The sequence below is a fragment of the Mytilus edulis genome, chromosome 9, assembly GCF_963676685.1.
Source record: "Mytilus edulis chromosome 9, xbMytEdul2.2, whole genome shotgun sequence".
NCBI lineage: Eukaryota > Metazoa > Mollusca > Bivalvia > Mytilida > Mytilidae > Mytilus > Mytilus edulis.
In genome coordinates this window covers 87480915-87625093 of record NC_092352.1, presented here as the reverse complement: position 1 = coordinate 87625093, position 144179 = coordinate 87480915, and the positions used below count along the sequence as shown (strand labels likewise).

Here is a 144179-nt window from a genome sequence, read left to right as displayed (position 1 = left end):
GAAACAAGTAATTTATCTTTTCGGTTCTTATAAATCTTTGGCTTTCAGGTATTTGGCTTTTTACGTTCCTGATGAAGGTAAATCCAAAAAAGCGCTTAGGACGCATGCAATTTATAGCATGTTATTTTAATTTTTTACACCACTGGGTTGATATCTCTGCTGGTGGACTATCAATACCAGAGGGTATCATAATCAGCTCAGCAGTCGGTACGTCGGTACTGAGATGAATCATTAAAGAGCGGCATCAGATAAAAGAGGGACATTCAAAGTCTTAAGTCGAAAATAAACTGACAAGCGATGGCTTGAAAAAAAAAGACAAACGAACAATAGTACAAAAAACACAACATACAAAAAACTAGACTGAGCAGCACGAATCCTACCCAAAAACTTGGGGTGATCGCAGGTGCTCTGGCAACCCTCTATCAAGAAAATCCTGATATACAAGCCTTGGAATAACAAACTTATCTTACAGTGTCCGTTTATAAGTTTTGATATTGCTAAAAACTTATGTTCCAATTCAAGTTGACCTACTATGTATTTGGATTTTTTTCTAAGGTACTTTTTGATAATATAGCTCTTCAACTGTTTCGGTTCTTGTACATCCTTGGCTATCAAATATTCGGCTTTAAGCGTTCCTGATGAATTAAGGTAAATCCAGAAAAGTGCTTCGGACACATACAATTTTTTACATGATCTTTTCAATTTGTACTAGAACACACCCGCGAAATCGCGGGCATTTACAGCTTGGTTGAAAGTATGTAAACTGTTGTAGGGAGAGTTTTTGTAAAAGATTTTATGTCTGGAGAATTTAAGAAAAGGTATCAAAACTCATTGATACTTGCAATTGGAGACAGGACAATTTTTTTAAGCCCTCTCCCTTTTTTCCAGTCAGGTTTTTTTCTGTTAAATTTCATTCTTTTTCGCGTTTCTGGATACTATAAACATACGTATTTTATAAATAAAGTGTATTTGCTATTAACTATCAATTCCAAGTTTCTTCTCCGCGGCGATCACTGCTATATTATATAGAAATAAAATTGGGAATGGAAATGGGGAATGTGTTAAAGAGACAACAGCAGAGAGTCTCTATCAACGCGAAAATGATTGTTCTATCCCCGAGTATTCTTATGAAAGTTTTGTGCAAGCTTAAAACCAGAATTCTTTTATGACTTAAAAATTGGTCTTATGACGGGACCAATACCCGGACGCCTTTATTTTCGTTTTTCTCCCAAAACAACCCAAACTGAATAATCATAAGAATAGATGACAAATGCGAATATGCATGGTACCTGAGTATGATGATTAATTTGGTGTGGAAGGAAGAGAAGCGACACACAAAATGAGGTCATCTTGTTCAATAGTATAGATAATACAACCTAACTTGGCGGTCTCAGAACGCCATCTACCATGTCTTTTAAATAAAACATCGGAAATCCCTAAATAAGTCCAATTTGTAGCTCCACGTTGTAAAACGTGAACTGTGCAGTCCATATTTCTAACTATCTTACACAAACGGTTGATAAGCTGCAATGAATAATTCTTTCTTACGTGTGTCAAACAGCGGTTTGTCATCCTCCTCGAAGTACAAATCAATCCTTGTATTTTGTTAAATTCCAAAGATGCCTTCTTCTAAGTCCTGCAAAATGTCAGCACCAAACAAATAAATATAACTTTAGGTTCTTTACTTGACACAGGTCCAAATATATACATTATTTTACTACAGAATTGCCATCTCTAGAGCTATTGATTTTATTTTTCGGAATAAATATAGTGACATAATTCAGAATTCAAAATTAATATTATTATTGTGTATATTCTGACTAATTTGATTCGTATGTTTAATAGCTCGGCCGTTCTTATAAATCCTGAATAAGCAAGTTAACATACAAATAATAAGTTTTGACATAACATTATATTCCTGAGATAAAGAACTATACATTTAGATAGGACCTTGGGAGTAACAGGTTCCCTTTTCTAAGTATGGGCGTCAAGTTGGTTACCTATTCCCTATTCCCTATTCGTTACCTATTCCCTATTCCCTATTCGTTGCCTATTCGTTACCTATTCCCTATTCCCTATTCGTTACCTATTCGTTACCTATTCCCTATTCCCTATTCGTTGCCTATTCGTTACCTATTCCCTATTCCCTATTCGTTGCCTATTCGTTACCTATTCCCTATTCCCTATTCGTTGCCTATTCGTTACCTATTCCCTATTCCCTATTCGTTACCTATTCGTTACTTATTTGATTTTTAATATCCTTCCCCCTTTTTAATTATGGCATGGAATAGTTTAATATGGCTGCCGTTACCATGGAAACGGCACAATTGTGAAAAAAATCAGTTTTTGGTTTTTGGTAAACTGTTTGGATATGCTTCAACTCAGAATCATCATATTTTAAAACAATGTAGGTGCCCACTATATACAGGTGTTGGATGATTTTGGCGATCATTGGAACTACTATGTTGCAATGGAAACTACACCAAAATTTTCAAAATTCTAAAAATGCTCAAAACTTCATGAAACTTCACAGTAATGATGAGCAACATTGGAGTTGGAATTTCCAAAATAGGTCTTGTTACCATGGAAACAATGCAAAAAGGTCAAAAATTTCAAAAATAAGAATTTTCAGCAAACTGGATGAAACCTTACAGGAATGGTAACTGGCATAGGCAGAGTTGGATTTTGAAGTTAGAATTTTCAAAATGGCCGCCGTAACCATGGAAACAGCAAAAATATCAAAAATTCAAAATGTTCAAACTTAATGAAACTTTGCAAAAATGTTACTAGACATCTGTAGATGCTCTCTTTGACTTTGGAATTGTCAAAATGGCTGCCGCTCACCTGGTAATAGGGGGAAGGGGTGCCTTCCGTTATTGCTAGCAATTACAAATCTAGTTGTTAATAGTCTTACATATGGTAATAGTTCTGAATTGGTTGAGGTAAAATGATCTTTTTATGACCTATTTATATGTGTTTGTGCTCAACCGATCATTTTACTTCATGTTCGATACGCATTTGTTCCTTACTTGTTTTTTATACGTTCTACCTTTTAACTGCTTTATGTCCGTATGTTTGAAGATGGATCTTGGTTCGACGGGATGAAATCACCGTGTTACCGCTTGCGTAAAAACGAAGATGTGGTATGATTGCCAATGAGACAACACTCCACATTAGACCAAAATGACACAGAAATTATCAACTATAGTTCACTGTACGGCCTTCAACAATGAGCATAGCCCAAACCGTGTAGTCACCTATAAAAGGCCCAGACATGACAACCTCATACAATTCAAACAACAAAACTGACGGCCGTATTTCATATACAAAAAAATAAACGGAAATATGTAACACAAAAACAAACGATAACTACTTAATTTCAGGCTCTTGTCTAGGGACAGGCACATACTTACATAATGTGGTAGAGTTAAACATGTAAGCAGGGTGTACATCGTTTCGGAGCATGCTATTACCTTGTTTAATTCGTTCCATCACTCGCTTATAATTCGCTTATAATACGTGTATCTTACGTTGCACCTTTTAAAACATGATTTTCAATTGTTTTGTTGTCTCTGGTGGAAGATTTGGGCACTTGGAGGTGATATAACTCTATAAGTGCATTTGTATCCGTTCCAGCGGTCGGGTAATACCCTGTTAAATATTCGTTACTAATTCGCTTTTAAAAAGTTTGTTGTACGTTGCACCTTTTAGAAAAGGATTTCCAATTGTGTTCATATCTCTGGTGGTAATAATGTGTTCTTATAGATGAAATACCCCTATAAGCGCATATGTACTCGTTCCAGCGATCGGTTAATACCCTGTTACCTATTCGTTACCTATTCGTTACCTATTCACTTATAGTACGTTTGTTGTACGTTGCACCTTTTAGAAAAAGATTTTCAATTAAATTCATATCTCTGGTGGTAACAATGTGTTCTTAGAGATGAAATGACCCCATTAGAGCGCATGTACCCGTTCCAGCGCTCGGTAAATAACCTGTTACCTATTCGTTACTTATTCGCTTTTAATGTGCGGGGTATACGGTGCACCTTGAAATAAATCGTTTTTTAATTGTGTTCAGGTCTCTGGTGGTAAGAATGTGTTCTTAGAGATGAAATGACCCTATTAGCGCGCATGTACCCGTTCCAGCGCTCGGTTAATACCCTGTTACCTATTCGTTACCTAATCGCTTATAACAATTTTTTTATACGTTGCACCTGTTAGAAAAGGATTTTCAATTATGTCCATGTCTCAGGTGGTAACAATGTGTTCTTAGAGATAAATTACCCTATTAGCGCTCATGTACCCATTCCAGTGCTCGGTAAATAATCTTGTTACCTATTCGTTACCTATTCGCTTTTAATGCGCGGGGTATACGTTGCAACTTGAAATAAATCGTGTTTTAATTGTGTTCATGTCTGGTGGTAACAATGTGTTCTTAGAGATGAAATGACCCTATTACAGCGCATGTACCCGTTCCAGCGCTCGGTAAATAACCTGTTACCTATTCGTTACTTATTCGCTTTTAATGTGCGAGGTACACGGTGCACCTTGAAATAAATCGTTTTTAATTGTGTTCAGGTCTCTGGTGGTAATAATGTGTTCTTAGAGATGAAATGACCCTATTAGCGCGCATGTACCCGTTCCAGCGCTCGGTTAATACCCTGTTACCTATTCGTTACCTATTCGTTACCTATTCGCTTATAATACGTTTGTTGTACGTTGCACCTGTTAGAAAAGGATTTTCAATTATGTCCATGTCTCAGGTGGTAACAATGTGTTCTTAGAGATGAAATTACCCTATTAGCGCTCATGTACCCGTTCCAGTACTAGTGCTCGGTAAATAATCTTGTTACCTATTCGTTACCTATTCGCTTTTAATGCGCGAGGTATACGCTGCAACTTGAAATAAATCGTGTTTTAATTGTGTTCATGTCTGGTGGTAACAATGTGTTCTTAGAGATGAAATGACCCTATTAGAGCGCATGTACCCGTTCCAGCGCTCGGTAAATAACCTGTTACCTATTCGTTACTTATTCGCTTTTAATGCGCGGGGTATACGGTGCACCTTGAAATAAATCGTTTTTTAATTGTGTTCAGGTCTCTGGTGGTAAGAATGTGTTCTTATAGATGAAATACCCCTATAAGCGCATATGTACTCGTTCCAGCGATCGGTTAATACCCTGTTACCTATTCGTTACCTATTCGTTACCTATTCACTTATAGTACGTTGGTTGTACGTTGCACCTTTTAGAAAAAGATTTTCAATTAAATTCATATCTCTGGTGGTAACAATGTGTTCTTAGAGATGAAATGACCCCATTAGAGCGCATGTACCCGTTCCTGCGCTCGGTAAATAACCTGTTACCTATTCGTTACTTATTCGCTTTTAATGTGCGGGGTATACGGTGCACCTTGAAATAAATCGTTTTTTAATTGTGTTCAGGTCTCTGGTGGTAAGAATGTGTTCTTAGAGATGAAATGACCCTATTAGCGCGCATGTACCCGTTCCAGCGCTCGGTTAATACCCTGTTACCTATTCGTTACCTATTCGCTTATAACAATTTTTTTATACGTTGCACCTGTTAGAAAAGGATTTTCAATTATGTCCATGTCTCAGGTGGTAACAATGTGTTCTTAGAGATAAATTACCCTATTAGCGCTCATGTACCCGTTCCAGTGCTCGGTAAATAATCTTGTTACCTATTCGTTACCTATTCGCTTTTAATGCGCGGGGTATACGTTGCAACTTGAAATAAATCGTGTTTTAATTGTGTTCATGTCTGGTGGTAACAATGTGTTCTTAGAGATGAAATGACCCTATTACAGCGCATGTACCCGTTCCAGCGCTCGGTAAATAACCTGTTACCTATTCGTTACTTATTCGCTTTTAATGTGCGAGGTACACGGTGCACCTTGAAATAAATCGTTTTTAATTGTGTTCAGGTCTCTGGTGGTAATAATGTGTTCTTAGAGATGAAATGACCCTATTAGCGCGCATGTACCCGTTCCAGCGCTCGGTTAATACCCTGTTACCTTTTCGTTACCTATTCGTTACCTATTCGCTTATAATACGTTTGTTGTACGTTGCACCTGTTAGAAAAGGATTTTCAATTATGTCCATGTCTCAGGTGGTAACAATGTGTTCTTAGAGATGAAATTACCCTATTAGCGCTCATGTACCCGTTCCAGTGCTCAATAAATAATCTTGTTACCTATTCGTTACCTATTCGCTTTTAATGCGCGAGGTATACGCTGCAACTTGAAATAAATCGTGTTTTAATTGTGTTCATGTCTGGTGGTAACAATGTGTTCTTAGAGATGAAATGACCCTATTAGAGCGCATGTACCCGTTCCAGCGCTCGGTAAATAACCTGTTACCTATTCGTTACTTATTCGCTTTTAATGCGCGGGGTATACGGTGCACCTTGAAATAAATCGTTTTTTAATTGTGTTCAGGTCTCTGGTGGTAAGAATGTGTTCTTAGAGATGAAATTACCCTATTAGCGCGCATGTACCCGTTCCAGCGCTCGGTTAATACCCTGTTACCTATTCGTTACCTATTCGTTTTCTATTCGCTTATAATACATTTTTTTATACGTTGCACCTGTTAGAACAGGATTTTCAATTATGTCCAGGTCTCAGGTGGTAACAATGTGTTCTTAGAGATGAAATGACCCCATTAGAGCGTATGTACCCGTTCCAGCGCTCGGTAAATAACCTGTTACCTATTCGTTAATTATTCGCTTTTAATGCGCGGGGTATACGGTGCACCTTGAAATAAATCGTTTTTTAATTGTGTTCAGGTCTCTGGTGGTAAGAATGTGTTCTTAGAGATGAAATTACCCTATTAGCGCGCATGTACCCGTTCCAGCGCTCGGTTAATACCCTGTTACCTATTCGTTACCTATTCGTTACTTATTCGCTTATAATGCATTTTTTATACGTTGCACCTGTTAGAACAGGATTTTCAATTATGTCCATGTCTCAGGTGGTAACAATGTGTTCTTAGAGATGAAATTACCCTATTAGCGCTCATGTACCCGTTCCAGTGCTCGGTAAATAATCTTGTTACCTATTCGTTACCTATTCGCTTTTAATGCGCGGGGTATACGCTGCAACTTGAAATAAATCGTGTTTTAATTGTGTTCATGTCTGGTGGTAACAATGTGTTCTTAGAGATGAAATGACCCTATTAGAGCGCATGTACCCGTTCCAGCGCTCGGTAAATAACCTGTTACCTATTCGTTACTTATTCGCTTTTAATGCGCGGGGTATACGGTGCACCTTGAAATAAATCGTTTTTTAATTGTGTTCAGGTCTCTGGTGGTAAGAATGTGTTCTTAGAGATGAAATTACCCTATTAGCGCGCATGTACCCGTTCCAGCGCTCGGTTAATACCCTGTTACCTATTCGTTACCTATTCGTTTTCTATTCGCTTATAATACATTTTTTTATACGTTGCACCTGTTAGAAAAGGATTTTCAATTATGTCCAGGTCTCAGGTGGTAACAATGTGTTCTTAGAGATGAAATGACCCCATTTGAGCGCATGTACCCGTTCCAGCGCTCGGTAAATAACCTGTTACCTATTCGTTACTTATTCGCTTTTAATGCGCGGGGTATACGGTGCACCTTGAAATAAATCGTTTTTTAATTGTGTTCAGGTCTCTGGTGGTAAGAATGTGTTCTTAGAGATGAAATTACCCTATTAGCGCGCATGTACCCGTTCCAGCGCTCGGTTAATACCCTGTTACCTATTCGTTACCTATTCGTTACCTATTCGCTTATAATACATTTTTTTATACGTTGCACCTGTTAGAAAAGGATTTTCAATTATGTCCAGGTCTCAGACGGTAACAATGTGTTCTTAGAGATGAAATGACCCCATTAGAGCGCATGTACCCGTTCCAGCGCTCGGTAAATAACCTGTTACCTATTCGTTACTTATTCGCTTTTAATGCGCGGGGTATACGGTGCACCTTGAAATAAATCGTTTTTTAATTGTGTTCATGTCTGGTGGTAACATTGTGTTCTTAGAGATGAAATTATCCTATTAGCGCGCATGTACCCGTTCCAGCGCTCGGTTAATATCCTGTTACCTATTCGTTACCTATTCGCTTATAATACATTTTTTTATACGTTTCACCTGTTAGAAAAGGATTTTCAATTATTTCCATGTCTCAGGTGGTAACAATGTGTTCTTAGAGATGAAATGACACTATTAGCGCGCATGTACCCGTTCCAGCGCTCGGTTAATACCCTGTTACCTATTCGTTACCTATTCGTTATTTATTCGCTTTTAATACGTTTGTTGTACGTTGCACCTTTTAGAAAAGGATTTTCAATTAAGTCCATGTCTCTGGTGGTAACAATGTCTTCTTAGAGATGAAATGACTCTATTAGCGTGCATGTACCCGTTCCAGCGCTTGGTTAATACCCTGCTACCTATTCGTTACCTATTCACTTATAATACGTTTTTTGTACGTTGCACCGGTACCTTTCAGAAAAGGATTTTTAATTGTCTTCATGTCTCTGGTGGTAATAATGTGTTCTTTTAAAGAGCAACGCATAACACACGTTTTATTTTTTAATTTAAATATATTTATTTATAGTGGATTGGGAAACAAGTTTTGCAACTTATATTTACCCCTTTCCACTTTTCGGGTGCGAGTGCCGCCTCTAATTACACATTGTTACCTCCAGAGACATGAACACAAGTGGAAATCCTTTTCTAAAAGGTGCAACGTACAACAAATGTATTATAAGTGAATAGGTAACGAATAGGTAACGAATAGGTAACAGGGTATTAACCGAGCGCTGGAACGGGTACATGCGCGCTAATAGGGTCATTTCATCTCTAAAAACTAGTGTTGTCAAATCGTACACTTTTGCGTAACCGGTTACTCGGATAATCGTTCGACCGATTAACCGGTTAACCGGTAGTTTAAGTTGTCGTTTGAAAGCCTTATCAATAGTACCCTACATGTACAAATAATTATAAGATGTGGTATGAGTGTCAATTTGACAACATTTTCATCCAAGTCATAATATTACGATTAAAGAATTGAAGTTTGTCCTTTGGCGTAATAATTTTAAGGCTTGTCTGTGAGGATTCCTGGAGAAATTTGACTTTTAATAAACAAATACACCGTATCAACTATAGCATTTGTACCAACTTCAGATATAAAAAAACATCTTGATCTCGTACAATTGAATTTGCCTGAAACCGATCATTGTTTAATTTTCTGTTTCTTTACTTTGTTTGCTTGTTTCTTTAAGCATGTTACTGTTACTATCACGTATACATTGAGAACATTCACATTGGTTTGCATTTCACAACTTTTGAGTTAGCATTTCGTTTAAAGAAAGACTAAACCTTGCACTCCGGAAGTTACACATTTAGTTGTTAGTTTACACAATATAAGATCAAAAACGAAATAATGAACTAATTAGTAAAATTTCATCGCATCTCTGATTTAAAGTTATTGTTAAACAAACATGCTTACCAATCATGTTTCTTTAAGGTCCTACCCCGAGCTCTAATTAATTTTATGTATTTAGGATCAACAATAGCAATCAATATACTGGACAATTGATCTGTCAAATTAAAAACCACAACGAAATTTTTAAATAAAACATAACTTTTTAATGATTTCCATGCAAAGTTATATGAAAACTATCAAACTGAAAAAAGTCCGGTTAACCGGTTAGCATTTTTGGTATTCGGAATTCGGTCGTTCGACCGGTTAACCGGTTAACCGGTTAACCGTTGACATCACTACTAAAAACACATTGTTACCACCAGAGACATGAACACAATTGAAAATCCTTTTCTAAAAGGTGCAACGTACAACAAACGTATTATAAGTGAATAGGTAACGAATAGGTAAAGAATAGGTAACAGGGTATTAACCGAGCGCTGGAACGGGTACATGCGCGCTAATAGGGTAATTTCATCTCTAAGAACACATTCTTACCACAAGAGACCTGAACACAATTAAAAACGATTTATTTCAAGGCGCACCGTATACCCCGCACATTAAAAGCGAATAAGTAACGAATAGGTAACAGGTTATTTACCGAGCGCTGGAACGGGTACATGCGCTCTAATAGGGTCATTTCATCTCTAAGAACACATTCTTACCACCAGACATAAACACAATTAAAACACGATTTATTTCAAGTTGCAGCGTATACCCCGCGCATTAAAAGTGAATAGGTAACGAATAGGTAACAAGATTATTTACCGAGCACTGGAACGGGTACATGAGCGCTAATAGGGTAATTTATCTCTAAGAACACATTGTTACCACCTGAGACATGGACATAATTGAAAATCCTTTTCTAACAGGTGCAACGTATAAAAAAATTATTATAAGCGAATAGGTAACGAATAGGTAACGAATAGGTAACAGGGTATTAACCGAGCGCTGGAACGGGTACATGCGCGCTAATAGGGTCATTTCATCTCTAAGAACACATTGTTACCACCTGAGACATGGACATAATTGAAAATCCTTTTCTAACAGGTGCAACGTATAAAAAAATGTATTATAAGCGAATAGGTAACGAATAGGTAACGAATAGGTAACAGGGTATTAACCGAGCGCTGGAACGGGTACATGCGCGCTAATAGGGTAATTTCATCTCTAAGAACACATTCTTACCACCAGAGACCTGAACACAATTAAAAAACGATTTATTTCAAGGTGCACCGTATACCCCGCGCATTAAAAGCGAATAAGTAACGAATAGGTAACAGGTTATTTACCGAGCGCTGGAACGGGTACATGCGCTCTAATAGGGTCATTTCATCTCTAAGAACACATTATTACCACCAGACATGAACACAATTAAAACACGATTTATTTCAAGTTGCAACGTATACCCCGCGCATTAAAAGCGAATAGGTAACGAATAGGTAACAAGATTATTTACCGAGCACTAGTACTGGAACGGGTACATGAGCGCTAATAGGGTAATTTATCTCTAAGAACACATTGTTACCACCTGAGACATGGACATAATTGAAAATCCTTTTCTAACAGGTGCAACGTATAAAAAAATTATTATAAGCGAATAGGTAACGAATAGGTAACGAATAGGTAACAGGGTATTAACCGAGCGCTGGAACGGGTACATGCGCGCTAATAGGGTCATTTCATCTCTAAGAACACATTCTTACCACCAGAGACATAGACATAATTGAAAATCCTTTTCTAATAGGTGCAACGTATAAAAAAATGTATTATTAGCGAATAGGTAACGAATAGGTAACAGGGTATTAACCGAGCGCTGGAACGGGTTCATGCGCGCTAATAGGGTCATTTCATCTCTAAGAACACATTCTTACCACCAGAGACCTGAACACAATTAAAAAACGATTTATTTCAAGGTGCACCGTATACCCCGCGCATTAAAAGCGAAAAGGTAACGAATAGGTAACAGGTTATTTACCGAGCACTGGAACGGGTACATGCGCTCTAATGGGGTCATTTCATCTCTAAGAACACATTGTTACCACCTGAGACCTGGACATAATTTAAAATCCTTTTCTAACAGGTGCAACGTATAAAAAAATGTATTATAAGCGAATAGGTAACGAATAGGTAACAGGGTATTAACCGAGCGCTGGAACGGGTACATGCGCGCTAATAGGGTAATTTCATCTCTAAGAACACATTCTTACCACCAGAGACCTGAACACAATTAAAAAACGATTTATTTCAAGGTGCACCGTATACCCCGCACATTAAAAGCGAATAAGTAACGAATAGGTAACAGGTTATTTACCGAGCGCTGGAACGGGTACATGCGCTCTAATGGGGTCATTTCATCTCTAAGAACACATTGTTACCACCAGAGATATGAATTTAATTGAAAATCCTTTTCTAAAAGGTGCAACGTACAACAAACGTACTATAAGTGAATAGGTAACGAATAGGTAACGAATAGGTAACAGGGTATTAACCGATCGCTGGAACGAGTACATATGCGCTTATAGGGGTATTTCATCTATAAGAACACATTATTACCACCAGAGATATGAACACAATTGGAAATCCTTTTCTAAAAGGTGCAACGTACAACAAACTTTTTAAAAGCGAATTAGTAACGAATATTTAACAGGGTATTATCCGACCGCTGGAACGGATACAAATGCACTTATAGAGTTATATCACCTCCAAGTGCCCAAATCTTCCACCAGAGACAACAAAACAATTGAAAATCATGTTTTAAAAGGTGCAACGTAAGATACACGTATTATAAGCGAATTATAAGCGAGTGATGGAACGAATTAAACAAGGTAATAGCATGCTCCGAAACGATGTACACCCTGCTTACATGTTTAACTCTACCACATTATGTAAGTATGTGCCTGTCCCTAGACAAGAGCCTGAAATTAAGTAGTTATCGTTTGTTTTTGTGTTACATATTTCCGTTTATTTTTTTGTATATGAAATACGGCCGTCAGTTTTGTTGTTTGAATTGTATGAGGTTGTCATGTCTGGGCCTTTTATAGGTGACTACACGGTTTGGGCTATGCTCATTGTTGAAGGCCGTACAGTGAACTATAGTTGATAATTTCTGTGTCATTTTGGTCTAATGTGGAGTGTTGTCTCATTGGCAATCATACCACATCTTCGTTTTTACGCAAGCGGTAACACGGTGATTTCATCCCGTCGAACCAAGATCCATCTTCAAACATACGGACATAAAGCAGTTAAAAGGTAGAACGTATAAAAAACAAGTAAGGAACAAATGCGTATCGAACATGAAGTAAAATGATCGGTTGAGCACAAACACATATAAATAGGTCATAAAAAGATCATTTTACCTCAACCAATTCAGAACTATTACCATATGTAAGACTATTAACAACTAGATTTGTAATTGCTAGCAATAACGGAAGGCACCCCTTCCCCCTATTACCAGGTGAGCGGCAGCCATTTTGACAATTCCAAAGTCAAAGAGAGCATCTACAGATGTCTAGTAACATTTTTGCAAAGTTTCATTAAGTTTGAACATTTTGAATTTTTGATATTTTTGCTGTTTCCATGGTTACGGCGGCCATTTTGAAAATTCTAACTTCAAAATCCAACTCTGCCTATGCCAGTTACCATTCCTGTAAAGTTTCATCCAGTTTGCTGAAAATTCTTATTTTTGAAATTTTTGACCTTTTTGCATTGTTTCCATGGTAACAAGACCTATTTTGGAAATTCCAACTCCAATGTTGCTCATCATTACTGTGAAGTTTCATGAAGTTTTGAGCATTTTTAGAATTTTGAAAATTTTGGTGTAGTTTCCATGGCAACATAGTAGTTCCAATGATCGCCAAAATCATCCAACACCTGTATATAGTGGGCACCTACATTGTTTTAAAATATGATGATTCTGAGTTGAAGCATATCCAAACAGTTTACCAAAAACCAAAAACTGATTTTTTTCACAATTGTGCCGTTTCCATGGTAACGGCAGCCATATTAAACTATTCCATGCCATAATTAAAAAGGGGGAAGGCTATTAAAAATCAAATAAGTAACGAATAGGTAACGAATAGGGAATAGGGAATAGGTAACGAATAGTCAACGAATAGGGAATAGGGAATAGGTAACGAATAGGCAACGAATAGGGAATAGGGAATAGGTAACGAATAGGCAACGAATAGGGAATAGGTAACGAATAGGTAACGAATAGGGAATAGGGAATAGGTAACGAATAGGCAACGAATAGGGAATAGGGAATAGGTAACGAATAGGGAATAGGAAATAGGTAACCAACTTGACGTCCATTTTCTAAGTTCGGTTATCGAAACATTTTATCTACAAATTAGTACAAGACGTTTGACATCATATGATGTGTCTATAGTTTTCTATAAAATGTTGAAATAACCGAACTAGCGGTGTGACTGGTATGAACTAATGAAGATGAATACAATGCAAGTGTAACGGTTTTCCGGAGTAAAATATCATAACTATTTATATCACTATGAATGGATATCTTTTTGCAACGAATAAAACCTGTATAAACGGTTATAGTGCTAGTGTCATCTCTTTTGATCAGTAAAGTAAATTCATACGAATATAAACAGCTATGTGTAGATTTGTTGGCCAAACTAAATGTAGCATATTTACCTGACGATATCAGGAATTCGGTATTTAGTCAAATCTTAACCGGAAATTGTGACACAATTAGTATTCTAAAGATTGAAATAAACAATTAATTTCCCCATAGGCGACAATGGTAGCCTTTTTCGAGATACAGACTTTAGAAAGTTGATTTTCTTAACGAAACCTTGCTAGAATCAAAGAAAAGTTATTATGACAGTATTTTTTGGTCCAAAAAATATAGGTTCGCGTTGCTTTTCTTAGCGTATTTTGTACTTATCTCCCATGCCTATCAATTTTGCCCTTAAAAATACGTGTCTTGTCCTAGCGTTGAAAAGTCATCTCAGTGCCTTTAGGGCTACGGAATAATTTTTATTTTGCCTTTTGTATAAAGCAGAGTGCACGAAGTCTCTAATAGTAAAAAAACATCGGGCGCACATATCGACCAATCAGGATAAGTCATACTCTTAATTCTGAATACCATGTTATGCTCATAAAATGGCTGCGCCCATAAAATCTAATGGTGTATTGTAACCTATAATCTATTAAATGTAAACAACATGTCGAAATATTTAGGCTTGAAATAAATATATTTTTGGATAAGTTAATGCAAGCACACGAGGTGTATAGTGTCTTATACGATTACAGGTTTGTAATAACCATATGGTATAACAACCATATTATATCAGTGTGAAAACACGTTAATTATGAGCTTTGAAAGTCAAGTAGTTGGAGCATTTTTCTGAGTAAGTGTTAAAAAATTTCAAACAAATATTCTTTACTGTGGTTAGCATTCATTAGTCGTCAGTATCTATAGATTAACAACTTGTGGTTATATTGATAACTTAGAATCTTCCTTGAAGGTGGCGCACAAATTCGCAGCTAAATAACTCGATTGATGTGTCATTTGTATACAAGAGTTATATTCCTTTGAACTATGAGTCTATGTTTAATTTCATAAAGTCAATATATTGATTGTCTACCTTGAACAGGGTTATAATTATATCTTATAATGATCTATAATATAGTTTTTTTATTGAATTTAAAATCGTTACAAAATATGTAATGTACTAGATACTCGTATTTTTCATTAGTTTATCAAAGACATTTATGTATATCTATAATTTCTTTTATTTGTTTTGAAATGTTTAAAATTAATATATACCAATATAAAGAATTATTTTGTTATTTTATAAATATTTTTTTGTTATGTGTAGCTATTCATCCCGTGTTTACGCGTCAAAAATAAGCAAGGTCAAATCTGCCTTCATCATCACTAATTATATAACTTTCTTAGAGCGATGAGACAAACTGCTCTAAATCACAGATCGCAGACACTCGTTACAGAATAAAACTTTCCTTTGTTATACCTTAATATACCATTAAGGTATATAGGGGGAAATATTCTGAAACAAGTGACTATTTCACAGAAAAAGAATCTTCCCAGTATTCATGAAATTGCTCTCTATTCATGCTACTAAAGCCATATCCTGGAAATTATTAAAAAAAAACACTTTTTTCCTACTTTTAATTTGAGGTACAATATACCGGTGAAAAACATTGTGCTGTCAAGAATACACTGTTTCAAGTTGCGGTATGCATCAAAAACTGTCCAATAGCATTCGTCATCGTACTCGTAAAGGCATTTGTTTCTAAGATCGGTATGGTGTATACCATTATGCCAGAACTTAAATGAAGCAGAAAGCTGATGTAACTTATCTGCTTTACTCGGTCCCTTAAGACAAATACATGAAAGAAGTGTAATAACGCCTAACACAAACACACATACGCACAAACACAAAACAGTACACAATAGCCACCATTTTATTCCAGAAGCTTCTAACTGATGCCGAATGCTAGAGTGTAAAATTGTTATTGAGACCTACCCAAAACAATTAGAACTTTTCTGAAAAAGACTATAAATGAAAACAGAACTATATCATTTTCCCATAATGATTGAATGTTAGGAAAGTTTACCAGAGTTATCTTACTTTAATCACAGAGAGGGGAAAGCAAACAATTTTTAATTTAAGCCTAATTAACATTAAAACAATTTTTCATTAACAAATAAAGTTACCTTATTGAAATATAAGGACTTTGTTAGCTAAATCTATTAATTTTATTAGATATTATGAATTTTTATGACAATAGAGAAACATGCTACTAAATTTCTTATTCATTACCATGAAAAAACAAGTTTGAATACGGGTCGATATTCAACTTTTTTGTAATGAAATGAATGAACCTTTAAGCGTATTGTGACATTATGTTACATAATAAAAGGTCCCTGACGGAGTATTGTCCGTCTGATTGCTGGACAAATTTTTCATAGATTAGGACAAAATTTCATGATACAAAGCCATGAAATATTGTTTTGGAGGACAATATACCATAGGACAATATATTGCTTTAGAAATGCACCCTAGTTGTAAATGCTACAAAATAAATATCCATATGCACATCACTCTTATTACTGGTAACGTTCAAGGTCTTTCAATTTTCTTTTTCATCATAGTAAATGCTGTTTTAGTTTAATAAAACTTGTATTATGCTACAAATCAAAATTTCTTTGTTTGATCATAAATGGTCCACATACACATCACGTACATATTGAACGGACTCTATATCGAAGAAAGTGTAATATAACAGCCACGACAGTGACAAAAGATACCATTACATGAAAATGACATAATACTTCTGTAATAAAAAAACAAAATTTTTGCTCGAAGAAAATGTTTCTTTACAAAAATGTTTGCTACTTCGTCGAATACCTGAACCCAGATGAGATTCGTATGGATACAATTATTTCCAACTAATAAAGAATAAAACAGACAAAATATGAAGTTATCTCTATGTATTCCCTTGAATCATTGACAAAAAGTAGAATAGAAATTTGTTAAGCTAGATAATTTATAATATGTTATTGGATTTGGAAACGACTCATGTCGCTTGTTTTTGTTCGATTTTAAATATCTTTAAACTCTGTTATAAAGGGGAGATAGCTCAGAAAAAGTATAATTTATAAAGGAATCTTCAGAAGATTTTCTATTTCATGTTATAGCAGGGGGAAATGTACGGTGACCCAATTTTAGTTTTGATATTCCTAAAGCATTTTATGATAGCTCTCTTGTCATTTGCTTTTTTCAAATTCTATCATTTAGATAACCTAGTACCCATATCTTGACTTTTATTTATTATGTCTGTTCTGTTCACTCATCGTTGTAAACATAACGGAATCTGATGCGACTGTTATATAAGTGAGAGGTTTAGCTTTATAAAACCAGTTTCAATCCACCTTTTTCTACATTTGAAAATGCCTGTACCAAGTCAGGAATATGACAGTTGTTGTCCATTCCTTTGATGTGTTTTGTCATTTGATTTTGCAATTTGATTAAGGACTATACGATTATATTTTCCTCGGAGTTCAGTATTTTTGTGATTTTACTTTTTTCACATTATCATAAAATTGAGAATTGAAATGAGGAATGTTTCAAAGAGAGAACAACCTGACCAAAGTGCAGAAAACGGCCGAAGGCAACCAATGGGTCTTCAACACGGCGAGAAAATCACGCACCCGGTGGCGGGCTTCAGCTGGCCCCTAACCAAAAATGTGTAATAGTTCAGTGAAAATGGACGTCATACTAAACTCCAAAACGTATTAATGAGCTAAAATTGAAAATCATACACAACTACCAAAGGCCAGAGGCTCCTGATTTGGGACAAGCGCAAAATGCAAAAATACATTTATTGACATGCTAGCTCCAGATCTCAATTAAACTGATTAAAAGATTATGTCTTCATCATTGACATATCAAGCACAATCCCTCCCGTTAGAGGTTTAGTATCATACCATCATAAAAATATATGAACATAACCCATATCATGCCAACAATTGGTTTTAGAATTTATTTCCGATGCAAACACCCTATGAGTGAATCAATATAAATACCAAAATATGCCCCATTAGTGACCTGACAACAGTATCGTAACTATATCCCTCTAAATAAGTCTGTTGAAAGGTTTGGTTAGCTTTTGAGGTAAATGCCGACATGCTTGTGCTTTGTAAAGAATATTATCATAAAAGATTGGATGTGAAATACCTGAACGTATAAGATGTCTGCATGTTAATCACCCCTTATTTTTGAAGGTTTGGTGCGCTTGTTTTAACATATCACGTGTCATTCGAAATACCTTTACCTCGAGGTTTTGAAGTTATATATTGAATTTTTCAGGAGGAAATATTATAATAAATGACCTTTTTTAGTAGTTACTATCAGGCCATCGAGCTTTCGCTTAAATTCTATCACATTCGTTTCTTTTTTATAAAAAAATTGAAATTTTCAAACATTGCTGAGTTCATTAGGTAACCTGTAATTGTATACAGTAGAAGCTCAAACCCCATTACAATATAACTATGAACGTCCGACTTCTATTTAGACCGTTATTGTACCAAATGACTACAATACGTAAAAGGAGAATGTTTATATTGAACGTTCATGTCATGTCTTATCTCTTGGACATTCTTCTCAAGTCTACTTCGTGACAGGAAAGGACAAGGTAAGACTTGCTATCTTGGAAGATTTTTATTAAATCAATTAGCATTTTCATCATTATTACTTTTCTTCGTTGTTGTCTTTAACGAATATAACGCAATATAATATCATTTCAAATTTGCATATGCATTTGACTATCTGACTTTTACATTTTGACGACACTTTGTAAATATGTTGAAAAATACAAATTTCAAATCAATTGGAAGTCTTAGTATAAACTTTTAAAAGGACTTATCGGATTTTCTTTATAAAAACGTTGTTTACAGGAAAGAAATATTTCCCTAATGTTTCACAGTTCCTTTATTCACGCCAAGTTGTAATAGTTTATCGTTTAATTGCTTTTATATTGTTTCTTCTACCAATGTGAGAACGCATGTTATGCGTTTTAATGGTATAAGGACCTGCAATACCAAGACGGAAGTCCTGGATAATCATAGGTCTGTTTTAATTTTCTTTGGAATTTCAACTAAAGATGAAGAACTGGATTTTTCATCACTGTATTGGATACTTAAATTACATAATTGTTCTTATAAACAACCTTATATTGATGCGTCTTCAAAGTAATCCATAAAACTTCTTCCTAAATTACTTAGTATTCATATATATTATCCCATCAATCAAATTTAAAGCCGTGATTCAAAAATATTGTGAATCCAGCTATTCTAGATGTGGTGTGAATCAGATGTGATGACTAAATATTTCCACAGATCTGCGACGGTATATAAAACCTTAGACTCTATCATCTATCAAAAGTTTGACTTTTCTACACGTCTCACAAGAATTCCTGATTCCAAAATAAAACACAAAATGAAAGAGCTGGTCCTGCTTGTTTCATTAAAAGAAGAGCCAACGCAGATGCATGTATCTTTTCTTAGAAATGAATTAAACAAATAATTATCTTTACTGAAATTATCAAAATTTTCTTTGAATTATATGAGACTGGCTTACAAGTAAGAGGTTACGTTAGCTATAAAACAATATTGAAACTATCAGTTTCTACATAAGGACCAATTCAGGATCTTGACAGTTGTTTTCCATTCGTTTGATAAAAAGAAAAAAAATACTGAACTCTCAGGAAAGTTCAAAAAGGAAATTTCCTAAGCAAATAGCAAATCAAAATCTGAAACACAACAACGAATGGACAACAACTGACATATTCCTGACTTGGTACAGGCATTTTCTTAGGTAGAAAATTTTGGATTGAACCTGGTTTGATAGCTCGCTTAAAGTCTCACTTGTATGACAGTCGCATCAAATTCCTTTAAATTGACAACGATGCGTGAACAAAACAAACAGACACAATGTGTGTTTGAGCTTTTCAAATGACCATTTTATAAGGGACTTTCCATTTTGAATTTTACCTGGAGTTGTTATTTTTCGTGATTGACGATATATATATTACTTATAGAGGACATGTTTTGTTTTTATTCGAGCGTCACTGATGAGTCTTTTGTAGACGAAACGCGCGTTCAGCGAAATACAAAATTTCAATCCAGATATCTATGATGAATTTATTTCCAACAAACAATCGGTTTTCACATCGGCACCAACTATGAGTTCTTCTTAGCCACTTTCCCCGTTATTAATTTGTGGCTGAATTCATGCAGTAGATTTTTGTGAAAAAGAAAGGTTTTGTATCTAAGTCCTTAAATTGAACTTTCCGTAATAAAAATGATTTCCTTTCATTAACTTACACACTATTTGGCGACTATTTTGAACGTATCGATCCCATCGAAGATACTTGTACAGTTCTGTTATTCTCATATTTTGGCTTAAATCCAGAAATTTACAATGAGTTTAGCTTTAGAACATAAATGTACTAGAAAAAAAGAGGAGTTTAGCTGCTCGATTTCGAACTTTCCGTAGGTTTCCAGCATCGCCTGCTTATAGGGTATAAGTCTCACAGTTGATATGATATTCCGAGCTTCCGGTTTCCTATCATGATTTACGTGAAAGAGAATTGTTGTTCACAGAAAGCTTTAAACAAAGAGTTTCAAGTAGTAAAGTTCAAAAATTCCAGCGAAACATTTACGGACGGTATAATGAATTGGTTGACCAATATGAAATATCTGTTTCACAGACGAAGGAAATGGATATGTTCCTGTTCGTATGCCCACAATGTCTTCCTTCTTCCCGAATGTGATACCACATTAGATTTATCTACAAGTGGGTACTTACATGAGAAACACAACGGGTTCCATCTGTGGAGCAGATTCTACTCACCCTTCGCGGGAGAATCTGATTTCACCTCCGGTTTTTGATGGGGCTCGTGGGTCTCCATTTTTGCTCTTTGACTTTATTTTTGTGTTGCATCTTGTTATTTGTATTAGGTGTTATTTTTTGTTGTTCTTCTTCTTTTGTCAGACTTGTCGGTTTATATCTAACTAATAAGTTTGAATGTCACTTTGATGTCCTTTGTTTCTCTCTTTTTCATCAAGAGCAAACAAGCCAAGAAAAACACATGTAAATAAATGAAAAGATAGATTAAAATTTGAGAACGTTACAATCGATGAGAAGAAACCAAAAAGTTTAAACATCACAGGATCTCAACTGTGCATGAATAATTTCTATAAAACATTTTTATTGTCGTTTCTGTACTTTTCTTGTAGTTCTTTTTTTTTTTTTTTTTTTTTTTTTTTATCTAAGACACTATATCAATTTAAAGGTTCGGTAAACTGTTATATTTTGTTCAAATTTAAACATATTTACTTTTCATAGTAAGGGAGATAACTCTGTTTTCTTATGTTTTTGAAAAACTCTAATGAATAATATAAAATCACAGATAGAGGAAACATCTGCAAATGAATGCATGTATGAAGGCATAAATAAGTAAAATATATCTTTTAAGTGTTAGCTTTGGAAAAAGTAAATACAATATCAATATTCTTTAATCCTGAGAGAGATATTAGATTATCAGTAATATATATAATGTTAGAACTATTTGGGATTTATTTTTACTTTTTCAGAACACAAAATGAACTTTGCTAGTTTTGGTGAGTTTTTATTGATATATCCTGCGATAACAGGTCGGACAGGTTAAAAGGGTATTTGTAAACTAAACTCGATTACGACCAAAGAACAATAGTTTGGTGACAACACATATAGTTTTAAGTTTTATTCTGATTATATAATATTTTGAAAATTTATATTCCTCTAAATTGGCAAACGATGTTAATCCAGAAGAATTACTAAAACTGTTATACACCGGCATTAAATGCATGAAAATAATTGTTAATAGATAATGATTTGATAAATGTTTGATTATATATTCAGGACGAGACTTATTGGGTCTGCCGGGATATAAGGCAGGACATTTTCCTTCCACTGGAAGATTATGATTTGTTAGAAAATGACAAAATAAATGCCATCAAACATACAACCTTCAACTTTCGTTGCAAAGGTTTTTTTTTTACTTCCGCACGTCACTTAGATATCATTACATCATTTTGATTGGTCGTAGCCAGCCATGGACTGGCAATTTCATTATACATCCCAAACAATCAACGGACGTTCATTTGTATCTAAGATTTTATCAACGGATCTAAGAAATATAGTTGATATATTTCTACTCCTTGGTCAACTTTTGGATCATTTAGAAAATGTTAAAGAAAGATTTAAAGAAGAACGAAATAAGGAGAAATTTAATATCGAACATTTATGCCATTTACAAACAAGAATTGTACAGGGGGTTATCGTACATGTGAGAATGTGAGGTTCGATTTTGCCATTTGAAAAATGTTTTAGTAATTAATTCTGCATTTCTGTGGATATAGAAGAAATTGAGTCTATGTTATTATCACAAATGCATATCAATTTTCACGATTTTAACAAACGGAGAGAGACAGAGATGTATATTTGATATAAAAGTAATTACCATACTAAATGTAAAACTATATAAATCAAGGTAAAATCACTTTTATTGTATTTTAGGAATAATTCTTGTGTTATTGCCTTCGGTTTTTGGTAAGTATCTTTTCATTTATAAATCTATTATTTAACATTGACATATAAGCGGGAAGGTTGGCTGGCCATAAAACTATTTTCAACCCATCCTTTTTTAAGCCTCTTGAATATGGCAGTTGATATCAAGTAGTCCATTTCTGTAGTCGGCGTTTGTTTTTGTTGCACTTCATTGTTTCTGATGTTCCGTTCTTTTATCTCTTATAGTTGATATGTTTCCCTCAGCTTGTTTAATTTGTAACTTGGATTTTATTTCTCTCCATCGATTTGTGACTTTTACTCTCTTTTTTTTTGCAATATACTACTGTTGTTCTTATTTGTTGCTTTTATTTGTTGGTTCTTGTTGTTGCTTATTCCTCTTTCCTTTCTATTGTATTAATTAGCTGTAGCCAAATAACATAATTTGGTTACACACCTCATTAAAGAAAATTACATTTATAAGTGACACGTAACCGTCTACAGAATTGTGAGATAATGGCGGCGAAAATATAACATTAAGTGCTTGTGTATCAATTAACTATTGTTCGAAAAGTATCGTAAGATATAAAAATATACAAGGCCATAGTTAACAAAAGTAGAACACAAACAACAAGGAATAATACATGACACAGTAAACTTTTGACACAATTCTATCCTAGCGTACATTTAATAGAGCATGTTAACTCGGGTGTCTTGGTAGGGTTAGCGGTCAGCCTCATCGATCAAATGTACAAATGATGCTTAGTTCTAACAATTGGATACAAGCAATTGTAGGACGCCGTATGGATTGTAAAAAACTTTTATTTGTTTATTATGTTATTAGTTGTTTTGACAGATATTATTGAAAGTATACAGGATGTAATTTGCCATTTACACGTTGATTATATTTGTATTATAAGTTATATTATATTTGAGTAAGATTATTGTAATGTTTTTCAAAGATACTTTCACAATCTCGAATGTATACGATGTTATATCCATTCTCCTTCCATTAGTTTATATATATATATTCATAGACATAGTGGATTGGGAAACAAGTTGTTACAACTTATGTTTATCCTTTTCCACTTTACTGGTGCGAGTGTTGCCATGTAGCGGCATTAGCCTGCTCTTTTTCAAAATCTACAAGGGTGTCTTTAACGTACATGAGATATTCCTCTCTCTTAACACGGGCCAGCCATTTATCGTCCTCTTCCGATGGGTTATGATCGTTTCTCAAGAGCATATCCGTAAATGGTGTTAAGGGAGAGCTGAAAGTTCAGTCCCTGAAAATTGTTTCCCCGCCTCGGGGATTGAACCAGGAACCTTTGTATTTATAGTCCGATACGCTAACATTTAATTATCAAGTGGCACGCAACAATCAGCAGGACTATGACAATATGGCTTTTGAAAAGATTGCGAAAAGGAAGAGTTGAGGAAATATGATGCATCGATATTCCTTCTTTAGATTAAAGTGCATCTGATTTGTATAGACCACTCAACAAGTATTTTTGATAACTTGGATATCCGCCTTTTCTTAATCTTTTATATATATACCAACTTATAATATAATTTTATACGATGCATGTTTTTTTATCATGTATTTTAAATGAATCCCCATTACGTCTTCGTATTAATTGAATTTCAAATTATCAATTTCCTCCTGTGGGAATAGGTAACAGAACCAAAGATTGAAACAAAATAAGTCAATGTGATAAAATCTTAAATTACACCAAAACACATCCCATTAAATAACACCTTTTTTCAATTTCTTCTTGATTTAAGTTTCTTAAATGTGGAAGATTCTTTAGTATTGGGTATTTTTTATGTTACAAATGATCGTTTTTAATTAGACGGAGCAGTGACACAAATTGATATTTCCATGTAAAATTATTTTGGAGAAACGGCAGACAAGACCATGCTGAAAATGCTAAAAGAAAGAGACCCTCCACTCTATAATAGCCATGGTGTTGTCAGGTTTTTTTTCGAACTATGAGTTTGATGTCCTCTGGTATTCTTCGCCCCTCTTATTTTATTTGCATGATGAAAAAATTCTGGTTTGTGTTTACAGCATTAAGATGTCTGAAATGTAACGAGAAGAGCACAGTTAACCTTTGTACCGATATTGTGACGTGTGATGATATCACTGAGGTAAGTCATGTGATTAAAGAGATATTAGGATATACATTATCAATTAACAAAGCACGAATCAAACAACAAAATTCAACTACATACTGCCTTCAAAAATAAAATAGTGTCTATACACCAAACTCATCATAGATAACAGGCTACAGATTGTGTACGTCAGACGCGTGCTTCGTCTACAATAGACTCATCATAGATAACAGGCTACAGATTGTGTACGTCAGACGCGTGCTTCGTCTACAATAGACTCATCATAGATAACAGGCTACAGATTGTGTACGTCAGACGCGTGCTTCGTCTACAATAGACTCATCATAGATAACAGGCTACAGATTGTGTACGTCAGACGCGTGCAACGTCTACAATAGACTCATCATAGATAACAGGCTACAGATTGTGTACGTCAGACGCGTGCTTCGTCTACAATAGACTCATCATAGATAACAGGCTACAGATTGTGTACGTCAGACGCGTGCTTCGTCTACAATAGACTCATCATAGATAACAGGCTACAGATTGTGTACGTCAGACGCGTGCTTCGTCTACAATAGACTCATCATAGATAACAGGCTACAGATTGTGTACGTCAGACGCGTGCTTCGTCTACAATAGACTCATCATAGATAACAGGCTACAGATTGTGTACGTCAGACGCGTGCTTCGTCTACAATAGACTCATCAGTGAAGCTCGAATAAGAAAAGAAAAAATCAAATAAAGAACAAATCTCTAAATATATAGAAAGTCTAAAAATGTTAAGAACTGATTTACTAGACATTGTCATGATTTTCCAAATAACACAAACATAAAGATGTTACATAAGACAACGACTGAAGTGGGTCCGTGTCTTGGCTCCAGTTAATGCATTTTAATCATTTATTAGATTCTTGTTATATCACAACAAGCTCACACTCGGCTGTTTAACCGAAGTTTATAATACAACAATTATGTTAATGAAAAAATTTTGACAAGGACACTATGTGATCATAATTATACATTTGTAAAATCATAAGCAACTTTCATATTAAAAAAGCCTACACAACCTAAAAACTTACCTGCTCCTAAGATCATCCCTGTTTCTTAAGGTGTTCTTGTTGTTCAGCCTTCGGCTTTCTTTGGTGTATGCTGTCTTCGTCAGATTTTGGCGTTGTCTGTTTGTTTTGTGATTTTATAAATGCCTTTGGTATATTCTACCTCCCCCTTTTGTCTAATTCGAACTCACAACAACAAACTTTATGAAATAGTTAGGTCTTGGGTAGAGGAAGCATATTTGTCGTAACATGAAATGTGTATCGTATTACACGATTGTTAGACAGAATACATTCATAACACTTTTTTTTCTTGATGAGTTATCTATATATACCATATAATGGGTTTCCTTATCGAACAGAATACGCATTTACCAATATTCTTATTCTTTATCCATGACGGTCTTTTTGCCTAAAAAGATAAGAACTTTAGTTGGTGTTCTTTGTTTTGTTTTTTTTAGTTTTTTTTTAATAATTCCATGAACTCGAAACCATAAGGAAAATTATAATAATAATATATGATTTATTCAAACCATGCCACCAGTTAACATCTATCAAAACACATCATATATAAGATTCAGTACAAAAAATTATATGTATCTAACCATAATTTATTTACTCTATCAGACATAATTCAATAGATGTTTGACTCCAAACAGCTTATATATCTTGACAATCATATTGTCAAGATCAATACAACTTTTAATATATGATTATATTTTTCATTGAAAGGAATGTTATCTAGAGAAAGTGACAACTGCGAATTTACAACTTGTATTTAATGGTGGTTGTAGGTCTAAGCAGGTATGTTTTGCTAGTTGAAGTCGTTACTTGGTAAATTAATGCTAATTTAAAGTTTGACAAGGTGAGGTAATATGTAACAGTTGTAATGAAACATGTTCCTCGATATAGTACTGCTGACATATATCATCTATATATATGCTTACGACAGTTTAAAGATCGACCTAAGACTCTTATGAATACTGCATTACGTGTAAATTTGCGGTGGTAAAATTTACTGTCTATACTTTGAGGAGGTAAAGTATTATTCATACCTTTGAGGACGTAGCGTAAACTGGTTATATTTCTGACGGGGTAACGTATGACGGTTATACTTCTGAGGACATAGCACATGCTGGTTATAATTCTGAAGAGGAACTGTATGCCGATTGTATCTATAAGGAGGTCATGTATGTTTTTATACATCTGGAGAAGTTACTTATGCTTTTTATTCCTTTGATTACGTAACATATGCTGCGCATGAGTTTGAGGCGGAAACGTATGCTGGTTATACTTCAGACGGAGTAACGTATGCTGGTTATACTTCAGACGGAGTAACGTATGCTGGTTATACTTCTGAGGACGTAACGTGTTCTAGTTATTTTTCTTAGGAGGACATCTATATTGGTTATACTTTTGAGGGGGTGACGTATGCTGTTATTTTTTAAAGAGGTAACGTATTCTGGTTATGCTTTCCAGGAGGTGACGTAATCCGATTGTACTTCCTTGGAGGTTACAAATTCTTAACGTGCTTCTAAGGAGGTAACATATGCTAATTAAACTTCTGAGTTGTTACTGTATGCTGGATATTCTTCTTATTACGTAACGTATGCCTCTTAAACCCTGATGTGATAGAGGATACAGGTTGAACCTCTGATGAGCTTGAGTGTTCTGATTTTCGGTCTCGTTTCGACGTAACAGTTGGTTAACCCTTGCTTTTTAAACTGCAGAAGAGGTAACACTTACTGTTTATAGGTCTCGGGTTCTATTTATTCTAAATGTTGGTCTGGATTTCAATATACAATATGTATAGGTCAAAACCGTAATACATTCGGGTTGAAAGTCTTCATCGTAACGTATTCTGGGTATATCTTGTAAGAAACGTACTCTAGTTATATGTGTAGAACGTAATGTGTGCTGGCTATAGTTCTCGGAAGTTATTTATTATATGTTTTAAGTTAACGTTAGCTGGTTATAGGTCTATCACGATAGAAATGTCCCTTTATCTAGGTGTATCTCCTTGACTGATTTTATCGTGATCTTAACTTTAAAATCAAAGTAAGTTGCTTGATGTTGCATACCAAATGATCTTTGTGACCAATTATAGAATAGAAATGGCTTCAGACAACTCTTTATTATCCTTAAGGTGTTTCCTATTGTCCGCATCATGGACGAACTCATGGGAAACTACTAGAATATATGAATCTGAGTAACTAAGAAGCTTACTTATTCACATCTTAATTGTTTAGTCTTTAAGGATAGTTTTCTAATATGAGATCACATCAGATTTCCTATCTTATCTGATTGCTTATGTTGATCAATGCTTTTTAAAAAAAAACCTCAAGAATGCAAACATTTTTCAAACGAATTTTACACTGCATGTATAAGGACAATATATCTCCACTTTTGTAGGCGTGAACGCTATTACAACCTTTTGGCATTGGACATTTCCTTATTCTAAATTTGTATTGGTCAACGGTTTAACATCCAAATTAACTAAAGGAATACACAACAAATTTTCAATTTTATATAGAATGCATTTATTAGTATGATACATTTACACTCATAGGTTTGTACCTTACTGCAATCTCTTGGCTTTGGAAAGAAGCGAGCGACCAGTTGCAGCAAGTGTTGTAATGCAGACCAGTGTAATGCTAATCTTTGCCAGGAAAGTATGTAATATTTAATGACAATTTAATAGTTAATAAAGGGGTGTAAATTACCGAGACAAAAACCATTGGCATGAATCCATGATGAAAGGTGTTTATATTTATGGTTTATTGAATTTTAAAAAAACGTGTACTTTGTGCATATATGTGTGATGCGTCATATGCGTTATATTAAAATATACTTTTTCACTTTTTTGGTCTTTCGAAAATGTTGTTTGTGTTGTATTTAGACCCTTCTAAAACGAAATTTGTTTTACATCCACACGTATAACAATTGCTGTTTTTATCCAACGCAATCATAGGTTTGAACGTAGTTTTTAATTTAGAACCGTTTATATTTTTTCGTTTGGGCTTGTACCATATTTTCCCTCTGGTTTATATGATCAGTTCATCCTATTTTGACACTCTAAATTTAAGAGTCTATCCTTAATTTAAGTAAGTTATATGGCCTTCAAATACCGTTTCGATCCCCAACATCACTGAAGAGACATTTATTGTCGAAATCCGGATCTGGTGTACAAAATATTTTTGACACCTCATGTTTGTGGTATAACATCTTTGCCGCAAGTTTATTGTTTTATGTTTAGTATTAAAATGATATAAAGATCCATTTTGTTGCATATTGTGATCAATTTACATGTATTATGCAATCGCTAATGGCAGTCAGCAGGGTTAAAGAACATGTTGTTCGACCTGTTAGTCAAATGCGTTTTGTTAAAATTACCTTTTTCACTTTTTTGGTTTTTTGGAAAGTTTTGTTTGTGCTGTATTTTGACCCTTCTACAACCAATAGCCAAATTTATGCTGCGAAAACAAAGAACAGCAATACGCGTTTTTGTTTTATATATAAGTAGTTGCTGTTTTATATATAAGTAAAACTTTAGCATTCTGTATACTTTCATCTTCTTGTACCCTTCATGTGTATGTCTTCATTGCATGACATAACTGTTTATCGTTGAATAATGAATTACCATAATATAATGTTTTTTTTTGTCATGGCAACCTATTGTCTCGCGCTCTTTGTGAAGCAGCTTTCTGTGAAAATACTATTATTGTCAAGGTTCGAAAATAATAACTATGAGATAATATCATTATTCGTTTTAATAGATTTGGCTCCTGCTGATCACTGTTGTGATCAAAGTGGTCTTACTCGTTTTTCGGACTGCACACATTTTCTTCAATGTCAGGATGACGAGGTATGTACCTGTTTTGGTTATGGGATGAAATCTCATTGACAATCACACCAAGTTTCATAATTTTATTGCCATCAGAAAAATATACTTTAAATAATAATTAGAAACAAGATCTAAGATTTTGAGGGAGCAAAAGGCTCGTAAATTTGATACAAAGATGTACAAAGAGTTTCTCGGTTTTTACATATTCCCCATTTCAATTCTCAGCTTTACAGTTAGTTCAAAAACAAATATAGTGCAAAGTGACGGAGTAGGGATCTTTAGTACTGAAATGTATACGATAACCCATACTTTACGTAACCACTGATGCGTAGTTGACCAGAATTTTAATATAAAATAGTTCAATTTCACAGAAGTGAGGTTTAAAAATTGTATTTTGAATCTTTTTTTTTTTTTTTATTTTTTTAAGTGAAACAATATTGCTTGTAATATGTGATGCTTGGTTTACATTGATAGGCGTGTCATATGATACTTTGTTTACATTGGCAGACTGTCATATGATAAATTGTTTGCATTGATAGGCGTGTCATATGATACTTTGTTTACATTGACAGACGTGTCATATGATACTTTGTTTACATTAATATTCGTTTCACATGATACTTTGTTTACATTAAAAGTCGTTTCAAATTGTTCTTTGTTTCACATTGATAGGCGCATCGTATGCTGCTTGGTTTACATTGATAGGTGTGACATATTGGTACTTTGTTTACATTGACAGACGTGTCATATGATAATATTTTTGCATTGATAGGCGTGTCATATGATACTTTGTTTACATTGACAGACGTGTCATATGATAATATTTTTGCATTGATAGACGTGTCATATGATACTTTGTTTACATTGACAGACGTGTCATATTGGTACTTGGTTTACATTGATAGGTGTGACATATTGGTACTTTGTTTACATTGACAGACGTGTCATATGATAATATTTTTGCATTGATAGGCGTGTCATATGATACTTTGTTTACATTAAAAGTCGTTTCATATGATGCTTGGCTTACATTGATAGGCGTGTCATACGATACTTCGTTTACATTTACAGACTTGTAATATGATAATTTGTTTACATTGATAGGCGTGGTATCATATGATACATTGTTTACATTAATAGGCGTGTAGCTTGAAATCGTTCCTCAGGAATCAACGTATAGTGCACGATCTCGGATGTGAGAAACGAACGGTAAGTATTCTGGATATCTGGAACTAAATATAATTTAATAGTTTGTACATGTATTCTAAACAAAATTGAGAAAAACCTGTACATACCAGTAGTCAGTTATCTGATTACATGTTTTCTAAACTTGTACATACTTAGTAATCTGCGGACGTGTACTCTGAAAAGGACAAAGTTCGTTCAAATTCCGTATAAAAGGCGGGAGACACCAAAGGGACATTCGGAACGTTTTTGTCGAAATGAAACTGGCAACATCTTGGCAAAAAATAAATACGATGACAATAAGAAAAACAGGTCTACAAAACACTACATAGAAAACAAAAGGATACCTCGATGGTTACACATGTCACAGATCGTGTATGTCTTTTGAAATAAAGGAGAAACATGTACATTATTGCTCTTAACACTTTTCATATAACATTTCATAATTTTGAATACATTTCTACAGACAATCGTAGAATAAGCAAAGTAGCGGTATTACCAGCTGTATGATAACTAAATCCTTTACAAAAAAATATTGGAAATTATAAATACAGAATAGTAGTCGATCGTTTTGGTAAGCAGTGCGTTTTTTACTGTAGAAATACCAAATTGATTTTAGCTCTTTTTGTCATAGTATAAGCCAACTGTATATTAAAATCAAGCAGTTGATGTGCTTCTAACAAGAGGAGGTTACAAAGGGAAAACAAGACAGGAAAGATTTGTCATACTTTCAGTAATGAATTGTTTCATTTATTGTAGGCATGCTTGAAAGGGGGTGATAATTTTAATTTTGGGGAAGTGATCGTGCCACCTCAAACAAAGAAAGATCAATTGCCTGACGATATGATGCTATGTCAGGCTTGCTGTAGAGGAGATCAATGTAATGTCCAGTATGCAACATGTAGTGCTATGCTTTATAGTAAGTACCAACATATAAAAACGTGTTGAGCTATGCTTTATAGTAAGTCCTACCATATAAAACATGTGGAGAAATGCTTCATAGTAAGTCCTACCATATAAAACATGTGGTGCTATGCTTCATAGTAAGTCCTACCATATAAAACATGTGGTGATATGCTTTATAGTAAGTCCAACCATATAAAACATGTGGTGATATGCTTCATATTAGGTCCTACCATATAAAACATGTGGTGATATGCTTCATAGTAAGTCCTAACATATAAAACATGTAGTGATATGCTTCATATTAGGTCCTACCATATAAAACATGTGGTGCTATGCTTTATAGTAAGTCCTACCATATAAAATATGTGGTGATATGCTTCATAGTAAGTCCTACCATATAAAATATGTGGTGATATGCTTCATATTAGGTCCTACCATATAAATTATGTGGTGCTATGCTTCATAGTAAGTCCTACCATATAAAACATGTGGTGCTATGCTTCATAGTCAGTTCTACCATATAAAACATGTAGTGATATGCTTCATATTAGGTCCTACCATATAAAATATGTGGTGATATGCTTCATATTAGGTCCTACCATATAAATCATGTGGTGATATGATTCATATTAGGTCCTACCATATAAAACATGTGGTGATATGCTTCATAATATGAGGCAGGCATTACCTGTAGATGGGGACGAAGTCTGTATGAATTATTTTTTTGTAACTTAAATATTTGTTTAAAAAAAAAAGAAACGGAAATACCGTAACGTTCCGATTTTGGTTCTGTTGTTGGGGATTTAGTTGTGACGTTATTTGAATTATGACGTCATATGCAATGTAAACGAAGAAACGTTATCATCAGGTAACGTTTTTTCATATCAAGGAATTATTAAAAATGAAATTGGTATTGCGCGTTCCTTCCTATTTTATACTAGACTGATAAATATATATATTTACTCAAAGTTTCATACAAACGAGACCGGAAAAAGGAAGTACATTGTACATTTCTGCGCAGGTCCGGGATTTCAAAACACGACAAAAAAAATTTGAACGATTTTGAGTTCATTAGTACAATGAAAAATTCGGGAAATTTTCCCGTATTTTTTTTATTGAATTTTCTACCGTTATTGGGAACTCCGTCCCCATATTAAGTCCTACCATATAAAACCTGTGGTGATATGTTTCATAGTAAGTCCTACCATATAAAATATGTGGTGATATGCTTCATATTAGGTCCTACCATATAAAACATGTGGTGATATGCTTCATAGTAAGTCCTAACATATAAAACATGTAGTGATATGCTTCATATTAGGTCCTACCATATAAAAACATGTGGTGCTATGCTTTATAGTAAGTCCAACCATATAAAATATGTGGTGATATGCTTCATAGTAAGTCCTACCATATAAAACATGTGGTGATATGCTTCATATTAGGTCCTACCATATAAATTATGTGGTGCTATGCTTCATAGTAAGTTTTACCATATAAAACATGTGGTGCTATGCTTCATAGTCAGTTCTACCATATAAAACATGTAGTGATATGCTTCATATTAGGTCCTACCATATAAAATATGTGGTGATATGCTTCATATTAGGTCCTACCATATAAATCATGTGGTGATATGATTCATATTAGGTCCTACCATATAAAACATGTGGTGATATGCTTCATAATATGAGGCAGGCATTACCTGTAGATGGGGACGAAGTCTGTATGAATTATTTTTTTGTAACTTAAATATTTGTTTTAAAAAAAAAGAAACGAAAATACCGTAACGTTCCGATTTTGGTTCTGTTGTTGGGGATTTAGTTGTGACGTTATTTGAATTATGACGTCATATGCAATGTAAACGAAGAAACGTTATCATCAGGTAACGTTTTTTCATATCAAGGAATTATTAAAAATGAAATTGGTATTGCGCGTTCCTTCCTATTTTATACTAGACTGATAAATATATATATTTACTCAAAGTTTCATACAAACGAGACCGGAAAAAGGAAGTACATTGTACATTTCTGCGCAGGTCCGGGATTTCAAAACACGACAAAAAAAATTTGAACGATTTTAAGTTCATTAGTACAATGAAAAATTCGGGAAATTTTCCCGTATTTTTTTTTATTGAATTTTCTACTGTTATTGGGGACTCCGTCCCCATATTAAGTCCTACCATATAAAACCTGTGGTGATATGTTTCATAGTAAGTCCTACCATATAAAATATGTGGTGATATGCTTCATAGTAAGTCCTACCATATAAAACATGTGGTGATATGCTTCATAGTAAGTCCTAACATATAAACATGTGGCGCTTTGCTTCATAGTAAGTCCTACCATATAAAACTTGTGAAGCAATGCTTCATAGTAAGTCCTACAATATAAAACATGTGGTGCTATGCTATATAGTAAGTATCAACATATAGAAACAGGTGGCACTATGCTATAAAGTAAGTTTTAACATATTAAAACATGTGACTCTTGGGTCCGTGTAACACTTATCAATTCATATTTTAAAAAGTTGTCAGATTTTAGATATTTGAAATTTTGATCAAAGTTTTAAACTTTCAAAATTCCAAATTGTTGATTTTTTTTAAATATTAAAATTTTCACCAAATAGTAAAACTTTTAAAACTCTAAATGACGTTTTAATATTTGATAGTTTAGATATTTTATCAAATTTTAAAAGTACTAAACTTAACGTGCAGTTTTGATTATTTCGGGTTTTGAAAGTTTGATTTTTTAAATTTTTAATAAAATATCAAAAATAGAAAAGGGGTAAATAGAGTAGTACCTGTAAGCTACGGAACGGAATAAAAGCAAAACGAAAACTTCAGAACTATTTGATTTTCCCAGCGCCCATTATTTAGAAGTAACAGAAGTATGGCAGGGTTGAGTATAAAATTGAGAATGGAAATGGTGAATGTGTCAAAGAGACAACAACCCTACCATAGAGAAGACAACAGCAGAATATGTATATATTTCTACTGAACTTTAAGCAATAAAGTTGCTCAATACACGTGCATGTATTATTTTTTGTTTTGCTCTACGACCTTTTCTAACTATCTGCATCAGGTCAGCAGATGAAATCATCGAATGTACATTTGGTAATTTCGAACCAAATAATTTGATTGATAGCGTTGAAAGACTAAATAAAATTGTTCGCGCGATAACAAAATCCCCCCACCGACATTTGGACTGATGCTTGTACAAAGTATTTTTGCATTTATCATATATGAAGCTCCATTAGGGGTCATAAATCCGCCATTGTTTAAAATAAGCAAATGAAAGGAAACGTGTTTTTTTTTGAAGGGATAGTTCTGTATTTGTTATTAATGCATTTTTAAGTTATCATACGACAATCAACTTCTTCAATAGTTTCGGTTCACATATTTACTTGACTAAAGTAGATATACTTATACATACTCAAACTTACAATACAATTTGGCTTACAATGAGATGGTCAGGTTCTCCTAAATGATGGGCGAAACCAACTTTTTTCTATTTATGATATTTTAATCAAAAAATTAAAAATTAAACTTTCAAAAAGCAAAATAATCAAAACTGCACCTTAAGTTAGGTACTTTTAAAGTTTAATCAAATATGTAAACTATCAAATTTTAAAAACGTAATTTAGAATTTTGAAAATTTAACTGCTTGGTGAGTATTTTAAATTTCAATGATTTTCAAAAATTTAGAATTTTGATATTTCGAAACTTTGAATAAAATTTCAAAAATCTAAAAGTTGAAAAGTGTTACACAGACCCTCTAGTCTTCATAGTAAGTACCAACATATGAAAACATGTGATGCTATGCTCTATAGTAGGTACAAGCGTATGAAACCTTGTGGCGCTATGCTTCATAGTAAGTTCCAACATATAAAACATGTGGCACTATGTTATATAGTAAGTATTACCAGATGAAAAGATGTGGCAAATTGCTTCATAGTCAGTACCAACATATAAAGATATGTGGGGCAATGCTTCAATGTAAGTTCAAACATATAAAAACATGTGGCGCTGTGCTTCAATGTTAGTTCCATTATAACAAAAAAAAATGTAAAACGATTCTTCATAGTAAGTACCAGCATATGAAAACATGTGGCGCAATGCTTCATAGTAATACCTACAATATAAAACATGTGGCGTAATGCTTCATAGTTATACCTACAATATAAAACATGTGGAGCAATGCTTCATAGTAATGCCTACAATATAAAACATGAGGCGCAATGCTTAATAGTAATACCTACAATATAAAACACGTGGCGCAATGATTCATAGTTATACCTACAATATAAAACATGTGACGCAATGCTTCATAATAATACCTTAAAAAATAAAACATGTAGCGTAATGCTTCATAGTAATACCTACAATATAAAACATGTGGCACAATGCCTCATGGTAATATCTACAATATAAAACATGTGGCGCAATGATTCATAGTTATACCTACAATATAAAACATGTGACGCAATGCTTCATAATAATACCTTAAAAAATAAAACATGTAGCGTAATGCTTCATAGTAATACCTACAATATAAAACATGTGGCACAATGCCTCATGGTAATATCTACAATATAAAACATGTGGCGCAATGATTCATAGTTATATCTACAATATAAAACATGTGGCGCAATGCTTCATAGTAATGCCTACAATATAAAACATGAGGCGCAATGCTTCATAGTAATACCTACAATATAAAACACGTGGCGCAATGATTCATAGTTATACCTACAATATAAAACATGTGACGCAATGCTTCATAATAATACCTTAAAAAATAAAACATGTACCGCAATGCTTCATAGTTATATCTACAATATAAAACATGTGGTGCAATGCTTTATAGTTATACCTGCAATGTAAAACATGTGAGGCGATGCTTCATAGTTATACTTACAATATGAAACATGTGGCGCAATGCTTAATAGTTATACCTACAATATAAAACATGTGGCGCAATGCTTCATAGTTATGGCTTCACTATAAAACATGTAGCACAATGCTTCATAGTTATACCTACAATATAAAACATGTGACGCAATGCTTTATAGTAATACCTACAATATAAAACATCTGGCGTAATGCTTCATAGTAATACCTACAATATAAAACATGTGGCGTAATGCTTTATAGTAGTACCTACAATATAAAACATGTGGCGTAATGCTTAATAGTAATACCTACAATATAAAACATGTGGCGTAATGCTCATAGTAATACCTACAATATAAAACATGTGGCGCAATGCTTCATAGTAATACCTACAATATAAAACATGTGGCGCAATCATTCATAGTGATATCTACAATAAAAAAACGTGTGGTACAATGCTTCATAGTAATGCCTACAATATAAAACATGAGGCGCAATGCTTCATAGTAATACCTACAATATAAAACATATGGCGCAATGATTCGTAGTTATACTTACAATATAAAACATGTGACGCAATGCTTCATAGTAATACCTACAAAAAAAAACATATTGCGTAATGCTTCATAGTAATACCTACAATATAAAACATGTGCCATAATGCTTCATAGTAATACCTACAATATAAAACATGTGACGCAATGATTCATAGTTATATCTACAATATAAAACATGTGGCGCAATGATTCATAGTAATGCCTACAATATAAAACATGAGGCGCAATGCTTTATAGTAATACCTACAGTATAAAACATGTGACGCAATGCTTCATAGTTATACATACAATATAAAACATGTACCGCAATGCTTCATAGTTATATCTACAATATAAAACATGTGGCGCAATGCTTTATAGTTATACCTACAATGTAAAACATGTGGGGCGATGCTTCATAGTTATACCTACAATATAAAACATGTGGCGCAATGCTCCATAGTTATACCTACAATATAAAACATGTGGCGCAAGGATTCATTGTTATGGCTTCACTATAAAACATGTAGCCCAATGCTTCATAGTTATACCTACAATATAAAACATGTGGCGCAATGCCTTATAGTTATACCTACACTATAAAACATGTGGCGCAATGCTTAATAGTTATACCTACAATATAAAACATGTGGAGCAATGCTTCATATTAATACCTACAATATAAAACATGTGACGCAATGCCTCATAATTATACCTACAATATAAAACATGTGGCGCAATGCTTCATAGTTATACTGTCAAAATAAAACATGTGGCGCAATGCTTCATATTTATACTGTCAAAATAAAACATGTGGCGCAATGATTCATAGTTATATCTACAATATAAAACATGTGGCGCAATGCTTCATAGTAATGCCTACAATATAAAACATGAGGCGCAATGCTTCATAGTAATACCTACAATATAAAACACGTGGCGCAATGATTCATAGTTATACCTACAATATAAAACATGTGACGCAATGCTTCATAGTAATACCTACAAAATAAAACATGTGGCGTAATGCTTCATAGTTATACCTACAATATAAAACATGTGGCACCATGCTCCATAGTAATACGTACAATATATAACATGTGGCGCAATGATTCATAGTTATATCTACAATATAAAACATGTGGCGCAATGCTTCATAGTAATGCCTACAATATAAAACATGTGGCACAATGCTTCATAGTTATACCTACAATATAAAAGATGTGACGCAATGCTTCATAGATATACCTACAATATAATACATGTGGCGCAATGCTTCATAGTTATACATACAATAGAAAACATACGCCGCAATGCTTCATAGTTATATCTACAATATAAAACATGTGGCGCAATGATTCATAGTAATGCCTACAATATAAAACAAGAGGCACAATGCTTCATAGTAACCCCTACAATATAAAACATTTGACGCAATGCTTCATAGTTCTACCTACAATATAAAACATGTGGCGCAATGCTTCATAGTTATACATACAATATAAAACATGTACCGCAATGCTTCATAGTTATATCTACAATATAAAACATGTGGCGCAATGCTTTATAGTTATACCTACAATGTAAAACATGTGGCGCAATGCTCCATAGTTATACCTACAATATAAAACATGTGGCGCAATGCTTCATAGTTATGGCTTCACTATAAAACATGTAGCCCAATGTTTCATAGTTATACCTACAATATAAAACATGTGGCGCAATGCCTTATAGTTATACCTACACTATAAAACATGTGGCGCAATGCTTCATAGTTATACCTACAATATAAAACATGTGGAGCAATGCTTCATATTAATACCTACAATATAAAACATGTGGCGCAATGCCTCATAATTATACCTACAATATAAAACATGTGGCGCAATGCTTCATAGTTATACTGTCAAAATAAAATATGTGGCGCAATGCTTCATAGTTATACTGTCAAAATAAAACATGTGGCGCAATGATTCATAGTTAGCTCTACAATATAAAACATGTGGCGAAATGCTTCATAGTAATGCCTACAATATAAAACATGAGGCGCAATGCTTCATAGTAATACCTACAATATAAAACACGTGGCGCAATGATTCATAGTTATACCTACAATATAAAACATGTGACGCAATGCTTCATAGTAATACCTACAAAATAAAACATGTGGCGTAATGCTTCATAGTTATACATACAATATAAACCATGTGCCGCAATGCTTCATAGTTATATCTACAATATAAAACATGTGGCGCAATGTTTTATAGTTATACCTACAATATAAAACATGTGGCGCAATGCTTCATATTAATACCTACAATATAAAACATGTGGCGCAATGCCTCATAATTATACCTACAATATAAAACATGTGGCGCAATGCTTCATAGTTATACTGTCAAAATAAAATATGTGGCGCAATGCTTCATAGTTATACTGTCAAAATAAAACATGTGGCGCAATGATTCATAGTTAGATCTACAATATAAAACATGTGGCGCAATGCTTCATAGTAATGCCTACAATATAAAACATGAGGCGCAATGCTTCATAGTAATACCTACAATATAAAACACGTGGCGCAATGATTCATAGTTATACCTACAATATAAAACATGTGACGCAATGCTTCATAGTAATACCTACAAAATAAAACATGTGGCGTAATGCTTCATAGTTATACATACAATATAAACCATGTGCCGCAATGCTTCATAGTTATATCTACAATATAAAACATGTGGCGCAATGTTTTATAGTTATACCTACAATATAAAACATGTGGCGCAATGCTTCATAGTAATACCTTCAATATAAAACATGTGGCGCAATGATTCATAGTTATACCTACAATATAAAACATGTGACGCAATGCTTCTTAGTAATACCTACAAAATAAAACATGTTGCGTAATGCTTCATAGTAATACATACAATATAAAACATGTGGCATAATGCTTCATAGAAATACCTACAATATAAAACATGTGGTGCAATGATTCATAGTTATATCTACAATATAAAACATGTGGCGCAATGATTCATAGTTATTCCTACAATATAAAACATGAGGCGCAATGCTTCATAGTAATGCCTACAATATAAAACATATGACGCAATGCTTCATAGTTATACCTACAATATAAAACATGCGGCGCAATGCTTCATAGTTATACATACAATATAAAACATGTACCGCAATGCTTCATAGTTATATCTACAATATAAACATGTGACGCAATGCTTTATAGTTATACCTACAATGTAAAACATGTGGGGCGATGCTTCATAGTTATACCTACAATATAAAACATGTGGCGCGATGCTTCATAGTTATACCTACAATATAAAATATGTGGCGCAATGCTTCATAGTTATGGCTTCACTATAAAACATGTAGCCAAATGCTTCATAGTTATACCTACAATATAAAACATGTGGCGCAATGCCTTATAGTTATACCTACACTATATAACATGTGGCGCAATGCTTCATAGTTATACCTACAATATAAAACATGTGGAGCAATGCTTCATATTAATACCTACAATATAAAACATGTGGCGCAATGCTTCATAGTTATACTGTCAAAATAAAACATGTGGCGCAATGCTTCATAGTTATACTGTCTAAATAAAATATGTGGCGCAATGATTCATAGTAATGCCTACAATATAAAACATGAGGCGCAATGCTTCATAGTAATACCTACAATATAAAACACGTGGCGCAATGATTCATAGTTATACCTACAATATAAAACATGTGACGCAATGCTTCATAGTAATACCTACAAAATAAAACATGTGGCGTAATGCTTCATAGTAATACCTACAATATAAAACATGTGGCACAATGCTTCATATTAAGACCTACAATATAAAACATGTGGCGCAATGATTCATAGTTATATCTACAATATAAAACATGTGGCGCAATGCTTCATAGTAATGCCTACAATATCAAACATGAGGCGCAATGCTTCATAGTAATACCTACAATATAAAACATGTGACGCAATGCTTCATAGTTATACCTACAATATAAAACATGTGGTGCAATGCTTTATAGTTATACCTACATTGTAAAACATGTGGGGCGATGTTTCATATTTATACCTACAATATAAAACATGTGGCACAATGCTTCATAGTTATACCTACACTATAAAACATGTGGCGCAATGCTTCATGGTTATGCCTTCACTATAAAACATGTAGCGCAATGCTTCATAGTTATACCTACAATATAAAACATGTGGCGCAATGCCTTATAGTTATACCTACACTATAAAACATGTGGCGCAATGATTCATAGTTATACCTACAATATAAAACATGTGGCGCAATGTTTCATATTAATAACTACAATATAAAACATGTGGCGCAATGCCTCATAATTATACCTACAATATAAAACATGTGGCGCAATGCTTAATAGTTATGCCTACAATATAAAATATGTGCCGCAATGCTTCATAGAAATATCTACAATATAAAACATGTGGCACAATGCTTTATAGTTATACCTACAATGTAATACATGTGGGGAGATGCTTCATAGTTATACCTACAATATAAAACATGTGGCGCAATGCCTTATAGTTATACCTACACTATAAAACATGTGGTGCAATGCTTCATATAAATACCTACAATATAAAATATGTGGCGCAATGCTTCATAGTTATACTGTCAAAATAAAACATAAGGCGCAATGCTTCATAGTTATACTTACAATATTAAACATGTGGCGCAATGCGTCATAGTTATACCTACAATATAAAACATGTGGCGCAATGCTTCATACTAATACCTACAATATAAAACATGTGGCGCAATGCTTCATAGTTATATCTACAATATAAAACATGTGGCGCAATGCTTCATAGTAATGCCTACAATATAAAACATGAGGCGCAATGCTTCATAGTAATACCTACAATATAAAACACGTGGCACAATGATTCATAGTTATACCTACAATATAAAACATGTGACGCAATGCTTCATAGTAATACCTACAAAATAAAACATATGGCGTAATGCTTCATAGTAATACCTACAATATAAAACATGTGGCACAATGCTTCATAGTAAGACCTACAATATAAAACATGAGGCGCAATGATTCATAGTTATATCTACAATATAAAACATGTGGCGCAATGTTTCATAGTAATGCCTACAATATAAAACATGAGGCGCAATGCTTCATAGTAATACCTACAATATAAAACATGTGACGCAATACTTCATAGTTATACCTACAATATAAATCATGTGGCGCAATGCTTCATAGTTATACATACAATAAAAAACATGTGCCACAATGCTTCATAGTTATATCTACAATATAAAACATGTGGCGCAATGCTTTATAGTTATACCTACAATGTAAAACATGTGGGGCGATGCTTCATAGTTATACCTACAATATAAAACATGTGACGCAATGCTTCATAGTTATACCTACAATATAAAACATGTGGCGCAATGTATCATAGTTATACATACAATATAAAACATGTGCCGCAATGCTTCATAGTTATATCTACAATATAAAACATGTGGCGCAATGCTTCATAGTAATGCCTACAATATAAAACATGAGGCGCAATGCTTCATAGTAATACTTACAATATAAAACATGTGACGCAATGCTTCATAGTTATACCTACAATATAAAACATGTGGCGCAATGTATCATAGTTATACATACAATATAAAACATGTGCCGCAATGCTTCATAGTTATATCTACAATATAAAACATGTGGTGCAATGCTTTATAGTTATACCTACATTGTAAAACATGTGGGGCGATGTTTCATAGTTATACCTACAATATAAAACATGTGGCACAATGCTTCATAGTTATACCTACACTATAAAACATGTGGCGCAATGCTTCATGGTTATGCCTACACTATAAAACATGTAGCGCAATGCTTCATAGTTATACCTACAATATAAAACATGTGGAGCAATGCCTTATAGTTATACCTACACTATAAAACATGTGGCGCAATGCTTCATAGTTATACCTACAATATAAAACATGTGGCGCAATGTTTCATATTAATAACTACAATATAAAACATGTGGCGCAATGCCTCATAATTATACCTACAATATAAAACATGTGGCGCAATGCTTAATAGTTATGCCTACAACATAAAACATGTGCTGCAATGCTTCATAGAAATATCTACAATATAAAACATGTGGCACAATGCTTTATAGTTATACCTACAATGTAATACATGTGGGGAGATGCTTCATAGTTATACCTACAATATAAAACATGTGGCGCAATGCCTTAAAGTTATACCTACACTATAAAACATGTGGTGCAATGCTTCATATAAATACCTACAATATAAAATATGTGGCGCAATGCTTCATAGTTATACTGTCAAAATAAAACATGTGGCGCAATGCTTCATAGTTATACTTACAATATTAAACATGTGGCGCAATGCGTCATAGTTATACCTACAATATAAAACATGTGGCGCAATGCTTCATAGTAATACCTACAATATAAAACATGTGGCGCAATGCTTCATAGTTATATCTACAATATAAAACATGTGGCGCAATGCTTCATAGTAATGCCTACAATATAAAACATGAGGCGCAATGCTTCATAGTAATACCTACAATATAAAACACGTGGCACAATGATTCATAGTTATACCTACAATATAAAACATGTGACGCAATGCTTCATAGTAATACCTACAAAATAAAACATATGGCGTAATGCTTCATAGTAATACCTACAATATAAAACATGAGGCGCAATGCTTCATAGTAATACTTACAATATAAAACATGTGACGCAATGCTTCATAGTTATACCTACAATATAAAACATGTGGCGCAATGTATCATAGTTATACATACAATATAAAACATGTGCCGCAATGCTTCATAGTTATATCTACAATATAAAACATGTGGTGCAATGCTTTATAGTTATACCTACATTGTAAAACATGTGGGGCGATGTTTCATAGTTATACCTACAATATAAAACATGTGGCACAATGCTTCATAGTTATACCTACACTATAAAACATGTGGCGCAATGCTTCATGGTTATGCCTACACTATAAAACATGTAGCGCAATGCTTCATAGTTATACCTACAATATAAAACATGTGGAGCAATGCCTTATAGTTATACCTACACTATAAAACATGTGGCGCAAAGCTTCATAGTTATACCTACAATATAAAACATGTGGCGCAATGTTTCATATTAATAACTACAATATAAAACATGTGGCGCAATGCCTCATAATTATACCTACAATATAAAACATGTGGCGCAATGCTTAATAGTTATGCCTACAATATAAAACATGTGCTGCAATGCTTCATAGAAATATCTACAATATAAAACATGTGGCACAATGCTTTATTGTTATACCTACAATGTAATACATGTGGGGAGATGCTTCATAGTTATACCTACAATATAAAACATGTGGCGCAATGCCTTATAGTTATACCTACAATATAAAATATGTGGCGCAATGCTTCATAGTTATACTGTCAAAATAAAACATGTGGCGCAATGCTTCATAGTTATACTTACAATATTAAACATGTGGCGCAATGCGTCATAGTTATACTACAATATAAAACATGTGGCGCAATGCTTCATAGTAATACCTACAATATAAAACATGTGGCGCAATGCTTCATAGTTATATCTACAATATAAAACATGTGGCGCAATGCTTCATAGTAATGCCTACAATATAAAACATGAGGCGCAATGCTTCATAGTAATACCTACAATATAAAACACGTGGCACAATGATTCATAGTTATACCTACAATATAAAACATGTGACGCAATGCTTCATAGTAATACCTACATAATAAAACATATGGCGTAATGCTTCATAGTAATACCTACAATATAAAACATGTGGCACAATGCTTCATAGTAATACCTACAATATAAAACATGAGGCGCAATGATTCATAGTTATATCTACAATATAAAACATGTGGCGCAATGTTTCATAGTAATGCCTACAATATAAAACATGAGGCGCAATGCTTCATACTAATACCTACAATATAAAACATGTGACGCAATACTTCATAGTTATACCTACAATATAAATCATGTGGCGCAATGCTTCATAGTTATACATACAATATAAAACATGTGCCACAATGCTTCATAGTTATATCTACAATATAAAACATGTGGCGCAATGCTTTATAGTTATACCTACAATGTAAAACATGTGGGGCGATGCTTCATAGTTATACCTACAATATAAAACATGTGGCGCAAGGCTTCATAGTTATACCTACAATGTAAAACATGTGACGCAATGCTTCATAGTTATACCTACAATATAAAACATTTGGCGCAATGTATCATAGTTATACATACAATATAAAACATGTGCCGCAATGCTTCATAGTTATATCTACAATATAAAACATGTGGCGCAATGCTTCATAGTAATGCTTACAATATAAAACATGAGGCGCAATGCTTCACAGTAATACCTACAATATAAAACATGTGACGCAATGCTTCATAGTTATACCTACAATATAAAACATGTGGCGCAATGTATCATAGTTATACATACAATATAAAACATGTGCCGCAATGCTTCATAGTTATATCTACAATATAAAACATGTGGTGCAATGCTTTATAGTTATACCTACATTGTAAAACATGTGGGGCGATGTTTCATAGTTATACCTACAATATAAAACATGTGGCACAATGCTTCATAGTTATACCTACACTATAAAACATGTGGCGCAATGCTTCATGGTTATGCCTACACTATAAAACATGTAGCGCAATGCTTCATAGTTATACCTACAATATAAAACATGTGGCGCAATGCCTGATAGTTATACCTACACTATAAAACATGTGGCGCAATGCTTCATAGTTATACCTACAATATAAAACATGTGGCGCAATGTTTCATATTAATAACTACAATATAAAACATGTGGCGCAATGCCTCATAATTATACCTACAATATAAAACATGTGGCGCAATGCTTAATAGTTATGCCTACAATATAAAACATGTGCCGCAATGCTTCATAGAAATATCTACAATATAAAACATGTGGCACAATGCTTTATAGTTATACCTACAATGTAATACATGTGGGGAGATGCTTCATAGTTATACCTACAATATAAAACATGTGGCGCAATGCCTTATAGTTATACTTCACTATAAAACATGTGGTGCAATGCTTCATATAAATACCTACAATATAAAATATGTGGCGCAATGCTTCATAGTTATACTGTCAAAATAAAACATGTGGCGCAATGCTTCATAGTTATACTTACAATATTAAACATGTGGCGCAATGCGTCATAGTTATACCTACAATATAAAACATGTGGCGCAATGCTTCATAGTAATACCTACAATATAAAACATGTGGCGCAATGCTTCATAGTTATATCTACAATATAAAACACGTGGCGCAATGCTTCATAGTAATGCCTACAATATAAAACATGAGGCGCAATGCTTCATAGTAATACCTACAATATAAAACACGTGGCACAATGATTCATAGTTATACCTACAATATAAAACATGTGACGCAATGCTTCATAGTAATACCTACAAAATAAAACATATGGCGTAATGCTTCATAGTAATACCTACAATATAAAACATGTGGCACAATGCTTCATAGTAATACCTACAATATAAAACATGAGGCGCAATGATTCATAGTTATATCTACAATATAAAACATGTGGCGCAATGTTTCATAGTAATGCCTACAATATAAAACATGAGGCGCAATGCTTCATAGTAATACCTACAATATAAAACATGTGACGCAATGCTTCATAGTTATACCTACAATATAAAACATGTGGTGTAATGCTTCATAGTTATACATACAATATAAAACATGTGGCTCAATGCTTCATAGTTATACATACAATATAAAACATGTGCCACAATGCTTCATAGTTATATCTACAATATAAAACATGTGGCGCAATGCTTTATAGTTATACCTACAATGTAAAACATGTGGGGCGATGCTTCATAGTTATACCTACAATATAAAACATGTGGCGCAAGGCTTCATAGTTATACCTACAATGTAAAACATGTGGCGCAATGCTTCATAGTTATGCCTACACTATATAAAATGTAGCGCAATGCTTCATAGTTATACCTACAATATAAAACATGTGACGCAATGCTTCATAGTAATACCTACAAAATAAAACATTTGGCGTAATGCTTCATAGTAATACCTACAATATAAAACATGTGGCACAATGCTTCATAGTAATACCTACAATATAAAACATGTGTCGCAATGATTCATAGTTATACCTACAATATAAAACATGTGGCGCAATGCTTCATAGTAATGCCTACAATATAAAACATGAGGCGCAATGCTTCATAGTAATACCTACAATATAAAAGATGTGACGCAATGCTTCATAGTTATACCTACAATATAAAACATGTGGTGCAATGCTTCATAGTTATACCTACAATATAAAACATGTGGTGTAATGCTTCATAGTTATACTGTCAAAATAAAACATGTGGCGCAATGCTTCATAGTTATACATACAATATAAAACATGTGCCGCAACGCTTCATAGTTATATCTACAATATAAAACATGTGGCGCAATGCTTTATAGTTATACCGTCAATATAAAACATGTGGCGCAATGATTCATAGTAATACCTACAATATAAAACATGTGGCATGATGCTTCATAGTAATACCTACAATATAAAACATGTGGCGCAATGATTCATAGTTATATCTACAATATAAAACATGTGGCGCAATGATTCATAGTTATTCCTACAATATAAAACATGAGGCGCAATGCTTCATAGTAATGCCTACAATATAAAACATGTGACGCAATGCTTCATAGTTATACCTACAATATAAAACATGTGGCGCAATGCTTCATAGTTATACATACAATATAAAACATGTAACGCAATGCTTCATAGTTATATCTACAATATAAAACATGTGGCGCAATGCTTTATAGTTATACCTACAATGTAAAACATGTGGGACGATGTTTCATAGTTATACCTACAATATAAAACATGTGGCGCAATGCTTTATAGTTATGGCTTCACTATAAAACATGTAGCCAAATGCTTCATAGTTATACCTACAATGTAATACATGTGGGGAGATGCTTCATAGTTATACCTACAATATAAAACATGTGGCGCAATGCCTTATAGTTATACCTACAATATAAAACATGTGGTGCAATGCTTCATATAAATACCTACAATATAAAATATGTGGCGCAATGCTTCATAGTTATACTGTCAAAATAAAACATGTGGCGCAATGCTTCATAGTTATACTTACAATATTAAACATGTGGCGCAATGCGTCATAGTTATACCTACAATATAAAACATGTGGCGCAATGCTTCATAGTAATACCTACAATATAAAACATGTGGCGCAATGCTTCATAGTTATATCTACAATATAAAACATGTGGCGCAATGCTTCATAGTAATGCCTACAATATAAAACATGAGGCGCAATGCTTTATAGTAATACCTACAATATAAAACACGTGGCACAATGATTCATAGTTATACCTACAATATAAAACATGTGACGCAATGCTTCATAGTAATACCTACAAAATAAAACATATGGCGTAATGCTTCATAGTAATACCTACAATATAAAACATGTGGCACAATGCTTCATAGTAATACCTACAATATAAAACATGAGGCGCAATGATTCATAGTTATATCTACAATATAAAACATGTGGCGCAATGTTTCATAGTAATGCCTACAATATAAAACATGAGGCGCAATGCTTCATAGTAATACCTACAATATAAAACATGTGACGCAATACTTCATAGTTATACCTACAATATAAATCATGTGGCGCAATGCTTCATAGTTATACATACAATATAAAACATGTGCCACAATGCTTCATAGTTATATCTACAATATAAAACATGTGGCGCAATGCTTTATAGTTATACCTACAATGTAAAACATGTGGGGCGATGCTTCATAGTTATACCTACAATATAAAACATGTGGCGCAAGGCTTCATAGTTATACCTACAATGTAAAACATGTGGCGCAATGCTTCATAGTTATGCCTACACTATATAAAATGTAGCGCAATGCTTCATAGTTATACCTACAATATAAAACATGTGACGCAATGCTTCATAGTAATACCTACAAAATAAAACATTTGGCGTAATGCTTCATAGTAATACCTACAATATAAAACATGTGGCACAATGCTTCATAGTAATACCTACAATATAAAACATGTGTCGCAATGATTCATAGTTATACCTACAATATAAAACATGTGGCGCAATGCTTCATAGTAATGCCTACAATATAAAACATGAGGCGCAATGCTTCATAGTAATACCTACAATATAAAAGATGTGACGCAATGCTTCATAGTTATACCTACAATATAAAACATGTGGTGTAATGCTTCATAGTTATACTGTCAAAATAAAACATGTGGCGCAATGCTTCATAGTTATACATACAATATAAAACATGTGCCGCAATGCTTCATAGTTATATCTACAATATAAAACATGTGGCGCAATGCTTTATAGTTATACCGTCAATATAAAACATGTGGCGCAATGATTCATAGTAATACCTACAATATAAAACATGTGGCATGATGCTTCATAGTAATACCTACAATATAAAACATGTGTCGCAATGATTCATAGTAATAATGCCTACCATATAAAACATGAGGCGCAATGCTTCATAGATATACCTACAATATAAAAGATGTGACGCAATGCTTCATAGTTATACCTACAATATAAAACATGTGGTGTAATGCTTCATACTTATACTGTCAAAATAAAACATGTGGCGCAATGCTTCATAGTTATACATACAATATAAAACATGTGCCGCAATGCTTCATAGTTATATCTACAATATAAAACATGTGGCGCAATGCTTTATAGTTATACCGTCAATATAAAACATGTGGCGCAATGATTCATAGTAATACCTACAATATAAAACATGTGGCATGATGCTTCATAGTAATACCTACAATATAAAACATGTGGCGCAATGATTCATAGTTATATCTACAATATAAAACATGTGGCGCAATGATTCATAGTTATTCCTACAATATAAAACATGAGGCGCAATGCTTCATAGTAATGCCTACAATATAAAACATGTGACGCAATGCTTCATAGTTATATCTACAATATAAAACATGTGGCGCAATGCTTCATAGTTATACATACAATATAAAACATGTACCGCAATGCTTCATAGTTATATCTACAATATAAAACATGTGGCGCAATGCTTTATAGTTATACCTACAATGTAAAACATGTGGGACGATGTTTCATAGTTATACCTACAATATAAAACATGTGGCGCAATGCTTTATAGTTATGGCTTCACTATAAAACATGTAGCCAAATGCTTCATAGTTATACCTACAATATAAAACATGTGGCGCAATGCCTTATAGTTATACCTACACTATATAACATGTGGCGCAATGCTCCATAGTTATACCTACAATATAAAACATGTGGAGCAATGCTTCATAGTTATACCTACAATATAAAACATGTGGCGCAATGCCTTATAATTATACCTACAATATAAAACATGTGGCGCAATGCTTCATAGTTATACTGTCAAAATAAAACATGTGGCGCAATGATTCATAGTTATATCTACAATATAAAACATGTGGCGCAATGCTTCATAGTAATGCCTACAATATAAAACATGAGGTGCAATGCTTCATAGTAATACCTACAATATAACACACGTGGCGCAATGATTCATAGTTATACCTACAATATAAAACATGTGACGCAATGCTTCATAGTAATACCTACAAAATAAAACATGTGGCGTAATGCTTCATAGTAATACCTACAATATAAAACATGTGGCACAATGCTTCATAGTAATACCTACAATATAAAACATGTGGCGCAATGATTCAGAGTTATATCTACAACCTCATAATTATACCTACAATATAAAACATGTGGCACAATGCTTAATAGTTATGCCTACAATATAAAACATGTGCCGCAATGCTTCATAGAAATATCTACAATATAAAACATGTGGCGCAATGCTTTATAGTTATACATACAATATAAAACATGTGACGCAATGCTTCATAGTAATACCTACAAAATAAAACATGTGGCGTAATGCTTCATAGTAATACCTACAATATAAAACATGTGGCACAATGCTTCATAGTAATACCTACAATATAAAACATGTGGCGCAATGATTCAGAGTTATATCTACAACCTCATAATTATACCTACAATATAAAACATGTGGCACAATGCTTAATAGTTATGCCTACAATATAAAACATGTGCCGCAATGCTTCATAGTTATATCTACAATTTAAAACATGTGGCGCAATGCTTTATAGTTATACCTACACTATAAAACATGTGGTGCAATGCTTCATATAAATACCTACAATATAAAACATGTGGCGCAATGCCTCATAATTATACCTACAATATAAAACATGTGGCGCAATGCTTCATAGTTATACCTACAATGTAAAACATGTGGGGAGATGCTTCATAGTTATACCTACAATATAAAACATGTGGCGCAATGCCTTATAGTTATACCTACACTATAAAACATGTGGTGCAATGCTTCATATAAATACCTACAATATAAAACATGTGGCGCAATGCCTCATAATTATACCTACAATATAAAACATGTGGCGCAATGCTTCATAGTTATACCGTCAATATAAAACATGTGGCGCAATGATTCATAGTTATATCTACAATATAAAACATGTGGCGCAATGCGTCATAGTTATACCTACAATATAAAACATGTGGCGCAATGCTTCATAGTAATACCTACAATATAAAACATGTGGCGCAATGATTCATAGTTATATCTACAATATAAAACATGTGGCGCAATGCTTCATAGTAATGCCTACAATATAAAACATGAGGCGCAATGCTTCATAGTAATACCTACAATATAAAACACGTGGCACAATGATTCATAGTTATACCTACAATATAAAACATGTGACGCAATGCTTCATAGTAATGCCTACAAAATAAAACATATGGCGTAATGCTTCTTAGTAATACCTACAATATAAAACTTGTGGCACAATGCTTCATAGTAATACCTACAATATAAAACTTGAGGCGCAATGAATCATAGTTATATATACAATATAAAACATGTGGCGCAATGTTTCATAGTAATGCCTACAATATAAAACATGAGGCGCAATGCTTCATAGTAATACCTACAATATTAAACATGTGATGCAATGCTTCATAGTTATACCTACAATATAAATCATGTGGCGCAATGCTTCATAGTTATACATACAATATAAAACATGTGCCACAATGCTTCATAGTTATATCTACAATTTAAAACATGTGGCGCAATGCTTTATAGTTATACCTACATTGTAAAACATGTGGGGCGATGCTTCATAGTTATACCTACAATATAAAACATATGGCGCAAGGCTTCATAGTTATACCTACATTGTAAAACATGTGGCGCAATGCTTCATAGTTATGCCTACACTATATAAAATGTAGCGCAATGCTTCATAGTTATACCTACAATATAAAACATGTGGCGCAATGATTCATAGTTATATCTACAATATAAAACATAAGGCGCAATGCTTCATTGTAATGCCTACAATATAAAACATGAGGCGCAATGCTTCATAGTAATACCTACAATATAAAACACGTGGCACAATGATTCTTAGTTATACCTACAATATAAAACATGTGACGCAATGCTTCATAGTAATACCTACAAAATAAAACATATGGCGTAATGCTTCATAGTAATACCTACAATATAAAACATGTGGCACAATGCTTCATAGTTATACTTACAATATAAAACATGTGGCGCAATGCTTCATAGTTATACCTACACTATAAAATATGTGGCGCAATGCTTCATAGTTATGCCTACACTATAAAACATGTAGCGCAATGATTCATAGTTATACCTACAATATAAAACATGTGGCGCAATGCCTTATAGTTATACCTACACTATAAAACAGGTGGCGCAATGCTTCATAGTTATACCTTCAATATAAAACATGTGGCGCAATGCTTCATATTAATACCTACAATATAAAACATGTGGCGCAATGCCTCATAATTATACCTTCAACATAAAACATGTGGCGCAATGCTTCATAGTTATACCGTCAAAATAAAACATGTGGCGCAATGCTTCATAGTAATACTTACAATGTTAAACATGTGGCGCAATGCGTCATAGTTATACCTACAATATAAAACATGTGGCGCAATGCTTCATAGTAATACCTACAATATAAAACATGTGGCGCAATGATTCATAGTTATATCTACAATATAAAACATGTTGCGCAATGCTTCATAGTAATGCCTACAATATAAAACATGAGACGCAATGCTTCATAGTAATACCTACAATATAAAACACGTGGCGCAATGATTCATAGTTATACCTACAATGTAAAACATGTGGCGCAATGCTCCATAGTTATACCTACAATATAAAACATGTGGCGCAATGCTTCATAGTTATGGCTTCACTATAAAACATGTAGCCCAATGTTTCATAGTTATACCTACAATATAAAACATGTGGCGCAATGCCTTATAGTTATACCTACACTATAAAATATGTGGCGCAATGCTTCATAGTTATACCTACAATATAAAACATGTGGAGCAATGCTTCATATTAATACCTACAATATAAAACATGTGGCGCAATGCCTCATAATTATACCTACAATATAAAACATGTGACGCAATGCTTCATAGTAATACCTACAAAATAAAACATGTGGTGTAATGCTTCATAGTAATACCTACAATATAAAACATGTGGCTCAATGCTTCATAGTAATACCTACAATATAAAACATGTGGCGCAATGATTCATAGTTATATCTACAATATAAAACATGTGGCGCAATGCTTCATAGTAATGCCTACAATATAAAACATGAGGCGCAATGCTTCATAGTAATACCTACAATATAAAACACGTGGCACAATTTTTCATAGTTATACCTACAATATAAAACATGTGACGCAATGCTTCATAGTAATACCTACAAAATAAAACATATGGCGTAATGCTTCATAGTAATACCTACAATATAAAACATGTGGCGCAATGATTCATAGTTATATCTACAATATAAAACATGTGGCGCAATGCTTCATAGTAATACCTACAATATAAAACATGTGACGCAATGCTTCATAGTTTTACCTACAATATAAAACATGTGGCGCAATGCTTCATAGTTATACATACAATATAAAACATGTGCCGCAATGCTTCATAGTTATATCTACAATATAAAACATGTGGCGCAATGCTTTATAGTTATACCTACAATGTAAAACATGTGGGGCGATGCTTCATAGTTATACCTACAATATAAAACATGTGGCGCAATACTTTATAGTTATACCTACACTATAAAACATGTGGCGCAATGCTTCATAGTTATGCCTACACTATAAACATGTAGCGCAATGCTTCATAGTTATACCTACAATATAAAACATGTGGCGCAATGCCTTATAGTTATACCTACACTATAAAACAGGTGGCGCAATGCTTCATAGTTATACATTCAATATAAAACATGTGGCGCAATGCTTCATATTAATACCTACAATATAAAACATGTGGCGCAATGCCTCATAATTATACCTACAATATAAAACATGTGGCGCAATGCTTCATAGTTATACCGTCAAAAAAAACCATGTGGCGCAATGCTTCATAGTTATACTTACAATATTAAACATGTGGCGCAATGCTTCATAGTTATACCTACAATATAAAACATGTGGCGCAATGCTTCATAGTTATACCTACAATATGAAACATCTGGCGCAATGCTTTATAGTTATACCTATAATATAAAACATGTGGCGTAATGCTTCATAGTTAGTACCAACGTATAAAAACATGTTGTGCTATTTTACATAGAAAGTATCAACATATATAAATATATGGAACTATACTTCATAGTAATTACAAATTTATATACAAAATGTGGTGCTTAGCACATATTTATATTTACAACATGATGCAATATGTTACAAAGTAAATGCAAACTTGGTATCTTCAGTAAAGGTGAACCTGGCGTTATGTCAATAAGGTAGCAACGTCGCAACATAAAATCAAAATGGATCATCTAATTATGAAAATGTAGTTTCAAACGAATCAAACAGATTCATCCCTATGTGTGGCCATATACAGTTAAACAGTTACAGTTAAGAAGCGGTCAGGTTTGCTCTGTGTTTTGCAACGTAAAGTTTAACATGTGTGTGTTTAACAGCGTATAGTTTAACCATATGTTTAACAGCATACAGTTTAACCATATGTTTAACAGGTTACTAATAAATTCTGACGTGTGTTTAATATTTTTTCGTTTAAACTTTTGTTTAACAGCGTACAGTTCATTTACATGTGATTTAAGTATGTCAAGTTGTTTTCCATGAGTTGTTGATTTACAATAAGTGTGACACAGAGGCAGACGTTGTAAGACAAACAAAGTAATCACCATGCTTTGCTGTAAGACGACACAAGAAATAAGGATCGGCTGAAAAAACACAAAACATGTTTCTTATCACAGTAAAACAGACTCGTATTTGTTTTCGAAGACAAAAAAGTATCTCTAATATGCTATATTCATATTCGCAATCATACCATATCTCCTTAATTTTATACAAGCTATATTATTAAAATGCATAAAATACTTTTTAGCTGTCTAATATTTCTAATTGCTAATGTGGTTATTTTTTATTCTTTCAGGCATGGTACCAGCGAACTTTACAAGATGAACAGCATTTCGTAATGGCTTCATTCATACAATAAAGTTTGGTTAATGTGTTTGTTAGTCCATTTCGCTGAACTAGTACACATTTTTGTTTAGGGGCCATATGAAGCCCGTCTCTAAAAGCGGGATAGTCTTGCTGCGTTGAAGACCAATGGGTGGCCAATGACTGTTTGGCTTTATAACTATTTTGATCTGAGCGTCACTGATGAGTTTTATGTACACGAAACGCGCGTCCAGCGTATTAAATTATAATCCTGGTACCTTTGATAAATATTTCTACCCCTTTGGTTGGGTTGTTGTCTTGTTGTCACATTTCCCGTTTTTATTCTCTATTCAAATTGAATTGTTGTCCGTTTAACACAATCTAACTTATTTAAAACATATCTTTTTTTCTTTTCTAAAACACTATCCTCCTTTCAGAGTAGACTAGTCCGACAGATAACCAACCTGTCTGTCTGTAGGACAACACTACTTCGAAAGGAGGGTAGTATACCTCACCTAATAATGACTTCACGGTTCGGCTAGCAAGCAAGCTAACCAAAGATATTACCTTTAGCTACACTAAATATAAATGACATAATTTAGGAAATAAAACATTTGAACATAAAAGAGCATATTTCTCGTTATTTATATAGATTAGACCGTTGGTATTCCCGTTTGAATGGTATTACACTTATAATTGTTGGGGCCTTTTATAGCTTGCTGTTCGGTGTGAGCCTAGGCTCCGTGTTGAAGACCGTTTCTTGACTTTTAATGGTTTACTTTTATAAATTGTTATAAATTGTGACTTGGATGGATAGTTGTCTCATTGGCACTCATACCAGTCCGGAATAGCTTCCTATATCTATATATGATATACTAAAGTTAATAAACCTTGTATTTTCTAATCTCCAAAAGTAGTGATTGTGCTGATGTTAAGTCATATTTTAACTGATTAAAGTCTGTCTTTGCATACATTTTGATTCAGAGAAAACAAAATTGGAATTATATCTATGAACCAACAAATGTGGCTTAATGTGACGTTCTATTCGCGATTTCGCCTTTGGTTTTTAAGTATAGCGAACTTTTGAATACCCAGAAAGCAAAAACAGTTTTACTTTTCACATATTCGCTTTATTTGCATGAACAAAGATACGAACTATATCCCAAATTCAAATACATGTACATTATAAATAGATGAAGCCTACGACAAGGGAGGGGTTTTGATGGTAAATCAGCTCCTGACATAAACGTCAGTCATACATTTTTCGCTGACGAGCTCCTAAATGACAATTAGATACCTATCTATATATATTTTCATAAAAATAAATCCAAAAAGCATTATTATTAACGAATACGTCGAACAAACATGAAATTATCCTTTTAGATTCAAACCAAATAAGATATCATAAACTAAAAGCAAATTTTAGTCAACCATCATAATTGTTCGAAATGTTGCATGAACTTTTGTTCAATTTTAGTTAGTCTTTATAACATTTCAAAGAATTATTAAAGATTGCTGAATACCATTTTAAGTAAACGTCAAAAGGGTAAAAATTATGTAGGTATAACTGCAATAATCTAACCACAGTACGACATCCAAAAACTCATAAGCAAGAAAATATTTCTTAATAAATACGGTACATGATATGACACAAACAAAATCAAAAATATCGAGGCACTTCGTTCTTACAAAAGATTTTAAAGTCTATACAATAGCCTGTGATCCTGACACAAGGAGGTTTGGCCAGATTCCTGAAAAATGAAAACGTCAGAATCACTTAAACTAGCAATTTGTATGACCTGTAAAAGAAAATATATACTTTCAAGACTCTGCTTGATCTAAATTTTTATTAAAGGGTGTACTACATTGGCGGGCATTATCATAACATTTGCGCGCTAAAATCTTTACGTTTGCTCGTAGCTTTTGAACTTGAGCTACAGGATACAACAGATATAGTTAAGTCTGACTCGTAACTTGACCAACATCTAGAAAATTGACAATAAGAGTCTGTTGAAAACAAAACTTTACGCCAAGAAGAGATGCTTTCAGCTTCCCAATTGTGAACTTTCCATTTCTGTGTATCAACATTCAAGCAGCACCTGCATACGGATTATGTATTTCTCAATTGGTAAGATATTCCCAAGTTGTATTTCCTAACATAATTTCTTTGAAAAAGGGTTGCAGCTCACACGGAAGCTATTAAACCAAGAGTTCCAAATGGTGAAGTTGAAATCATCCCTATATAAATTTTACCGACGCCATCACGAATCGGTTGACTGTTATGGAATATCTGTTTCACAGATTGTAGCGGACATGTTCCTAATGTCGTAACTACAATCCCTCTCGTGCCCTTTTAACGAATGTGACCTACCGAATGAGACTTGTTACCGAGTTTATACTAACATGAGCAACCAACACATCTGTAGACACATGTGGAGCAGGATCTGCATACCCTTCCTGTGCACCCGGTGAGATCCCTCCTGCTTTGGTGGATTTCGTCTGGCTTATTTTTAGTTTTATATGTTGTGCTTTGTGTACTATTGTTAATCTGTTGTCTTAGTCTTTATTAACTTTGTCGTCAGTTTATTTTCAATTTATGAGTTTCAATGTCCCTCTGTTATCTTTTGCTCCTCTTTTGGTTACATTTACCAGCATTCTTTCGAAGGTAAACTGATTTTATATGTCCTAATAATCTGAATATCTGAAGCCCAATATTTTAAGAAAACCTCCAAAAAAATTATTTGTACATGAATATGTTGCATAAAATTCCTCATTGTAGTGATCGTGGAATTATTCCGGGCTGTTTGTAGTACGCATGGTTTCTGATGATTGTGGCGCTCAAAGACTTAGAGGAAATGGAGAATTTGCTGAAATACCTTTGTAATTATTCACGATGTATCGCAGTGAAATATTAATTTAAGTGTTCTGTCGATACGAAAGGTAAATCCGCTGTACACAAACTGTGACTCACGAAACTCGATGCTTTTGCCTTGACGCAACTTTACAAACTTACTGCAGTAAATCTAAAGCTATAATTTTCAGGTAAAATTAGGAAACAGAAAACTATTTATTCTGAAATATTTTGAAATTAAGTGCATGTATTCGTTAAGCTATAACGGGATTTCTTATGGTCACTTTTAGAATTCAATATGAAATCAATTCAATTCAATTCAAATCTGTATTGCAATAAAACTACATATTTATAATATTTGACACAACATAACAAAATGAAAATAAAAAAAAACAACAATATCAGTAATATACACAATAAAAGTAAATATTTTAAGAGTCCCCTGTCCTCAGTTCGATAGACTGTTTTAAAAAGGATCCTAGCTTATTTATATATAATTACTTGAATGTGTGAAATTGGTATTGGTAACGAATTCATAAGTTTGTTCAAAACCCATAACAAAAAACTATATTCATACTTATCACTGTTTATCTGTGTTACCTTTAAAATAAACAATTTTTTAACGCATATTAATCCCCAAATGTAATGCGCCCGAAATAAGGATTGTGTGATTCGGGCTGATATCTCTAATATATGTTGATTTTTTACCAGACTCAAGCTGGCAGCCACTTTTATCGGCCAATCAAGATAGCAGCCACTTTTTTCCAGCAGCCAATTTTGACGATATGTCTAAAAACCAAAAAACTGCGTGAGGCTCAAACGTTCCAAAAATCGCTAAATCTGAGTTAAATGCAATCTAACAGCGGAAATCGACAATTTCACGGTTTCTGCTAATTTCTAAAGCATTTCATTCCGTTTGAAATATGTATGTAAGCGGTCTGTCCTTTATTTGACATTCGATAATTGATATTCAATATCCAACCGACTGCTAGCCGTCGGTTCAATATTTAAATTTAGTTGAAAATCACTATAAAGCCTGAGGGAAAAAATACCATTCTATGACCCCTTCAAGCTGTCATAAATTTTCGTTGTCCTCGAATATAAACCCTGATACAAGTTGTATATTTGTCTTTATGTTATATAGATTTGTATCAATAAAACATTACAGAGGATTCACCAAAGATGTAATTTAATATATAAGATATGAAACAAAATCAAATTACTCCAGAAACATATAGAAATATACATAGAAATACTTATGGAAAGCCAAAAAAAGGAAAGAAATTAATAGTGAACACCTACCAGAGACTGCTTCAATGACGGTGACCACACTAAGACGACTTTGGTCCTCTGTGGTGGCCAGACGGGCCCGGATCCAGGAAAATATTTAAGTGGGGAATAGCTTGGGTCAATACCTTTAAAATGAGCTAGGTCCGGTTCGGAACTTTGCCGTAGGGATATGCCGAAAAGTACCGAATGTATGCATATGGTTAATACGGAAAATTACGTTAAGGGGCACCTTTGAACCTCTGTGGTGGCCAGACGGGCCCGGATCCCAGAAAAATATTTAAGTGGGGAATAGCTTGGGTCAATACCTTTAAAATGAGCTAGGTCCGGTTCGGAACTTTGCCGTAGGGATATGTCGAGGAGTACCGAATGTGTGGTTGATATGAAAAATACGTAAATGGGCAACTTTGAACCTCTGTGGTGGCCAGACGGTCCCGGATCCCAGAAAAATGTTTAAGTGAGGAATAGCTTGGGTCAATACCTTTAAAATGAGCTAGGTTCGGTTCGGAACTTTGCCGTTGGTATATGCCGAAAAGTACCGAATGTATGCATATGGTTAATACGGAAAATTACGTTAAGGGGCACCTTTGAACCTCTGTGGTGGCCAGACGGGCCCGGATCCCAGAAAAATATTTAAGTGGGGAATAGCTTGGGTCAATACCTTTAAAATGAGCTAGGTCCGGTTCGGAACTTTGCCGTAGGGATATGTCGAGCAGTACCGAATGTGTGGTTGATATGAAAAATACGTAAATGGGCAACTTTGAACCTCTGTGGTGGCCAGACGGTCCCGGATCCCAGAAAAATGTTTAAGTGAGGAATAGCTTGGGTCAATACCTTTAAAATGAGCTAGGTCCGGTTCGGAACTTTGCCGTAGGGATATGTCGAGGAGTACCGAATGTGTGGTTGATATGAAAAATACGTAAATGGGCAACTTTGAACCTCTGTGGTGGCCAGACGGTCCCGGATCCCAGAAAAATGTTTAAGTGAGGAATAGCTTGGGTCAATACCTTTAAAATGAGCTAGGTTCGGTTCGGAACTTTGCCGTTGGTATATGCCGAAAAGTACCGAATGTATGCATATGGTTAATACGGAAAATTACGTTAAGGGGCACCTTTGAACCTCTGTGGTGGCCAGACGGGCCCGGATCCCAGAAAAATATTTAAGTGGGGAATAGCTTGGGTCAATACCTTTAAAATGAGCTAGGTCCGGTTCGGAACTTTGCCGTAGGGATATGTCGAGCAGTACCGAATGTGTGGTTGATATGAAAAATACGTAAATGGGCAACTTTGAACCTCTGTGGTGGCCAGACGGTCCCGGATCCCAGAAAAATGTTTAAGTGAGGAATAGCTTGGGTCAATACCTTTAAAATGAGCTAGGTCCGGTTCGGAACTTTGCCGTAGGGATATGTCGAGGAGTACCGAATGTGTGGTTGATATGAAAAATACGTAAATGGGCAACTTTGAACCTTTGTGGTGGCCAGACGGTCCCGGATCCCAGAAAAATGTTTAAGTGAGGAATAGCTTGGGTCAATACCTTTAAAATGAGCTAGGTTCGGTTCGGAACTTTGCCGTTGGTATATGCCGAAAAGTACCGAATGTATGCATATGGTTAATACGGAAAATTACGTTAAGGGGCACCTTTGAACCTCTGTGGTGGCCAGACGGGCCCGGATCCCAGAAAAATATTTAAGTGGGGAATAGCTTGGGTCAATACCTTTAAAATGAGCTAGGTCCGGTTCGGAACTTTGCCGTAGGGATATGTCGAGGAGTACCGAATGTGTGGTTGATATGAAAAATACGTAAATGGGCAACTTTGAACCTCTGTGGTGGCCAGACGGTCCCGGATCCCAGAAAAATGTTTAAGTGAGGAATAGCTTGGGTCAATACCTTTAAAATGAGCTAGGTTCGGTTCGGAACTTTGCCGTTGGTATATGCCGAAAAGTACCGAATGTATGCATATGGTTAATACGGAAAATTACGTTAAGGGGCACCTTTGAACCTCTGTGGTGGCCAGACGGGCCCGGATCCCAGAAAAATATTTAAGTGGGGAATAGCTTGGGTCAATACCTTTAAAATGAGCTAGGTCCGGTTCGGAACTTTGCCGTAGGGATATGTCGAGGAGTACCGAATGTGTGGTTGATATGAAAAATACGTAAATGGGCAACTTTGAACCTCTGTGGTGGCCAGACGGTCCCGGATCCCAGAAAAATGTTTAAGTGAGGAATAGCTTGGGTCAATACCTTTAAAATGAGCTAGGTTCGGTTCGGAACTTTGCCGTTGGTATATGCCGAAAAGTACCGAATGTATGCATATGGTTAATACGGAAAATTGACCTCTGTGTAGGCCAGACGGGCCCAAATCCCAGAAAAATATTTAAGTAGCAAATAGCTTGAATCAATATCTTTGAAATGAGCTAGGTCCGGTTCGGAACTTTGCCGTAGGGATATGTCGAGGAATACCGAATGTGTGTTTGATATGGAAAATACGTAAATGGGCAACTTTGAACCTCTGTGTAGGCCAGACGGGCCCAAATCCCAGAAAAGTATTTAAGTAGCAAATAGCTTGAATCAATATCTTCGAAATGAGCTAGGTCCGGTTCGGAACTTTGCCAAAGGGGTATGTCGAGGAGTACCGAATGTGTGTTTGATATGGAAAATACGTAAAGGGCAACTTTGAACCTCTGTGTAGGCCAGACGGGCCAGGATCCCAGAATAATATTTAAGTAAGGAATAACCTAGGTCAATACCTTTGAAATGAGCTTGAAAGGTTCAAAAATTACCGTAAAGATATTCTTAGGAATTCCGAATGTAAGATTGTTGAAGAATCTCAATAAATGCGTTGTGTTTTCTATATACGTTTAAATGTAGTGATAGGTAATGAATAATACAATAACATCACTTACTATAGCGTTATAGTTACAACGTTACCATAGCATAATGTTTGTACCTTGCGTATTTTCCGAAGTATGTAACGAAAAATTGTAAGAAAATGTAAGTTCACAATATAGATAAAAGAAATTTAAATTTATGTCCATCTCAATTAAAATAATCTAGTTCCTTAACCTTAACTGATCACAACTAAAGTTTATCTCATAGTCCATTCATGGATTTTTCTTCTGCCGCATACTGTAGCATCACTCAGCGGTAATTTTCTTTATGCGTTGTAAGTTCCTTTCTTGTATCTATTTGGCTTCTTGACTCTACCAGTTGAGGGTGTGTTCGTTCGTCTAGGTAGCAAGTTACTTTCTTTGAAATTTTCCTTAAGTGGGTTCATGTGCGATCTACTTTGTACGAGCCATTGTGATGTGTCTTCTGGTCTTCTTTTGGCAACGGTCGTGCCTGAAAGTATATCATCTGAACGGTCATGTTTCCATAGCAACTTTGCCGTGAACTTTCCCTTTTCGCTGTGTTCTTGTCTTCAATGATGTTTACCAGAGCTATATATGTTGTCGGATGGTTGATGTTTCTATTGATTAGTCCTGATTACACACATCCGAACTTTGACTGTACAACGATTGGTCCTTTTCCTCTTATAACTCTGTCCTCGATAATTTACCAGTAGTAGTCGGTGCCTATGAGTAAGTCAATTTTGAAACGTTCTGTACTTAAGTTTAAATGTGGAAAGTTCCTTGTAGTATGTGAAATCTTGTTTTAAATCGGAACGGCAATCTCTGGAACAATGAGTGTGTCGATATGGACTTTTTCTCCTGTGTCGGTCTGTAACTGTATTGTTGCAGTGTCTAAGTTGCGAACCTTCTTGGATAAATTTCAACTCACAGACGGATGAATGCTTACTTTTTCTGTAGGATTTATTTCTAATTTATCAGTTAATTTCTGAGTTATAAAATTGAAGAAGGCTGTGCTCCCTCGTCAAATAAGATGTTACTTTCTAGTTCTTGGTCGTTATTTACAACTGGTGCAGTTGTTGTTTTCGGGAGAATGTCGTGACTCTGATGTGATGGATACATTACTGTAGTCTCGTTTAGTGTTTCAACTACGTTGATTGCTGACTATTGTAATTTAGGCTGCGGTGTCATACCTGGAATTACCTCTTTTCCTTTACATATGCTAGTATGATGTATTCCGTTACACTTTTTGCATCGTTCAGTACAGTGGCATGCGGCTACTTAGTGTGACCCTTTACAGTTAAAGCATAACTGTTTCTGTTTTACAATTTAATTTCTTATGTTTACGTCTGTTACTTCAGGGCACTCCGCCGGATATTGCTCAGCTAAACAAAATATACATGTATGTGTATTTACCATCTTACGTGTGTCTTTGAATTCGCTCTTGTATGAATGTGATTGCGTACCCATAAAAAAGTGCAGTGGCGTACAATATGTCTGAATTCATGACTCCTTTGCCAGCTTTAAGTATTTCAATCTCTTTGGTTATTGCTATTCGTAGATTTTTCAATATCAAGTTATATCTCCCGCGTTTTCTTGCAATAGATTTTCTCATGTCAATCGGTAACTTGTCCAAAACTAAAGCGAACCATACATCTCAGGTGTTTGACAAAGTGACTCTAATCCTTGCACATATGATTCAAGTTTGTCTCCGTAAGATCTCAAGCTAAATGCATCATTTGTCGTTGCGGGTAAGCTCATGAGTGATTTCATGTAAGCATTAAAAAATTGTGTGAGTTTCCAAATCTCTCTCTGAGCAAACAAACGGCTGTCTCATAATTGGTGTGCGTAAGCGCAAATCCTGATATGGTTTGGGCGGCGGTTCTTATAAGCTGGGCTTTCAGATAACTAAATTTCTGTATTGGTGTAAGGCTACTATTTTAGTGTATGGTACATTCGTAAAAGTCCCAAAATGTGCTCAACTGCAAAACATACCCGTCAAAATGTGGCTAATCTAATTAAAATAATCTATGATTTACATTACTAAATACATTTGGTAGTTGGGCTGGTGGTTGTATATACGAACAATCTTCCTGAGTATTGTATGATTGTAAAATCGGACCAATAAAGTTGCTTGATTGATTTCCGGTAGGATTTTCCTCCGATGTAATTCGTTTTCTAGTGTTTAGCATGTAAACGGCTGATGTGTTTGTATAAATAGCGTTTGATGTAGGTATATAGCATTCAGTGTTAGCGTTCATTGTTTACTTTCTTTTAAATTAGAATTATTGTTGAGGGATTCGATTGTTTGCTTAAGTTTTCGTATTTGCTTTAGTTTACTGTCTAAATCAAACATATACTCATCCGAGTCTGTAATTTCTTGTTCAATGTGATCCTCGTGTTGGATTTCTTTCATCTTCTCGTTTAAATCATGAATAATCTTCTTTTTCTGGGTTACGACATACTCTATGGCTTTGAATTCCTCCATTTTGACGTTTTCAGGATTCTCTTTCAGCTCCTCGAATTTGATCCATAGCTTCGTCACTGCTGCTCTGTTGCCGACACGTATTGCCTTTAACGTCCGTCACGGCACCATAAATGTTAAAAAATCTCAATAAATGCGTTGTGTGTTCTATATACGTTTAATCGTCATGAAAGCTAATGAATAATACAATAACGTCACTCACTATAGCGTTATGGTAACAACGTTACCATAGCATAATGTTTGTATTTGTGTATTTTCTGAAATGATTATTATGAAAATATGTTAAGGCACAACTTTTAAACCCAATTGTGGTCAGGATTGCCATGATCCCAGAAAAATATTAAATCGGAACTTTGCCGTAAGGATATGCTAAGATGTTCCGAATATGTGGTTTGTAAGTTAAATACGTTATATGAATTTCGGAACCATTGTAATGCAGATGGCTCTGCATTATTTAAAAAAAGTAGTGAATAACCTGGGTTCATACCAGTGGTGTAGAATAGAGAATGCTGCAACACTTTCAATTTTAGTAATTAACAGTGAACGTGAAAGTAGGAAGGTGACAGTGAAAAAAGTGACGTCATATTAGTAAGTAAAAGTTATGACGTAACATTATACAGGTAAATAAGCATCATGGTGTAAAAGTTAAAGTAGTCTGATTTAAAACTGCTCATTAAGGTGTTTAAAGTTTTAGAGTAAGGTGTGTTAAGGTAAGGGGTGTTAGGGTTAGAATTTGAATAGGAGTACGGGGTGGTGTTTTTTAAATTGAAAAAAAAACCAGAATATAGGAATATTTTTATAAGTATTAGGATTATAAAGGCATCTTATAATCAATATTATTTCATTGATCTGAATACCTTTGACACAAAAGAAAAACAAAAATGGAAGGACCTGCCAACAAGTGAGGTGAACCAAATTATTGACACTACAAGTGGGGATGAAATAATTTGTGATACTTACCTACTAATTTGAAGTCAATACAACGGGTAACAAGTAAGGTGTGGGCTTGTAGTGGATTGTATTACGAAACAAGAACGTTGGAAGGACCGTTCATTAGAAGTACGACTGCCTATACCCTTATTAGACAGAAAACCGCGTAGTAGTACGTGTCCTTATTTTTCTTTTCACATCTAGTAAACATTAGATTAAAAAAATTACAAGTGGTGGTTAGGGGTGTAAAATTGAAGAAAAATAATCATAAAAGACATGTGTATAAGTATTAAATAAACAATGGCATTAACAAACAAAAACATACCGTGTACGCCTAGATTGTTAGTTAATATACATGCTATACATAATAAAGAGGTTGCGCTAGGTTTATAAAGACAATACCAACGGGTCATTTACAAATAACGGTAAACTAATTACATCGAGTGGCAAAGGATTTGCGGTTAAAAGGATATAGTATAAACCACAAGACGTGTTGGTAAAGCTTATTGAAGACAAAACGCATCAAGTGTTACCCCATACAGAAGTGTTCACTAAAAATGAATTAATACTAAAAGCAAAGAAACGTGGTATATCTTATATATAGATCAAGATAAAGGAAAAAGGACTGCAACAAGACATAGCTAAGAAACCTGTTATTAAGATGAAAGATGGTAGAAAAGAACTACAGTGTTTATTGAACCATTTGTTAATTCATTTTTAAGACAAGTCGAAGTGCTTTACATACATTTGATTCGTAAAATTTCAGAAGACAACATAAAGTGGGCATCGAAGGTGCTTATAGTACAGTTGGTAAAAAAAACCTTGCAACAGGTGACAGTGATTCCACTTTTAAGGTCAACTCAAGCATGGCAAGTTAGTATTACTGAACCAACCAACTAAGACACTGAACTAACAGTTATGATAGAAAAGGCAAAAGAAAGCATAGCAACTTGCATGCGTGATGGAAGTGAGTGAACGTTAGTCATATTGTAGAAGTACACCTTCATATGAATAAATTGTATCCCTGAAGTTTGAGTCTTACCTACGCCTTTCAGTAAAACTAGCACAGAAGAAGGCCATTATAAACGTGAGCTGTATTCAAACAATCACATCATGAATAGGTGGATCATAAAAGTACATTTTACGAGTGAGTAAATACAAAAAATACAAAAAAGTACCCGTTAAAAATTCAAAAAACATCAAAAAGAATAGAACTCACACAAACACGTTGTATTTAAACAATGCTACTAAACATCATTACTGTTGGATAAAAAGTTTGTACTTGTTTGGCTTTATAAATATTTTGATATGAGCGTCACTGATGAGTCTTATGTAGACGAAACGCGCGTCTGGCGTACAAAATTATAATCCTGGTACTTTGATAACTATTTACACCACTGGGTCGATGCAACTGCTGGTGGACGTTTCGTCCCCGAGGGTATTACCAGCCCAGTAGTCAACACTTCGGTGTTGACATGAATATCAATATTGTGGTCATTTTTATAAATTTTCCGTTTTCAAAACTGAATTTTTCGAAAAACTAAGGATTTTCTTATCCCAGGAATAGATTACCTTAGCCGTATTTGGCACAACGTTTTGGAGTTTTGGATCCTAAATGCTCTTCAACTTTGTACTTGTTTGGCTTTATAAATATTTTGATATGAGCGTCATTGATGAGTCTTATGTAGACGAAACGCGCGTCTGGCGTACAAAATTATAATCCTGGTACTTTGATAACTATTCACACCACTGGGTCGATGCAACTGCTGATGGACGTTTCGTTCCCGAGGGTATTACCAGCCCAATAGTCAACACTTCGATGTTGACATGAATATCAATATTGTGGTCATTTTTATAAATTTCCCGTTTACAAAACTGAATTTTTCGAAAAACTAAGGATTTTCTTATCCCAGGAATAGATTACCTTAGTCGTATTTGGCACAACTTTTTGAAATTTTGGATCCTAAATGCTCTTCAACTTTGTACTTGTTTGGCTTTATAAATGTTTTGATATGAGCGTCACTGATGAGTCTTAAGTAGACGAAACGCGCGTCCGGCGTACAAAAATATAATTCTGGTACTTTGATAACTATATAAACCACTGGGTCGATTTCACTGCTGGTGGACGTTTCGTCCCCGAGGGTATTACCAGCCCAGTAGTAAACACTTTGGTGTTGACATGAATATCAATATTGTGGTCATTTTTATAAATTTCCCGTTTACAAAACTGAATTTTTCGAAAAACTAAGGATTTTCTTACCCCAGGAATAGATTACCTTAGCCGTATTTGGCACAACTTTTTGAAATTTTGGATCCTAAATTCTCTTCAACTTTGTACTTGTTTGGCTTTATAAATATTTTGATATGAGCGTCACTGATGAGTCTTATGTAGACGAAACGCGCGTCTAGCGTACAAAATTATAATCCTGGTACTTTGATAACTATTATCACATTTGTTAAGTCCCCAAGTGTCATCCCACAATGGTAAAGTGTTTTTGTCGAAGATGTTTCAATCATTGTTAAAGTGAGGACTTTTTAGACGAACATTTAATGTATTGTGATAAGATGAATGGAGTGAAAATCGAAATTCCAGAAGAAGATACCATTACAATATCTTACAACATAGTACCAACGTAAAATGCGATTTCCTTATGTTATTTATGCTGACATTCAATGTAGCTCAGAACAGATAGACACTTGCCAACCTGACAAACTAAAAGCTTACACGGATGTTAACTAAGAAAATACACCTTCTGGTTTTACTACCGTGTACAGTATGCTCATAGGGAATATAAAGAAACAAAAGTGTACTCACTGGAAGACATTGTTCAGAGATTTGTGGCTTGTATGGAAGAGATAATGAAGGCGATTGCAGACATCTACATTGATAAAAGACCTGATGATGACTGAAGAAGATCCCAATGTTTTACAGCGAGTTAAGATTGTCACATGTGCGATAATGAATTAGGTGAAGACAAAGTGCGTGATCACGAGCGTTCGACAGGTAAGTATCGTAGTGCAGCACATAAGAAAAATATAACTTAGACTGTCAATTACCGGTAAGAGATGCTTTTCATTGATTCGTGTAAGTTTATGTTAAATTCGTCCGACACCTTATATATTTAGCTTAGAATTTAAAATTGAACCAATTTAAGGTATGAAAGTCGTGATTTAGGTAGAATAATGAATTTATGATAAATAATTAAAAATAAAATGTTTATCTTACGATTTCATGAAGGGTCATTACGACATGACGAAAACACAACTACTATCTGCTGACAGACTTAATAATAAACACAATAGTGTGGCTGACTATGTTCATGTACTACATGTGTTTACTATTTTTTTTTTTTTTTAGAAATTTGAAACAGTGTTGTTTCCAATGGTTGGTATTAACCAAAGTGCATCGTGTGTCAGAACTTTAACAATCAATTTGGCTTAAAATTTTCATTGACCTGAACACTAACATTAGAATCATAGCCAGCATCGTATCTAAAAAGTATTCCTTTAAACTGATGAACAACTCAATGTTTGAAAATACCACGGAAAACACACGTTAACGGGTGAATATAATATTAATGACTACTGATAAGCAACCGTTGAAACTAATAGCTACACCCAACTGTGACCAATTCGTGGTGTTTAACAAGTCCATGGTAGTAGTAAACATAAAGAAAACCAAACTAAAGTTTAACAAGCCTGTGTACTAAGGAGCAATTATCTTAGACATTTCAAAGATTTTAAATGTACGACATTCATTTGGACTTTGTGCGTAAACCAACGGGAACAAAGTTCGACAATTGTTTACCGACACTGATAGTTAAGCCTATTAAATTTAAACCGACGACTTTTACAAAGACATATCTCACATTCAAAACAAGATTGACACATCAAACTATTGTATGGACAACCCGTTTTCGAATTCCGACCAACGTCAACAAAAAAACAAATGATTGGTATGCATGTGGTGGTCAAATGATGGCTAACTTTGTATGGATTCTTACAAGATGTGTTAATATCGAATGGGTGATGGTCAACACACTAGGAAAGCTAAAGGAACGAAGAAACAAGTCAATTGACAGAACATTACATTTAACGATTGCAAGACGTGTTTGATGACCTTTTAACCCTTCCATTATGAGACCTGGAACCCATTGGACGTGTTAGTTTAAGACGACAACAAGCAAAGCGTATTTTGGTTCTTACGGACTTTAATTCCCCCTTACGTAATGGTAAATTACTTGAAACTTAAGATCTACTACATCACTGATGAACTTCAGATAAGAGCACCAGTGTTCTGTGGACACTTTTGTTTGTATTTGTCACAATTGTTGTCTGAAGGAAAACCTTGTTGAAGTTGCGTTTCCAAGACAGACAAATTTGGACTTTATGGAAATTGAGAAGTAAATAGGAGTCAATTGCGTGAAGAATTGAGCATGAACAACAATCCTATCACTAACATTAAATATTAGAATAATAATACGGATGCTGCAACAAAACGACGAGTCATGCGTCAATTAAAACACTATACGAAACCGTTAGAATTAAAATTACAATCCGCGTGTAACCAGATAAAGAGAGATATAAAACGACTAGAGAAAGGATATGATACAGTCTTTAAAGAACTCCAGAAAAAAGTAGATGAGTTTAAGACCACTCTGCACCAAGAACTCGAGGTAAATCAGATTAAAAACTCGACACATAAAACATTGATGAACTCTTGAAACTTTAGTTGTCAATAGAAGCTTAAGACCATAACAAGGAAAATCTAGAGAGTCTGAGGATGTGTATTCTATCGAGACATGCTGGTGGGAGATTAAAATCCGTTAGTGGTTTATTATTTGGTAAAGACGTAGTCCAGATGTTTAAGCCTTCACCACATTAATACTCGCATAACGAAAGTATCCTTTATAATCTTGGGCAAATTGACAAAGCCTATACTTGCTAAAAGGTTGGTACTGCAAATCTTATTGTTTGAATCAAGAGTTTAAGGACTTAGGTTACCCTTTTCATGGAACAAAGACCTCTTTCACCCACACCTGTTTTGTTTTCGCAAGACCTTTCCAATGCGGTTCAAATCCTGAACCGTCTTTTAAGTTAAGGTTCATAAAAAGAACTTTGTACTTTTTTCGTCAGTAAAAATCCTGATACCTTTAGGCTTAAGTGTTTAACACTTGGGACACCAGTTAAGACTTTTCTCGGTCCACCTTTTTAAACATTCTTTTCTTTAAAGTTTAAAACTGTGTCTGTCCCCGACTTTAAATTTAACCTGTTTCAATGAAAGAAGGTTACCAAACAAGTTCCATACACTTTATATACGTGTTCTTTTTTACTAGCATTATAAGAAACCATCTTAATTTATCTATATTTGGAGGTGTTGTACTAATGAAAGATATTGGCCATTATAGGGATTCAAAGGTGTGCCTTACCGTACTTTTCATATTAACCACACATGCTTTCGGAAATCCTAGGCTTATCTCTACGGCAAAGTTCCGAACCAGACCTATCTCATTTTAAAGGTATGGACCCGAGCTATTCGCCACTTCAAAATTTTTCTGGGAACCGGCACTGTTTGGCCACCACAGAGGTTCAAAATTGTCCATTTACGTACATGTATTTTCTATATCAACAATACATTCGGTATTCCTCGACATATCCCTACGGCAAAGTTCCGAACCGGACCTGGCTGATTTTAAAGGTACTGACCAAGGCTATTACCAACTTAAATATTTTCTGGGATCCGGGCCCGTCTAACCACCACAGAGGTTCAAGGGTGCCCCTTAGGTTGTACTCCACAGTTAGAAAATAAAATTAAAAATGAGCCCAAAATGTTTTATCATCTCCTATTCCTGGATTTCTAATACATTAACCTAACAGTTTGTGTTGTACATGTGCATATGTATGTAATCAGTATCTTCCATAGATTTGATTTTTAAAAGTTAAAAGGTTGAAAATTAATTCCTTTTATGTGTATTCATGGCAACATTCTGCATTTATTTACCATAAAATATTGCAAAAAGGGGGGTGAACATGTCACATGACCCCCCAAAATTTGGATCAAACTAGAATTTCAATGCCTTTGAGTGATACCTTTTTAGAAACTGTTTTCATAAATCTTCCTAATGATGAAATAAAAAATGGGTGTCTTTCACCTCATTTTTTCGTAAAATCCAATCACAAAGTTCGTGCGATAAAAAGTTGAAAAAAACATTACAATAATTGCCGGACCAATGTATGGTATGGACATGCAAATACGGACTGTCATACAGAAAACAGCCTATATTACATACATTACATAACCTTGTTGTTCATATAAATCCAATACAAAGGCTATTTTAATACTCAGCTATCTAAAAAAATGAATTTTATTGCACACTAGCTCTCATATTTTAAAAATCCACAGGGGCCAAAATGCGAAACTACACACCTAACTGTGGAGTGCTACCTTAACGACAATTTCCGTATTAACCACACATTCGGTACTTTTCGGCATATACCAACGCCAAAGTCCCACACCGGACCTATCTCATTTTAAAGGTATTGACCAAAGCTATTCCCCACTTAAATATTTTTCTGGGATCCGAGCCCGTCTGGCCACCACAGAGGTTCAAAGGTGCCCCTTAACGTAATTTTCCGTATTAACCATATGCATACATTCGGTACTTTTCGGCATATACCAACGGCAAAGTTCCGAACCGAACCTAGCTCATTTTAAAGGTATTGACCCAAGCTATTCCCCACTTAAATATTTTTTCTGGGATCCAGGCCCGTCTGGCCACCACAAAGGTTCAAAGTTGCCCATTTACGTATTTTCCATATCAACCACACATTCGGTACTCCTCGACATATCCCTACGGCAAAGTTCCGAACCGGACCTAGCTCATTTTAAAGGTATTGACCCAAGCTATTCCCCACTAAAATATTTTTCTGGGATCCGGGCCCGTCTGGCCACCACAGAGGTTCAAAGTTGCCCATTTACGTATTTTCCATATCAACCACACATTCGGTACTCCTCGACATATCCCTACGGCAAATTTCCGAACCGGACCTAGCTCATTTCAAAGGTATTGACTCAGGCTATTCCCCACTTAAATATTTTTCTGGGATCCGGGCCCGTCTGGCCACCACAGAGGTTCAAAGGTGTCCCATAACGTAATTTTCCGTATTAAACACACATTCGGTACTTTTCGGCATATACCAACGGCAAAGTTTCGAACCGGACCTAGCTCATTTCAAAGGTATTGACTCAGGCTATTCCCCACTTAAATATTTTTTCTGGGATCCGGGCCCGTCTGGCCACCACAGAGGTTCAAAGGTGTCCCATAACGTAATTTTCCGTATTAAACTCACATTCGGTACTTTTCGGCATATACCAACGGCAAAGTTTCGAACCGGACCTAGCTCATTTCAAAGGTATTGACCCAGGCTATTCCCCACTTAAATATTTTTCTGGGATCCGGGCCCGTCTAGCCACCACAGAGGTTCAAAGATGTCCCATAACGTAATTTTCCGTATTAAACACACATTCGATACTTTTCGGCATATACCAACGGCAAAGTTTCGAATCGGACCTAGCTCATTTCAAAAGTATTGACTCAGGCTATTCCCCACTTAAATATTTTTCTGGGATCCGGGCCCGTCTGGCCACCACAGAGGTTCAAAGGTGTCCCATAACGTAATTTTCCGTATTAAACACACATTCGGTACTTTTCGGCATATACCAACGGCAAAGTTTCGAACCGGACCTAGCTCATTTCAAAGGTATTGACTCAGGCTATTCCCCACTTAAATATTTTTCTGGGATCCGGGCCCGTCTGGCCACCACAGAGGTTCAAAGGTGTCCCATAACGTAATTTTCCGTATTAAACTCACATTCGGTACTTTTCGGCATATACCGACGGCAAAGTTTCGAACCGGACCTAGCTCATTTCAAAGGTATTGACCCAGGCTATTCCCCACTTAAATATTTTTTCTGGGATCCGGGCCCGTCTGGCCACCACAGAGGTTCAAAGATGTCCCATAACGTAATTTTCCGTATTAAACACACATTCGATACTTTTCGGCATATACCAACGGCAAAGTTTCGAATCGGACCTAGCTCATTTCAAAGGTATTGACTCAGGCTATTCCCCACTTAAATATTTTTCTGGGATCCGGGCCCGTCTGGCCACCACAGAGGTTCAAAGGTGTCCCATAACGTAATTTTCCGTATTAAACACACATTCTGTACTTTTCGGCATATACCAACGGCAAAGTTTCGAACCGGACCTAGCTCATTTCAAAGGTATTGACTCAGGCTATTCCCCACTTAAATATTTTTCTGGGATCCGGGCCCGTCTGGCCACCACAGAGGTTCAAAGGTGTCCCATAACGTAATTTTCCGTATTAAACACACATTCGGTACTTTTCGGCATATACCAACGGCAAAGTTTCGAACCGGACCTAGCTCATTTCAAAGGTATTGACTCAGGCTATTCCCCACTTAAATATTTTTCTGGGATCCGGGACCCGTCTGGCCACCACAGAGGTTCAAAGGTGTCCCATAACGTAATTTTCCGTATTAAACTCACATTCGGTACTTTTCGGCATATACCAACGGCAAAGTTTCGAACCGGACCTAGCTCATTTCAAAGGTATTGACCCAGGCTATTCCCCACTTAAATATTTTTCTGGGATCCGGGCCCGTCTGGCCACCACAGAGGTTCAAAGATGTCCCATAACGTAATTTTCCGTATTAAACACACATTCGATACTTTTCGGCATATACCAACGGCAAAGTTTCGAATCGGACCAGGCTCATTTCAAAGGTATTGACTCAGGCTATTCTCCACTTAAATATTTTTCTGGGATCCGGGCCCGTCTGGCCACCACAGAGGTTCAAAGGTGTCCCATAACGTAATTTTCCGTATTAAACACACATTCGGTACTTTTCGGCATATACCAACGGCAAAGTTTCGAACCGGACCTAGCTCATTTCAAAGGTATTGACTCAGGCTATTCCCCACTTAAATATTTTTCTGGGATCCGGGCCCGTCTGGCCACCACAGAGGTTCAAAGGTGTCCCATAACGTAATTTTCCGTATTAAACTCACATTCGGTACTTTTCGGCATATACCAACGGCAAAGTTTCGAACCGGACCTAGCTCATTTCAAAGGTATTGACCCAGGCTATTCCCCACTTAAATATTTTTCTGGGATCCGGGCCCGTCTGGCCACCACAGAGGTTCAAAGATGTCCCATAACGTAATTTTCCATATTAAACACACATTCGATACTTTTCGGCATATACCAACGGCAAAGTTTCGAATCGGACCTAGCTCATTTCAAAGGTATTGACTCAGGCTATTCTCCACTTAAATATTTTTCTGGGATCCGGGCCCGTCTGGCCACCACAGAGGTTCAAAGGTGTCCCATAACGTAATTTTCCGTATTAAACTCACATTCGGTACTTTTCGGCATATACCAACGGCAAAGTTTCGAACCGGACCTAGCTCATTTCAAAGGTATTGACTCAGGCTATTCCCCACTTAAATATTTTTCTGGGATCCGGGCCCGTCTGGCCACCACAGAGGTTCACAGTTGCCCATTTACGTATTTTCCATATCAACCACACATTCGGTACTCCTCGACATATCCCTACGGCAAATTTCCGAACCGGACCTAGCTCATTTCAAAGGTATTGACTCAGGCTATTCCCCACTTAAATATTTTTCTGGGATCCGGGCCCGTCTGGCCACCACAGAGGTTCAAAGGTGTCCCATAACGTAATTTTCCGTATTAAACACACATTCGGTACTTTTCGGCATATACCAACGGCAAAGTTTCGAACCGGACCTAGCTCATTTCAAAGGTATTGACTCAGGCTATTCCCCACTTAAATATTTTTCTGGGATCCGGGCCCGTCTGGCCACCACAGAGGTTCAAAGGTGTCCCATAACGTAATTTTCCGTATTAAACTCACATTCGGTACTTTTCGGCATATACCAACGGCAAAGTTTCGAACCGGACCTAGCTCATTTCAAAGGTATTGACCCAGGCTATTCCCCACTTAAATATTTTTCTGGGATCCGGGCCCGTCTGGCCACCACAGAGGTTCAAAGATGTCCCATAACGTAATTTTCCGTATTAAACACACATTCGATACTTTTCGGCATATACCAACGGCAAAGTTTCGAATCGGACCTAGCTCATTTCAAAGGTATTGACTCAGGCTATTCTCCACTTAAATATTTTTCTCGGATCCGGGCCCGTCTGGCCACCACAGAGGTTCAAAGGTGTCCCATAACGTAATTTTCCGTATTAAACACACATTCGGTACTTTTCGGCATATACCAACGGCAAAGTTTCGAACCGGACCTAGCTCATTTCAAAAGTATTGACCCAGGCTATTCCCCACTTAAATATTTTTCTGGGATCCGGGCCCGTCTGGCCACCACAGAGGTTCAAAGATGTCCCATAACGTAATTTTCCGTATTAAACACACATTCGATACTTTTCGGCATATACCAACGGCAAAGTTTCGAATCGGACCTAGCTCATTTCAAAGGTATTGACTCAGGCTATTCTCCACTTAAATATTTTTCTGGGATCCAGGCCCGTCTGGCCACCACAGAGGTTCAAAGGTGTCCCATAACGTAATTTTCCGTATTAAACACACATTCGATACTTTTCGGCATATACCAACGGCAAAGTTTCGAACCGGACCTAGCTCATTTCAAAGGTATTGACTCAGGCTATTCCCCACTTAAATATTTTTCTGGGATCCGGGCCCGTCTGGCCACCACAGAGGTTTAAAGGTGTCCCATAACGTAATTTTCCGTATTAAACTCACATTCGGTACTTTTCGGCATATACCAACGGCAAAGTTTCGAACCGGACCTAGCTCATTTCAAAGGTATTGACCCAGGCTATTCCCCACTTAAATATTTTTCTGGGATCCGGGCCCGTCTGGCCACCACAGAGGTTCAAAGATGTCCCATAACGTAATTTTCCGTATTAAACACACATTCGATACTTTTCGGCATATACCAACGGCAAAGTTTCGAATCGGACCTAGCTCATTTCAAAGGTATTGACTCAGGCTATTCTCCACTTAAATATTTTTCTGGGATCCGGGCCCGTCTGGCCACCACAGAGGTTCAAAGGTGTCCCATAACGTAATTTTCCGTATTAAACACACATTCGGTACTTTTCGGCATATACCAACGGCAAAGTTTCGAACCGGACCTAGCTCATTTCAAAGGTATTGACTCAGGCTATTCCCCACTTAAATATTTTTCTGGGATCCGGGCCCGTCTGGCCACCACAGAGGTTCAAAGGTGTCCCATAACGTAATTTTCCGTATTAAACTCACATTCGGTACTTTTCGGCATATACCAACGGCAAAGTTTCGAACCGGACCTAGCTCATTTCAAAGGTATTGACCCAGGCTATTCCCCACTTAAATATTTTTCTGGGATCCGGGCCCGTCTGGCCACAACAGAGGTTCAAAGATGTCCCATAACGTAATTTTCCGTATTAAACACACATTCGATACTTTTCGGCATATACCAACGGCAAAGTTTCGAATCGGACCTAGCTCATTTCAAAGGTATTGACCCAGGCTATACTCCACTTAAATATTTTTCTGGGATCCGGGCCCGTCTGGCCACCACAGAGGTTCAAAGGTGTCCCATAACGTAATTTTCCGTATTAAACACACATTCGGTACTTTTCGGCATATACCAACGGCGAAGTTTAGAACCGGACCTAGCTCATTTCAAAGGTATTGACTCAGGCTATTCCCCACTTAAATATTTTTCTGGGATCCGGGCCCGTCTGGCCACCACAGAGGTTCAAAGGTGTCCCATAACGTAATTTTCCGTATTAAACTCACATTCGGTACTTTTCGGCATATACCAACGGCAAAGTTTCGAACCGGACCTAGCTCATTTCAAAGGTATTGACCCAGGCTATTCCCCACTTAAATATTTTTCTGGGATCCGGGCCCGTCTGGCCACCACAGAGGTTCAAAGATGTCCCATAACGTAATTTTCCGTATTAAACACACATTCGATACTTTTCGGCATATACCAACGGCAAAGTTTCGAATCGGACCTAGCTCATTTCAAAGGTATTGACCCAGGCTATTCTCCACTTAAATATTTTTCTGGGATCCGGGCCCGTCTGGCCACCACAGAGGTTCAAAGGTGTCCCATAACGTATTTCCGTATTAAACACACATTCGGTACTTTTCGGCATATACCAACGGCAAAGTTTCGAACCGGACCTAGCTCATTTCAAAGGTATTGACTCAGGCTATTCCCCACTTAAATATTTTTCTGGGATCCGGGCCCGTCTGGCCACCACAGAGGTTCAAAGGTGTCCCATAACGTAATTTTCCGTATTAAACTCACATTCGGTACTTTTCGGCATATACCAACGGCAAAGTTTCGAACCGGACCTAGCTCATTTCAAAGGTATTGACCCAGGCTATTCCCCACTTAAATATTTTTCTGGGATCCGGGCCCGTCTGGCCACCACAGAGGTTCAAAGATGTCCCATAACGTAATTTTCCGTATTAAACACACATTCGATACTTTTCGGCATATACCAACGGCAAAGTTTCGAATCGGACCTAGCTCATTTCAAAGGTATTGACTCAGGCTATTCTCCACTTAAATATTTTTCTGGGATCCGGGCCCGTCTGGCCACCACAGAGGTTCAAAGGTGTCCCATAACGTAATTTTCCGTATTAAACACACATTCGGTACTTTTCGACATATACCAACGGCAAAGTTTCGAACCGGACCTAGCTCATTTCAAAGGTATTGACTCAGGCTATTCCCCACTTAAATATTTTTCTGGGATCCGGGCCCGTCTGGCCACCACAGAGGTTCAAAATCGTCTGGGAGTGGTTACAGTCTTTTAAACAGTCGCTGGTAGGTGTTCACTATACATTTCTTTTCTTTTTTGGCTTTCCATAAATATTTCTATTTATATGTCTATATGTTTCTGGAGTAATTGGATTTTGTTTCATATTTGATATATTAAATAACATCTTTGGCGAATCTTCTGTAATGTTTGATTGATAAAAATCTATATAACATAAAGAAAAATATGCAACTTGTATCAGGGTTTATATTCGACGAAAATTTATGACAGCTTGAAGGGGTCATAAAATGGTATTTTTTCCCTCATGCTTTTTAGTGATTTTCAACTAAATTTGAATATTGAACTGACTGCTAGCAGCCGGTTGGATATTGAATATCAATTATCGCATGTCAATTAACGGACAGACCGCTAACTTCACATACATATTCAAAACGGAATGAAATGCTTTAAAAATCAGTAGAAACCGTGAAATTGTCGATTTCCGCTGTTAAATTGTATTTAACTAAGATTTAGCGATTTTTGGAACGTTTGAGCCTCACGCAGTTTTTTGGTTTTTAGACATATCATCAAAATTGGCTGCTGGAAAAAAGTGGCTGCTATCTTGATTGGCCGATAAAAGTGGCTGCCAGCTTGAGTCTGGTTGATTTTTTTGCAAGTATTATGTGTTCTTTGTACCATTCCTCCGTATATGATTTTCTGATTTATATAAGTCATATACACCAACAGTGGCGTAGCTAGGCTATTTTTAAGTGTACGCCCCAATCCAAGCGAGGGGTTTGAGAGCCCCAATCGTACCCAGGTTACATCACCTTCTAGTAGTTGGTTCGAGGGGAGGCCCATTTCTGTCATCAGAAACTAATCAATAGCCAGTTGAACATACCTTTTTTTTTATGTTTAATGTAATGTATTCATTGTGTTGATTTGAAATCTAATGGTCATTGGTGATAAAGAAAATATCCAAACCATATTAATACTTTGAAATATGTTTATAAGGAACCATGGGGTAAAGCCCCTTTTTGTGCAAATGGATACGAAATGATTAATTTGCAAAGATGTTTAGGCGCATTACGAGAATTCGTAAAGGGTTCCGTGAAACCGGTTCTCGCTAGATCACCGCTTCCTGTGAAAAAAATGAATCTTTTTATCAGTCCATTGCAGATTTTTGAATAATCAAACATTCTCTTTAGATTTTTTTTTCTTTCTCTGGAATATTAACTTCTACCCAAGTCTCATTACAATGTCTGTAGGTTTTCAAAATTATTATACATGTAAAAAATAATAATCACAGAGCGTCTGTTAACTGCTGAAGGATAAACCCATACATGTATGTCAACTGAAAAAAAACTTTCAAAATTTTGCTTCAGACACAAAAAAACATCTGCAAAAGCCGTTTCATAAGATTCGATGAAGAGTTTACAAAGTAATTGAAGTGTAACAAACTTCAACCAAAGATTGTATCTACTTGTTAACTATAATAAACAGAAATTCTTTTTATCAGTTAAATAAAGGTAAATTAAAAATATACTTTCATCAATATGGTCTGGATACTCTTTTGAGAATACAAGCTTCTGTCCAACTTTCGTAAAATTTCATTTATTGATATTTAAAAAAAACTTTTACCACATATTGAACCTAAATTTTGACGCCTCCGATGAAATCTAGATTCTCTATTTCTTGTTTTCGCGTCATAAATTTAGGTTCGGCTAAATTCAAAGCACATATCGAATCTCAGCTGATTAAGAATTGCTTTAAGCGTAAGGAAAGTAAGAAGAATTCCAAGAAGATTCTGACTTTGACTGACAGAAAATTAACAAATATATAATACGGTACCATTTGATCGTAAGAAAATTTTGTCACTTTTATTCGCAATTACAAGCTTTTAAGAAAGATTTAAAAGACTGGTGTGCTTTAAACCAGATCTGTTTAATGTATTGAGATTAAAATTCAAGTGTACGCCCGGGCGTTTTGACGTAAACGTAGCTACGCGCCTGACCAAATCTCTATGATAGAGGAAATAAAGTTATATATATATGTTAGGAACCCAGGCGAGTCTAAACCAACTATGTTTTGCTTTGCTTTGCTTTTGTTTTTATTTTAACGGTTACTGGTTCTTCTGTGCACTGTCGTTACATTAGACTCAATGTATCTTTTGTAGGGCCAAGTGTTATAAAGAATGTTCGCTTCTTTGTTTCAAAAATAACAAGCTTTTTTTTTTTAAATGATGGTATATGAACAACGAACTTCAAAAAGTAGAAATTCAAAACATTTTTGGCACAACTTGGATTAAACTAGATTCCGAATGTATTATGAAAAAAAATCAAAAACACTGGTGACGAACATCCGAAAGAATTTAAACCAGGATTTGAAATTATTTTCTCTTGCAGAATTTTTGACATTGAAACATTTAACTATCAAGATGCACATGTTCTATGGAAATCGTTATTTTAATGATATTACGCACATACAAACCTGCCTTTGCATGTAATTATATTGCATATGATCTCACTTTTGTGTATATTAAAACCGCTAATTGCTTCAGGTTTTTGTTTTATTTATTATTCGTTCTTAACGGGGCAGATGATTTCAAATTTTGACATGTAAATGTACTTTAAAGTTTTCTGAAAATTAAAGTTGCACTTTTATGCACTGTTTTAAACGTTATTCGTTATTAGATTCGTCAGAAAGAGTTGTTAAGTTTTATGCTTATAGAGTTTGATGGGTCACGTTGCGCTTCCATTTGTTTTGTTTATAATTCCAGAAGCTATTAGTTCAAAAATTTGTGTGAATAATGAGAAAATGTTTGAAATAATTACAACGCACCGTTTGTAATAGAAAAGCATGTTCGTCTAATTGTTTATTAGTCATTGTTTATCAATCTTTTAAAACAACATGAAATTAATACTACAAGACACCTAACGATCAGTGTATCAGAAATCGTTTGTAAATCTAAATACGATCGGAGTATATATCACATTCGAGTTATATCCTAAATACTTAATATTGGTTTTATTAATTAGGATGATTCTATGCTCTAGTGGAATAGATAAAGCTGATCGTATTAACAGAAATTTACTTCAGTATTAATTACGGTAAATCCTCAATGTAACTTACATCCGAGAATCAATTACAAACACACATTGATATTTACAGACAAAGTAACATACAACTATACATGTCTTCTTTACCCATCTTCATTATTACGGACATATACCACGTACAGACGATGTTTAGTTCCAACAGAAATTCCTCTGTAGCATGTACGATATTCTTATAGGAAAACAAATAATCAGGAATTAACTTTTATCCCGATTTTTTATAGATATGGAAATAAATCATGATATTTATTAACAATTATAACTCTTCTACAAATTTACTTGATCAAAATTATATTAATATTTCAACATGTCTACTGGATTATAATTCAACATTTAGTAAAAATTGTGATTTGAAGTTAAATGGAAGTAATACCTCGTTAATTTTAAGGAATAATTCAAGTATTTACGTTTATCCGCCAATTCCAGAAGATGGACTCATAGGATTAATCGTTTTATATTCATTGACTACTCTTTTATCCATAGCAGGGAATTTATTTGTTGTTATTGTTTTTGCGAGGGGCCGAAGATCAAGGACAGACTTACGGATTTACCTGATTAATTTAGCAGCATCTGATTTAGTTATGGCGATATTTTGCATGCCCTTTACGTTTGCGGACGTTATTTGCCAACGTTGGGTGTTCCCCGATATTATGTGTCCCCTTGTCTTATTTCTACAACCCTTGTCAGTCGCAGCTAGCGTATTTACAAATATGGCAATTGGTGTAGATAGATTTATAGCCGTTATGTTTCCGTTACACCGCCGATTAACTTACCGACGTGGAAAATACGTCATATGCATTGTTTGGATTTGTGCGATATCCTTGGCATCGATACAGTTATTTGTAGGAAAAACAACAAGAATCTCGAACGAAATTACTGTTTGTGACGAACATTGGCCGCCATATTTATCCCGTAAAATTTATACTGTTTTCATTTTGTTACTGACCTATATCATTCCATTAACGATTCTTTCAATCACATATTTGGTCATAGGCATTATTCTTTGGAAAAGGACAGCACCAGGAAACTGTCATGTTGAACGAGATATGCATCAGCTGAGATCAAAAATAAAGGTAATCATCAAAGTATAGAAAGAATATAGTTTTCAAAGCTAGCCCTAAATTGAGGTTGAATTTTAAATTTGAATTTTTCCAAATTAGGGAATCACATTTTAAATCTTTTATATTAGTTTGTGCTTTATAAGAAATAATTTATTGCAAACATTTCCCTCAAAATTTTACCAGTTTTGTATAAACCGAAAAATAGAAATATACTGAAGTTTTTACTCTTTAAGTAATACTATATGTAAATAGAACACATTGTACCTCGCCTAAAATAATTTCATCACACGAATTGTAACCTATATGTCCCCTTTAATCATTTATCTCCTCACTTGTTCGGGTAATTGATACATCGTTGGCTTTTAATTTGTTTTGGGGTATGAGCGTTACTAGCGAGGGTAAATACAGAAACACGTTTCAGACGCGCAAATTCTAAAAAAGTGTAATTTTCATATTTTCTATATATATTTGCTGGTAAAAGTATTTTATCATAGTCGAAATGTATAAATTGTGGTATTGAATCACTTGTTTTATGCCATGAATTACGTCATAAAACCACGGCTATAATCTTTAACTTTATGCATTAAAAATGTTCAATGATGGTATCAAGCATCGTTTTAATTCTCTAGAAATGTAAAGGATGAAATATCCCCCGCAATGTGCCTTCTTATAGTATTGATGTATCTTTAACAACTTTCATCGACGTAGTTTGCAAAAAAAAAATCGTTATAAATCAAATATATTCATAAAAAGTATTTCCGTGGTTTTGTTTGTTTGCTATATAGCTAAAAAAAAAATGGAAATATTTGGAAGATATTAACTTAATGGGGGACGATCCAAAACCTTTAGACGACAAGCATCATGGCAATAAGTGGAAGTAATTAAAAGCATAGTATGAAATTTAGCAACCATGAACCTATTGAGCAGTAAGAACCATGCGAACACGCGAAAAACTAAGGTTCTCCGGAAGGGTTAGGAAGTTTTTGCTCATCTTTTACTGTTCGCCATTTTATAACTTATGTTAAAATCCGATGTTAACTTTAAGACTCGCGTTGTTAAGGCATTATACAGTAGGGGATTGTAAGCGGTATCTTGCCTAACTTTAAAACTTAATTAAATTTATAACCCACTAGATATCGAAAGAGACAAAATGAAGGATAGCGATGTTTCGTCATTTAAATTCTCTTTAATCATTAATTTTCCCGAAAAAATGATATTCATGAAATATTGTTAATGTTAAAGTTTATGGTTTTCGGATGAATAGACAGAGACTAGCGGATAGAGTGTTTCGGAAGCACATATTCATTCAATCAATTTTAATTTCTTTTACAATTTTGTACTACAAACATTGATAAATTTGTTGTTGTATTAACTTAACAGCTTTTCCTTACAACTTCTTTGTACTTACGAGAAACTGAGAAATTAAAAATTGTGGTTTTCTAGTTGTTTTAAATCGTTATGAATACCAAAACTTTTCTTTTTGTGTGATGTCACTCGAAAATGAAATTTGCAATTTTAAAATCCAATATTGAATTATTGTGTAATCTTGCGGATAAAACAGGAAATTGTGCGCCATTTATCGTTTCACGATATTGACAAAATCTTTGAGTGTCTTTAAGCTCCTTACTTTCACATTTATTACAAATAGTCAAATAACATGTGAAGTTTTGAAAGTTTTATGTAAAATACTCCAGATATGTTTTGTCGATATAATCGATAAGATACTACATACTTAAGGTCTGTTGATTAAGATCAGATAGTTTTAACGGAACCGTTCCTAAAAGTACATTTTGTTCTTGAAAAATTCAGGAACAAATATGATAACCTTGCCAACAACACATGTTTCTTTCAATAGATGCTCTGGTTATCAAAACTTTGGAATGTCCTAAAGATTGTAAATGGGGGCGATCTACATTTGCGCGTACTTTAAAATGAAACGCGTTACATTTGCGTGGAGAAATTGTATTACACTTGCGCAAATTTGCCTGTAATTCATCTGAGAGTTTTTTTCATATGTTTTTGCATAAATCCGTGCAAATGTAGGTACTTTTCAATTGGTAAATTTCGCGCAAACGTAATGCTTTTTTTTTTTGCGAAAATGTAAGACGAATCTGCGCAAACGTAACGTGCCGTAAATGGGATACGAACACCCGTCTGTGGTCATCGTTGTCTTAATGAATTGGAAATCACAGACAAAATCTTTAAGTTAAAACGTACCAATATCGAAGGACCGGCTATTTGGTTCGCTTGTTGAATTTTTTAAGTTATTAGTTTTTATTTCGTATAATCATTATAGCTTTCATTTTAGCAACTCTTTATAACTTTATAACCTTCATAATTTCATAGTATGGCTGGTATGAAATAGGTTTTAATGTGCGTATTGATATGCGTTTACTTTTCTACATTGGCTAGAGCTATAGGGGACTGGGTTGAGATCTCACAAACATGTTTAACCCCGCCGCATTTTTGCGCCTGTCCCAAGTCAGGAGCCTCTGGCCTTTGTTAGTCTTGTATTATTTTAATTTTAGTTTCTTGTGTACAATTTGGAAATTAGTATGGCGTTCATTATCACTGAACTAGTATATAATTTGTTTAGGGGCCAGTTGAAGGACGCCACCGGGTGCGGGAATTTCTCGCTACATTGAAGACCTGTTGGTGACCTTCTGCTGTTGTTTTTTTCTATGATCGGGTTGTTGTCTCTTTGGCACATTCCCCATTTCCATTCTCAATTTTATCATATTGGCATTGAAATTATGACTCGTTGGTTTCTTGTATTCTCGAGGAATGTCACTTCACGATATTAATAACTTTTTTTAGAAGATATTCTGTAGTGAACTGTATGTTTCCAACACCCGTTCTGCCTGGTTTGGGGACAACATATGTTGATATTCAAAACTGCAACAGTAAACAATAATGATTATATACATACGCAAAAAGTGTACCAGTTCACTGCTTCGATATAAATACTTTAATTTACCCTGAAATTAAACAAAAACTGTAGTTTTTTACCGTAGATAATGTACTGTGTTTATGGGAAAACAAGTCTTTCGGATCATTTGAAATGTATAGGTAGTAATGAAAGTAAACGAAAAGAATATAAGATAAAAAAAATCAGAATAATTTATTTCCAGGATGGATATCAGTTTGAAGGTTTTTTTTTATCTTGGCAAACTATTGTGCTTTTCAAATTATAGAAAAACTAATTGATAGACCGTGTCCTGTTAAAACGATTTTTTGGAGGTCAAATATTGTCTACTCTAATTTAAAAAAATGTCTAGTGCTCTGTGATTTTGTGTTTACTTATTATATGAACATATACTGATTTTCTAAAAAGACATTTTGGTTATTTTATAATATTTCAAATCATGAGTTATATATAGTAATTAGGATAAGAACCTTTCTCTTCCTACGAATAATATTTGAATATGTGACCTTATTATATTACAGAACAGTATTGTACTCAAGGGTCTTTTAAATTGTAGTGATGATATATTTTTACTTTTCAAAAATGTATTCCACCTGCTGCCTTGTCATATGACGTCATTGGCAAAATTTGCGTCTTGTTGTAATATACATAGAACATGTTGTTTATAGAGTTGACGTCATATTCAACAAATAGGAAGATTTCCTCTTGTGAAATACAGTCTCGCAAATCAACGTGCTTTCTTTAATCATAAATGTATCCACTATATATCAAAACGTATGCTGAAATATTAATGAAACATAGCAATGTCATTTATTCTTTGAATGTTTATAAAAAAAAAATGACTACTTCTGAACTGTATCAAGCAACATTTAGGATATAACGTTCTAAACCATTAGATCAATTTAGTTTTAAATCGTATTTTACTATTAAAAATAAATTAAAATAAGAAAAACAGTAAAGAAGTCATTCATACTTGGAGGTCTCATAACAAACCCGGAAACAAGTTTTGAAATGTTCATATGAATCCGTCTAAAATGATTGATAACTATTTGATATTTCTACTTAGTTATTTTGTGACGTCTTTGCCATCTGATACAAAATAATGACAGAAGATTTACTTTTGTTCTGTGTCAAAACTTCAGAATAAAGAAAAATAGGTTAAACAAACAGATAAAACTTGGGTTTTAAAGAATAAAGAATAACTGCAAAAAATCAAAGAATTGGCTCAAAATATACTAGTTACAGAAATACGGAATACAGTTATTAAGTATTAATAGAATAGCCGGGTTTTGTTTTAAAGAAAAATAATAATGAGCGAAAAAAATTAAGAATACAAAAATGAAGGACCCCACTCCCCCTCCATCAATACCCTTAATTGTTGTGCAATATGAACCTATCAAAAACGCGATGAACCAAGGTTCTCCGGAAGTGTTGCAAAGATCCGGTTCCTCTCAAACCACCCGCCTTTTAACTTGTGTTAAAATCCGATGATAACTTTTAAAAGAATTAAAGCATTATACAGTAGGTGATTGAAAGTAGTATCTTGATAACTTAATTCAATCTATAAATCACTAGATATCGAAATAGACGAAATGAATAACAGCGATGTGTATTCGTTTAAATTCTCTTTAATCATTTTACGAAATGATAATATTCATGAAATACTGTTACTGTTTAAGTTTTCATTTTTCGGCTAATAGATACATACAGACTTAGTGATTTGAGTGTGTGGGAAGCCTTTATATTCCTTCAATCAATTCGTTTTAATTTCTTTTACAGTTTTGTACTACAAACATTGATAAATATATTGTATTAACATAACTGTTTTTCGGTACAACTTTTCTGTTTTTATGTTAAAGGAATGAGAGCATTGTGGTTTTCGAGTTGTTTAAAATCATCATGATTACGAAAACTGTGTAATTTCACACGAAAAGGAGATTTGCAATTCAAAAGTTCAATACTGAGAATTTACGTTACCTTGTGGATCAAACAGGGGAAATGAGCCATTTATCATATCGCAACCAAATGGTTGAGCGTGTTTTAGTTACACTCCCCACTTTCACGTGCTTTTCAAAAAGTAAAAGCAGTAATGAAGTTTTGAAAGTTGATAAACGAAATACTCAAATTACTCCGTATGTTTTTCGTTGAAATGATTCGATAATTTAATACATATTTAATCGAAGTTAATTTAGATACGATAGTTATTACGGAAACCGTTCTAAAATAATCATATAATATTCTTTTTCTGAAAAACTAATGACATGTTAATAAACTCTCAATAGGGTGCGCTATTACCAAAAGTTTATGAAATATTTCATAGCATAAAAATTAAAAGATTATAAATGAGAAAAAGACAAACCCGTCTATGAAAGAGAAGTCCTGTAAGATGTATCACTATCACATAGTTTTATCTATTGGAATCAGAGACAAAGTTTATAATTCAATTTTTCCCAAGTCCGAAGGACTGGTTACTACTTTGTCATAACTTTCATTGGCCTGTTTTCATAATTTCTTAGTATTTCTGGTAAAAAATGGGTATTTTATTGACATTAAAATTTTTGCTCATAAGCTTCTACTATTCTCGAGGAATTTCCAAACTCGATAGCACTAACTTATTTGAGTAGTTAGTTTTTATTGAATAGAACTGCATTTTCTTAACACCCATGTTACGTAGTTTGAGGACCACATAGGTTGATATACATAACTGAAACAGTAAAAGAAATAATTATACAAACAAACAAAAAGTGAAGCAATATTCCGAGTGGATGATTACTTAATGTTTCATGAAATTCAACAAAAACGTAGCTTTTTTTACCGTAGATAATGTATAAAAAACCATATTTATGATAAACAAAAATGTCGGTCGATCTGCTTGTTTTCAGATACAAGCATTGTATAAAAATAGATATTGTTTAATGAAAAACATGTCTATCGGATCATTAGAAATGTGAAGATAGAAATGAATAAAACGAAAATAATATTAGATCAAGAATTCGGTATATATTTTTATCGGGGTGGATTTTTGTTAATAGAATTATTTCATCTAGGCAAAATACTCTGGATTTAAATCGACGAAATACATCGATAGATTTTGTACTTTCAAAACGATTTTTTGGGTCCAAATATCGTCTTATAGTATTAAAAGTACCAATGCTATGTGATTTTGTCTTTCACTTATTGTATGAACATATACTGACTGTTCATGAAAGACATTTGATAGTAACGATTTTGATTTTTTTCCATGTCATGAGTTACTTATAAATATTTTGATAAATCATATCTATTCCTACGAGTACTATTTAAAAATTAATATAATTTCATTGCAGTACAATATTATAATACAAATGTGTATCCCATGGGTCTTCTATCTTGCAGTGATGGTATATTTTTACTTTACGAAAATATATTACACCTGCTGCATTGCCATATGACGTCATTGCCCCTTGTTATTATATACGTAGATGATGTTGTTTATGGACTAGACGTCATATTTAACGAGTAGGAGGACTTACATTGGTGCGATAGTCTCGCAAATCAACGGGTTTTCTGTAATCATAAACAAATCGCCTAGATCAAAATTGTATTGAAATATGAAACATAGCAATGTGATTTATTCTTTGAATGTATAAAACAAAGACTAATTCTGGCCTGTATTTAGCCAAATTCAAAATACAACGTTATTATATAATGAACTCATTCAGATTTAAACATTATCTCATTATCAACAAAAGATGTAATACTAAACATCAGAGAAGTACAGTTCAACTTGGAAGTCTAAAATAAGATCCGGAAACAAGTTTTGAAAAACTTTTATAAATCCGTCTAAACTGATTGATAACACTTTCAGATTTTCTACTTTGAAGACCCAAATTAGTTGTTTTGTAAAGTCTTCGCCATCTGTTACCAAATAATGGCTGTAGATGTACTTTTGTTGAGTTTTATTGTCAATTTAATAATTCCAAATAATTGCAAATATGTAGACAACAAATTTAGTCTTCACTGCTATTGTTCGTACATCAATGCCCTATCCCTTCAGTATCGACATTATTTAAAACAAATTATTCTAAATTGTCCGATTATTAATATTGAAATTATTAGGAAACTAAGGTTTTCCACTTCATTCGCCAAAGTTGTTTTGATAGGAGTTTTACGCGACTGTCATACAAGCGAGAGGATAAGATACTTTAAAACCTGGTTTAATCCACTTTTTTTTACATAAGGAAATGCGTGTACCTTGTCAGGAATATGACAGTTGCTTTCCATTCATTTGATATGATTGCAGTTTTGGTATTGCCTTTTGGTTTTTTTCAGGGGTATTTTTTGTTATTTTACTTTTTTATACATTTGTTTGCTATTGCCTTTGATTTTTATTGGTCATATAGCTCTTTGCCTGTTTTGAAATATTATCCTTAGCTTTCAGGTTTTCGGTTTTGAGCGTTCCTGGTGATAGTTAATCAGAAATTCCCCCAGACGCATGTAATTTATTACATAATGTTCAAATTTTTTGGGCTCAAAATCGGTTATAAAACAACAACATATACTAGAAGACAGTTAATCATGATTCAGTACAAAAGAGGGAACAAAGTGCAATTGTTTATGACTAATTTGTACCTGTAACAGTAAATAATCTACCATTAAAAAAAGACTTTCAATAGTAATATACAGTTATCAACATAAATATGAATTATCTCTGATTTTTTTCTGTCACATTTGCTGTATAAGTGGTAAATAACTATGATATATTAATAACAAGTGACACCCTGAAAAGATTTTTTGTATTCTTCCAAAACTCAGTAAAAACTCATTATGTTTGTTATAATATATGGTATCAGAATAGGTATATAGTACTATCCAAAAACAAAATCAAATAGCTTAAATCATTATATTATGTTCCAACTAATATAGATCTGCGATTTTAATTACCGTTGATGTACTATAACCAAGCTAACTTCTCCGTTAGTACATTCTTTAAGAGTTTATGATGTTACGTCTTGAGATTTCACTTGATTGTGTTTTACTAATTTTCTTATTAGATATGCGCTTCGGACACACGTACCTATTACAGTGTTATTTAACGGTAGTAGAAATACAACAATAGGCTTTGTACGCTAAGTTCAGGATATCTTTCATCGCTACTAATTTTGCAATTTTGATCTAGAAAATCATTTTAATATACAAATGTCTGGGCCAAAATCGTCTGCTGATAGACTAACAATGTTCATTACTGAACATCTAAACATATACTGATTGCTAATACATTGTTTATGATCTTATTGTATTTCAGGCAATTAAATATATATAGAAATGATGATAAACAATCTTACAATTGATTTACTAGTTATTGTTATATTGTATATCACTGATCTATGGTGGCCGGTTAAGGACATTTCGCGTTTTCGCGTTTTCGCGTTTTCGACTTTCATATTCTATAGGGCGAAAACGCGAAAACGAGAAACCAATTTCGCGTTTTCGACTTCGCCTTTTCGCGCTTTCGACTTCGCCTTTTCGCGCTTTCGACTTCGCCTTTTCGCGTTTTCGACTTCGCGATTTCGCGTTTTCGCCTTTTCGCCTTTTCGCGATTTTGCCTTTTCGCCTCTTCGCGTTTTTACGATATACATGTTATTATATCATAATATTTTAAATATAATTGGAGACAAGACTACAAAGTATAAGTTATTCAAATAATTGTCATATAAATTTCATATCTATGGTTTACTTTAAATATTTTCATAAATTAGACAATTCCTTTACATTCTTTGTTTCAAATACTCTTACAAGTCATTATCTTTTTAAAAGTGCTAAATTTATAAGTTAAGCCACAATGTAAACTATAGGCGGTTTTTGTTGTTGTAATTGTATTTTGTTTATATACATCTATTGTTTACATGTGTATATTAGTAGATTAATTATATTTTAGTCATGTACTCATCATGTAGTTGATATTGTATTTAGAGAGCCTTATTTAAAATTGATTTAATCTAATTGAGTTACTCTCTTTAAATAATTATATTTGTAAAAATGTCTTTCAGTATACAATTTGCTTGAAATCATATTTTTGACATTTCAAAATACATTTGTTAATTGACCAGATTCAGTTTTTCTCTATTTGTTTTGTTAATCTGGTTCTGACACGGGGAGGATTGTTTTTATTGTCTACTACATTCAACAGTATATCCCTTGTCCCTTGGTGTCTCCTGTAGATGAACAAATTTCCATCTTTGAAAATTTGAAATATTAATCAATGCGTTAAGTGATATATGGGAAACACATTCTACATTTACATGAATTTTCCATAAATCCAGGTTACATTTTGTTTAAATTAAAAGAATATGCGACAGGTTTAGGATATCTTTGCTAGGATCAACCTACGACAGTTTTGAGGCGAGGTCTTGGATAGTCCTGAGAGGATCATAAGACATGTCATAAGATATTCTAGTATCTTATAACAGGTCTTAGGATAGCTTCGCGAAACCGTCCCAAGTTTTATTTGACAAAAGTCTTATCTCCACATTATTAAAATTTTTAGATTAACAACAAGAGCATTAAATGAATTATTATGTATTTTAAGGAACCATGGCGATAATAATGATTAATTTCATTTATTTTAAAATGTCCAAACTATAAGTTCCAGGAAATTGTAAATTCAAAGGTATTTTATACAAATACATCTGTTTTTAAATTTGTTCAGTAATTGTCAACAAAGAATGTAATGAAATGTCTAATTTATGAAAATATTTACAGCTAATTTCCTAATGCATGTAGATCAAAACTGTGGTTAGCTTGCTTGCTTTGTTTGTATATTGTACAATCTAATAGAATAACACCCAATTAATTTCAAATATAATGCCTTTATATATATTGTTTAAAGATGTCAATGTTATTTACAAAGCTTGTACATGTTGTATAATCTATTATACAAACACAGCAAGCAACCCAAAGTTTTTACTTTGCAAGCATTATGAAATCAGCTGTAAAATACGTCACAGATATGAAATTTATATTACAATCATTTGAATGACTTATACTTTGTAGTCTTGTCTCCAATTATATTTTAAATGTTGTGATATAATAACATGTATATCGTAAAAACTCGAAAAGGCGAAGTCGAAAACGCGAAAAGGCAAAGTCGAAAACGCGAAATCGATTTTTTGACTTCGCGTTTTCGACTTTTCGACTTCGCGTTTTCGCGTTTTCGACTCCGCCTTTTCGCCTTTTCGCCTTTTCGCCTTTTCAACTTCGCGTTTTCGCGTTTTCGACTTCGCGATTTCGCCCTATAGAATATGAAAGACGAAAACGCGAAAACGCATATGGCCTTAACCGGCCACTATACTGATCGGCTAACTTTAAAATTAAGTTTACATGCGGTTTAATACTATTTCGTCGTTGCCATACTTTTCATTATGTCGTAAATGCAACATGGGTTTTGGCGTCAAATTAGTTTAGAAGATTGATTCATCTATATCTGACACATAATCGCAAATCGCAAATTTATCCCATTTTTGTAATTCTAAGTTAACCTCCTATTTCATAAGCCATTTACTTGTTGATGTAACGGACCCACTATATAAGCATTATCATTTTCTTTCTTCGTGTATAAAAGTTACAGAACAGATAGGGTTCGTGTCGCTCAGTCTTTAGCTTTTCAAGTTGTGTTTTGTATACTGTTGTTAGTTCTTTTTTCAATTGTCATTGTGTTGTCGGATTATTTTCGACTATTTGGTTTGAATATCCCTTTAGCAACTTTCGCGTCTTTTTTAATACCAATAAATGAATACATTTTTTTGTTCAGCGTTTGGGAATAAGTTGCCCTCCGATAAATAAGTATAGTCATTTTTTTTCTAATTTTGTAATTTTCAAATGTTGAATCTTTTATTTCACATGTCATAGCCTTTCATAAAATCTTTTGAACTGGACAAATAATCTTGAAAGGCGATCAAAGTACCGCGATAACTTTTTTTATTTTTCTTAGCGTTATTTAGCCCGTTAGTAAATTTCAATGTGTTTCAATTCACCTTTGAAGTGCCGTTGTTAGCAGGTGTATTATTTTCCCTTGAGGAGAAAAAAAGAACAGAAACAATAAATCTATCATTATAACATTAACCTAGTGTCAAATAATTGCAGATTGCATAGACCATTAGATAACATAACGGGTTTTGCATTGTTATAAACATTTGTAACATCTGAAGACGATTTTGCAATTAAAATTAATTATAGAAATATAATTATTTTTTATTTGGATGCTTTTAACTCCTAATGATTTATTAAGTAATAAATATAATTCTTTACTTCAATACGTTGAATCAAAATCGCTTCACTTAGTTTTATCTGTACTCTATTTGTTCAAACAAACAAACAAATAAATCTGTTTTATTCAATCTCTAGAAAACAAATAAAGCATTCGTCATCGTGATTGAATTTTTAATAACGCTTTAAAATACAAAAAAAAATGCATATTTTGTAATAACATTTTTTTCATGCATTGGGTTTGTGGAGCATTTTCTTATCTTAACACTATATATTCAAAATATCATTACCGCATAGTGTAACCATATCAATAACTACAAAATAAAAGAAAAGTGAATTATGCATGTTGAGGTCATTCCTGAAAATATAGAGGATACTTATTTAGACTAGATAAAAGTAACAAGGTCACGGAAACAACAGTTGAACAAAAACATGTTTTTCAGGGTCTCAAAACGACAATAATACACTTTTTAAGGTCACATTTCCCTTTCCTTGTTTTTACCCTTTTATCACCACTAGTACTGTGTACAATAAATAAAGGCAACAGTATTATACCGCTGTTCAAAATTCATAAATCGATAGAGAAAAAACAAATCCGGGTAACAATCTCAAACCGAGGACAACAGAAGAGATCACCGGAACAACGTTAATAAAATCCATGTATTACCATTTTAAGTTTAATGTCATATGAAACGAGTGACCGGTGACAAATAATGTTAATCCAAGTCTTGAACCAATGCATACATATATCATAAACTTTGTCTTCTCTTCTGTGCACGATGTTATCACTTTTTTTGGCATAAATTTCGTATAATCGTCAAAAAATATTTCAATCGGTCAGTGTTGTTGTAAAAATATGGCAGCTAATCAATGATCGTGTTTTAAAGCCGAATATTAACGATTGTCACTCGTTTGTAAACAATCATCAAAGAAGCATGGATATTCAGGTTAGCACGTGTATAACAGGTACAATAAGATATAGTTTATTTTGATGACGGACCGATGTTTTCGTTTGGTTTTCCATTCGCACTCGCCTATTTTGAATACCGGATTTGTACGAAAAAGGTCACTCTGCATACGGCGAATTATTTGCTGGAAGCAAGCAATTGAATAAAGTTAATTTCTTCTGAATTTGGACAAAATTCTTGAGAAAAAAGTACATAAGTTTTATAATAAAAACTAGCCGTTTAGTTATAAAAAAACATATGCATATTTTTTTTTTTTTTTTATTTGAAGTTTCATGTGACTTTAATATTACTATATCGGTTTGTTAAAAATCTTACTTTACTCGGTGAAATGATGGAATGTTTGGGTTTTATAACGAAAGAGAATTGAATATCGCTTGATATCAACAATCGTTTAGTAACTTCAAAAGTAATAATAAACTCGTTTTTAAGTGGTATGCAATTCGCATTGTTCATGCCGAGAAATGTGATTTTATAACTAAGCCCATCAGTTTCTGGCGAACAATTAGTCCTGGTGATACCTTTACCTCCAGTTGTATTTTTTTCGTATTATATAGTACTGACATGTTTGGATAATACATGTTTTCTGTTAAGTTGAATTATACGGTTCCTAATTAATGTTATATTGGTAAAATTCAGGTTGGGTCAGCTTGACATTTTTTTAATTTAAGACAGTATTGGTGATTTCAATTTCATGTTTTCATATTTTTAACAAAGTTGGATGAATCTTCTCATTCTATCGGATATCATTTAATAAAATTCCCTTGGAAAGTTGACAAATCTTGTTTCTGCTTTGATTCCTTTATGTAATTTACTGTAAACGATTTATTAGCTAGGCAGATATCACGAGCTAACCTGTTGACAACATTGATGAAAAGAGAAATGACAAAAATACCGAACTCCAAAGAAAATTCAAAACAGAAATTCCCTTATAAACTGCAAAAATCAAGTATCTAAAAACATCATACGAATATAAAAACAACTGTCATATTCCTGAATTGGTACAAACATTTCCTTATGTAGAAAATAGTGGATTAAACCTGGTTTTAAAGCGAGCTTATCCTATTACTTGTATGCCAGTCTTAATTTCTTTCTTTTTTTTATTATATTGACAAAAAATTGTGAACAAAACCAACAAACATAACAGATGAAAATGTCAAAAATGAACATATGATTAGGTAAAACACATATTCTAGCTGGATTCAAAATTATATTTCCCTATCCATCTCTCCTTTCTAAACTTGTTACATCAAAAGTGTTAAAACAGAAATAAAAGTGTAACTGACTTGTTCTTGTACTATATAATCTACATGTTCTTATATTTGTAAATTTTGTAAATGCAAGTCTCTGTATAATACATCATACGTATATTACGTCATCTCCTTTACAGTTGACGATTTAGGATCCCAATGATGCAATGAAATAGTTTTATTATTGACTACTGCCATCACAAGAAATTATGACTGGTTGGTTATCTTGTAGTTTGTCGCAAGGGTATTGTAAAAATAGTTAAAAAAATATGTAGTAGCAAATAGATTTTCCAATCTCTGCTACATCTAGGACAACTTCAATTACACGCAAATAGTAAATTTGCTATTGTTATTGATAAATCTGGTTCAATTATATTATAAAATTACGTAACGGTCTTATTGTCCATGCCTTACCATGGGAAGGTCTCACCAGCCAGGTATCAGCAATTCATATTATCATAACAATGCATTATCATTGATATGGACATAATTATATATTAACTGCATTCAAAACTTTGATTTTTTTCTAAATATTATTCTAAGAATTGTCCTCCCGATAAAAAGATGACCGTAGCTGTATTTTACAAAATCTTTGTGAATTTTGGGTCCTCGATACTCTTTCACTTCGTACTAAAATATCTCCCAGTTGATACGATATTACAGATCTTAAAATCTCATCAGGTTTTCCCTAAAAGAAGGTTGTTCGGACGTATGCAATTTAAAAAGTGTTATGTTCATTTTTGGTTCAATACCGCTGTGGAATGTGCTTTATCAAGGGTGAGCCCAAGATAAACACGGCTGATTGCTTTAGAAGGAAAGTACAGCTTCGGTTAACCATTAGGAGAACTTGGTAACACACTCAATTTTGGGGGATCGTGTTAATCATCTTTATATAAAGTTTCGGTAAAGTGTTTTTAATTTGACTGTTGTTTCTTTCATCATTCATACATCATAATATCGGATGTCCTTCTTTGATTGTTTTTGTTGATCATTTAACCTTGGAATAGATTTCAATTTAGAACGCTATGTTTGACGGAGGGAAAGGCACATTTATAGAAAAAGGGTTCAAAGGGAAATCTTGTCTGCCCCTTAGTACAGTATCACTTTACTAAGAACTAAACAATGGTGTTTAGCGTATTCGTTTGGTATCAATAAAGATGAAAAGTAAACATAACTGACACCAAAAAAGTCAATAAAAAATAATTTCTACATTGTCTAGAGACCACAAACGGTTACAAAATAAAGAGTCTACAGCCCCCAGTACAAGTTCACGTTTTGTTATGATGGTATACATTAAAACAGTTGACATTGCTTACATCTAAAAAAACAATTGGTGTGACGTCAAAGATCAGCCTGTTTTAACCTTAGTTTTACAGACATGAAAATTATCGCCTCCAGCTATTATCGTTGTCGGTTTCTGGTATCACTATTCAATATTTCCGTTGATGAGTTTTGTTTTTCTGAGATAGTATGTTTTACTTCACACTGTCTGTAATGGATAAATATTCGATCAAATATATAACAGGCCACACAGGGACTATTGATATGGTTAATAAAAACAATAGACAGATAGTCAAAATTATTCGTCACAGTAAATCACATTTTTCACAGAACCTCCAATAGTTTTATAGTTCAAGTTCATTAATGGGAATAATTTTGGCATCTTATTTCCATTTCCTCAAAACAAAATCTAACGCGTTATTCAATATAGAAATTAGTAGATGTGAATAAAATTGAGAATGGAAATGGGGAATGTGTCAAAGAGACAACATCCCGACCATAGAAAAAACAGCAGCAGAAGGTCACTAACAGGTTTTCAATGTAGCGAGACATTCCCGCACCCGGAGGCGTCCTTCAGCTGGCCCCTAAACAAATATATACTAGTTCAGTGATAATGAACGCCATACTAATTTCCGAATTGTACACAAGAAACTAAAATAAAAAAAATACAAGACTAACAAAGGCCAGAGGCTCCTGACTTGGGACAGGCGCAAAAATGCGGCGGGGTTAAACATGTTTATGAGATCTCACCCCCCCCCCCCCCCCTATACCTCTAGCCAATGTAGAAAAGTAAATGCATAACAATACGCACATTTAAAAATCAATTCAAGAGAAGTCCGAGTCTGATGTCAGAAGATGTAACCAAAGAAAATAAACAAAATGACAATAATACATAAATAACAACAGACTACTGGCAGTTAACTGACATGCCAGCTCCAGACTTCAATTAAACTGATTGAAAGATTATGATTTCATCATATGAATATCAGGCACAATCCTTCCCGTTAGGGGTTTAGTATCATACCATCATAACATATATGAGAAGAACATCCCGCTTACATGTTTAACCCCGCCACATTATTTATGTATGTGCCTGTCCCAAGTCAGGAGCCTGTAATTCAGTGGTTGTCGTTTGTTTATGTGTTACATATTTGTTTTTCGTTAATTTTTTTACATAAATAAGGCCGTTAGTTTTCTCGTTTGAATTGTTTTTCGTTGTCTTATCGGGGCCTATTATAGCTGACTATGCGGTATGGGCTTTGCTCATTGTTGAAGGCCGTAAGGTGACCTATAGTTGTTGATGTCTGTGTCATTTTGGTCTTTTGTGGATAGTTGTCTCATTGGCAATCATACCACATCTTCTTTTTTATGTAACCCGTGTCATGCCAACATCTGGTTTTTGAATAAATGTGTTTAGTTCCGATGCAAAGACCCTATAAGTGAATCAATATTAACGCCAAAATAAGCAATCTTTAGTGACCTGGCAACAGTATCGTAACTATATCCCTTCTTGATAAGTCTATTTAAAGGTTTTGTTAGTTTCTGAGGTGAATACTGACATTTTTGTGCTTTATAAAGAATATTTCCATAAATAATTGGATGTGAAATACCTGAACGTATAAGAAGTCTGCATGTTGAGCTATATTTACGAATGATGTCCTTATACCGATGATAAAATTTAGTGGTATGATTGTTAATGAGACAAGATGTTAACAATGACCAATGACATGGATGTAAGCAACTGTAGGTCATTGTGGCCTTCGATTATACACATATACTATATATTATAAAAGACCACGTCATGACAAAAAGTGAAACTATTTCAACCAAATGCCCGATTTATGCTATAACAATTAACGAAAAACAAACATAACAACAGACAACAACTTACAACTGAACTACATGATCATGACAATTATAAGATGAAAACAACAGGACATCAGAAACACTGCACTGCAACGAAAACAACTGCCAACATACATAAATAAAATGATGCAGATATATAAACATGAGTGCGAGCATCTAACCCCGTTCAATAACACGGAATTGTTGTTTAAGGCACAACATGGTAAAAAATCATTGTGACAGTCCTTGACTCTTTAAATCGAGTAAAATCACAAAACAACTATCATATAGACAAAAGAAACAAAAAATGTTGCTAAGAGTATTATCTAAAGACATATCCAATGGTGCAAATATGTACCGGTAAAATCATTAATGTTATACCACTGAATAATATTGAAACTTGATGGAGTTCTATGCTCTCTATATAAACTTGTTAAATGACTACCAACATTATGGAATTCTTATTTTAGGTTTACGATATCTGGAATTTGATGAAAAAGAAGAGCAAAAATACCGAAATCTGTTGTTTTGTTGGTTTTCAACTTAAAGTTGATGTGCTTCCCTCAGTTTTAGTTTTTAATCCGGATTTATTTTTTCTCAATCGATTTATGACTTTTGAACAGCGGTATACTACTGTTGCCTTTATTTATTCAAAAAGGTAGGGTTCCATAAAAACTGACAGAAGCTCTTTTAATCAACAGAACAAGTGAAACATAATCGTCCTGACATCGTCTAGACCGAAAACAATGACGGGTTAAACATCTTAAAAATCACTACAGAATATGAACATCTTTTTATACAGTATACATGGCCAAATAATACTGAAGTTTTTTTTCAAATTCTATTCGTAACAATAACTGTACCACATGCAACTGTATTAGTAATGGTATTTGTCTCTTCTGTTAATCGAATTATTTCATTATCTAAGAAAAAAAATCGTGGGGAAAGGTGGAAAACTTAATTGACGATAAGCGGATAGACCAACCTACACTACCGACAGTGTTTACACTTATTTCAGCATTTTAACGACGTCATAATGTCTGATATGTCTAGAAATTATCAGATTGATTCACACTGAAATTGACAGATCTGGCTAACGAAGAAGTATCGCAGAAGTTAGAGGCGTTGGTAGTTACAAAGAGAGACAAATCCTTCCTGCAGTTGATTACTTGCTGAGATGAAGACTAGAAGCTATCCGGGAAAAAAGACATACTTCTTTTCACAATATTTTGTTAACTTTCACCGGTTTTTGCAGAGAGTTGCTGTGGTATTATTTAATTGTTGTTTTCATTTATAGGGATAGATATAACCGTTGGTTGTTGTCCTACTAACACAGTTATTACATCTCCAATTTAGTATTTGCTGCTTCTTCGCTTAGCATATGAAATGTTTTGGTGAAAACCAAAGACATGTTAGGTATGGTGACATGTCTTCCATTTGACTTCATACCTTATGCCTAAAACTTAAGATCCGGCTCAGCGTAAAATCAATATGTGTTCGTTCTGATATATATGTAATATTTGACACTGGACGTTAAACACCAATCATATCGATCCATTCCATATTTCATTTATCACGACAAATAGCAGCAATAGGAAAACAGTTCGCCTTTGAATATTTGTCTTGTGAATATTAATCATTTCTCCTTCCCTGTATTCAAATAACTTAACCTTCAACTACCAAAAACAATCTCATTAAAGTTACAACTTTTATGATGTATGAACGCCAAGCGCGAATTTCGTCTACCAAAGACTGATCTGTGACGCTCAATCAAAAAAAGTTGGAAGGTAAAATAAAGGACGAAGTTGAAGAGCATTGACAATGAAAAACCCGAAGGAGTTTGCCACACAGAGCTTGAGTAATCTATGGTGTAAAATGTGTAAATGAAACTGTCGGATCCTTGACCTCATATTCTTCTTCATCCTTGATTATGAAATTGACAAAACATCAATGTTAGAAAATGTTAAGTGACTTAAAATGCAATTTTTGTCAATATTACAGACAGAAATTTGTTCATAAATCGTTGATTTAGCAGTTAACTGCCAGAGCTAAACATTACTTTTGATTTGAAGTTCGGCGTATCGTTTCTCTTTTGAGGCTAATGATCGTAAGAAACAACCCGAAAGAACTGTTTTCTTCATAACCAATAATACAATTAAGGTTTTGGTGTAATGGACTGTAATGATTCATGACATATCATTTGTGTGTAGATGAATATTTGAGGTGCATGTCAGTTATGCTGCTCTGGGTTAATTAGATGATCACACGAAACATATCAAAGATAAGATAAGCTTTATTCTCTAAAAGATATACTATAAATCATTCTCCCGTTCTTATTTCTCTATAGAAAAGTTATTTGTCTTTCTTAGACTAAGAAGAAAATTAATGGTCTAGCGAAAGCAAGGTTAGAATATCTTTTGAACTTATTTAGCTAATTTCTTATTTTGTATGTTAACAGAAGGTATTGTAAGAGTGTTGTGGAGTTCAATATTCTCAGAACTATGTAATAGCTAGTTGGCATTGAAAAGAATCATAACCTACAAGCACACGAAACTTTTTCGTAGTTTTGAATTCATCGATATATTTTAACATAATTCCGAAATTTAGAGGAAACATATATAAAACTCATAAAGCGTAGCATTCTATCCTAATTACGCCAACTCGTTAGGTGTTGAATGCTTCTATTCCAGAGCACATGAGTCACCCCTTGTTTTTTTTATTTTTTTATTTTTATTTTATTTCGATCTTAAGTAGTCACTGTGTCTAAACCACACCGGCAAAATTTGCTCGGACTCGATGGTATCTAACATCCGACACAATGACGGAACACCAATAGACAAAAGAAAGGTAGGTTTCTCCTTATTTTTTTATTTTTTTTATGATATCGAAGAATATATATACATATACAACTATTTTCTATTGTGAGATGCAATATTTTCTACAACCGTTCTTTATTAACGGAGAAATAAGTCAAAATGCATGTCAAAATGACGAATTGAGTGAACCTTGCCTCGAAATTGTTTAATATCTCGTTACATTGTTCACATTGTACGGAAAGAAAGGTACGGGAAGATAGATATTGACACGGAGATTGCAAATTTAGTTATTATGAGCATCTCCATAATTGTATCTCTGTGTATGGAACGAAAGAAATGGGTCATGTCAAAATGGAACTGGCCGGTTTCGTCAATGTATACAACCCGGTTTCGTCATAGATTTCAAAATGGATAACCCGGTTTGGTCAAATAAAAAAAATCATAATCGCATTACATTATAATTGATTATTTAACTTCAGCGTTCAAAAGGAGTTTTGTGGGTCGTTGGAAAACAAATTCGTTCACCGGACAACGGCTTATTATTTATATGAGTCTCAGATTCAAAAAAAATAATAAGCAAAAACTTGAATTCCTACTCTTATAGAACACAAATATTTTAATTTACTTTGCATTCCGAAATTTTTTAACAGCATATTGAGATTAAAGCTCTCTAAATATGCGTTTTCTATATGAGTTATGGGAAAATATGTTGAACATGTTTAAACTTGAAATTAAAGTTTACGGTCTTAAAAATCGAAACACACAATTGATATGTGATTTTCTCGCACAAAAGGATGGGCACCTTTATAAGTAATCTAATCATTCTATGTGTGTAATCTTTTCTACAATCGTTAAAAATAAATCTTAGGATAAACGGTGATAATAAGACAACTGTATATGCATGCATAATCGACATAGAAAATGAATGTAGGATTACAACTACCATGCATTAAAATATGTTTTGTTATCCCTTATTGTAACTATACTGTTATATATGTACAAATTAGTATAATAGTATAATAGTCTCAGGTCATCGACAAAGTTCAATAATAATTATTTTGTTAACATTACTAAAAAAAACGAGTCTGTATTGTCGCCGTTGTGTTATGATGATCATACACTGACGTTGGTCAATATATTTTGACAATATATACGGACAGACGGATTCAGTTTATTTCAAAGTGGACGTATTATTCAAAAATGTCTATCAACATGAAAAGTTCATACAAATTCCAAGCGACAACAACCCAACCATAGAGCAGAAAACAGCCGAAGGCCACAATGGGTCTTCAATGAAGCGAGAAACTCCCGCATCCGGTGGCGTCCTTTAGCTGGCCCTTTAATAAATGTTTATACTAGTTCAGTGATAGTCGGGACTTCATAGTAAACTGCGAATACATGTATATTTATTATATTTAAGGGATAATTTTAACTATGATACAAGTTTTGGTACACATCGCGCATTTACTATACAGGCTCTGTCATCGGACGAGTTAAGGTTTTTTCATCATTTTTTATTATTTGTACTTTTTGTTGTACTGTTTGTGTCAGCGACAACACTTTGACTCAGTCCATTCCCGAATCACACGCTTGTAATTCCATGGTTGTCTTTGGTTGCTATATACCATATGCGTTTTGAACATAAAATAGGCAGGTAGTTTTCTTGTTTGAATTGTTTTACATTTATAATTTAGGGCCCTGTTATAGCTTGCTTTCATGCAGTTTGTGTGTTTTTCTCATTGTTTAAGGCATACGCTGACCTAAACTTGATTAATTCAACATAATTTTTGTGTCTAAAAGAAAGTTGTCTCATTGTCAATGCTTATGGGATAAGTGGTCACCGTCACTTCTTCTTAATAAGACCTAGATATAAATGACGGTCATGTTTTGCAAACCAACTTTTATTCACATTGAAAATACAAAACTGTCAGATATTGTTTTCGAAAGTTATCTTGAAGTTTCAATTGAATTTGAACTGTACAAAAAATGACTTTGAACTGTAAAAAAAAATGTGAAAAACATGCCTTTGAAAATAAATGTGCCTACCAGAAACGGGGAGAAAGTTACAAATCTCACTGCTATGTTATGGATGCTTAAGTGTGAAAACTCGCTTTAGTGCGCAAGTAACACAGTATATATAGTACCAGAAAATCTGGCAGGACTGCATGCATGATTAATTTGTGCAGAACAGTATAGACTATAGTCGGTTTGGGACTGTTCGTCAATGATTGAATGCATAAATGTATTAATAATTGATAGTAAATATTGTAAACTAAGTGTATATAATATAGTATAGTAAATTAAAATTATGGCACAATCAAAACACATCCTTTTATTTTTCATCTTTACATACTACTATTATAAACAAAGAAAATATAATAATGTTACAAAATAATTAGATACCAGTGTTTGCTATTCAGTATTTATATTCCATTTAAAATTAGTTTGAAGTTAAGTGAAATAAGGGATACGCCTTTCATTAGGAAAATGTGTATTATCATAATCAACTATGTCCAAAAGTGCCCGTTTAAAATAGATTTTAACACGCCAAGTTTACTTTACAATAAATATATATTTAAATTATCGAAAGACAATGTTCAGATCCGTGCCACAGTTTCTTTTCATAAATTGTTTGTTAAAAAAAAACAAAAAAAAACCCGGGTGATATATATAGACGAAACCGGGTGATTGTGTAGTAACAACATTGACGAAACCGGTTTATTTCAATTTGACATGACCCTTTTCTTTCGTTCCATACACAGAAATACAATTATTGAGATGCTCATAATAACTAAATTTGCAATCTCCGTGTCAATATCTATCTTCCCGTACCTTTCTTTCCGTACAATGTGAACAGTTTAACGAGAAATTAAACAATTTCGAGGCAAGGTTCACTCAATTCGTCATTTTGACATGCATTTTGAGTTATTTCTCCGTTAATATAGAACGGTTGTAGAAAATATTGCATCTCACAATAGAAAATAGTTGTATATGTATATATATTCTTCGATATCATAAAAAAAATAAAAAAATAAGGAGAAACCTACCTTTCTTTTGTCTATTGGTGTTCCGTCATTGTGCCGGATGTTAGATACCATCGAGTCCGAGCAAATTTTGCCGGTGTGGTTTAGACACAGTGGTAGTTATCAAAGGTACGAGGATTATACTTTAATTCGCCAGACGCGCGTTTCGTCTACATAAGACTCATCAGTGACGCTCAGATCAAAATAGTTATAAAGCCAAACAAGTACAAAGTTGAAGAGCATCGAGGACCCAAAATTCCAAAAAGTTGTGCCAAATACGGCTAAATTAAAGGTAATCTATTCCTGGGATAAGAAAATCCTTAGTTTTTCGAAATATTCAAAGTTTTGTAACAGGAAATTTATAAAAATGACCATATAATTGATATTCATGTCAACACCGAAGTGCTGACTACTGGGCTGGTGATACCCTCGGGGACAAAACGTCCACCAGCAGTGGCATCGACCCAGTGGTGTAAATAGTTATCAAAGGTACCAGGATTATAATTTAAATCGCCAGTTGCGCGTTAAGCTGTTCTGTTTAGTTATCATTGAATTTTACGATAGGAATACAATTGTGAATGTAAAAGTTGTTTAAGAAAGGTGTTCTATCATATCTGTGTATGAAAGTACCTATGCAAAATACTTTTTAAACCCGTAAATTTTGAAATCGTCTGTTTAATTCAAATAAGTCCTTTATAAATGCTAAATCAATAGATTTTTCAATAGATTTTTCGATTCGTCTTGAATCTATAAGTACTTACTTAATGCTAATCGAAAAATGTTTGATATTAATCCCATATCATTATCTAAATGCAACAGGCATTACAAATTTCTTGATTCACTCTATGCAGTAATTGATTATATAACAGAGAAAGATAAAGTTAATTTTATGAATTAAAGATTGTATCAAATGCATGCTTTAATTTCAACGGGGCGATCCTGATAAACTGAAAAAAATACTGTTTTATGGTTTCAAATCTAATAGCAATATAATTGTTTCATGACGATTGCAATGTGTGGTAAATGTTTCATAATAAACAGATTCGTATCAAAAACAGTTGTTTATGAAGATTAAAAAAAAAAATTATATTTAGTTTTCAATTTATTTATTTTTTTGGTTTTTATACGACCGCAAAAAATTGTTTTGCGTCGTATAATGGTATCATGTTGCCCGAAGACACATTTTGTTTCCGGACAATTACTTTTGTTTTAGTTAATTGATCTCTATATTTTTCTACCAGAAGGTTCAATACTATTAAAGGAAAGTTGGGATTGATTTTGGGGCGTTTGGTCCCAATAGTTTATGAATAAGGGGCCAAAAAAGGGGCCCAAAATAAGCATTTTTGTAGTTTTCAAACAATAACTTGTGTTTAAGTGTATAAGTCTCGTTGAAATTATACCACAAGTTTCCATATCATGAAGGGTTGGTTATTTTGACCTTAGGGGTTATCGCTCCACATGTTTTATAATTATGGGCAAAAGAGCCAAAAAAAAGGGGAAAAAATAGGTTTTTCTGGTCAATGGATAATTGAGACAATTTAAAAGCAGTGTAAGGGAGGTAATCCAAAAACATTTAGCATACAATGTTGGATATGTTCCGATTTTCCCCCCTTACACTTCTTGTAAATTATGTGTGAAGAAATGTCAAGTTATGGACTAATTGCAAAAAAAGGAGGGGTAACAGTTTTCAATTTTTTTTGGCAAATTTCTCAAATTCCAAATTTTTGAAAAGTTTGAAGAAGAAATCTTAAACTGCAAAATATCGCGCAATAGATTTATAAGATCTTGACATTTGTTTTGTGTCAGAAACTCATATTATGTCAAAAATTTGATCACGATCCAAATTCAGAGCTGTATCAAGCTTGAATGTTGTGTCCATACTTGCACCAACTGTTCAGGGTTTGACTTCTGCGGTCGTATGAAGCTGCGTCCTACGAAGCACCTGGTTAAATTTGATATCAAGTAAAAGAAATGCGAAGGATATCAAAGGGTGATTCAAACTCATAAATCGAAAATAAACTGAGAACGCCATGACAAAAGATAGTCAAATACCACAAGACAAAAAAAAAACAGTACATAAACCACAACGTAGAAAACTAAATATTTAGCAACACGAATCCCATCAAAATTTCAATAAAAGATACACATCTAACTCATCTTCAGTCTCCGGGTTGTTGGCGAGGGTGATCAACTGAAATGCAGAATCTTGATTTTAAAAAATAGCCTACCGTCTACTGTTTTTTTGGTTTTTTTGCAGTAATCTACATATTTTAAAATAGTTTAAAGATGTTAGATATCTAATTGATAGTTCGTTCATGAAAATGTATATTTATGAAATACCGAAAGACAGAATGAATTAAAATTGCTAATTTGTACTGACTAATACGAAAATTAGGGATATGGTGTTAAATCATGACAAAATGTCCCAAACGCACTTGTAAAAAGTCCTGCACAAAATAGCGTTTTGATAATGATTGCTTATGAGGCAATGAATCGTAGAAGAAAAAGTGCCTATGTTATCGTCTTGGCATTCAAGAATGACGCAACCGCATCAGGTTCCTGACTGTCTTTCTTTTTCTTTTACGTATAACCTTACCTATTATTTCTTAATTGCTATTACAGGTTGTGAAGATGTTGGTTATAGTTGTAGCTATTTTTGGACTTTGTTGGCTGCCACTTCACGGACTTAATATGGCCAGAGATACCAACCCAGAAATAATGGAATTCCAGTCTCAGAAAGAATATTATGTGTTTTTAGGATTATATTTAACAGCCCATTGGCTAGCTATGAGTAATAGTTTTGCCAATCCAATTATATATGGATTTACTAACGAAAGTTTTCGGGTAAGTTCTAACGTAAAATTACTTATAAAATTCTAAATACTGTAAACCAACTTATTTTCGCTGATACTTTATTTCGCGTTTTACCCTTTCTAGACCACTTCGCGGGTATTTAATTTCGCGATTTTCTGATTTACTTGATGAAGTTTAATAAGGAACAGTGGAAGTTTTACATATTCGCGACGATTTAAAATTCGCGTTTTTTTTTCTACCCGCGAAAGTCGCGAAAATAAATCGCTCGCTAAAATAAGTTGGTTTACAGTATATCAGTACATCCTGTGGACAGCAAATAAAAACAACACATAATAGGCAAAGTAAAAGCGCTTCTACTGCTGTTCTTCGTCTTAAAGTCACAGTGAGACCTTCAATACGGAGTAAAAAAAAAAACATTAAACAGCATAGCTGCCAACATGTAAATGAAGATGTTTCAACTTCGAAAATCATTGAGACCGACGAAGAACTATCGATATACAAAATCACCAAGGCCTACTGGGAAAACACAAAATAATAACTAAATACATCGCGCCTTTATTGGAACCTTTACTCTTTTACGGATTACAATATTAAGTTGATATTTGGATACTTATACCAAAGTGCTATTCAAACTCATAAATCGAAAACAAACTAACAATGCTATTTCAAAACACGAAAAACGATGAAAATACATGTTAACAAAATCTTATCAAAACATGACAAAAAAATAGAATGGAAAAGGGAACAATATATAAAAGTCCGACATATAGTTGAAGCTTTCACGGGATGAAATATGACTGTATGGTTGCCATACCCTCATTTTTTTGTCAATAATTAGGAAATTTCAGGGTAAAGCAAGATACATCTGCGTTTAGTATAACTGATAAATCTATAGGGATACCTTCTTGTCACAGAAATACACGTTGATTTATTAGTGATACTAGTATTTCCTTGTGATTATATCTAAATATAGTTTATGAAGTACTGTTAAGAATTAATGTCAGATCAGATCATTGTCTGCAACGCGATTATAGTTCTACAAATTAATGCGCTCCGTGAAGATGCGTAAATATTAAGAATCAATAAATTTGAAACCCCGTGTGTAAAGACATTTTATTAATCAAATTATAAGTATTTACAAGGCTAATAACATTAATAATGTCACTGTAGAAACATGTCAAATATAAACTATTCATGTAATTTGAATCGGTTATTTCAAGTCTTTTGTTTCAACGTCCTATATACCGACAAATTGACAAATAATTCATTTAAATCGGAAGACTTTTTACAACATGCTTCAATAATTGAATTAGATTTTCGTTGTTATTTGGATGTAAACTATCATGGGACTTTTTTTATTTACATAAATGTTGATTATGTCTGCTTAAGTCAATAACCGTCTTGTGCAAAAGCTTCCGACAAGATGTAGTAACTAAATGAAAAGTCAGACGAGACATTATCAAGCCCATTATAGACACTTTTGAGACTCTAATTGCGACTGACGATAGCAGTAAGGTCTGTTCAAAATATCACAATGTTCAACAATAGCAATGATTAAAAAAAACCTGAAAGTTCAGATTCGAAAATAGATATCTGCAATCTGGAATTTGAGATGGAATTTCAACTTCTAAATACAACGTTCGAGATTCGAAATTCGCTTTAACAAATAAGAATTCACATTCGTACATTTTAACTTAAAAAGCCAATGCAAAAGATAATAGCATTTAAGACATGGTATAAAACTATACAGATAACAAGTCGTAGAAAAATGGAAGAGGGGAAATTGGTCGTTTAAAATCTTAAAGACTTTTGGTAATTTTATTTATCGTACCCAAAAATGAAAAGAGAATGTAGTCATTGGTTGAATCTCCATTGTTCAGAACGCTGTAAACCATTGGTTGAATCTCCATTGTTCAGAACGCTGTAAACCATTGGTTGAATCTCCATTGTTCAGAACGCTGTAAACCATTGGTTGAATCTCCATTGTTCAGAACGCTGTAAACCATTTGTTGAATCATCATTGTTCAGAACCCTGTAAACCATTGGTTGAATCTCCATTGTTCAGAACGCTGTAAACCATATTAACGCTGTAAACCATTGGTTGAACCATTGGTTGAATCTCCATTGTTCAGAACGCTGTAAACCATTGGTTGAATCTCCATTGTTCAGAACGCTGTAAACCATTGGTTGAATCTCCATTGTTCAGAACGCTGTAAACCATTGGTTGAATCTCCATTGTTCAGAACGCTGTAAACCATTGGTTGAATCTCCATTGTTCAGAACGCTGTAAACCATTGGTTGAATCTCCATTGTTCAGAACGCTGTAAACCATTGGTTAAATCTCCATTGTTCAGAACGCTGTAAACCATTGGTTGAATCTCCATTGTTCAGAACGCTGTAAACCATTGGTTGAATCTCCATTGTTCAGAACCCTGTAAACCATTGGTTGAATCTCCATTGTTCAGAACCCTGTAAACCATTGGTTGAATCTCCATTGTTCAGAACGCTGTAAACCATTGGTTGAATCTCCATTGTTCAGAACGCTGTAAACCATTGGTTGAATCTCCATTGTTCAGAACGCTGTAAACCATTGGCTGAATCTCCATTGTTCAGAACGCTGTAATCTCCATTGTTCAGAACGCTGTAAACCATTGGTTGAATCTCCATTGTTCAGAACGCCGTAAACAATTGGTTAAATCTCCATTGTTCAGAACGCCGTAAACCATTGGTTGAATCTCCATTGTTCAGAACGCTGTAAACCATTGGTTGAATCTCCATTGTTCAGAACGCTGTAAACCATTGGCTGAATCTCCATTGTTCAGAACGCTGTAAACCATTGGCTGAATCTCCATTGTTCAGAACGCTGTAAACCATTGGTTAAATCTCCATTGTTTAGAACGCTGTAAACAATTGGTTGAATCTCCATTGTTCAGAACGCTGTAAACCATTGGTTGAATCTCCATTGTTCAGAACCCTGTAAACCATTGGTTGAATCTCCATTGTTCAGAACGCTGTAAACCATTGGTTGAATCTCCATTGTTCAGAACGCTGTAAACCATTGGTTGAATCTCCATTGTTCAGAACGCTGTAAACCATTGGTTGAATCTCCATTGTTCAGAACGCTGTAAACCATTGGTTAAATCTCCATTGTTCAGAACGCTGTAAACAATTGGTTGAATCTCCATTGTTCAGAACGCTGTAAACCATTGGTTGAATCTCCATTGTTCAGAACGCTGTAAACCATTGGTTAAATCTCCATTGTTCAGAACGCTGTAAACCATTGGTTGAATCTCCATTGTTCAGAACGCTGTAAACCATTGGTTGAATCTCCATTGTTCAGAACCCTGTAAACCATTGGTTGAATCTCCATTGTTCAGAACCCTGTAAACCATTGGTTGAATCTCCATTGTTCAGAACGCTGTAAACCATTGGTTGAATCTCCATTGTTCAGAACGCTGTAAACCATTGGTTGAATCATCATTGTTCAGAACGCTGTAAACCATTGGTTGAATCTCCATTGTTCAGAACGCTGTAAACCATTGGCTGAATCTCCATTGTTCAGAACGCTGTAAACCATTGGTTGAATCTCCATTGTTCAGAACGCTGTAAACCATTGGTTGAATCATCATTGTTCAGAACGCTGTAAACCATTGGTTGAATCTCCATTGTTCAGAACGCTGTAAACCATTGGTTGAATCTCCATTGTTCAGAACCCTGTAAACCATTGGTTGAATCTCCATTGTTCAGAACGCTGTAAACCATTGGTTGAATCTCCATTGTTCAGAACGCTGTAAACCATTGGTTGAATCTCCATTGTTCAGAACGCTGTAAACCATTGGTTGAATCTCCATTGTTCAGAACCCTGTAAACCATTGGTTGAATCTCCATTGTTCAGAACGCTGTAAACCATTGGTTAAATCTAAATCTCCATTGTTCAGAACGCTGTAAACCATTGGTTGAATCTCCATTGTTCAGAACGCTGTAAACCATTGGTTGAATCTCCATTGTTCAGAACCCTGTAAACCATTGGTTAAATCTCCATTGTTCAGAACGCGGTAAACCATTGGTTGAATCTCCATTGTTCAGAACGCTGTTAACCAATCACACCGTTTTGGTGCACACTTTTGAACATGTAATACCTAGGATGCAATAGATTCTGAAATTGCTGTATCTTCCTCGATTTTCCTAGATCATGAACGCTGAGATTTCAAATGCATTGATGCATTACAAGATAATTAACATAAAAAAGTGAAAATGAGCTTTACCATGTGTAAGGCCTTTTCTAATATCTGCTTCCTTGGTAAATTGTGTCTATTCCAATATTAAAGAGTTGTTTGATCCTGTACACAAGACATTTCATCATTCAAAGCTTAAAGACAGAAATACAGAATTAGTCCTATATCGTTTCATTACTTTCATAACGCAATGAATCAACTGAAGAATCTGACATTTAAATTCCTTCAACGACAGAACTTCATTTAAATTAGTAATGATTGTACAAAAAAGAGAGAAAATAAAATTAGTAAATGGACGACCATTTGATTTACTAAGGAGAAAAGTTCTATAAAAGAATATCCTGGCCTATTAAATGAGATCTGAAAATAAATAATATTGCACAAGGCGGGGTTTTAAAAAAGATATGTATGCGTACCAACAGATGAAAATGAATAGTAAATCCACAAAATCACACCGAACCCCGATATCCCTAAAGACATCTACTGGTGGTCTTTAAATAAAAATACCATTATCATGATCGAAATTGGCGCTATAGTATAGACCAGTTTTGAATTATAAAGAATAGAGTACTAAATTCGACTCCTTGAGATGAATTCAACATACATGGATTAAAATGTTGTACTCCAGAAGCGCCAGACTCCTGTAAATGTCAAATAAACATTGACAAGCTCTGACGAGGTTCTTACTCATTTGTTTTATCCACTTTTTAGTCCTCAACACTTTCCATTCTTAAAAAGTTTATTCTATTTTATGTGGAAAAACGGCATGTTAATATCTGTGACATTAAATTAATAAGTTTTTGTAAACGAATGTTTTTTCCTACTCAGTTTAAGGTTAATAAATTTAAGATGTATTTAGCGACATTAAGCCTTGATGCTAATGTGTTCTTAGGTGGTTGACATTTTCATTTAATCTTCCTATTATCAATAATGTGAAGAAACAGAGTGAAAATTAAAACAGTTTTTTCCTCGACAGCTTTTGAAATATACTTATTAGTAACAAATATTTCACATATTGACTAAAAACAAGGTGGCGCGCGGGTGCTATGTGTAATTGTATAAATACCTGCGGCACTGACATGATTTGGGATGATGCAATCTGGTTCTCAGTTGATTTATAACAAAACAAAGGCAAACACAACTAGGCAAACACAATTTTCACTGTTTTTATAATTTATTTTTTTGATTTTTGATACACATAACTTGTATTTAATATCAACAAAGTGTTTATACGCTATAACAGTTTTAAAGGAAACAGCATCTATATAAAATACAACAAAACTTTGGTTTCTTAAATATTTTCTCATGTTTATTAATATTACGAGTAGGTCATTGCATTTATTTGAATCTGACTTTGATGATATTTCAGTCACTGTGAGTACTCGTTCATCATGCAGTAGTTTTGAGTCTTTTATCAGATCTGCTGATGTAAACTATTTCCAACCTTACATGAGTCTTGGGTCATACGATTCCAAGGTCATATCATATATCTTTTCTGAAGCTCAGAAACAAATTTTCGAATAATGGCAGAGGGGGATTGTTGATTTGTGGGGCATTGTCATTTTAGAACATTTAAAATAACATCAGAAAACTTGGACAATGTCACAAATTATTGATGAAAACCATATATTGTTGAAAAAGGATAATTCCAGTCGCTTTCAGTCTTTATAAGATTGGTGATGTAGTGGGGGTGAACTTCTTTTAGTGAAATCACTTGATTAAGAAATCATGCTTTGGAATATCGTACCAGCTGATACGTACATGCTATGAGCTTCGCTAATATAGTCCTGTTACAAGTCATGAACTGGCATATAATAATGCAAAAACGTGACTTCATTTTGTTTTTGATAGGTTTTGAGTTATGATGTGTACTTATTTTGTATTTAATGTTTATTCAATCCGATTGGCATATTTCTGTATTGTCGTTTTTCAAACGCTTTGAATTATCTGTTTGTTTGCAAAGTTTTAAAAGAAAAAAATCAAACAAATGACAATGTTTGTGAGTAGATATAGTTATAACACTGTATAAGCACTAATTTTCGTATATAAAAAAGAAGATGTGGTATGATTGCCAATGAGATAACTATCCACAAAAGACTAAAATTACACAGATATTAACAACTATAGGTCACCGTACGGTCTTCAACAATGAGCAAAGCCCATACCGCATAGTCAGCTATAAAAGGCCCCGATAAAACGATGTAAAACAATTCAAACGAGCAACTAACGGCCTCGTTTATGTAAAAAAAAAATGAACGAAAATAAGCCTGCATGTATGATTGAAGCATCTACTGCATGTTACAAGAAGAATACAATTTGTTTATAAATTAACAAGCACTTTTGAAAGTTAACTCATAACCTTTTATCGTTATAGGCAGATCTTATCGTAATGTTACACAACTGGTTACCGTGTTGTGCTTGTTTGAGAGAGCTTATGATGAGGAGTTACAGTCTGTCTACATATGATAGCATGATGTACACCAAGCGGAATGCAAGTCAACTCAGACAAACAAGTTGTATCATGAGCCACAGGAAAATGTCCGGACGTCGACCATCTAGAAGTATAAATGGACTCAGGAAAATTAGCATGGAAGCAAGCAGACCTCCTTCGGAATATGGATTTCAAAATGGGAATATGGATTCTGTTGATATATCCTCTAAACATTACCACATGTCAGAACCAAACCTTACAGTTCCTGGTGTACTTACCTTAAACGATGAAACCCAGGCCTCTCGTTTTTAATTTTAAATATTTGACCATTAAAAAAAAGTGTATATTTTAAGGTTCCATAAATGAATGTCCATAATCGGGAAATCAAACACTCGCCGAAAAGTTTGTCAGGGAAAATAATATAACCTCCCTCATATGCTTTAAATTTCATTTGAATTTTCAAAATGGACATCCAAAATATAAAACCTTGTATGCATCCTTGGATTTTGAATAATTGGGTTTGAATGTTCCTGGTGGAGGTAAATCGAGAAAAGCGGCTCGAACACAACACAATTAATTTTAAAAATCGCTATTGTATGTATGTAAATAACGGAGTTTTTTCTCCAATAATGGTCAACAATTGAAATCATAAAAAGGAGTTATTTCTTATCCAATATTGTTAAAAGACTAGCGTTAAAATACACCCACCCCACCCCAATTACTGTTATGCAATTAATAAAAAAAATGTCTTCCTTCCTTACAAATATCGAAAATGTATATTTTATTAATCAATTAATTAGCATACTTGAGTCAGCAAAAAAAATTCAAGCAAGATCTTGAAAAATATTTGTTTAGTAGTAGATGCAAATTCTGATATTATGATCTTGTTAAACAATCCATTTTTCAAAAATATCATTGATTAAACTTGTTTTCGTAAGTATATATTTCATGGTTTGTCAATATAAGTAATTTGAAACACGACATTAATTTTATTCTTGATACTGATGTTGACTGGTTAAATGAAAGGTCGACTCTATTACAGCACAACAGTAAATATATGTGGTATTATAATTGTTATTCACAGCGTCTAGTTCGACCCCGAAATTGCATAACATGATATATTTCTTAAATCCTTTCAAAATATTGGTATTGATAATTGTATTGCCAAGTTTATACGATAATAAAGACTCACATAAGTGCAGAAATGCAAGCCCATTTCCATTCTCAATTTTATAGTCTAAACGTTACTGTGCAATCAAACATTTGTTCTTAATTTGTTATTACGCAAAGCCATATAGATTTATATGAAAAATTAAATATGAACGACAGCATTTCTAAAGACGATAACTTACTCATATCGGCACCTTTGAACGAGACATCTTATAGCCAAATATTATTTTTTTTGGCAAGGCTGTTCCTCGTATTTCAAATGTCGACCAAGGACAACTAATACCACACATACAGACAGCAATCGGTCAGCCAAAGCTAGTTATTCTTATAGTTAAAAATCAAAACAAAGTCAGCCAGGCAGACGATTAGTATTCGAAGCGCTTTCCTTGATGCCCGCGTCACACTGTCCCGATTTTTACGCCGATGGCAACACGATAATGGAAATTTTCAAAATCGGGACTGATCGTATCCAGATCGGGCTATTCGTAGTGCCATCTTTAACCATCGTAGATCCATCGGCCACTTTTTCTAGCCTTCGGGGACAACTTCGGGAAGGGTTCTAAATTTTTTAACATGTTAAAAAATCCCCGAAGGTGCGTCCGATGTTGAGGGTTCGTATTGAGTTCGTATCACCATCCTCACCATCGTAATGTCACCGGGAATGCACATTGTATTGCATTCGTGTTTCCATCGTTTCCATCGGGCAGTTTTGACATTACGATGTCTACACGAATGAATCACGAAGATACCCGAAGGTCTTACAATGGCAACACGACTTCGTGAAGACCTCGTAATCCCGTCGTGATGCCATCGAATAAAAGTACGAAGGCGACAAGATGGAACTACGACGGCAATAAATCCAGCAAAATGTAAGTTAATTTTCGCGCTAAAATACATTTAAAGTGACATGCGCGATATGCACTGGTCAGTCTAATACGACAGTTGAGAAAGACTTTCACAAAACATGGAGCTCATATCATATGATTCTATGAGAACAAGAAAGGCGACAGCGTTGTTTCTATTAATTCAAATGGAACAAGAGCAGCTATTACAGGCTCAGGATTTACTTTTACAAGTAAAATATTATTTTTTGTCAATTTTTCATATCAAGTAACATAATGAAAATCATAAACGCGCCTCGTACACCAACACTGCAGGTACACGTATATAGGTAAACCAACTTTTTCTTCATTATTCTGATTTTTTATGTATTGTCTGAGTTGTTGTCACACGAATGTTTACTCCATAACCATTTTGTTTTCTATATGTCATATTTTGCCGCATTTGTTGCTTTCTCCACATCCTTCCTGTTGTCTATATTATTATGATATTCTCCTGGAAAGAGCTCTTTTTGAATAAAAGGGATCAACGAACCCATTACCTTACCTTTAAGATAAATCAGTAAACATGGGCATAATTATGGGTGATTATTCAGACTAGTGCACACATTTTACAGTTCAAAAAAGGCAATGCCGAGCGTGGCATCCACTCGTATGTAACATATTGGGGACAAATATGGACACTATATTTGTATATGACACATGCAGAAAATGGTAAATTGAATATGCATATTTGATACATAAACTATTTTTTTAGAAATCAACCAAAACATTCAGTAACTGGAAATATCTTTAATATTGTCTTTAGAACCAGCAGGTAAAAAATGAGCAACCAATTTCCTGTGTATTATGCTATTTCAAGGAGAAAAAACAAGTCCATCTGCATGACCTTGACCTTTGGCTTTGAACGTAAAAAAATTGAGATCATTACAAGGAGGAACAATATACCAAATGTGGTTTAAAATCTTTTGAAGCATATTGGTTTTAGAGTGTCCACAAGGGTGATATTGTCTTGTATTACAACTGCCACTGTGACCTTGACCTTTGAACTTTAAAGTCAATAGCGCTTAAGATATTCTTAACGAGTAACACCATACCAAGTTTTGAGCATTTTGGTTCTAGAGTGTCCATAACAATTTAATCTACACGCAACTTACATGTAGTAGGCGAGGGGATAATACACTAAGTTTTATAAGAATTAGAAAAAAAAGATCGATTTCCCGCCATGCATGGCAGACTTGTACAGAAACGATATGTTGTCGAAATTCTGTCCGTATCTTTTAGACATCGTATGGCCATCGCGCCATCATCGTAATCCATCGTGTAGCCTTCGTAATCCATCGTGTAGTCTTCGTGATCCATCGTGTAGGCTTCGGCTGAGATATGAAGCTTAAATACCCGTCTTCGGTTAACCTTCGTATGTCCATCTTTTGCTGTCGTATATAATTTCGGCACCATCGTATAGACTTCGTTATTCATCGTACTTGCTTCGGTCACTTTTTGGTATTTTAACGAGATCGGGACCAACTTCGTACGAACTTACAATTTTCGCATTCGGGTGTCCATCGTATATAAAAATCGGGACAGTGTGACGCGGGCATGAATAACCTTCATCAGGAATTTTCTGTCAAAAATTTAGATAGCCAACGTCATTTGGAAACCAGGGGTGGTAATCTATTAATCAAAGCCAAACTGCTTACGTCCGATTTAAAAAACATGTTTAGTTAAATAAACAAAATGCAATATAAGATTGTAACCAGTGCAAGACACCGACATCTCGGACGAAGTGCACAGATGTGCAGTTATGTTATTTGATTTTCACGTTTGTTATTGTTGAAATCAGTGTGATATAATTAAATTGTTGTGTTATTAAATGTATATGATTTGTATCTTGCTTGTTTAATGAGCTTGATTGAATTAAAGTCTGTACACTTATTACTTAGCTCATATGAATGTTAAAAAGAGCAAACGTAAAACTTCATTAGAAGCAAAGTATGATAATTTTAAAAGTACATCAAACCGAATTCTTATAAAAAGTAAGAAACAACTGTCATATTAATCCTTTGATTATGATTGTGCATCAGTTTATGAATTAGCAATGGTAGGATGTTGATTTACTTCTGTTGGTTTAATAATTAGAGGTAATACTATTTCATTAATTGGATTATATTTACTTAGATATCTCTCCCTTATCTGATGGGTAACCAGTGCATGCTGTTCATCTGATATCTCAATTATATAACAACCAGTATGTCTGTACCCTCTGCCCGAGACTTGCACTTAAAAGGTTTTGCTAGTACTCAACAGGTCAAATTGGAAAAATTATCAAATATGAACCTTGTTGAAATATCAGGATTTTTTATTGCGAATAACATATTATTTTTGTGACTGCAGTTTCCACGTCAGGAGCCTGTCATTATGTTGTCGTTTGTGCGTCTTTGTCTGTCTTGCAACTTTGAACAGTGGCACGTATCTCACAAATGTGTGAATAAATAGTAAAATAGCCTTCTTAATTCAATAAAAGCCGCAAAGTTCGTAAGCATTAATGAAGCCGTATAGGAAGACAGTTAACACACAGCTACAAGTTAATTAACATACACCTATACATGTCAAATAACACACGGCTACAAGTCCATTTATACAACTTTAAAAAAGGGAAATATTGGTTATACGTCAATGAGACTGCAACAAAACAACAAAAATACCAAAAGAAATACATGTAAAGAGGACAGCGCGAACGGACGCATTTAACTATTTTTTGTTGAAGAAGAAGAAAAGCCACGTGATAAATATAGGTAGGTATAGTATCGTGGAGAGTATTAACGTGAAACTATTGAGGACAGTTTAAGGAGGGGGGGCAAGGGGTTTAACTGTTATGCTGTTATGGGGCAATTTAATTCTTTGTTATCTGTTATTTTGAAAATGTATTTGCTGTTAGCTGTTATTGTCTTATTCTTTGTTAGCTGTTATTGGGCTTTTAGTTTTTTTGTTATCTGTTATTGTGATAATGTATTTGCTGTTAACTGTTATTGAAAATTGGAATGTTAGCATTTTTTTTTTGACAGTCAATATTCGGTATAAATTGAAGATCATTGGACATTGGGGTCTACCACTACTAATATGTTTGTCCCGTATTCAGAGAAGGATTCCATTAACATATACCCATCACAGAAGTGAGGTCCAGGACAATTCAAGTATATCTTATGATTATCCTTTGTAATGAATTCCATTTTTTTTATGAATGTGTATTTAGAATCATCTTAATTTTTTGTATGATAATAATGTTCCTTGTTTCCCCTACGAACATATTAAATTAAAACAATTCTTAATATGACAAAAAGGAAAACATATGGCCAGGAATACCTGACAAGGATCTCAATAATGGACTAGGTCCTAACAACCACTTAACCTTTTATATAATATGGTACATATACTCAGCTCTGTGATTCTTTTCAAAGCAGAACCAAATGCATTGTACAATGAAAGTTTCAACCATGTAATTGGATCCGAAGCTGCACATAACTCATTACAAACAAAGATTTATTTCGTTTCAAGCCATTGTTTCCCTTCTAAACTATGTTTTCTATTTACTAGTACACTTGGTACAATCAAAAACCTGATAAAAAATTGTTCAAATAAGGCCTTTGAAAATAGTGGAATAAATTGCTTTTGGAGTGTCAAAATTCGTTCGAAGTACTTAATAAATTGCATGCTTATGATTAGTGCTTTTGATTTTTCTTCCTTATATACCACCTTGCCTCATAGTCTTATTAAGAAAAAATTCACACACCTCATTAGATGGTCATTTAGAAAAAGTCAGAATATTCAAACTCTTTTAGGTCATTTTTTTTATTAGCAACAAAGGGAGCTTCAGTCAATATATATAAACAATTCACCAACGTTTCATGGGAACTTCTGAAAGCATTTTTGAGTTATTTTTGAAAACTAGAAAATACCACCTTTTTCTAATGAATAAAATCCCTTAACTCAATAACATAAAATCTAAAATAATAAAAATCGAAAGGGAGTTAACAACAATAGATATAAACATTTCAGCAAAGTTTCATGAGAACTGCTGAAAACATTTTTGTGTTAATGTCTGAAAACTGGTAAATCCCCCCTTTTTAATTAATAAAACCCGTTAACTCGGAAACGTAAAATCTAAAATTTAAAAAAATTGAAAGTGACCTCATGTTAATAGATATAAACAATTCACCAAAATTACTTGCTTTGTGAAAGCATTTTTGAGATATTATCAGAAAACGGAAAAAAAAAACACTACCAATTTTATTGAATAAAAACCCATTACCCAGAAACTTAAAATTTTAAATTTATAAAAAAAAAAAGCAAAAAGGGAGCTCACGTCAATAGATATAAACAATTTCCCAAAGTTTAATGCAAATTGGTTAAAGAGTTTTTGAGTTAATGTCCGACATGTTGACAACAGACGGACAACAGTATACCATAATACGTTCCGTTAACGAGCGTATAAAAAATATTATAATATATTGAGTAGTAATTTAAACACATTCTAGATACATAAATTAATACTAAAACATAGTCATAGAAAATGGAATGCATTACAAAGGATTATATCCGTAATAAGAAATACTGATTGTCAAAGACCATAGTATTTTAATATTTCATTTACTGTTATCTGTTTTTGTCCATTTTAATTCCTTGTTATCTGTTATGAGCCAAATCAATTTGCTGTTTTGCTGTTATTGGGACCCCCCTTGCCCCCCCTCTTTAAGAGAGATATGTAATAAATCATGTAAGTTCTGAAGTACTGCCTACTGAGCTGATACTATCTTTGGGGACTGATAGAAGACCAGCAGTGGCATCGACCGTAGGTTGGTTCCCTCCGTAAAACATTCAGAACTGCCTTCGGAATATACAAAGTATTGTCAAGAATTTCAATAACGGCCGGACTAAACATTTTAACCATAACTTTAACCTGAAACTAGACAGACGGACGGACGAACGAACGGACGCACGGACCGGAAAACATAATGCCCCTAAATGGAGCATAAAAAATACCAACTCTCATATACACGACAACGGTACGTGAAAACGCCAAACGTCATTGGAAACTAGGACGTGGACAGTATAGTAAACAGACTTGAACATTGATATTATATAAATAACAAAAAAGAAATAGAGTTGTTATATAACTTCGAAACAAAGTTATATACACGTATTTATTGTATTCATTTAAATGATTTTTACAACTAAGAAACAAAATGCATTATCTGGTTTCCAGTGCCCTATGGTATAGTGTATCTTACATAATAAATACTATAATAATACGTAAGATACGATTGAATTCTATAACAAAATACAATTATATGTAATTAAATATTCAATCATTGTACAAAACGGCATAGAATATCAATTTGCCATACAAATTTGAATAATTATATAACAAAAAATATACGTAAGAACAACTGTCACAAAAAAAGGTATAGAAAGTAAAAGTGTGCTGGGAAAGAAAAACACGTAACTATAAGCGTGAAACAAGTTGAAGCAGGGGAACGATTATAAACAGAAATAGAAAGTGTTTAAAATTGTTAAAATAGCAAAAGAAGAATAAATGTGATAGATGTATCTCTTTGCTGATCGTATATATTTATAGCAACATCGACTGAATACATTAACCAAAACATCCATATACATTTGAATATTTAAAAAAAAATTAAAAGTGAAAAATATAATTATAATTCCATAAAGTAAGAATTTAAACGATATTGTATTGTAATCCATTCTGGATTAAAAATATTTCTTTGTTAAAATACTTATCTTAAAGCTTTAAAAATCCAAGATAAAAGGCCTATTTTTAGAAACTTTGAACAATTAAAAGTGAAATTGGTCTTTAATATTGACAATTAATGTCAATGCATATCTATCTCTAAAAATGATATTTTACCTTAACTTTAATTGTCACGATATAAAACTTTAAACACTTTTTTTTAATTTGTATTCATAAATCATTATTAACTTTTAAAACAAGACTTTGTACACCGGGCTAATGCTAAAAATATTTTACACGGATTTAAAATAAAAATCTAAGTTTAGAATTTCAATAATATATATTATACGAAAACCTATATAATTAAGAAAATGAAAATAAAGACAACTGTGTTCGTCTATACGCCTGAGCTTTTCATGTGTTGCTTCATATGTCAAAAAGTCCATGGCACTAAGGAAAGTGGACTAGTTAATTTTATAAAACACAACACATTTATGTTATTGTCATAGTTTTGCGGGATATTGATCTGTTTTGTATCTTTAATATATGCACCAGTATATTATGCCATTAACAACCAGTTTTTTAATGTATTATTGACAACAGCTTCTGATGCGATAGAGAGAGAAAGGCATTGTTTTTAAATAAAAACGTTTTTTGTTCACCATGCACCGTCTTTCAGAATTTTATTTTCGTTATATTGATATATTAGTAAACTGACACTTTTCATAATGAGAAAGAAGGAGATCAAATGTATTTCTAAGCGCTGCATGTTTAAATTGGTATAAGAAAATGTGGTATGAGTGCTAATGAGACAACTCTCGATTCAAGTCATAATTTGTAAAAAGTAAACCAGTATAAGTCAAATTACGACTTTCAACACGGAGACTTGGCTCCGCAGAACAGGACGCTATGAAGTTTGAACAGTGTATGTTATAAAACGGATTTTACAGAACTTGTTCATAAACGAAGTCGGTTTGAAAATATCATCAAACAAACTCAATGTTATCGCGGTCCCATTATATTTGGACTTCAAGCCGAGCAAAAGTAGATTTTAAGTAATATTCTTTGGTCAGTCTCTTTTATAAAACTTGGTAGTGAACACTGAATTATGCAAAACGTTGTATAATGGACATTTACAAATGTTTATAAAAGTGAAAAAAACATAACATATTTAAAAAAAAATAAAAAAAGGAAGTACAAATCAACATATCAAAATTACGATCTCTTCCACGTACGATGGTCAATCGCGAACATCACGTGAAAAGTCCAAAATCTCCCTGAGACCAGACAAGTAAACTATCAATAAATTGGTCATAGACGGAACCTTATCAGTAAAACATACAAGTTAGCCAAATGTTTAACAGACAAAATAAAAGACTATGAAAGGACAAAGATAATCACTTTCAACTTCAATAGTCTTGCCCCGAAACAAGACAAAACATTTTGACCATTTTCAAGCCTACAATCACAGTAAAGACCTTGGTAAATAGACCATCAAAAGATAAATGATAAATTTAATAAAATTTTACCATAAAACAACAAAAGTGAAAAATCATTGACAATTCAGAGTCATTTTTCTGAACCATCATGTGTGTGCTGTAACCGTGATACAGGTTACGACTACACACTAGTAACCTAATCAGTCATCTTAAAGAATTCACTACAGCGTGAGAAAGCAAGAACGACTTCCGACGAATCCGTAGAAGATGCCACTTTAAGCATTTCTATTCCGTATCTGAACTACATACGTTTACGTTCACCAATACTGAATATACACTAGCGAGCAATTGTTTCAAATCATTGTTTCTTTCCGTGAACTGGTCCAACAACTTTGTAAGTCTTTCTAAAGAAAGCATCAGTGACGCTCTGCGGTAAATACATCAGTATCGTGGCTCGAATGTATGTAAGCCAGTGAGGTACGTATCTACACTTCGGATCCTCTCTAGTGACAGCCTCTTCCATCTGATCGATCACCTCCTCAATGTTACTCCTAGCACGCTTCATCTGTTTTGATATTGTATCTAAAAACGATTCAAAATATTCTTCCCCATATACATCTTTTATCTCGGATGGTGTTTCTGCCCAGGATTTCCTATTTTGCGTAATAAGATATTCTTCTGATGCTATCGGAGTTCTAAAATTAGGTAATAACAATTAGGACAATTCACATGACAAATTTTTTTATAGTAAAAAATACAAGAAACAATAACAGATGGGTTTTTTTCTTGCTTCTTTGCTGCTATCCTCTTGTTTGATTTGTTGATCCCGTTTCAACCTTAGTCAATAAAAATGGTTCTTTTTCTTCTACATTGTTTGGACGTATTAAAGGGAGTTGCACTGGAGATTTATGGTTCAATAAGTTGTGGTTTTGAATCATTATATTTGTCATTATCACTTAATGAATAAGAGGACACACAATGTATAAATATCACTAAGACAGCAACACGTACAACAACACAGACGAACTAACAGAATTGACATTTAAGAAAAGAAGGCTTATAGTAATAACAACGAACATGGACTGTATACCATATGACAAACTTTTACAAAAATTGGCAAATTGTGAACAAAATCACCAATGGTGTGAAATCAAAGACGCCGATTAAAAATTCGATCTTTACGATGTACTAAACTCACTTGTATAATCCGGGTTCTACAGTAATGACCCGTACTCCAAACTTTGCCATTTCTTGTCTCAGACCATCAGAGAATGCAATACAAGCCTTTTTAGACATTGAATATGCAGCAAACGCCGGAACAGTGAATCGGCCTGCAATATAAAGTTAAAGATGTATTTTTTTCTTGATGGAAAAAGCGTTTGGAGAATCTATAGACATAGGAAGATGTGGTGTGAGTGCCAATGAGACAACTCTCCATCCAAATAACAATTTATAAAAGTAAACCATTAATTTATAGGTCAATTTATAAAAGTAAACCATTAATTTATAGGTCAATTTACGGCCTTCAACTAACTCCTTTGTCTTAGTCTTTGTACCTCCTTATTAAACAAACGGACGACAAACAAATTTATATCATAAAAGCTTTGAAAATCACAGATAAATTTGAACTTAGGTCATACGTATGTTTTTTAAATCATTATTTGGTTGAATTTTTTTTTTTAAATGGTTTCTATATCAATGAGTAGTTTACTAGTTTACTATACATAATTTGTAAAAAAAAATCCTCTTAATTGCGAATTCTATTTAAATAGTATGAATTTAAACAGCTACCGAAATTACTATTTATGTGGTACAGAATTTATTTTCGGGTACAATTGATATTTTCTTACGTTGGGGTTGTGTTTGTCTCGTCTCAAATTTATTAAAACATTGCAATAAAAGTATTGCGCGACTTTCACCTCTTACGACCTTTTTATTTTGAATGTATGTAGACTAGTTAACTTTTTGAGAGAAAAAAAAACAATTAAGCGAAATCCCTGTAGCAATAAAACAAATGGGAGGTGTCACAAACCTTTTAAATGGTTCAAATCTTCAACCTTGCTACACATTGCATAACTACTAATGATATTGTCTTTAGGGCCATGTATTTAAATAAAATCTATTTTAAGCACGATCTAAATTACGTGTTTTTTTTTTAAATAGGCCATGTTATATAATTTTTATAGTTTTCCTACATAAAACGTAGAAGTATGTTGAAACTGTTTAAATCCGTACTTCCAACTCCAAAAAAAAAAATCAAACTCATGCAGTTCTAAATCCATTCGTTTGCAGCTGTTTGGTTGGGTTTTTTTTTTTTCGCTTTTTCTTTTTGTCGCTGTAAATTGACTCGTGTCATGCCTTGTTATTTCTTCTAATTCGGGTGCTACTGCCCTATATATCTTTCACATTCAACAAAAATGCGTGGTCATGATATGAACACTCATGTCACAATATGTTTTGATTTTACTATCAGTAGAACTAATATCCTGCTATGTTTTGTATGCCTATCGATTTTGAGGAGATACTTAGTGTACTGGTTAAGGTCAAGTTACAGTAATTTGGGTCATGTCACAGATTGTATATATATTATTGCATATATACTGCGGCATGTTAAACTTAAGCCGAAAATCGAAAACAATAATAATTTTGTAAAAAACATTTTGAAATATTATTTTATGAATTATTTCAAATTGGATTTACAATTATAGAAAGAAAGAAAACACCTAAAATCGTGAAAAACTTTCTGAAATTTGTCTTACAATCATACTTTCTCAAAAAACAAACCATAAAGACTTTTTTTTCGTTTTGCAAAAATGTCTACAAAACGATGACACCTTCATAAGCAGACTATTTTCTGTTTATTTTTCATTAACTAGTTTAATTCTGATAACTTCTACATGTTTGACTAAACATGTACAAATAATGCATTTAATTTACTGTGCATCTCGGTGACTGGGATGTTCATCTGATTCTGATGGAAAAAATACTTATTGAGTGGTTCAGGGTGAATAAAATGCAAGCAAATCCTGACAAATTTCAAGTTTTGGCTGTTGGCAAAAAAACCTTTGAAAAGAACCCATCTATACATTCAAAATTCGAACCTCACTTGTGAAAAAACAGTAAAGTTATTAGGCATTGAAATAGACTACCAGCTAAATTTTGATGTTCATATCAGCTCAATCTGTAGGAAGGCATCACAGCAATTAAATGTTTTAAAACGTTTAGGTTCAGTTTTGGATAGACTTAGTAAACTTACTATATTTCATACTTTTATTCTTAGTAATTTTAATTTTTGCCCTTTGGCATGGCATTTTTGCACTGAGAAAAATTCCAAAAAACTAGAAAAGGTGCAGGAAAGAGCACTCCGTTTTGTGTATGAGGATTTTACCAGCTCCTACGAGGACCTCTTACTTAAAGCTAAGGTGCCCTCCTTGCAGATCAGACGGATAAGAACAATGGCTCTAGAAACTTTTAAAATTATAAACAACATAGCTCCTGTGTGCATACAAAATTTGGTGAATGTCAAAAAATCTAAATATTCTTTCAGGTATGTAAATATTCTTGAAATTTCACAGGTAAAGTCAACCCGTAACGGTAAAAAATCGTTCAAATTTGCTGCTGCTACTTTATGGAACAGCCTTCCAAACCATTTCAGGACTGAAAACAGTTTTTCACATTTTAAAAGTCTTGTTCAGTCCTGGAACGGTTTGGAATATCGCTGTTCTGCTTGCAGATAATTCGTGAGCTGTTTATTATGTATGCTGCTTTTGGTTGCTCTAGTCAAGCAGGTTTTACTTAATTCGAAAATTTGTTGCTTATTTTTATTGCATGCTATGTATGTGAGATTTCAACTTTGTATTACAGGTTGTTTTACATGTCAAAATGCACTGTTTTTATGTTATTTATATGTTTTTAAATTCGGTCAAAAGCTCCTTAGAGCTTGTGTTACTTATTTGTACTTATCAAAATCAAAATAAAGTTTTCTTATCTTATCTTATCTTATCTATTCATGGATTAAAACTAGAAACACTTTTTTTTAAATCGGGAAAAACGATCTTAAATCTGCACAAATACTGTACTGTGGATTAATTATTATTCGTTGGATACCAATTTTCGTCGATTTCGTGGATACAGGTGAACCGCGAAATTAAATGTTCAACGAATAACAAATTTTCTAAAGGCTTGTATGCTGACCTCGACAAAACCACGAAATTAAACATCCACGAACATGCAGGTGTTCTTTAATCCACGAAAATTGGTACTCAAAACAATAAATGGATCCACAGTATTATTAAGTTTACTGCGCATGTCGGGGACTAAAGGTTAAAACTAAAACACGTTAAAATGAAAACAAAACAAACCTTTAGACCAAATATGTTTATAATCATTTATTAAACACTGTAAAATTTGACAGCTGGTGTAATGATTTAAGCGAAATATATTTATCTAATGACAATTTTCAATTTATAACATATAAAGTACAATAAATATTTCTATAAATCCTTGATATGTCACGAATTAGAGTGTAGTTTAAATATATGCAGTGGTAACCATTCAATCTTCTTTAACATCAAATAAGTACAAATTATGAATGTGTTCTTGATATTTATCTGTGGTATAAATGAATTATGATAGGAAGACAAGCTCATTTATCGCACTCGATTGACCCTTAGGCCTAGTAACGTATGCAAGGTCACGTCTAACTAAATCGACAAAGGTAAGTATAGTCGCCCAAAAACATATATCGTTTTATTTTTATTATTATTGACCATCGAATTCAGTGTTTATTGATATACCAATGCTTGAAATGATTCGGCAGTTTAATCTTATTATGTTTTGGCTAAATAATTAATTGCAAAAAAGACGATTCTTCGTTATACTTCCAGGCTTTTCGGCTTTTAAAAACGGTGGAAATTTAACAACTTTCCAAAACAATAAGGGTTCGCTGGTATCGGTCGTTTCATTCAATACAATCGAGGAGAGTAAGCGTTTATTTCACCTTCAAAAGTGACAAAAAAATGTAAAACCTTAGTTTAAATGTGTAGAGTGTCAAATGAGTTTTTTTTAAATAGTAATCAGAGATGCAGTGATACAGGGCAGACACAACTATATCAGAGCACATTCTTTGGTGTCAATCTAATGGTGTTAAAGAGGAGAAAACTGGATGTGGTGTCAACCGAATGGTATTAAATGAAATTTTAAAAACTTTTTTTTTATATGTTAAAATCGTTTTTCTTGAGGACCTCAGGGGACAAATTTTCGAAACATAAACGGTTAAAAAGTCATATACATGCAAAAATAAGTTCTTTGACAATAAATTATATTTCCCACAGCTAAAACACTAATACTTAATTTCTTGACTGAAATTAATTTATCGTAAAAAACACATGTGTCCTTGCTCACAATTTGATAATTTTCTTGTATGCATTATATCTTACCTGCTAAACTGGCCACGTTAATTACTCTTCCCCCTCCCTGTCTCAGTCTTACCTGCTAAACTGGCCACGTTAATTACTCTTCCCCCTCCCTGTCTCAGTCTTACCTGCTAAACTGGCCACGTTAATTACTCGTCCCCCTCCCTGTCTCAGTCTTACCTGCTAAACTGGCCACGTTAATTACTCTTCCCCCTCCCTGTCTCAGTCTTACCTGCTAAACTGGCCACGTTAATTACTCTTCCCCCTCCCTGTCTCAGTCTTACCTGCTAAACTGGCCACGTTAATTACTCGTCCCCCTCCCTGTCTCAGTCTTACCTGCTAAACTGGCCACGTTAATTACTCTTCCCCCTCCCTGTCTCAGTCTTACCTGCTAAACTGGCCACGTTAATTACCCTTCCCCCTCCCTGTCTCAGTCTTACCTGCTAAACTGGCCACGTTAATTACCCTTCCCCCTCCCTGTCTCAGTCTTACCTGCTAAACTGGCCACGTTAATTACCCTTCCCCCTCCCTGTCTCAGTCTTACCTGCTAAACTGGCCACGTTAATTACTCTTCCCCCTCCCTGTCTCAGTCTTACCTGCTAAACTGGCCACGTTAATTACCCTTCCCCCTCCCTGTCTCAGTCTTACCTGCCCCTCCCTGTCTCAGTCTTACCTGCTAAACTGGCCACGTTAATTACTCTTCCCCCTCCCTGTCTCAGTCTTACCTGCTAAACTGGCCACGTTAATTACCCTTCCCCCTCCCTGTCTCAGTCTAACCTGCTAAACTGGCCACGTTAATTACCCTTCCCCCTCCCTGTCTCAGTCTTACCTGCTAAACTGGCCACGTTAATTACTCTTCCCCCTCCCTGTCTCAGTCTTACCTGCTAAACTGGCCACGTTAATTACTCGTCCCCCTCCCTGTCTCAGTCTTACCTGCTAAACTGGCCACGTTAATTACTCTTCCCCCTCCCTGTCTTAGTCTTACCTGCTAAACTGACCACGTTAATTACTCTTCCCCCTCCCTGCCTTAGTCTTACCTGCTAAACTGGCCACGTTAATTACTCTTCCCCCTCCCTGTCTCAGTCTCACCTGCTAAACTGGCCACGTTAATTACTCTTCCCCCTCCCTGTCTCAGTCTTACCTGCTAAACTGGCCACGTTAATTACCCTTCCCCCTCCCTGTCTTAGTCTTACCTGCTAAACTGGCCACGTTAATTACTCTTCCCCCTCCCTGTCTCAGTCTTACCTGCTAAACTGGCCACGTTAATTACTCGTCCCCCTCCCTGTCTCAGTCTTACCTGCTAAACTGGCCACGTTAATTACTCTTCCCCCTCCCTGTCTCAGTCTTACCTGCTAAACTGGCCACGTTAATTACCCTTCCCCCTCCCTGTCTCAGTCTTACCTGCTAAACTGGCCACGTTAATTACCCTTCCCCCTCCCTGTCTCAGTCTTACCTGCTAAACTGGCCACGTTAATTACTCTTCCCCCTCCCTGTCTCAGTCTTACCTGCTAAACTGGCCACGTTAATTACTCGTCCCCCTCCCTGTCTCAGTCTTACCTGCTAAACTGGCCACGTTAATTACTCTTCCCCCTCCCTGTCTCAGTCTTACCTGCTAAACTGGCCACGTTAATTACTCTTCCCCCTCCCTGTCTCAGTCTTACCTGCTAAACTGGCCACGTTAATTACTCGTCCCCCTCCCTGTCTCAGTCTTACCTGCTAAACTGGCCACGTTAATTACTCTTCCCCCTCCCTGTCTCAGTCTTACCTGCTAAACTGGCCACGTTAATTACCCTTCCCCCTCCCTGTCTCAGTCTTACCTGCTAAACTGGCCACGTTAATTACCCTTCCCCCTCCCTGTCTCAGTCTTACCTGCTAAACTGGCCACGTTAATTACCCTTCCCCCTCCCTGTCTCAGTCTTACCTGCTAAACTGGCCACGTTAATTACTCTTCCCCCTCCCTGTCTCAGTCTTACCTGCTAAACTGGCCACGTTAATTACCCTTCCCCCTCCCTGTCTCAGTCTTACCTGCCCCTCCCTGTCTCAGTCTTACCTGCTAAACTGGCCACGTTAATTACTCTTCCCCCTCCCTGTCTCAGTCTTACCTGCTAAACTGGCCACGTTAATTACCCTTCCCCCTCCCTGTCTCAGTCTAACCTGCTAAACTGGCCACGTTAATTACCCTTCCCCCTCCCTGTCTCAGTCTTACCTGCTAAACTGGCCACGTTAATTACTCTTCCCCCTCCCTGTCTCAGTCTTACCTGCTAAACTGGCCACGTTAATTACTCGTCCCCCTCCCTGTCTCAGTCTTACCTGCTAAACTGGCCACGTTAATTACTCTTCCCCCTCCCTGTCTTAGTCTTACCTGCTAAACTGACCACGTTAATTACTCTTCCCCCTCCCTGCCTTAGTCTTACCTGCTAAACTGGCCACGTTAATTACTCTTCCCCCTCCCTGTCTCAGTCTCACCTGCTAAACTGGCCACGTTAATTACTCTTCCCCCTCCCTGTCTCAGTCTTACCTGCTAAACTGGCCACGTTAATTACCCTTCCCCCTCCCTGTCTTAGTCTTACCTGCTAAACTGGCCACGTTAATTACTCTTCCCCCTCCCTGTCTCAGTCTTACCTGCTAAACTGGCCACGTTAATTACTCGTCCCCCTCCCTGTCTCAGTCTTACCTGCTAAACTGGCCACGTTAATTACTCGTCCCCCTCCCTGTCTCAGTCTTACCTGCTAAACTGGCCACGTTAATTACTCGTCCCCCTCCCTATCTCAGTCTTACCTGCTAAACTGGCCACGTTAATTACTCGTCCCCCTCCCTGTCTCAGTCTTACCTGCTAAACTGGCCACGTTAATTACTCGTCCCCCTCCCTGTCTCAGTCTTACCTGCTAAACTGGCCACGTTAATTACTCTTCCCCCTCCCTGTCTCAGTCTTACCTGCTAAACTGGCCACGTTAATTACTCGCCCCTGTCTCTGTCTCAGTCTTACCTGCTAAACTGGCCACGTTAATTACCCTTCCCCCTCCCTGTCTCAGTCTTACCTGCTAAACTGGCCACGTTAATTACTCTTCCCCCTCCCTGTCTTAGTCTTACCTGCTAAACTGACCACGTTAATTACTCTTCCCCCTCCCTGTCTTAGTCTTACCTGCTAAACTGGCCACGTTAATTACTCTTCCCCCTCCCTGTCTCAGTCTTACCTGCTAAACTGGCCACGTTAATTACCCTTCCCCCTCCCTGTCTCAGTCTTACCTGCTAAACTGGCCACGTTAATTACTCTTCCCCCTCCCTGTCTCAGTCTTACCTGCTAAACTGGCCACGTTAATTACCCTTCCCCCTCCCTGTCTCAGTCTTACCTGCTAAACTGGCCACGTTAATTACTCTTCCCCCTCCCTGTCTCAGTCTTACCTGCTAAACTGGCCACGTTAATTACCCTTCCCCCTCCCTGTCTCAGTCTTACCTGCTAAACTGGCCACGTTAATTACTCTTCCCCCTCCCCGTCTCAGTCTTACCTCCTAAACTGGCCACGTTAATTACCCTTCCCCCTCCCTGTCTCAGTCTTACCTGCTAAACTGGCCATGTTAATTACTCTTCCCCCTCCCTGTCTCAGTCTTACCTGCTAAACTGGCCACGTTAATTACTCGTCCCCCTCCCTGTCTCAGTCTTACCTGCTAAACTGGCCACGTTAATTACTCTTCCCCCTCCCTGTCTCAGTCTTACCTGCTAAACTGGCCACGTTAATTACTCTTCCCCCTCCCTGTCTCAGTCTTACCTGCTAAACTGGCCACGTTAATTACTCTTCCCCCTCCCTGTCTTAGTCTTACCTGCTAAACTGGCCACGTTAATTACCCTTCCCCCTCCCTGTCTCAGTCTTACCTGCTAAACTGGCCACGTTAATTACTCTTCCCCCTCCCTGTCTCAGTAAAGGTAAAGTTGCTTTAGTTACTCTAACCACTCCCAAAACGTTAACATCAAGTAGTTGTTGAAACTGTTCTACAGCACACCATTCTATTTCTTGAAAAACTGCAATGCCAGCGTTATTTACTACTGCCCATAGAACTGCAAAAATACAAGAGAGCTGCATTAATATTTAAATAAATGGGTCTATAAATAAAACGTGTGTAAGCATAAATAATGTCAACTTCATTGTTTTCGAGTAAAGAAACAACAGAGATATATCGAAATTCTTTTTCACGATTGTGAATCCTATCGACATTCTTATCATCAATTTTTGATACCTATCGGATTGCTTATTATCGATTGTGATTTCTACCGAGATACTTGTTATTAATTGTGATTACTTTTAACATTCTTATTTATCGATTGTGATTTCTACCGAGATACTTGTTATTAATTGTGATTACTTTTATCGATTGTGATCACTATTGACATTCTAACCATCTATTGTGATTTCTATTAACATGTATATTATCGATTTAAATTCACATCGACAAGCATATTGTCGATTAAGATTCTATCGATTAAGATTTATATCGACATGACTATACGCGATTATGATACCTATCGGCATTCAAATTATCGATTGTGATTCATATTAACAGTGAGAAACTATAATTTTTTTGGGGGAAATTGTAACTAAATTTATCGGTGTCGTATTATTTTTAACAATTAGTGTATGTTAAAAATAAATATCTTTTTTCTTATCGCTGCAAAATTTATCGAAATAACAGGCACTTGTTATCAAATAGAACGTTTCTATGTTTGTTGGCGTTTATATTTAAAGCAGTTCAGCGTTACTGCTGTTCCTTTGGTTTCCGCGTGTAGTTGATGTGTTACACTCAGTTTTGGTTTGTAACGAAGATTTGTTTCAGTTAAGACTAAGAACAACGGTATACTACTATTTCCTTTATAGTTTATATACGTCTACTGTTAGTAAATGACAGCAGTAGAAATACGCTGTTACTTCTAGAGTTATCCGAACCTGTCATTTTTTGGTAGAGACTGGAAAAAAAACATTTTGGAATTAATCTGTTCAATTTTGTGTGTTAATCGGTGGTTGGTGTGGTCTGTATGGAGGGGGTGTAGGGATCGGTGGTTGGTGTGGTCTGTATGGAGCGGGAGTAGAGATCGGTGGTTGGTGTGGTATGTAAAACTGGCAAATATTCTTGGTAATTTTGGTTATCCTTTTCATGTTTTACCATTGCCGTTCATCTTCTTTTTGACTTCTGCTATCATTCCTCTAACTTTCCAATCATCTGTCACATCTAGATGGACGATGTTTAATCTGTCAGAGCAGGACTCTTTCAGCTCACGGGCCCCTTCTCTGTCTGGGGCCAGACATCCAGCAAATACAATGAAACCTTTGGCATCTAGACGTCTGGCAAGTTTATTTCCAAATCCACTATCACAACCTGAAAACGTTAAAGCATTAATCAGTTTATTTATATTAAAGACTCATTGGTGGCCTTTGGCTGTTGTCTGTTCTTTCGTCGGGTTGTTGTCTCTTTGACATATACCCCATTTCCGTTCTCAATTTTATAGTATGAAAATAAACTGTTGACACAGTGTTATGTGTCGTATTTTGTTATTGATGGAAACATGATGATATTAAAGTTGCAATACTTTAACATGCAAGTCGTGCTATATATTCAGTCAAAGTACCACGACTGAAGGTACAGGGCCAAACAATCTCCATGAAAATACCAATACTCTTACCCCATTAAGTGGCATAATCACAAACTTTTACATGTAAACTTAGCAAAAATCTAGTAAAAAGTGATATGATATGAGTTGTGATGGGAAAAACGTAAACAGTGAAAATTGCAATTCTACTAGATAGTTGGTAAAAGCATTAATACATCTGGTTTGTTTCTGTTTTAAGAATTTGATAACTGCATAATCTGAAACCAACATTAAAATGAGAACTTATTACTTCTATCTACATTGAATATATAAGTTCTCTCACGGTTGAGATCTCGAATAGTAGATATGACACAATCTATGTCAAGGTTTTTTTTTTAAACAAACACGTCTGAAACATGAAAATAAATGTCTAGCTTTCTTCGACCCCTGTACCGACTATCAAAGAAAACAGTTCATTACAATGGAAATCTAACAAGTCTTTCATGTTTCAGTATATAGTGACAGTAGCATTCACATTGAAGTAAAATCCTGTTATCTATATGTTACCCATTTCTTTATCCGTTTTATCCGAAACGACACACATTGCAAATTCTCGCGCATATGTTATTATTTAATTTTCTTGTAAATTCTTTGAATGAAATATTTAACACTGAGAGTTAAATTTCAACAGTTAATTGATAAATGATAAAATGCAAGTACATAAAATTGGGAATAGAAATGAGGAAAGTGTTGGAGACATCAACCAGACCAAAGAGCAGAAAACAGCCCAATGCCAACAATGGTTCAACACAGCACTGTTTGCTAGTGAAAAAAATACGTGACTATATCATATGTGAAGAATAAAGGCACATATTACTTTAACCATTGTGCAATATGCATTTCTCACTGAATGTTAATAATGAATACGTCGGTTCCATAGGCGGATCAAGGGGGCCTGGGGTAATCAATTAAGCATGACTGGAGAGGCACCCCTTTAGGACAGTCAGTGTCCCCCTTTATAAAAAGTTCTGGATCCGCCACTGTTCGGTCGTCTATATCTAAAGTCATGTGGTCGTCAAAGGATAGATGAGGAACCTACAAGTATTCAATTTCCATAGCAGAAATGAACAATCGTTTCACTGATGTCTCCAGTGATATAATTTTGATTCTCATAAGAAAGTTTTGAGAGGTAGTTTTGCTTTCTATCAACGTGTTTTGATCAACTGTTTAAAAAAGAAATCTTAAAAGTTTTTAATAATATTTAATCTGATATTAGATCTATCACAGCATGGAAGATTACTTTCTCATTAGATCATATCTATAATATGACTTTTTTTGCCAAAACCTGTAAATTTTACTGATAAATGATAGCACTTGTAAATAGTTATTTGAAATGATCGTCTTCTAGTTTAAATTTCAGGAAGTCGGTTAAATTTCAGTCAATTAGTTGAAGTTTTACATGTTTTAAGGTGAAACGTGTCATCTTCTGAATATAGAATGTTAAGTGGATATACTTATCAAATATTTGAATGAAAACGAATCTTTTATTTCCGTTCGGACAATTTCTACTTTAACTAGGACGATGAAGTTTTACTGTTTATACCGGTGTTTTTTTCAGAAATAATCTTACTTTGTAATTTTTGTTCATGGTCGTTTGTGGTGCATTCAATACTACCACGTTCGGTCTAAATAGGGCCGTTCAGTCCATGGCATGACGAGAAAAGAAAAATTAAGATATCGAACAACACCATGTTTGCTTGGTTCGTTACCGTATGTGGCCTTTAGTGAGGCAGCTACCAAACCAAAATTGTGTTTACGTGTTTTAACCAGATGCTCCGCAGGGCGCAGCTTTATACGACCGCAGAGGTTGAACCCTGAACGGTTGGGGCAAGTATGGACACAACATTTAAGCTGTATTCAGCTCTAAATTTGGATTGTGATTAAATAGTTGACACAGCATAGGTTTCTGACACAGAATGAATGTGGTCTAATGACTTAAAATACTTTTTTTGCCTTTGAGCAATTCACTACGCTGTTGAATATTAATCCTCTCAAAAAAATGTTTGAAGAAATTTTCTTTTTATTTATGAAATCTGAAATGAGAAAAATTTAACCCCCCCCCCCCATTTTTTTTCACATCCCCCTTTCCCTTTTTCCAAAACTGATCTCAATTCAAATTTCTAATGGAGTTTGCAACAATAACTACTCATTTAAATACATCATAAAATATTAAAATGTAACAAAAGGTGCTTGTTATCACTGAATGGTAAAGATTGTTTTAATTTATCAGTTGGTAGTAAAAGTGAATATACATTGTATATTGTATAAAACAATGATTTAAGTTGAGTCAACTACTATTCTGGACAAAGAAAGATAACTCCGATCAATTGAAAATTTCTTGCTATTGCACAATATTGTGCAATTAGATATTTCTTGCTATTGCGCAATACTGTGCAATTGAAAATATTTGCTATTGCACAATACTGTGCAATTGAAGATTTCTTGCTATTGCGCAATACTGTGCAATTGAAAATTTCTTGCTATTGCACAATACTGTGCAATTGAAGATTTCTTGCTATTGCTGAATACTGTGCAATTGAAAAAATTTTGCATTGCACAATACATAATCTAATAATTTTGGATCCTGATTTGAACCAACTTGAAAACTGGGCCCATAATCAAAAATCTAAGTACATGTTTAGATTCAGCATATCAAAAAAGCTCAAGAATTCAATTTTTGTTAAAATCAAACTTAGTTTCATTTTGGACCCTTTGGACTTTAATGTAGACCAATTTGAAAACGGGACTAAAAATTAAGAATCTACATACACAGTTAGATTCGGCAAATTAAAGAACCCGAATTATTCACAAACAAAGTTCAATATTGGACCCTTTGGGCCCCTTATTCCTAAACTGTTGGGACCAAAACTCCCAAAATCAAACCCAACCTTCCTTTAGTGGTCATAAACCTTGTGTTTAAATTTCATAGATTTCTTTTTACTTAAACTAAAGTTATGGTCCGAAAACCAAGAATAATGCTTACTTGGGCCCCTTTTTGGCCCCTAATTTCTAAACTGTTCAGACCTTAACTCCCAAAATCAATTCCAACCTTCCTTTTGTGGTCATAAACCTTGTGTTTAAATTTCATTGATATCTATTTACTTATACTAAAGTTATTGTGCGAAAACCAAGAATAATGCTTATTTGGGGCCTTTTTTGGCCCCTAATTCCTAAACTGTTGAAACCAAAACTCCCAAAATCAATCCCAACCTTCCTTTTGTGGTCATAAACCTTGTGTCAAAATTTCATAGATTTCTTTTCACTTAAAAAAAAGTTATAGTGCGAAAACCAAGACAATGCTTATTTGGGCCCTTTTTGGCCCCTAATTCCTAAAATGTTGGTACCAAAACTCTCAAAATCAATCTCAACCTTCCTTTTGTGGTCATAAACCTTGTGTCAAAATTTCATAGATTTCTATTCACTTAAACTAAAGTTATAGTGCGAAAACCAAGAAAATGATTATTTGGGCCCTTTTTTGGCCCCTAATTCCTAAACTGTTTGAACTAAAATGCCCAAAATCAATCCCAACCTTCTCTTTGTGGTCATAAACCTTGTGTCAAAATTTCATAGATTTCTATTCACTTAAACTAAAGTTATAGTGCGAAAACCAAGAAAATGCTTATTTAGGCCCTTTTTTGGCCCCTAATTCCTAAACTGTTTGAACTAAAATGCCCAAAATCAATCCCAACCTTCCTTTTGTGGTCATAAACCTTGTGTCAAAATTTCATAGATTTCTTTTTACTTAAACTAAAGTTATAGTGCGAAAACCAAGAAAATGCTTATTTGGGCCCTTTTTGGCCACTTATTCCTAAAATGTTGGGACCAAAACTCTCAAAATCAATCCCAACCTTCCTTTTGTGGTCATAAACCTTGTGTTAAAATTTCATAGATTTCTATTCACTTTTACTAAAGTTAGAGTGCGAAAACTAAAAGTATTCGGACGACGACGACGACGACGACGACGCAAGACGACGACGACGACGCCAACGTGATAGCAATATACGACCAAAAAATTTTCTATTTTTGCGGTCGTATAAAAACGTATACGTCCTTTGACATTAATTGACGGTGTCTGCAACCCAGTACAAAATTATTACTTAGTACGTACATTAATGCTTCATAGGACTCATCAGTCGTGTTCGAAAAAAACCAGTTCTAAAACCAATTCAATTATGAAATTGAAGATCATTGCAGAAAACAAAAATTTTACTCAATTAACGAGCTTCTTAAACAGTAATTTCCGATTGCTATGCAAATAAATGTACTACATACACAATTCAGACGAGAGAAAAGCAAACAATGAATCAAGTCTGTATACGATCTGTAAAGCTATGGTCGACTGACAATTACGACTGCCATTAAATGATGATGATTGATCGCTGTGGTAACGTCCAGTGGCAAATTAATAGGCATATATATTCCGGACGCGAACATGTTAATGTAAAATGCATATCAACCTTGTTGAGCCGAATATTTTTTGCAATTACTACTTTTATATACCGCGTTCTTAGCGAAAAAGCAGCAAAAACAAATGTTAAAGTCTATGATTAGACGCACTGCGTTTGAATCCACGGCCTCATTCACTCAAGGCGAACACGCTAGCACGAGAACACTGAGGCAATGACTGTCATTTGAAAAAAGGGTATGCTTTTAAAGGGTTTTGACAATTGTCTGTAACTTGTCACCTATATGGATTCCTTAGATGTTTTGTATTTTGATGTTATATATATATGTTATATTTGTTATTCTCGTGGGATTTTGTCTATGTGTGTTACATTTTAGTGTTATGTCGTTGTTCTCCTCTTATATTTAATGCGTTCCCTCGGTTTTAGTTTGTTACCCCGATTTTGTTTTTTGTCCATGGATTTATGAGTTTTGAACAGCGGTATACTACTGTTGCCTTTATTTGTATGAGGTCTACAGCATACATAGAGCATAACAACCAAGTATTTACATCTTGGCCACGACGCAAAGCTAGAAATTATCAATTAATCCTTGTATCTATAAGGTTCAGTTACAAAATCCTTGCCTGAATAATTTACCAGTTATACTTTGATTACTCTTTGTAACCGATCCTACCATTAAGCAGTTAATTGGTCTTACGTGTTATATTTTTACCTCACGCAATTATTGAATGAACTTACATAATACTTTAGTAACAAAGTAGTAAACCACATTATTGGTTATACCACAAAAGATCTTAAAACATAGCGGAAGAACATCCTTGTCGAGTTAGTAAACAGAAGCTGTGTATCATGTAATCGCCAAACAAATATTTCAAATTTTAACGGATTTTGTTTGTCAATGGTCTTTCAGTGTCATTTATTTCTGACGTCTGCCACAAGAAACCAGCAGGAAGTTATTATATTTTAATTGTACAGCGAAAGATGATTAAACTAATTTCGTGGAAAATTTATACCCAATTAAAATACATTATAAAATTAAACGGCTGATTAACCATCATATTTACCGCACGATTAACAAAACAGCGCAGCCAGTATAAATTTTTAATTGCAGCTATGCGTGCATGTAACTCGCCAAAATGTGCCTTGATCCCTCAAATGAAATTGGTTTTCATAATCTAATTTACCTCCAAATGTCTGCTGACCCGAACAATTGTGTTTATTCCTTCCAGCGTTTTAAACCGTCTGGCTAATAACAGTTTAAAAATAAAATAACTTGGATACAACACAAAGTCATATAAAAGTGTTAAGTTCTTTTTTGTTATGAATTACACTGCGTTTAAAAATACGCCCAAAAATGTTATAAATACATTTGATAGATTTGATCGTTTGAGAATCTTTAACGAACCATGGGTAAATGTATTGTTCGTACCCAAAAAACAAAAATAACGTCTTTATTGATTGAATTTCTAGTGTTTATGACTTTGTTAGCATCCGTTTCTCAAAATATTACCCAGAATGCATTAGATACTGGAGCGGGAAATTAGGCTAGCCAACAGCATATAAAACTTTAAAACTAAGATTGGCCTAAATTACGTAAAAACATAGGATAATCTATGATCAGATAAAAAAAAATACCAAAGGAGTTTTCAAATTCAATGTATTCTTTTTGAAAATTTTGAACTAAACATTATAGAGTTGAATTGAAAATAGTTTTTTTTTAAATATATTTTTGGAAGTGATTGTCACAGACTTTGGTGTTGTTTAAATCGGTTAGATATACATCATATGTATTAATGTTTTAAAGGTATTTTAAAGCAACTATTGAACTGTATAGCAACATAAAGACAGAGCTCATTGTCAGTATTTTGAGCTTTATGTCATGAGCTCGACCTTTTAGTATAATCTGTGTGTGAAGAATGGTGCAAAGATATACTTTCATTTTTTTTTTTAAAGGAGTTTTGAATAATGTTTATTTTTGTATGATAAACCATAATTTTATGTTCATAACAACTTTGCTCTGTATACATTTCGACTATAATTATGATAAAGTGTAAACTAACCGACTTTGTTACATATACAGAAATAAAGATTAATTATAGCCTGGGATCCTGACTAACTGATCGACGCGATGCAGAGGTTGACTTATTAAATCGAGCGACGCGTTCAAAGGTTTCCGATGAACCCGAAGATACCTGTTTTTCTGTACCATATTCTTCTGCAACTTACTTATTCGTGCATGCAAGGAATTTACAATGGCAAATCAATACTAGTATAAATAAAGGCAACAGTAGTATACCGCTGTTCAAAACTCATAAATACATGGACAAAAAACAAAATCGGGGTAAAAAACTAAAACCGAGGGAAACGCATTAAATATAAGAGAACAACGACACAACATTAAAATGTAACACACACACACAAAAACAGAACCGGACTAAGCATTATACCAAATCCTTTGAGAATAACAAATATAACATCAAAACCAAATACATGAATTTGGGATAGATAAGTACCGTGACACGTCTTATAGTAATGTGAATTTACACTAAAAAATAAGAGAAAACAAACGACACAACGGAAACACAACGTTAAAATGTAACACACACAGAAACGAACTATAATATAACAATGGCCATATTCCTGACTTGGTACAGGGCATTTTTAAAGGAAAAAATGGTGAGTTGAACCTGGTTTTGTGTATAAGATACTGTTAGAAAATAACCTATCTTTTCCATTTCAGATTACAAAATTTTTCTTCATAGTTTTATACGTTTCATGTTTAGGATAAATTAACAATACAAAAGGAGAAGGATGAGATATTTGACCATGTTTACATGGCGAATAATTTGGTTTCTAAATTCATTAATAGGTAACTCTTCCATCTTGATAATATGTCTATAGGGGTCTAGACAAATTAAATTTTAACAGTAAAACTAATTTAACATATATAAATAACTTTTTTGCAGTTTTAATTAAATTGACACGCGTATTGCTGGTGTGAAAATGGAACTCGATTCTCGTAGCAACAAAATTTTCGCTTTCTGTTCTGAAAGCTATTAGATAAAATTAAAAGCCGATTGGATACTGAGTTAATGAATGACAAAGACTAGTGTTCGGATGGGTTATTTGTTCACTTTTCGTAAAATAACTGAAAGTCAATATAATCTCTATATCGTTTCTGCTTTAAGTAAATTGGCAATGTCGATTTTGAGACGTGCGCAGCAAATAGTTGGTTTTATAAACTCTAAACATTCTGAAAGTTGGTATAGGTGATGACAATTGGTATGAATGACTTCATTCAAAATCGTCTTCTATATGATGTTAATACAATTGCTAATGATTTTATTTCAATTTGTAATGATAAAAAAATCCTATCATTAATGCATTTTAATAACTATTAGATCGACAACTCACCTGTAATAATAACTATCTTGTTAGCGGGTGAAACATATCTTCCCTTTTCAGGTAGCAATAGAATGCAAGCACCAATAAAGCACAAACCAGACCACAGAATACCTATATCCAATTTCCATAACAGAAGAGAAACTACTAATAACGCATATCCAAGCTTTGTGTACATATTGTTATTAAAGACTCCCTTCCGTCACCATTTTATAAATTAATCTTTACCTGGGTTTAAACTTCACTCCAATTATCCTATATGTTTACACTATGACGTTCTACCTTGAAGGGTGATTTTCACAGGTCAATAAACTTACAGTACTATATGTTGTTAAATACTTTTATATAAAGATTCTACTATGTTACAACGTAAGAGATAAGAAAAACACACCATGCCGTGAATCCTATGGGTTTACTAACTTGATTAGTTTTTCTATTTGTAAATGCATCTGTTTTGATATATCTTGTTTTGTATCAAAACAAACACGAACTTGGTAATATACCTGTATTTCACTTAGGAACGTAGAAATGAGAGAAAGTTGGATATCAGTAATCACGTTCAGACATATATTTGTGAGCGATATAGAAGTTATGTAAACATGCACTATTTGCTAACTATTAAATGCATTTTAAACGCATATAATTGGTATTTTTGTCACATAAAAAAATGTTGGCTACACACGTGGACTAAAAAGTGAGAGGCAGGAATAATTTCGCGTGAATATTTTCTACGTTGATGTATTGTGCAAACGTGCTTTGATTACTAACTATTAAATTTATG

At 34.4% G+C, this 144179-nt stretch overlaps 3 protein-coding genes across 3 annotated transcripts; 2 read left to right on the top strand and 1 right to left on the bottom strand.

Annotated features, from left to right (window-relative positions):
- The first annotated feature begins 18591 nt into the window (after positions 1-18591).
- Positions 18592-56156, top strand: LOC139489314 (uncharacterized). Its single transcript, XM_071275598.1, has 10 exons — positions 18592-18667; positions 21630-21656; positions 22594-22626; positions 24653-24732; positions 26485-26556; positions 28322-28424; positions 29529-29617; positions 30737-30805; positions 31541-31700; positions 56079-56156. The coding sequence occupies exons 1-10, from the start codon at positions 18607-18609 to the stop codon at positions 56105-56107; spliced, it is 723 nt and encodes a 240-aa protein (XP_071131699.1). The 5' UTR covers positions 18592-18606; the 3' UTR covers positions 56108-56156.
- Positions 56157-82351: 26195 nt separating this feature from the next.
- Positions 82352-116897, top strand: LOC139489313 (prolactin-releasing peptide receptor-like). The gene is made up of 3 exons (XM_071275597.1): positions 82352-83524; positions 108485-108706; positions 115286-116897. Exons 1-3 carry the CDS (start codon positions 82691-82693, stop codon positions 115652-115654), a joined length of 1425 nt encoding a protein of 474 aa, XP_071131698.1. The 5' UTR covers positions 82352-82690; the 3' UTR covers positions 115655-116897.
- Positions 116898-122509: 5612 nt separating this feature from the next.
- LOC139489312 (17-beta-hydroxysteroid dehydrogenase type 6-like) lies at positions 122510-143810 on the bottom strand. The gene is made up of 5 exons (XM_071275595.1): positions 143411-143810; positions 135107-135319; positions 133824-134006; positions 125738-125870; positions 122510-125234 (listed from the first exon to the last, which is right to left on the bottom strand). The coding sequence occupies exons 1-5, from the start codon at positions 143574-143576 to the stop codon at positions 124898-124900; spliced, it is 1032 nt and encodes a 343-aa protein (XP_071131696.1). The 5' UTR covers positions 143577-143810; the 3' UTR covers positions 122510-124897.
- Positions 143811-144179: the final 369 nt, after the last annotated feature.

What these genes read in the sequence shown, in the direction of transcription:
- LOC139489313 (XM_071275597.1), top strand. Translation starts at nt 82,691, where the DNA reads ATGATATTTATTAACAATTATAACTCTTCTACAAATTTACTTGATCAA. An exon ending in AGCTGAGATCAAAAATAAAG is followed by an intron (nt 83,525 to 108,484) that starts GTAATCATCAAA and finishes TTGCTATTACAG; the next exon opens with GTTGTGAAGATGTTGGTTAT. An exon ending in TTACTAACGAAAGTTTTCGG is followed by an intron (nt 108,707 to 115,285) that starts GTAAGTTCTAAC and finishes TTATCGTTATAG; the next exon opens with GCAGATCTTATCGTAATGTT.
- LOC139489314 (XM_071275598.1), top strand. Translation starts at nt 18,607, where the DNA reads ATGTCATGTCTTATCTCTTGGACATTCTTCTCAAGTCTACTTCGTGAC. An exon ending in GTTATTGCCTTCGGTTTTTG is followed by an intron (nt 22,627 to 24,652) that starts GTAAGTATCTTT and finishes TTGTGTTTACAG; the next exon opens with CATTAAGATGTCTGAAATGT. An exon ending in TGCTAATCTTTGCCAGGAAA is followed by an intron (nt 28,425 to 29,528) that starts GTATGTAATATT and finishes TCGTTTTAATAG; the next exon opens with ATTTGGCTCCTGCTGATCAC.
- LOC139489312 (XM_071275595.1), bottom strand. Translation starts at nt 143,576, where the DNA reads ATGTACACAAAGCTTGGATATGCGTTATTAGTAGTTTCTCTTCTGTTA. An exon ending in TAACGTGGCCAGTTTAGCAG is followed by an intron (nt 125,871 to 133,823) that starts GTAAGACTGAGA and finishes TTTATATTGCAG; the next exon opens with GCCGATTCACTGTTCCGGCG. An exon ending in GTAGAACCCGGATTATACAA is followed by an intron (nt 125,235 to 125,737) that starts GTGAGTTTAGTA and finishes ACCTAATTTTAG; the next exon opens with AACTCCGATAGCATCAGAAG.